At 45.3% G+C, this 138,956-nt stretch overlaps 5 protein-coding genes and 3 pseudogenes across 16 annotated transcripts; 4 read left to right on the forward strand and 4 right to left on the reverse strand.

Annotated features, from left to right (window-relative positions):
* The first annotated feature begins 26,946 nt into the window (after positions 1-26,946).
* LOC136550591 (mediator of RNA polymerase II transcription subunit 33A-like) lies at positions 26,947-36,762 on the forward strand. The gene is made up of 12 exons (XM_066542207.1): positions 26,947-27,324; positions 27,441-27,554; positions 28,196-28,549; positions 29,171-29,487; positions 29,644-29,735; positions 29,818-30,145; positions 30,494-30,701; positions 31,755-31,869; positions 32,352-32,525; positions 34,211-34,883; positions 34,957-35,163; positions 35,297-36,762. The coding sequence occupies exons 1-12, from the start codon at positions 27,086-27,088 to the stop codon at positions 36,385-36,387; spliced, it is 3,912 nt and encodes a 1,303-aa protein (XP_066398304.1). The 5' UTR covers positions 26,947-27,085; the 3' UTR covers positions 36,388-36,762.
* A 6,908-nt stretch (positions 36,763-43,670) lies between these two features.
* On the forward strand, positions 43,671-58,085 carry LOC136550595 (uncharacterized). The gene is made up of 20 exons (XM_066542210.1): positions 43,671-43,804; positions 43,933-44,045; positions 44,871-44,946; positions 45,045-45,187; positions 46,227-46,313; positions 46,654-46,737; positions 51,911-52,118; positions 52,527-52,612; positions 53,587-53,818; positions 53,925-54,045; positions 54,197-54,333; positions 54,817-54,925; positions 55,730-55,772; positions 55,916-56,090; positions 56,188-56,258; positions 56,374-56,467; positions 56,593-56,829; positions 56,904-57,110; positions 57,293-57,631; positions 57,832-58,085. The coding sequence occupies exons 1-20, from the start codon at positions 43,787-43,789 to the stop codon at positions 57,955-57,957; spliced, it is 2,706 nt and encodes a 901-aa protein (XP_066398307.1). The 5' UTR covers positions 43,671-43,786; the 3' UTR covers positions 57,958-58,085.
* LOC136550596 (cysteine-rich receptor-like protein kinase 37) lies at positions 47,693-86,800 on the reverse strand. 10 transcript variants are annotated; one of them, XR_010782351.1, is made up of 7 exons: positions 86,512-86,775; positions 85,216-85,480; positions 84,848-85,112; positions 84,483-84,720; positions 84,231-84,381; positions 77,666-77,815; positions 77,229-77,565 (listed from the first exon to the last, which is right to left on the reverse strand). XR_010782351.1 is itself a non-coding variant. In XM_066542220.1 (6 exons), exons 2-6 carry the CDS (start codon positions 85,372-85,374, stop codon positions 47,708-47,710), a joined length of 837 nt encoding a protein of 278 aa, XP_066398317.1. In that variant the 5' UTR covers positions 85,375-85,480; positions 86,512-86,775; the 3' UTR covers positions 47,693-47,707. The 10 variants fall into 10 exon arrangements, 9 of the variants coding, with proteins under 9 accessions (XP_066398317.1, XP_066398309.1, XP_066398315.1 ...); XM_066542220.1 differs by lacking the exons at positions 77,229-77,565; positions 77,666-77,815 and adding an exon at positions 47,693-47,731; XM_066542212.1 differs by lacking the exons at positions 77,229-77,565; positions 77,666-77,815 and adding an exon at positions 79,312-80,408 and having other exon boundaries at positions 86,686-86,800.
* On the forward strand, positions 58,835-64,002 carry LOC136550592 (probable galacturonosyltransferase 7; annotated as a pseudogene).
* Positions 64,143-67,722, forward strand: LOC136550593 (protein PYRICULARIA ORYZAE RESISTANCE 21-like). 2 transcript variants are annotated; one of them, XM_066542209.1, is made up of 6 exons: positions 64,143-65,240; positions 65,368-65,563; positions 65,934-66,173; positions 66,297-66,425; positions 66,553-66,634; positions 66,766-67,722. In XM_066542209.1, the coding sequence occupies exons 4-6, from the start codon at positions 66,414-66,416 to the stop codon at positions 67,461-67,463; spliced, it is 792 nt and encodes a 263-aa protein (XP_066398306.1). In that variant the 5' UTR covers positions 64,143-65,240; positions 65,368-65,563; positions 65,934-66,173; positions 66,297-66,413; the 3' UTR covers positions 67,464-67,722. The 2 variants fall into 2 exon arrangements, with proteins under 2 accessions (XP_066398306.1, XP_066398305.1); XM_066542208.1 differs by having other exon boundaries at positions 65,934-66,425.
* On the reverse strand, positions 70,123-71,013 carry LOC136550670 (zinc finger CCCH domain-containing protein 22-like; annotated as a pseudogene).
* An 11,956-nt stretch (positions 86,801-98,756) lies between the features above and the next one.
* On the reverse strand, positions 98,757-102,798 carry LOC136550597 (zinc finger CCCH domain-containing protein 53-like). Of its 2 annotated transcripts, XR_010782352.1 has the most exons (10): positions 101,646-102,798; positions 101,374-101,559; positions 101,094-101,279; positions 100,886-100,965; positions 100,577-100,807; positions 100,344-100,461; positions 99,939-100,184; positions 99,752-99,838; positions 99,545-99,617; positions 98,757-99,196 (listed from the first exon to the last, which is right to left on the reverse strand). XR_010782352.1 is itself a non-coding variant. In XM_066542221.1 (9 exons), exons 1-8 carry the CDS (start codon positions 102,677-102,679, stop codon positions 99,799-99,801), a joined length of 2,121 nt encoding a protein of 706 aa, XP_066398318.1. In that variant the 5' UTR covers positions 102,680-102,798; the 3' UTR covers positions 98,757-99,617; positions 99,752-99,798. The 2 variants fall into 2 exon arrangements, 1 of the variants encoding a protein (XP_066398318.1); XM_066542221.1 differs by having other exon boundaries at positions 98,757-99,617.
* A 6,185-nt stretch (positions 102,799-108,983) lies between these two features.
* On the reverse strand, positions 108,984-110,356 carry LOC136552934 (BTB/POZ domain-containing protein At5g66560-like; annotated as a pseudogene).
* Between the last annotated feature and the right edge of the window lie 28,600 nt (positions 110,357-138,956).

Below are 138,956 nucleotides of genomic sequence, written 5' to 3' on the forward strand. Positions count from 1 at the left end.
TGTTGTGTGCACCCACTATCAAGCACCCAACACCTTCCTCTGGCTTTATAATTCACCTACAAAAGAAGATCAATTCTTTTTAGGTACCCAAACTTGCTTGGGTCCTTGTAGGTTAGTCACCAAGGTCTTTGGTACCCAAATGGCCTTCTTCTTTGGGCCTATAATTGGTGTACCAATAAACTTAGCATTCACTCCATTGGTACCCTTATAAAGCATGTAACAAGAATCAAATTTGATTGAGGATACATTAGGTAGCTTGTTCTTGTTAGTCTTGCAATTTTGCTCTATATGCCCAACTTGCTTGCATCTATTGCAAAACCGACCATTGCCCTTCACAAAGCTAGCTTTGGGAGTGACAAAGGCCGCCTTGCCTTTCTTGGGGGTATAGCCTAATCCCTCTTTGTTGAGAGAAAACCTTTGGCTACCCAGGCACTTTAGCAAGCGGGCATCTCCACCATAGGCATTGCCTAAGGCATGAGTGAGCTCATTCACCTCCTTCTTGAGGGTTTTATTTTCCACCATTAGTGATGTATCATTCATAGGTGGAGTGCTAATGGTTTTGCTACAAGAAGTGTTAGTAGGAGCAACAAAAATAGATTCATCAATAAGATCATATGTTAGTCCCACATCACATGATATGATCACTTGCTCCTTCTTGGCTTCCTCTACTTTGACTTGCATAATGAGAGAGGAGTGAGTCTTTTCAAGCTTAGAGTGAGCTTTGCCAAGCTTCTCATGGGCTTCCATTACCCTCTCATGAGTGGCATTGAGCTCATCAAGGGATTGCTCAAGAAATTTGACTTTCTTATTTAATTCCTTTCACTCCTTTCTCTTCATCTCAAAGCAAGTATGCACTTGCTCACACATATCCATGAGCTCCTCCTTGGAGTACTCCTCATCATCAGCATCACTCCTACAAGCATCACTTTCACATTCATCATCATCACTCACATCATATTTTACCTTGGTAGGTTTTGCCATGAGGCACGTTGATGGAGTGTCGAAGATAGAGGGCTTGTTGTTGATGGCGATGCTTGCTAGTGCTCTCTTGATAGATTTCTTGTCATCATCACTAGAGCTATCACTATCCGAAGAGCCATCACTATCCTATGTGACCACATAGCCTCCACCCTTCTTCTTCTTTTGGAAGGTCATTCTCTTCTCCTTCTTCTCCTTCTTTTCTTTCTTATCCTCCTTGTGCTTCTTCTTCTCATCCTCATCATTATCACTATTGTATGGACAATTTGCTACTACATGATCGGGGCTTTTGCAATTATAGCATCTTCTCACATACTCTTTCTTCTTGGTGTGATCTCTTCTCTTTCTTACACCATAGCCCTTCTTCTTCATGAATTTTTCCATCTTGCGCACAAAGAGAGCCATAGCTTCATCATCAATATCACTAAGATCATCATCATCACTTGATTCTTTCTTGGACTTGCCCTTGTTCTTTGATGATGATGAGCTAGCCTTGAATGCTATGCTTTTCTTCTTCTTGTCTTCTTCTTCCTTCTTGTCATCCTTGTCATCCCCCTCCCTTTTCACACGGTATGTCTCTTGTATCATGACATCACCTAGTACTTGGTTAGGGGTAATATCCTTCAATCCTCCTCTTATGATGAGCAATCTCAACATCTCAAATCTTGGAGGTAAGCACATCAAGAATCAATGGGAGACATCATCATCCTTGATCTTTTCTCCCAAGGCCTTCAAGTCATTGACAATTACTTGTAGCCGATAGAACATCTCTGGAATGCTCTCATCATCCTTCATCTTGAAACTTGTCAACTTGTCATTGAGGATATACAACTTGGCACTCTTCACCGCCGGTGTGCCCTCATATGTTTCCTCCAATCTCTTCCACACCTTATTTGCTCTTTCACAATCCTTGATTTGCTCAAACACCTTGGAATCAATGGCATTGTATATGGTGTTGAGAGCCATTATATTGCATTGCTTGTTGATCTTATCTTGGTTGGTTGGATCATTGGGATCAATGATAGCATAGTCATTCTCGGTCACTTCCCATACTTGATCATTGATTGAACCAAGATACATCCTCATCTTTCTCTTCCAATAATCATAGCATGTGCCATCAAAGAATGGTGGTTTGCCCCCCACGTGGTTGAACACAACTTGAGCCATAATTTGACACCGAGGTTGTTAAGCCTTCAATCAAACGGTGACCACGGCTCTAATACCACTTGAAAGGTCCTAATATGGCTAGAGGGGGGGTGAATAGCCTATTTAAAAATCTACAAATCAACTAGAGCAATTTGATTAGTATGACAAATAGCGTAATACAAACTTGCTCTAGCTCTACAAGGGTTGCAAGCCACCTATCCAATAATTCTAGTTGCAATGATTACTAAGGCACTCAAACTTGCTATGTAACTACTCACTAAGAGCTCAACTAGATGAATGTAAAAGATAAAGCAAGCTCTCAATTCTAAATACACTAAAGAGCTTTGTTGATGCAAAAGTGATCTGCAAACACAAAGGGCTAATACCCGAATCGATATCCAAAGCGTGCCAGTCGATTTGACCTGCTAATCGACAAGGATGAAGAAACGAACACTTTGGTCCTGACAACAGCGATACGCCCGGAAGTCACGGCCAAGAGGTGCTCACGCGGAACTCGAGAATCGCCGAAGATCGCACTGAAGCGATGCAGCTCGCCGAATCAATGAGAACTCGTAAAAAGAAAAATATGCAAATTGATGAAGTCGCCGAAAAGTAGATGTAAATAGGAGTAAAAGTTGGTTTTGATATTGATTGATGTTATCTATTACATTGCCCTTTACTCCATATTTATACCCTGATCTAAAGAGACACAACCAAACACAACTAGGACACCAATCCCGTATCTAAGGAAACACGTGACTCTTACACGAATCATAACCTAACAAATACAGAAAAGGAAACCAACTCCTATCTATTTCCCTGTCCGCCTTAATTACGATGGAAATCTCACTGTCCTCCTTCCCATCGGCATACTCCCTATTTCATCGGCAGCAGGCTTCAAGTCTTCCTTCATCGGCATACTCCCTGCTTCATCGGCAGTAGTCTTCAAGTCTTCCTTCATCGGCATACTCCCTGCTTCATCGGCAGTAGTCTTCAAGTCTTCCTTCATCAGCATACTCCCTGTTTCATCGGCAGTAGTCTTTAAGTCTTCCTTCATCGGCATCGACAACAACTCCTCCAACCTCATCGGCAGCGCCCGAGTCCAAATCAACCTTTCCATCAATCATCACCAACTATCGGCAACCATTTTTACAAACTGGCTTTCATTGACTATCAAAGTATTCAATAACTTTCCCCTTGCCGATTGGTCCACTCCGATTATTTTGACATGTGCAAAAAACGGTGTCAACACATGCCCCCCAATTTCGGAGTATAAAACCATTAATGCTCCGAAATTTACTCCAGATAACGCTTGCCTTTGCCCAATTACCGTAACTCATTCTCCAAGCCAAAACTTGATTTGTTATCAAATCCAATCAAATCTAATCTTGATCCACGCACCTCAGTAAATATCGCACAATCGCCAACCACTCTTGCCTTGATTGAGATACCAAAATAATAACCCATCGGCAAGATCCTAACATGATAATGCTGCCATTTTAAGAATTAAAATATCATGTATCAATATCCCTTCCAAGTCATGATTGCTTGTTATTAACTCATCTGTACAATCCCCTGATTATCGCGCGAATAGTTACCATATCCCCCTGCACCGCCTTGACCTATATGCGCGCGTCGTAGAGATAAGTCCAAAATACCCTTATCCTGGCCGGCTTATAAATAGATTTCTCCAGAACCCTCATTTTCTATCTTCAGCCTCCAATCCTTGGCATTCTCTCTCTCCGGCGGCGACTCCGACGAACAACCGCGCGACCTCAACCAACCAGAACCCTTCTCCGGCGCTAACTTCAAGTCCCCGGCTCGTATCTCCACCTTCCTCAAGACAATGGCCATCAACTTCGACGTCCCCGCGGTTCGCTCCACTTCCATTACCTTTTACTTTGATCTTTTTGCAAATTTATTCAGTTGGTGATTTTTCTTTTCTTCTGTCTTCTGGATTCCATAACCTTAGGAACTGCGCAACAAATTAGTTATCCCAACCGATCAGCCACACGTCCAATGCCTTGGACCAATGGGCAACCCAGATCCAACCGATCTGATCAACGCAGAGGTTAACAGAATCCCCTTTAGAGCCCAAAATTTCTCTCTGAACTTGTGGAAAGACACATTCCGATCTTGGCCCAAAACCACCAAAGGGTGGAAAGATTGGTATTTGAGGGTCAATAGATCGATGCAAGTATACTGGGCAGAGCGAAAGTTAGACCAATGTATCAGGCTCTCTATTGCCGATATGCAGAAAAATGAATCAATGATAATTGCAGCTGCTTATTTCTGGTCAGATACGACCAATACTTTTATGTTTGGACATGGCCCAGCTACCCCTACCCTTGCCGATGTCCACATGCTTACTGGCTTGGACATCTCAACTGCCGATGAAGGCTCCATTTATGGTAGAAAGCCTGAATATAGAGTGAATACCCGTAACATCGGCGGTTGGACAGGATATATTCAAGAATACCAGAAAACCGGGACACCTAGCCAGAGGGAACATGCCACATTCCTGAATATGTGGTTAGAAAAATTTATCTTCTGTGGTCGATCAGTAGGACCAACCAACGCCTTCCTCCCTGCAGCTGAACTTCTGGCTAATGGCGTAAGGTTTCCTCTTGGCCGATACCTTCTGAGCTCTACTTATCATCTTCTTCACCAAGTGTCTCAGAAACTCCTGCTTGGCGAACCCATCGGCAACCTGGGAGGCCCGTGGTGGTTCATCAACATGTGGCTGAATGCCCATATGCACAAACGTTTGCAATGGGACTTTTTCGCTCAACAATTCCCACGAGAAATTGCTGAAGATTATGTGCTCGGGGATGATGAATCGGCAACACGCTCACCCCTCAATTTTGGTGAAGCCATAATTGTCCTTCCTGGAACAGAAGCCAACGAAGACCAAATCGGCAGATTCTTTCAAAGCTTCTATAATGGCCTTTCTCGTGATCATAGGGCCTGGGTGCCTTACATCGACAAAGAAAACAGATTCCCCCTTCTTTTCAACTTTGCCGATGACACTCTGAATCAAGATAATGAGCTCATGATGGCTATCATCACTCCCAGGGCAATTCCAGTAAACACATTCGGCAGCGGGAAAAACACCAACATTATATATGAATTTTACAACCCATCGGCAGTATCCCGCCAATTGGCTTTTGGGCAACTGCCAATCAAACTCTGCTTTGCCGATGTGATCAAACCCAGGGAAACAATCACCTGCGGAACAGACTGGAACAAGGTAGTACAACTTTCTCCTGATGCCGATACCACAGATGTTGATATATCCACCTGGACACCAATATCTTTCATCACCGAGTCATACAAGCAATGGTGGCGAGAGTGGAAAGAGCAACTGTTCGCGACTTCTGCTCACACATATCGGCACATGATCGATTCTGAATATGCCATCCCTGACGACGCGGTAAGTTTCCTTGAACTCCCTTCTGCTTTTCTTTTCATTTATTAGTAACTGATTCCCTTGTAACAGGTTAACAACCCAGCACCATCGGTGAGCAAAAGTGGGAAACCCTTCAACCTCCGGCCTATTTCCCCAACATCGCCGATCGGCTACAACGCTCCCACCTTAGCCGCTTTGACCCACCAGAAGATTCGTACTAAGACCATCACTTCTAAGTCCAAATTGGCTACATCCAGGGCTACCCCATCGGCCGCTGCTACAACCTTGGTCAAAGCCTTTAAGGTAACAACCTTGTTTATTTTATTTTATTTTCACTTATGCCGATCACAAACTACATTAACCTTAATCATTAGGGGGTAAGAGCTGCTACGGGATCGTCATCGGCAATTCCGCCGATATTAAGCACCACTCCTTCAGAGGTAGCTTCTTGACTTTACATTTTATCTGTTAAATATCATATCTCACACTTGTTTTGCAGCAACAACTGGGCACATCGGCAAACGTACCAGATGCCCAAGCTTCACAACCAACAAGTGTTGATGCCCCCCAGCCAATCATTGCCGATGTCCAAGCAAAGCGCAAAGCTTCAACAGATACTGAAGCACAGCCAAAACGACAAAGGTCTATGCCGATCCCTGCATCTGCCCCAATGTCATCGGTCATCATACCTCAAGAGCCCACCACCGATGAAGTCACAGAAGATATCCCATCGGCAAGCTCAGCCGATCCACACGACATACTCCAGGTTGCTTCCTCCAGTCAAGCACAGGAAATTGCCTTGAAACAGGTAGACCGATCAACCTATCTGATTTTACAATACTCATACTTACCCCTGATTGATTTCCTTGTCTTTCTCTCAGGAACAAGATTCCCCGAACAGCCTGTTTTCCTTTGCTATTGACATTTCTGACGACGATGGAGAGGAAACAAGTTCTTCCCTTGCACTGGGAACAATATCGGCAGAGACTAAATCTAAGTTGGAAACCCTCCTGAATTTGCTACAGCAAGGTACCGCCCAACTGGTAGATGATTCGGACCCCGCAAAGGCAATTTTCAAAACAATTCGCGGCCAGGTCCCTGCCGATGTTGAAGAAATACTCTTCCCAGCAGCTCACTTAGAAAGTCGTCAACTGCAATATCAACGGGCTGCTCAGCGCATTGCCGATAGAGCAGCTCAAGCTCAACTTAAAGAGGAGATGCTACAACTGAAACAAATCGCTGATGAGAAGCACAAGGGCATCGTCAACTTGCAGACTTCGGGTGCTGCACTTAAGCAGAAAATCTCGGATCTATCGGCAAGGAAGGCAGCTCTATTGGCCGAATTGAAAGAAATCGATGCAGCCTTAACTCATGCTCAACAAGAAGAAAGCCAGCTACCCAATGCCGTCAAAGCCCTTCAGCAAGAAAGAGATATCCAAGCTCGCAAAGCTTTAGCCATGAAGAAGAAACTCAAGCCTGTGGAAGGTGCTGCCGATGATGATATCAAAGAAATGGAAGAAGCTGACCAGATTCGCCTGCGTGCGATATTAGCTATCCAATCCTTGCTGAACGTGTAATCTTATTTATTGTATCGGCACTTTATGAGACATTGATACCCTTGCATAATTCTAGCCGATAGTACTGTTATCGGCACTTATACTTTTATGCATCTGTCCATATACTAGGGTAATATTTCTTTAAATATTTTCCATTTAACGCTCTGGGAAACACAACCCCTTCGAGGGTTTCTAAAATATAGGCATTACCAGGAATAGACTGATTTATCCGATATGGACCTTCCCAATTAGGAGACCACTTTCCAAACTTTGAACTTTTAGTCCCAATCGGTAAAACCAATTTCCAGACCAGATCTCCATCGGCAAACTCTTTTACTTTCACCTTCTTGTCATACCATCTAGCTACTCTTTTCTTATTTTCTTCAATACTAACTAAAGCCCTTAACCGATGACCTGCCACATCTTCCAACTCATCTTTCATAAGAGTATTATACTCATCGGCTGTCAGCTGATTTTGAGAACGTATTCGTCTAGAGCCAACCTTAATTTCCCAAGGCAACACTGCATCGTGTCCATATACTAACTGATAAGGCGTTACTTTGGTTGCACCATGGCATGACATCCGATATGACCACAAGGCTTCATTTAATACTGTATGCCACCTCCTAGGATTTTCTTCAATTTTGCGCTTAATAAGTTTGATGATCCCTTTGTTAGAAGCCTCAGCTTGACCATTAGCTTGAGCATAATATGGAGAAGAATTTAAAATTTTAATTCCCATACCTACAGCAAACTCATCAAATTCTCCCGATGTAAACATAGTACCCTGATCGGTAGTGATAGTCTGAGGAATACCAAATCGGTAAACAATATGCTCTTTCACAAAATCAATCATATTGACCGATGTAACCTTTTTTAGAGGAATTGCCTCAACCCACTTTGTGAAATAATCGGTAGCAACCAGAATAAATTTATGTCCTTTACTCGATGGCGGATAAATCTGACCAATGAGATCAATAGCCCATCCCCGGAACGGCCATGGTTTGATTATAGGATTCATAGCCGATGCAGGCGCTCTTTGAATATTACCAAACTTTTGACACCCCTGGCATCCCTTAAAATATTTAAAACAATCTTCAAGAATAGTCGGCCAATAGTACCCATTCCTTCTGATCATCCATTTCATCTTGAAAGCCGATTGATGTGCCCCACATACTCCTTCATGAATTTCACCCATCAAGCTTTTCGATTCATCATTGCTAACACATCTGAGTAAAACTCCATCTATAGTTCGATAATATAATTCATCATCGAGGAGCACATATTTGGTAGCTTGGAACCTTATACGTCTCTTAACCTTTCTACCTGGATCCTTTAAATAATTGACAATCTCTTTCCTCCAGTCATCGGTATCAACCGCCGATGTTAGCACTTCCTGAATGGTCTGATACCCTGAAGCATGCTGAGCTAGTCGATTAGCTTCCTCATTATGCAATCGAGAGATATGCTCAAGACGAAAATCTCTAAATCCTTTCAATAATTGCAAACACCTTTCATAATACGAAATCAAGGCCTCACTTCGGCATTCATAAGTTCCAGCCAATTGATTTATAACTAGCATAGAGTCACCAAAAATTTCAACAACATCGGCATGTATCTCCTTCAGCAATTCTAACCCCTTTATCAAGGCTTGGTATTCAGCTTGATTATTTGTCGCTGTAGCAACAATCGGCAATGAAAACTCATACTTCTTTCCTTGAGGTGAAATTAACACAATGCCGATACCTGCCCCTTCACCACATGTGGACCCATCGAAGAAAAGTGTCCAGGGAGCAATCCCCAGAGAATCCACCGTGTTACAATGCTGAGTGACGAAATCAGCCATCACTTGCCCTTTAACTGCCTTAGCTGATTTGTAGCGTAGTTCAAATTCTGATAATGCTAAAATCCACTTGCCGATTCTACCACTTAATATCGGCATCGACAGCATATACTTGACCACATCGTCTTTGCATATGACCGTACATTCGGCAGATAACAAATAATGCCTTAATTTAATACAAGAAAAGTATAAGCACAGACACAATTTCTCGATAGCCGAATACCTCGTCTCAGTATCCACTAATCTTCTGCTCAAATAATAAATAACACGTTCTTTCCCTTCAAATTCTTGAATAAGAGCTGAACCGATAACTGCATCATCAGCTGACAAATATAACCTAAAAGGCTTCCCATGTTGAGGTGGAACTAGCACTGGAGGATTTGATAAATATTTCTTAATTTCATCAAGGGCTAATTGCTGTTCAACTCCCCATACAAATTCCTGATCAGCTTTCAATCTAAGTAGTGGGCTGAACGCCTTGATCTTACCCGACAGATTAGATATGAATCTTCTAATGAAATTAATCTTACCGACCAAAGATTGTAATTCAGTCTTATTGGCAGGAGCAATTACCTTGTTAATTGCATCAATAGACTTCCTACTGATTTCAATGCCCCGCTGATGCACCATAAAACCCAAGAATTGTCCTGCCGATACACCGAATGCACATTTATTAGGATTCATCTTCAATCCATGCTTCCTTGTGCACTCCAATATCTTTCGCAGATCGGCTAAATGTGCTGTGATATCTCCAGACTTAATTACTACATCATCAATGTAGATCTCCACTAATGTGCCGATGTACTCATGAAAAATAAAGTTCATAGCCCGTTGATAAGTAGCACCGGCATTTTTCAAACCAAACGTCATGACTATCCACTCGAACAACCCCACATGTCCTGGACATCTAAAAGCAGTCTTGGGAATATCTTCCTCAGCCATGAATATTTGATTGTAACCTGCATTACCATCTATGAAGCTGATAATTTGATGTCCAGCCGCAGCATCAATCAACAAATCAGCAATCGGCATTGGATAGCCATCCATCGGTGTGGCTTTGTTGAGATTCCTGAAATCAATACAAACACGAAGTTTTCCATTTTTCTTATAAACAGGAACCACATTAGAGATCCACTCTGCGTATCGACATTGCCGAATAAACTTTGCTTCAATTAATTTAGTTATTTCGGCCTTAATGTCAGGAAGTACATTAGGGTTGCATCGGCGCGCTGGCTGCTGATGTGGCCGAAATCCAGATTTGATAGGTAACCGATGTTCAACTATCGATCGGTCTAACCCGGGCATCTCAGTATAATCCCAAGCAAAACAATCTTTATATTCTTTTAACAAATCTGTTATTCGCTGCTTACACTTAGAATCTAACTTAGCACTAATAAAAGTAGGCCTCGACCTATCACCATCACCGATATCTACTTCTACTAAATCATCTGCCGATGTGAACCCTTGACCTAATTTTCCATCATCGGCAAACCTATCCATTAAAACTCCTCTTCAGAACCGACTGCTTGGATCGGTGGAATTTCATAATCAGCAACTCTAAGGAACTCTTTTTCCCAAGCTTCTCCTGATATGCATTTAGTTCGCTCATAAGTATCTGATTCTGCCGATGCGATGATATAAGAAGAATCACCAGGGACGACTTCAATCTTATCCCCAATCCATTGTACGAGGCATTGATGCATTGTAGAAGGAACACAACAATTAGCATGAATCCAATCCCTCCCTAGAAGCAGATTATATGCACCCTTGCCGTTGATAACAAAGAACGTCGTTGGCAAGGTTTTGCTGCCGATGGTCAATTCAACGCATACTGCCCCTTTAGCCGGTGACACATTGCCTTCAAAATCTTTCAACATCATATCGGTTTTGGTCAAGTCTTGCTCTCCCTTACCAAGTTTCCGATACATCACGTAAGGCATAATATTAATCGCAGCCCCTCCATCAATAAGTACCTTAGACACAGGCTGCCCATCAACTCTGCCCTTCACAAATAAAGCCTTAAGATGCTGTCTCTCATCATCGGTAGGTTTCTCAAAAACAGCCATCATTGGATCTAGCGTTAGCTGAGCTACTTGATCAGAGAAAACAACTTCTTCCTCATTATTAGATAGTGCCAGAAACTCCATCGGCAACATGAATACCATATTAACATCTGCCGATGGACCCTTATTTTTGTGTTTTACCTGCCACTGCTGATGACCAGGCCTTTCATTGGAGGAATTTTCCTCCTGGTATAAATCCTCCTGACGCTCACGTTGCATCCTCCTCCTCTGCGTCTTTGTCAGACCCTCTGGGCACCATCGAGGAAACTTGGTTTTCCAAACCGGCTGATAACAAGTCCTAGTTAGTTCTACGCGACGTATATTAGGGTCCCTGTAGAATATCTCCTCATCGGGAACTCTTGCGTTTGCCATCTCCTCAAGCTCCTCTTGATTTCTTGGAAAATATCCAGCGCGTTTACCAAGCCTCTCATGTACACTAAGTCTGCCCCCCAGCCGATCATGCACTGATGCCCTGCCTCTGATCGGCTCGTTGATAGACAATCCCTGATTACCACGTTGAAACCTCCTTTCTGAACGATTGACTCCGTAATAACCATTACACTCAGGGCAATTTTCAACAGTTGGCAATTTAATACCTTCTTCCCAGCAATGGATGAAGAACGGACATCTCCAATGATCTTTATGTCGATTCCACTCTTCCTGACGTCTCATTTCTTGCTGTTGCCGATATCGGTCATTACGTTGACGCCAACCCTCCTGCTGCCTTCGATGAGTAATCACAATGCCAGGTCGAGGAGGTTTTTTGGAACTACTGCTTTCCCCTAGCAAACCCTTACTCTTTGCATCATCGGTAGTTATCCGATGTTGGGGGTCTACTGACGCGTTTTTCTCAGCAGCCTCTGATGTCAATACCTTGGTCTTTCCTTTGGCATCCAACATATTTGCTGGAAAAGGGTGTTGATCAATTTTCATCGGCTTCTGGGTCTTGGAAGTACCAAACTTAATTCTCCCAGATTCAATAGCCGACTGTAACTGTTGCCTGAATACCTTGCACTCATTTGTACTGTGTGAAGTTGCATTGTGCCACTTGCAGTACAAAATCTTCTTCAACTCTTCTGCCGATGGGATCACGTGATTAGGTGACAGCTTAATTTGGCCCTCTTGAAGCAGAAGATCAAATATTTTATCGGCCTTGGTGATATCAAAGGTAAACTTTTCTGGCTCTTTTTGACCAAAGGGACATGATATCGGCTTTTTATTCTTAACCCACTCAGCTAAGCCGATAACTGGTTCTTCATCAGAGTCAGAATCTCCTACATCTTCAACAAATGATACCTTTTTACTCTAGTTCTTTTTAGGTTCAAAAACCCTAGTATCTTGATCAGAAATCCTTTGCACAAGATGACTGAGGCTTTCAAATTCCTGAGAAGCATATCTGTCCTTAAGATGTGGCAATAACCCCTGGAAAGCCAAATCGGCAAGCTGCCGATCATCCAGCACCAGGCTGTAGCACTTATTTTTTACATCTCGTAGCCTTTGTACAAAGCTCTCTACCGATTCATCATTACGCTGTCTCAATTTTACTAAATCGGTAAGCTTCTTTTCATGGATTCCAGCAAAGAAATACTTGTGGAATTGTTTTTCTAGATCAACCCAAGTAATAATAGAATTTGGTGGCAATGAAATGAACCATGTAAATGCTGATCCAGACAAAGATGATGAAAATAATCGAACTCTTAATTCATCTCTGTTAGCTGCCTCTCCACATTGAATAATGAAGCGATTGACATGTTCCATTGTCGATGTATCATCTTGCCCAGAGAATTTAGTGAAATCCGGTACCTTGTACCGATTTGGGAGAGGAATTAAATCGTATGCAGGAGGGTATGGGGTCCGATAAGAATAAGTATTGACCTTGGGCTTTATCCCAAACTGATCCTTCATAATCTCTGCTATCTTATCGGCCCAAAAAGCATCAGCCTCCTGCTGACGAACTGGTTGAATTTCTACAGGAGGTGCCTGCTGACATCCTTCCACATATCTTTGTGGCCCACGATCTCCAGCAATCGGCATATTTGCCGCTACTTGTGGTCCATTAACCTGTTGGAAAGGATTCATCGGCTGGGCTGCCGATGCTTGATTCTGGAAACCAGCTTGCATATGACCTTGTTGAATCCCTGCAACCTGCTGATTTCGCTGAACTGTATGTTGAACAGGTAACTGTCCTGACCAATCATTATTAGAACTCATCGGCACAAAACTTACCGATGGCTGGTAATTTGCTGATATTGTTGGATAATTATAACTGGTCTGAGGCATGAACTGAACCCCAGTTTGACTCATAGCAGGGGCTTTCTGCTGCATCGGCAGTACGCTCGCCGATGGACTTGAATTGAATGTTTGAATCATAGGCATCTGGAAACCTCCTGGAGTTGGTTGTACAGAAGTAGTTGCGGCATATTGAGGCACTTGAGCCATCGGCGAAACGGCCGATGATATAGGCGCTCTTGCTGTTGCATCAAATACTTGAGGTAATCTAGGATTGAAAGCAGATGACTCTGGAGGCATGCCATATCCCCACCAATTAGTAGGAATCTGGTTATTCTGAGACACAGGACCTGACATAGCTGATGCCGATAGATCTGTATTAAGTTGAACTCGCCCTCCTGGTAACACCTGATCTGATTGTATCGGTGTAGATTGTATATTAGGTGAACTTGCCAATACTGGAGGGGAAGTAACTTCTGTACCCACAACGGCCGAAGGAGCCGATGGAGTTTTGACAGATGCCGGCTCTGGTTGATGATAGGCAGGCCCAACGTAATGTGGTGCCGCTTGTCCTTCTTTGAGAGTTCGAACCACAGCATTATGAACAGTATTGGACAGCACATTGGAATGATTAATCAAAGCATGATTTACTGCAGAATTAACCATCTCTTGAAGTTTACCAGGATTGGAGTCAAAGGTAACCTGCCGAGGCAACGGCAAATCTTGCTTCTGGATGACTTGTCCACTCTTGTTCAAGCTAAACGATCTCAGACAAAGCTGCTTGTATTCTTCTACAGCCTTTTCCATAGCCTGCCTCTGTTCTTCCTTGAGATCTTCTTCTGATACTGCGATAATGTTCCCTGGATCGATCTCGGAGTTGAACATATTGGTTGAAGTGTCCCACCGGGCGTGCCAAAAGATGTGTTGATGCAAAAGTGATCTGCAAACACAAAGGGCTAATACCCGAATCGATATCCAAAGCGTGCCAGTCGATTTGACCTGCTAATCGACAAGGATGAAGAAACGAACACTTTGGTCCTGACAACAGCGATACGCCCGGAAGTCACGGCCAAGAGGTGCTCACGCGGAACTCGAGAATCGCCGAAGATCGCACTGAAGCGATGCAGCTCGCCGAATCAATGAGAACTCGTAAAAAGAAAAATATGCAAATTGACGAAGTCGCCGAAAAGTAGATGTAAATAGGAGTAAAAGTTGGTTTTGATATTGATTGATGTTATCTATTACATTGCCCTTTACTCCATATTTATACCCTGATCTAAAGAGACACAACCAAACACAACTAGGACACCAATCCCGTATCTAAGGAAACACGTGACTCTTACACGAATCATAACCTAACAAATACAGAAAAGGAAACCAACTCCTATCTATTTCCCTGTCCGCCTTAATTACGATGGAAATCTCACTGTCCTCCTTCCCATCGGCATACTCCCTATTTCATCGGCAGCAGGCTTCAAGTCTTCCTTCATCGGCATACTCCCTGCTTCATCGGCAGTAGTCTTCAAGTCTTCCTTCATCGGCATACTCCCTGCTTCATCGGCAGTAGTCTTCAAGTCTTCCTTCATCAGCATACTCCCTGTTTCATCGGCAGTAGTCTTTAAGTCTTCCTTCATCGGCATCGACAACAACTCCTCCAACCTCATCGGCAGCGCCCGAGTCCAAATCAACCTTTCCATCAATCATCACCAACTATCGGCAACTATTTTTACAAACTGGCTTTCATTGACTATCAAAGTATTCAATAACTTTCCCCTTGCCGATTGGTCCACTCCGATTATTTTGACATGTGCAAAAAACGGTGTCAACAAGCTTGTATCAACTAGTTTTCAAGAATGTAAATAGGTGAGTAGGGTGATTATACCGCCGTGTAGGGGATAAACCAATCACAAGATGAATATATAGCCAATCACCGGGAGAATGCCAAAGACATGAGACAATCAATTTTCTCCCGAGGTTCACGTGCTTGTCAACATGCTACGTCCCCGTTGTATCGACCAACACTTGGTGGTTCAGTGGCTAAGAGGTGTTTCAGAAACCTCGTCCACACGATAGGACACCGCAAGAACTAACCCACAAGTGAGGTAACTCAATGACACGAGCAATTTACTAGAGTTATCTTTCGGTGCTCCGCTGGGGAAGGTACAACTCCCCTCACAATCACCGAAGGCGGCCACGAACAATCACCAACTCGTGCCGATCCTCCACCGCTGCACCGAGCCGTCTAGGTGGTGGCAACCACCAAGAGTAACAAGCGAAATCCACAGCACAACACGAATACCAAGTGCCTCTAGATGCAATCACTCAAGCAATGCACTTGGATTCTCTCTCAATCTCACAATGATGATGGATCAATGATGGAGATGAGTGGAAGGGCTTTGGCTAAGCTCACAAGGTTGCTATGTCAATGATAATGTGCAAGAGTTAGAGCTTTAGCCAGTCATGGGGCTTAAATAGAAGCTCATATGGAATAGAGCCGTTATACTCCTTCACTAGGCAAAACGCGCTCTGACCGGACGCTCCGGTCATACTGACCAGACCCTAGCCCTCAGCGTCCGGTCGCCCGATGGACGCCACGCGTCACTTGCTTCAAACGCTGTTCGTCAGATTTCAATGGCTATGAAGCTGACCGGATGCTCCGACAAAATTGACCGGACGCGAAAGCCCCGGCATCCGGTCATTTCCAATAAGCTCCCCGAGGCGTATTTCTTCGACCGGACGTGTCCGGTCCACCTTGACCGAACATAGCCCAGCGTCCGGTGGTATACCCTAGCTACTGTACCGCCAGGTCAGCATGACCGGACGCAGGCAGTTAGCGTCCGGTGCATTCAGATCCAGCGTCCGGTCACTTGATCGACGCTGGCATCTCCTCTGTCTTCTTCACCCTTGCTCAAATGTGCTAACTACCAAGTGTATCACCTTGTGCATATGTGTTAGCATATTTTCACAAATGTTTTCAAGGGTGTTAGCACTCTACTAGATCCTAAATGCATATGCAATGAATTAGAGCATCTAGTGGCACTTTGATAACCGCATTTCAATATGAGTTTCACTCCTCTTAATAGTATGGCTATCTATCTTAAATATGACCACACTCACTAAGTGTCTTGATCACTAAAACAAAATGGCTCCTACATTTTATACCTTTGCCTTGAGCCTTTTGTTTTTCTCTTTCTTTTTTTCCAAGTTTGAGTATTTGATCATCACCATGCCATCACCATTGTCATGATCTTCGTCTTTGCTTCATCACTTGGAGTAGTGCTACCTATCTCATAATTACTTTGATAAACTAGGTTAGCACTTAGGGTTTTATCAATTAACCAAAACTAAACTAGAGCTTTCAGCCGTGTTTAGGTTTTTCATCGGCTTTCCTCCAATAAAATGCGAGGATGTGAGGACTTTGGGCCTAATTTTTCTATTAAACCAAGTGATGAATATCAACAACTCCCTGCCCTTTCCTAAGAGCTTAATGAGCTTATTATTCGAAAGAGAACACATCTGAGTCAAAAAAACGCTCTAACCCGAGTGTCTAGACGTCGGACGCTACGCCCACTCTCTGTGCCACCTGCCCTATGTGCACATCACCACCCGTGCCACCCCCAGCCGTCCCTCTATGCGTCGCCGCCTAGCTCCATGTTTCTGATGAGCTCACCAGTGATCCCCGCGCGCCACCCACCCGCCCTCTACGCACCACCGCCTTGTTGAAAGTGCATCTAGCCCTTTAGTGAGTTTTGGATGATTGAATGACAACGTGATTAAAGGTCTAACCCGTTTGCTAAGTGTGGACAGGTAATAGGTTATCTCACATTTACTTAATGAAAGCCAAAATGATGTATTATTGGAAACAATCTAGTTCAAACACAAGACAACAATGCAAATGTAATTCATGCAAGGCTTATTCATTGTGGGATTTCGATGAGTCATATGAAAGCAAGCACGGTGAATAATAATTAATGAGACATGAGGGATTGCATATGGATTGGTCTCACCTTTTAAAGCTTGCTAAGTGAAAGACATGTATACAAATGAGTTTAATGAATGATTCGACACCAAGTGTGACTAGATGGCTTGAGATGGTGAAGATAGCAAGGAAAGGCTTCGAGGTACTAAGCAAGGGTGAAGGGCAAGCGATGGCTTGATGACTGAGTAACCTAGCTAAGGTGAAGAAGGAAGTACTTGCATTTAGTTAAGGCACCGATCAAACCATATTGGTCATATTGAAGTGGAGGATCAAATCCTAGATGACTTTATAAAGGGATGACTTGATAACTTTGAAGCTAACTCACATTTATTGAATGGAATCAAGTCAAAATGCTCAAGATGGCTATGCTTAAGGAGAAAATCAAGATCGACATGATTGACACCCTCACTTGATGATCATTGAAGTATATGGCACTTTGGTTCAAGGGAAATCAACTCAGGCACTTCAAATTCCATTTTTATTTGATCTTGAGTTTATAGGTATGCCGTACTATTAAGAGAGATGCATCATGTTGATAGATATTTATTCATAAGTGCTCAAGCCAACTCATGTGAGATTCGAGTGAAAAAGAGTGCCTAGAGCTAACTTGACCTAGCTAGGCTGAAGATACCGGATGTGTCCGGTATTGGGTTAGCCACAGCAACCTCTCTACGCTCTGGAGTTTTGTTCATCGGGAGTTTCGACAAATGTCGAGAGTTTCGGGGGTCAGGAGTTCCAACAATCATCACGAGTTCTGATGCCTCACTTGCGCCACTGACTCAGTGACTATTGGCATTGTGCAGGCAATACCAGACCGGTATTGATACCGAATGTGTCCGGTATTCCCAACAATCACTATAGCGGCTAGTTTTTCAAAGGGGCTATAAATACCCCTTAGCCTCCACCTTTGGAGGCTACTGATTCTGCTGACTCTCTCATACGTTTTTGAGCCTTGAGAACACTCTCCAACCCTCTCTTAGTGAGTGATTGATTCAATCTTGCAAAATCCATCTTGTGGGTTAAGAGAGATTCAAATTTGAGAGCAAGCCACCCTTGAGCACTAGTGCATATTATCGATCTCATGATTTGCATTTGTTACTCTTGGACTCTTCGGTCCTAGACGGCTAGACGCCGCCAGAGAGCACCAGAGAGATTGTGGTGTGCCTTGGAAAGTTTGTAACGGTTCAATTCCACCGCCGCAAGGGGAGGAATCAAGCTAGTGGAAGGAGGAAAAGGAGTTGGAAAAGACTCTAGCTAGAGTGGCCTTCATGGTCCTCTAGAGCTGACCTTCGCTGGGTCACTCGTAGCCTCCTCAACGGAGAGTAGGTCTCGATAGAAGCTGAACTTCGGTAAAACATATCGCGTGTCTTGATCTCTCTCTCTTTACATTTGTCATTCGTGATCTTGTGTGTTGCTTGAGCTTGTATACAGGTTACCTAAAGGTATTAGCAACTAAGTAAAAAGAAGAGATCGAAAGGGAAGAAGAGGGGAGCTGACTTGCACAGCCCATGTATACTAGACACATGCGGTATTGATACCGGACAAATCTGGTATTTTCTACCTGTGCTGAAACTATTCATTCTCTGTTCTAACTCTATGGTTGCAGGGTTGTATCTCGTATACATATTCAATATTCTTTGTTTACCCTGTTGGCTTACTCGTGAGGGGTTTATTTCTCTGATTAGGAGTTTCCAAGTGTTTGGAAACTCCAACTCTAATCGTTTTCGTATTTTGAAGGGTTAAATTTTAGAAACACCTATTCACCCCCCCCTCTAGGTGGCATCCTTGGTACTTTCAATTGATATCAGAGCAAGGACTCACTAAAAGCTTCACCATCGTGAGAAAAAGGATGTCGACGCCTAACGAGCTAGAGTCGGTGCTTCTTCAAAATGATGGTTCAAACTTTCTACCTTAGTCAATTCATGTACTCAATGCTTTTAGGGCTATTAGTCCTCTTGTTGAGCATATTGTGGATGCAAGCATACCTCTTCCAGTAGTTGATTGGAGCAACTATAAAAATATTCCAAAAGAGGAAGATATATGCGTACAATTCAATGTTCAAGCAATTAATGTCATGTTGAGTATATTGAGTGCAAAGGTTCTAGATGAGGCTATTTTCAATGGACAACCACCTCCGGAGAGTGCTCATCTCATTTGGACTAGACTTGTTGAGTTATATAGAAAATCCAAATGCGATGATGCATATGAGCTCAAATCAATGGAAAACATTTCCATTAAATCTTCATGCAGTGAAGAAGCCTCAAGGAACCAGCAAAGCATCGAGTCAAAGCAAGATGTGCAAGACATAGATGTAGTGCTGCCTAGCTGCACATACCGGACGTGTCCAGTATCACTATCGGACGTGTCCGGTATCACTATCGGACGTGTCCGGTATTGGTGAAGCAGTAAGACAGCAAGTTGGTGTCTGCGATAATGATCAAGCTCGATGGCAGCCAAGTGATGAGTCAACCTTAGTATCTAATGAAACTCATCACTTGTGTCTCATGGCCAAGAAAAGCAAGAAGAAGAGTAACAAGAAAGATCAAGAAAAGGAGAAAGCACAAGTGGATGATCAAGATAAGAGTGATATTGAAGTTGAAGACAACTACAACCTTGATCATCTCAACCGTAAAGATAAGTTCATCATCATGAAGATAGTTGAAAAGAATGATGAGTTTGAAGAAGAGAATGAGAAGCAAGAGCAATCACTTCAAAAGCAAGAATTATTTCTTATCTCCAGGATGGAAAAACTAAAGGCTCTAAGTGAAAGGTATGAAAAATTATCAATTGAGCATGCTTTAGTTACTAACTCCTCTTCTAGTATGTCACAACTAGAAAAGGGAAACATTGAGCTCAAAGCAAGATTAGATGAACTGTCAAGCAAATACAATGTTCTACAAGCCAATCATGTTCATCTCAAGTGCTCACATGAAAAGTTAGTGGAATCACATTTCATGCTTGAGGTAGCTCATGAGGTTGTGATCACATCAGTAAAATCATCTCAACCTCTCACTCACACACTCACTTGTACACCATCTCAATTAAATATTTCGTATACTAATGAGTGCTTCTCAAACAAGCCAATCTTTGATTGAGCAAAATCTCTTAGAAAATAACGAGTTCAAGGAAGAAGTAGAAAGGCTAAGAAAGGATGTGATTCGGTTGAAGGGTAAAGAGGAAGCAAAACCTTCTCAAGATAACCATGAAAATATGGTAAAGAAGCTTGAGAAGGGTTCAAACCTTGCTCCCTCCAAAACCCAACAAAAGAATCACAACTCAAGCAATGACAAAGCAACCAAGAGCAAGAAGCATGTAAAAAGATTGTGTTATGGTTGTGGATTGTATGGACATGAGTGGGCTATATGTCCACACAAGAGTTGGGCCAACAAGGTTGAAGTTGCTGAACAAAAGGCTTTTATAAAGGTGGCCAAGCAAGTGAAGAGTGATGAGCCAAGTGCTTGTCTCATTTGTAAGAAGTTGGGCCATCCTACCAAGCATTGTCCCTTGTACAAAGAGGCAAGAAAAAAGGCTCAAGTTACAACAAGGAGATGCTATGGATGCAGTGAGACAGGGCGCACGATTGATAGATGTCCCAACAAGCAAAACAAGCATAAAGCAAATCAAGGTCGTATATGCTATTCTTGTAGAAGAAAAGGGCATCTAAGCTATGATTGCCCAAATGGTAACACTCTTAAGCTGAATACATTTGGTTATGATAATATGCTTAGGAGAACCACAAATGGAGTTAGCACTAGCAAGGTGATGTGTTCACCACAAACTAGTACTAAGGCCATTTGGGTGCCTAAGCACTTGTTGACTAACTCAAAAGGACCCAACAGGAGTTGGGGTACCAAAGTGTGCTTAGGATATCGATGTAGGTACTTGGTGGTGAGATGAAAGCTTCGGGGTGGTTGAGCAATCAAATTGAAAATATTCACTCAATCTATCAACCAATGCTTATCATAATCTCTTATATGGTCGACCCAAAGATTAATAATCGATCATATTCTCTACTTCATACTCACCATTGGTAACTAGTACCTAAACCCTATAGGATAGCCACTTTAAGTCTAATTTTTTCAATAGCTCACAAATAGCCACATTTTTGAAATATTGAAAGTGGTTAATTAGATTCAAATTTATCTTTTGTTGTTTGCCATATGGTGCTTTTAATGACTCTCTAGCAGAGCAATTCACTTGTTGAGATGCAGGCATATAAGCGTTTTATTTGGATGTTTTAAAAGTAGATCTCGGGAAAGCACATGTTGCTGCTGCTAGTGTGTGGTCGTGGGTCACTGCGCGCGCCTGATGTTGCTACTGCGTGCATGCAGGCACGTGAAACAGATCGGGCTCGAGTGGTCCTGTGCATGCATTGGCCTGCGCGTGGCCTCTAGAGCGGGATGGGTGCAGGGCGAGGGAGCTATGTACGTTAGGCGCGGGCGAGGGAGCACCGTCCGTCACTGACGTCTCCAATTAGACGATCGGGCGCAAGGAAGTCTGCATTTGAATAAACACAAAGAGATCTATCCAAGCAAGGAACAAATGGCTAGGCCTAGTGCCCGAAAGTTTTTGGCATAGAACGTGTTACTCCTACAACTTTTCTTTGGAAAAAAAGCATTGTGGAGGAAGAAGCCTGGTGCGTGTTGGTGTAGCCACAGGATTTGCCCTGATCGGATATGATTGCTATGATGTTATTTGGGCCTTCTAGGTTTTTTAGAGAGAGGAGGACCTTCTGCTTTTATGGACCAAAGTTGTTTAGGAACTTCAATCAATTGTGCTACCTTTTTGTTAGGTACTCTCTAGTGGCGAGCTGGTATTGGCCATGGGCCAACATGGACATCCCATGGAGGGCCCAAGGCGGCAATAGGCAAACAATACAAAGGAAGGAAGGTAGCAAATGGGGAAGGCATCGAATGAATTATCAGAAGAGTCTTCTCCTACCTCTGTTCCTCGTCTCCCTCCTCTAGCCTCTCTCTCTAGGTCTAGAGCTCTATCTCCCTTGCCTAGTTCAATTTCTTCTTTCTCCACCTAGATTGCTCTGCTAAGCTCAAGACCTCTCTTCTCCTAAGATCGTGTAATCTGATTGTATCCTAATAAGTTGTTTTGTGATCTATTCGAGAAGGGCGTGCTAACAAATTGGAACTTAGAGCAAAAATCATGTTGTCCACAAAATCCACCACCACCACGCCATGGGTCCTCTCGACTACCGGTTGCTCCTGGCTAAGATTCAAGCAATTCGTAAGGAGTTGGAGTCTCAGTTTGTCAAGCTCCGATAGTCCTTCATCGATCCAGCTTCCACTGCCATCACTACCACATCGTCATCGCTGTCAGTTTAGCTACCCACCCCGTACCATGATGACTTCATCGCCTCTGACTAGATCCGCATCGAGAATGGCTTCACCTCCACCGACCCCCACACGTCGCTCGACGCCAGCCAGAAGCTCATCCAGTGTGGCCCCGTCGACATCGAGGACATTCCCACCTCTGATGCCTCTACAGCCTTCTCCACCTGCTCCTCCACCTCGGCCATGCTGGCGCCCGTGCCTCCCTCTGCGTCCGCGATGACCATGAAGCGTGCGAGGGTCTTGATCTCGTAGGTTCCCGTGGGGGCTGCGGGTGGTGCGTAGAGACGAAGGCAGTGAGTGCTCCTCTGCACCAACTTTGGCTGCGTCGACCATGACTTACTCCTCTGCCACTCTGACTGCGGCGTGCCCACACGTTTGCCTTGGCTGCGCCAACTGCGGCGTGCTCCTCCACGCCCACTTTAGCTGCATCGACTACGGCGTGTCCCTCCGCTTCTTCGACCGGGGCATACCCTTCAGCATCCACCTCAGCTCTGCCGATCGTGGCATGCTCCTCCATGCCCACTTCGGCTGTGAAGACCACGGTGTGCTCCTCTGCACCTACCTTGGCCTTGTCCACCTCAGCTTCATCGATCGTGGCATGCTCGCCCGCGCCTACCTTGGCTTTTCACGGACCACGGCGTGTCACTCCTTGTTTGCCTCGACTTTGCTTGAGGCTGTCTACGCCGTCTCATTCGGCTGCTACCCCAATGACCCTCGCCTTCACCGTGCCCTATGCGCCAGCAGTGGCCATCGATGCCACTGACACCACCGGTTGCAACTCCATGACCAACTCGCCTCTGTCGCTGCCCCAAGCCCTTCGACAAGCACCAACAACATGGAGCTCACCCTCAGTGCCACTGGTAGAGCTACAACTCCATCAGACTTCTCAATCGCAGCCAGGTCCCTCAATTGTGACGCATCCACCAATCGCTCAACAAAATGTCTGGGAGGTGCTGTCGATGCTATGGCACTTGCTGCGGTGTCTGCTGCCCAGGTCGACCTTGACTCGCTCATCTCCACCTCCCAAATGACAGCACTATGGTTGCTGGGTGCATGCCTCAATGGCCTTCGCGCGCTGTCCGATGGGCTGGAGAACCTCGGCGACATGGAGACACTGAATGTGTGCAAGAACTTCTAGTACCTACAAAAGCTACCCTACTACATCAGCCTCCTCATCTCGCTCCAGAAGCTAGGCGTCAGCTACAACTCCATTGTTGCGCTCCCGGACTCCATGGACTACCTCACCAAGCTACAGCAGCTCCTCCTCATGGGCAACGGGCTCAACGACACCAACCCCGCGTAGCTTGCCGTGCTCTACGACATCAAGGCGCTCAACCTCTTCGATGAGCTGCCTCCAACCTGACCCTCAAGGTGTTCGACACTTGGTGGCAACTATTTCGAGTGTGCCCCTGAGCAGGTGCAGTTCGTGCACGAGTGCGTCGCCGACACTAGATGTGCACGAGCTCGATCTAGATGTGCTCGTCTCCATCGACACTGCCGCACATATGGAGCACTATGCCCTCAATCTCCATGGTTACACTACGCCCACACGATCGTGTCCATGTTCACGCACCCCAAGCTACCGACCAGCACGTCCATGACACTTATCGCTTGCAACGTCACCGAGGCGTCTACCACAGCAGCTTCAACGATAGCAAAGGTTGTAGTCACCACCAGCGCCCAATCCATCTCCATCGTCAACACCAGCTACGTCGACCATGCCATGGCCACGTTCTAGCCTTCTGTGGTGGTGCTCCATGCTCGCGCTGCTGGCCGAGGCGCTACGCTGTCCGCGTGGGTTGCAACAATAGCTCTTACAAGCACGTCTTTGTCTATTCCAACAAGTGCTCACAAGTTGTTCAGCGGACCGCTCAACAGGTATATCACCATGCTTTTCCCTACTCTTTTGTTGGATGTTCTGTTGTTGGATTGCACTGCCACTATGCGTGGGGAACATCAAAGATCTCAGAAGATGGCTGAATCGAGTACAGTGATGTTGTGTCCACCTCTGATTCATCAACATGGCATATTCACTTATGGTTTGGGAAATGATATGAAACTGAGGTCACCTTTGCTTCCACCTCGATCATTTTCTCTGCAGTTTGAGATCCAGAGTACTGGAGTTCAACTCAGACCAACCCCTTGGCTACCTTTTTATAGTTATGCAACTCTAGTGCAATGGATAAAATCTCTGGTTGCAGCTGATGACATACTGCCAAAGCCTCCTTGGGTGTCATTTGCTATAGGCACCTTGTTCACAGTTGGTTACAACTGCAGTAACCTATGTGATTCATTACAGTATGCATGGCAACTACTACTTGATGGGGGAATATATACCAAAGTTGCTGATGTTGGTGCTGATCTAGTTGGAAAAGTCGAAAGGAATATCCCTGAAGATGATCTGAGAAAACCAGCTATCATTGCAGACAATGTTGGTGACAATGTTGGAGATATTGCCGAAATGGGGTATGGTGCTATCGTGGCTGCTCTGGGAATGCTCAGTACTATCGCTACTGTCAGTGACAATGCTGGAGGAATTGCTGAAATGGCTGGCATGAACCACAAAATTTGTGGGAGAACTGATGCTCTTGATGCTACTGGAAACACTCCTGCTACCATTGGGAAGGGTTTTGCAATTGGTTCAGCAGTCTTGGTGTCTCTTGCCCTCTTTGGTGCTTTTTGTCAACCGTGGTGCGATCTTGACTGTTGATGTCCTGACACCTAAAGTTTTCATTGGACTGATTGTTGGTGCCATGCTTCCATACTAGTTCTCAGTGATGACAATGAAGAGTGTTGGCAGTGCAGCACTCAAGATGGTTGTGGAAGTTTACAGACAGTTGAACACTATACCTGGGCTCATGGAAGGTACTACCAAACCTGACTATGCGACGTGTGTCAAGGTCTCTACTGATGCACCTGTCAAGGAGATGATTCCCCTTGGTGGCCATGACTAGATTGGTTTCTCTGCATTGGCTTGAGGGCAAGCCAAAATTAAAGGAGGAGGGGATGTTAGGTACTCTCTAGTGGCGAGCTGGTATTGGCCATGGGCCAACACGAATAGCCCATGGAGGGCCCAAGGCGGCAATAGGTAAACAATACAAAGGAAGGAAGGAAGGCAGCAGATAGGGAAGGCATCGGATGAATTGTCAGAAGAGTCTTATCCTACCTCTGTTCCTCGTCTCCCTCCTCTGGCCTCTCTCTCTAGGTCTAGACTCTAGAGCTCTATCTCCCTTGCCTAGTTCAATTTCTCCTTTCTCCACCTAGATTGCTCTGCTAAGCTCGAGACCTCCCTTTCCCTGAGATCGTGTAATCTGATTGTATTATAATCAAGTTGTTCTGTGATCTATTCGAGAAGGGTGTGCTAACACTTTTGTATGGAGCCATGGGCCGTTGGGCCAAGCAACCAGTACATCATCTATACAATTTAGTACAATTTAACGCAGAAGATTTGATCATGATTTTTTTTAATAAAAAAACGACATAATGAAAGTTTTCAGAAGAGAACATATATTTTTCTGCGAGGAATCAGAACATCACCGTTTCTCTTCCTCCTCCGACTCCATGCTAATAAAGTAATAAGTCAACGCTCCACTAATCGTCTTCTGCTCTAAGCGGGCATGGCGTGAAGACGTGGTCTACAACGTGGACAGCCGCCCGCGTACGTCATCTGCGACGTCTGCCACAGGTAAAGTTACGTGGCAATCGCCCCGTCCAAGGACGGTCCCGTCCCGATCCCACGCGCCAAATGGACTGCGTGTTGCGTGCTCAACAGCCTCAACTGCTCATGCACGAAACACGATACATGAACGAGAACGACGACTATGGCTAACTTCAAATAATCCCATAGCTCCCGCCACGTACACTCGGTCGTGACATCACATGCCTTGCCGACCGCAGCGTGATGGGTTTCGCTTTCATCTTGATCAGTTTAATTTAACTTTAACCCTGAGACGTTTCTAGTGCAGAGTTGCAAGCCAAAGAAACTAGTTAACCAGTGAACCAATCAACCAACGACCGGTTTACCCGCCGGTTGAAAAAAGAAGCCCAACACTGCAATAACGGCGACGCATTTGGATGCGTCACGTTTCCCGAAGATGTGCGGGTGCAAAGCTCAACTACTACTGGCTAGGAGTGTATTCCTAGGACTAGGAGCGAGTCCATCGAATCATTGCGGAGAGTTCAGGGTCATCCGACGCTTGTCCTTGATGCCGGCCCCACCTATCAGTGAGCGCTGCGCGTTAGCAGCAAAGTCAATTGATCTCCCACGATCGCGACCGAAGGCGATCGGCGAGGATCCAACGGCCCAGATGTCTCCCGCACTGTACCCTCCGCCTCTCAGCTCCCTCCCCTTTTCACACGAACCCAGTGTCCGTCGCATCGCAGTCCAGAGAGGGGGAGACCGGAACAGAGAGAGAAGAAAAAAAAATTCGAGCCGCCCGCACGCAAAATCCAAACCCAAACCCTCGGCGAGGACGCCACCGTGGCGACGGCGGCGGCGGCGGCGGGGCTGGTCCCCGCGGACCTGGAGCGGCGGGTGATGGCGGCGGTGAAGGCGTCGGAGGCGCGCGGGGACCCGCCGCTGCTGCGGGCGGTGGAGCTGTCCCGCGTCATCGCCGGGGAGGGCGCGGGGCCCCTCCCCAGCGCCGACCTGGCCGGGATCCTCGTCTCCAACCTCTGCTTCGCGCACAACTCGCCCTCGCTCTGGAAGCTCCTGGGCCAGGCCGTGGCCTCCCGCCTCCTCTGCCCGCTCCATGTCCTCGCGCTCCTCACCCCTAGGTGCGCCCGCCCTCCGGGGCCCCCTCGCGTGCTGGAATCGGTGCCCGTTTGTGTGCTCTTCGGTCACGTCTCTGTGGGGTGTGAGTAACTGATCTAGCGGTGGTTTTGTCACATAGGGTGCTGCCGCAGCGGCGAGCGCAGCCTGAGGCGTATCGGCTCTACCTGGAGCTCCTCAAGTGTCACGTCACGTCGTCGTTGCTGTCTATGGAGGCTGGGCCTAATCGTGACAAGTAAGACCTCATCAACTAGGAAATGTGCTACCACTAGGTGTGATTTAGTCATAGCATCTGGTGTCTTGTGTCAGTATTTTTCTACTGTTTAGATATAATCCCTCATGTATTGCGTGCAACATTCTATAGATTTTGTGCCACATATCAAAGGTAGAAGCGTTCCTGGCAAGCTGGATGTTTGAAACTTGAATTGCACCACTCAGTGCTAACATTCCATACACAGTATATCTAGTTTTCTTTCAGATTTTCCTGTTATGCTCTCAATTCGATTGATATGCATCTAAAACTTTGAACAGGAGTGTACAATTAAATTACAATACATAGCCTTATGACTTATGAGGTCAAGCTACATGTTTAAGATTGGGGTTCAATGGTGATGCTCTATGTTAACACTTTTTTTATTCTTGTTTTATACTTATGCCAAGATTTATGCTCATCTGTGGATACCTAATACATTCTGTAATGTCATGATATGGGTTTCCCCCCTCATGAACTTTTTTGCTGCCTTTTTTTTCCTCTTCAAGTTTTCTGATTTCATCTTTTCAGTATACTCAGAATCTATTATTCACCGTTAAACTGTGGTACACTATAGTACTATACACTACTGGAAGTTGCTCATAGGTAACTATTGTACTTCCCAGGATAGGGAAGTCCATTGCTGAAGCTTTGCAACTATCAAAGGTTTATGGATTTTCTGGAACGGAGTTTGGACATGTTGTCATTATGTTTGTGTTGGCTGTTGTCAATAAACTGATTGATAGCATACTCGAGGATTGTGGCTTTCCATCTGCGATGGCAGAGGGGCAAGAGAGTGTATATGCCACTGATGGGCCACAACCTATGGACTTAGATGTTAAAAGGGGATCTACTGAGAACCAAAATGAGCATCGCGAACAGTTACGCCGGAAGAACACTCTCATGGCTTTGGACGTGTTGCATATGATGGCTGCTGATAGAAAGATTCAATCATTTCTGCGCTTGATATTCCTGAACATGTATGTTTTCTCATACCCTTTCTCACGAGATCGTCTATGTATTACCCTTTGGATAGGTTTAACTTCGACTGGTTGCAACTAAGGGTGAAATTAGTTACAGAACGTTAGCCCAGCATTTCACATGCAACAAGATACAAGGTGTTTTAAGTGTGCCCACCCTATTAATATGTTGACCATGAAGATGTTATATCCATGATTTAAGTATTTCCCTTCTTGTCATGCACTCAAGCAATGCACTTCGGAAACATGTTAGGTACCATATATGAAAAAATATTCTTTACAGCTTTTCTGCAGTACATATAGGGATAGTAATAGGCTTAAGCAGTAAGTTTATGTAGTAATATATTGTTCAAAGGAGAGATAGATTTCTAGAACTTTTTCCCCCAATATATATATATATATATATATATTCGATTTCCAAACAGTTACTTGAATAGCAATCAACTTCTCTGGTAGCTGTCAATAATATAGTAGTAGGTTTCGTTACCTAAACCTTCCATCCTTATTGCCATGACCTTGCACAAAAACTTTCAAAACGTACATCCCTACTCGTTTTGTATTTTTTCTGTTGCTAATAATCAGCATTACAATTGTGCTAACGAGGATTTTTTTCTAGGTTAGGCCTGAAAAGTTCAGTTCTCTACGCCAGAGGTTGAGTTCTATTGAAGCACACAAGGTGTCCTTGGAGACTCTACTGCCTTCTGGACACAAAATTAATGACTTGTTAATAAATATCTGGAGAGTTTGCAAAACAGACTATCAACCAAATAACAAACGCATTCTGGGTGTTCTTGGTAATATGGGATCCGGTGGCTCCCTTCTGGGCCAACTTACTGGAGCTGGGAGGCCCGCCTGCTGGATAATATTTGACATATATGTGGAAAATGCAATTGATGGGAGGCATCTAAGTCTTATATCAGCTATCGGGATTATAAAAGGTACTCCCTGACTCTCATTTTAGATGACTATAAGGCAAGTTTACATGTCGGTCCAACTATGTAGACGAAAATGATCTGCGTGTTTGCAATCAAATTATTCAGTTCTTGCAAGAGTGACTTGATGTTGTTACGAAATATTGTGTTCCTTTTATTCAGAAATGACCAAGACAATGCAAGTGCTTAATGAAGCAAGCTGGCAGGAAACATTTAAAGCTCTTTGGATTTCCGCCCTTCGTCTTGTACAACGGGTAAATAGACCTTTCCATGATAATTATGAATTGTAGTATTTACATCCATGTGGCTTTCTCACTTGCAAAGTGTTATAACTAGGCTAGAGAACCTCTTGAAGGACCGATTCCTCATCTAGATGCAAGGCTGTGCATGTTGTTATCTCTTATACCATTAGCAGTTGCCGAGATTCTTCAAGAAGAAAGTGATATGCTTGGAGCTGAAGGAAACAAAATTCTTCCACAAAGACAAGGGCTTATATCGTCTCTCCAGGATCTGATCCAGTATTCAGGACTTCTTGTCCCACCTTCATCAGTGGTGAATGCAGCTAATGCTGCAGCCTCAAAAGCGGCAATATTTAAGGCCAACTATAAGACTGGGGTTGGCAACTCTAGCTTGATGGACCAGACTGACTCTTCCATGAAAGCTGGTACTTGTACTCTTCATATCCTACCAATTAGTTAATACTTATCACATTAGAAAGAAAGCAGAGGCTATGCTGGGTGAGACACACATAAGTCCTTGGTTTTATCATTTCTAATTCCCTCTTGAGGGGGTGTGAAGTTTCACTATCTGTTTCTTGCTGAAGGCATTCCATGGGCCTCCGCTAGTTGAGTCCCCATGATAACCAATCTTTGTTATCATATCGCTTGTTAGCTATGCTCGGAACATTTTTATGTCCTTATCGCTTAAGTATTCTGTTGCTCATAATAAATGCATTTTTAACCCTTCATCATTCTATCCTTTTTTCTTACTTTTACTTGACCATTTTTTTCAGCTGGGAACATGCTCCATCTTATTATCGAAGCCTGTATCTCGAGAAAGTTGATTGATGCATCTGCTTACTTATGGCCTGGTTATGTTGTACCATCTGGGACTTTAAAAGATACAGCCTTGCCCCAAGAATCCCCCTGGTTAAACTTTATGAAAGGGTCTCGACTTTCAGGACCCCTTATTGATGCTCTGGTCGCAACTCCTGCTTCAAGGTGTGTAAATTGGTGTATAAATTCTAATGGCCAATCATGACTGGTTTGCTCTTAAGACTTCTTTTCAGCTAATAATTTACTACTTTAGTGTGCTATATTACATCATTTGCTCTCGTGCAGAATTTTGAAATGAGAGCAAAATAGAAGCATCCATATAGCGTGCGATCTAAATTAGGCTCCTGGGACTACTAGCTACCCTGGTTCTTTATATTTTAAGTCAACTCTGCTTGATGTCTTGTTCCTTTGTTTGTACCTTTTTTTCCTTTTGCTCTCCACTGCTAGAAGTAGAGATGACTTTCCACTCCTGGGACTCCACTCATCCACAGAATCAATCTGTCTCCATCTCCACTCCCGTGCATGCTTGCCAGGTGCCCTGGCCCCTACTGGCAGCACAGCACCCGTGCATGTTGTCCTCAATGCCTAGCAGCTGCAGATGCCAGAGTGGAGATGGAGATAGTGGAACTGTGGATGAATGCAACCGGATTGCTGGTATGGGCTACAGAAAGTGGTGCCACCGGCCACCACGGCTGCGGTAGTCCTTGCAGCTGTGGCCAGGCGATGGAGGTGGAGTGACTGGCTGTGGGACGCAGAGTGGAATGGATTGGATAAGGCTGCCTGGTTAGGGTTACAGATTTTATATGTGTTTCTCCAGCTGCTGTGTTGGGCCAGCCGGGCCTCTAAGCAATTTGCGCATATGAACAGCACTGGACCTAGCTACTCGAGGCCCCGTGGGGAATCGAGGACGAGGGACAGTGGATCATCTCTGCCCCCGTTAGACCCGAGGGGGATCAATTTTCCTCCATTTGGTTCCCGTGGGGCAACATTTGCAACCACACCCGTCCTCTTATAAGGGAATTGCCCGCGGGGAATCGAGGATCGAGTCCCCATTGTCATCTCTAGCTAACACCACCATGTTCCTGCCTTGTTTTGAAATCTGTTTGTTTCTTCAGACTTCAGTGTTTCGGAGTTGGACAAATTATACATTTTTTTTTGTTCTCTACTGCTACCATCATGATTATCCTGCGCTGATGTGTAATCTGTTTGTTTCTTCAGTGTTGCGGAATTGGACAAATTATACAGTATAGCAACAAATGGTTCAGAAGAAGAAAAAACAGCTGCTGCAAAGATTCTTTGTGGCGCATCACTTGTTCGTGGCTGGAATATTCAGGTACCTTGATTTACTGTTGTACACCTTACTGTGTGAAGACTGAAGACATTCCATATTGTCAACATATAGCTGACTGGATTTTTTTGATTCTTCTGTAACAAAGTTCATTATTTTTTAGGTGAATCCATTTGACAATGTGGGGTTGTGCATTTGATTTCCTTTTTCATACTCACAAAAAGGGCACTTCCACTATTTATTTACTTCATAATGTTTTTTAATGGAACTTAGGGAAATTCAAATCTTAAACTATTAGCATAGCTGAAAGTTCACTATCGTTTGTTAGTCAAATGCATGTGAGAATAGTCCCAAAAATCATCAGTAATGTAGGGACGTAGGGCATTGACATGTTGTCATATACCAACATTTTGGGGACACAGCTAGTTACCTAAAAACTGTAGAAAATCTTACAGACACACTTGCTACAATGTTGTATGCCTTTTTTTTATAACATTTATGGCTATATGCTCATGCACATGTGTCAGGAACATGTGGTCGGTATGGTGGTCAAGCTATTATCAGCTTCTTTACCCTCAGATTCCTCAACTTCAACTCCTGGGAGCATGAGCCACTACCTTGCTCATATGTCTGCGTTAAATGAAATCTTACTCGGTGTGTCTTATGGTGACGCCATCCACATTCTTTCGTTGTATGGAATGGTAATGATAATTGCAATATAACTTGGTTATGCTATTTATTTGTCAATCTGTTATTGGAATATTAAACTAGGTGAATGCTTTTGCATATTTCTATTCAGAACAGATCCTCACTACTAGATGTGTGCTTTGCTTTGTCCCTCAAAAACGTTTCTTATTTGTTTCATTGACATCAAGGAGAAAAGTTTCATCACATCGTTAGAGACTTAGAATGTCAATAGATCAGTGTTTCTTTACCATAGTTATTAAGGCGTCGCCTAGGCGACGACTTGGTGTCCAGGCGATTTTTGAAGCTGGGCGTCGGGCTCGCCACGACCGAAGGTCGTATGTCGTCGCCTTGCGTCGGAAGGCGTCGCCTAAGCGAGATTGGGCGTCTGCCTGGACGCCGCACGAGAGCAGATGCGCGCGCGCGCGGGCGGGAAACGGAGAGCTGATGCGCGCGCGGGAGGGAAACAAGCGCGAGAGAGTTGCGCGCGAGGGGAAACAAGCGCGGGAGAGTGCGCGCGAAGCGGCGAATATCCTTCTGCGCGGGGGAAAAGGAAAGAGGCCTCGCAATCTTGGAGTCCCCGCCGTCGAGAGGGAAAGGAGGAGAGAGGGAAAGAGAAGAGGGTGGAGGTCCACCTGGAATCCGGCGGCGGCGGCGGCGTCTACCTCCTCCATCCCGTCGCGTGCCCTGCTCGCTTCCGGTCGCAGCTTCCGCTGCATCCGCGACTTCTGCTACATCCATGACGGCGCCGCGTCCCTGACTTCCGCCTCATTCGTGACCCCTTCTCTGCTCTGGACTTCTCCACAGCCTCCTGCGCGTAGGTACGTTTCCCCCCTAGTCCCCTGCTTCCTCTGCTTCCTCCCCTGCTTCCTTTGCTCTGCTTCCTGTGCTCGTGCTGGATTGTTAAGACCTGGATAGATGCGCTCCTTCCTGTGCTAGATTGCTATTCGGTTGACTGCTTGGCTCTTCTCTGCTCTGCAGCCAACTATTAAGGTAGGATTTGCTTCTAAATTCTAACTATTAAGGTATAGTTAGCTTCTAAATTCTAGTCGCAATATATATATTAAGATGTTTGTATGGCGTCGCCTCGCCTCGCGCCTTAAGCGCCTAGGCGTCTGGAAGGGGGTGGCTCGTCGCGCCTCGCCTTACCGCCTTAAGAACTATGTTCTTTACAATTGTTCTCCACATGCAATTTTGTGTTTCCCAGTGTGCCGTGTTCTTTTTCAGTTTGGCTTTTAGCGCCCTGTTCGCTTGGCTTATAAGCCGTACTTTTTCAGCCAACGAACAGTATTTTTCTCTCACAACAAATCAGCCAACAGTACTTTCAGTCATGGCTTAAGGCATGTTGTTCCCTGTACAAGTACAACAACAGTTTAAAGGACCTGTACTATAGTTTTGCAACCCCTTGTTAACTTGTCATATTTACTAGTAGAAGTTGGAACTGTATCTGACTGTAACAACTTTCACTTGCTTCACTAACATTCGATGACTGCCCTAACCTCATTGACCAATAAGTGCAGTATGCAATTCTTTGTGCTTTGGACCATTTATTTAGGTATCCTGCAAGTAGTAGTTGTGTTATGTGTGTTCTAATATTACTATGTCACAAATGTAAAACATTTTATTAATTGGGCACAGAATTATTTAACATGGCTGCACTGATTGCTGTTCCTGAATTTAAGAAAATCTTTATGTGATACAGGTTCCAGATGTTGCTGTGGCTTTAATGCCACTATGTGAGGCTTTTGGGTCAATAGCACCGCCACCTAATCACAAGTCTACCATTCTTGATGAAACATCTGTTTATTCGGTCTTCTCTTGTGCATTTCTTTGCCTTCTTCGCTTGTGGAAGTTTTATAGACCTCCTCAAGAGTATTGTCTTGCTGGTCGTGGAGGCTCAGTAAAGCTGGAACTGACTCTGGACTATCTGTTGTTGATGCGCAATAATCGCATTGAGTTCTCAAATTCATCTGCCCCTAATAGGGATTCTTACAACAATATGGGCTCAGTCAATGAGGTTCCTGCTCAGCCGATTTATATTGATTCTTTCCCCAAGCTAAGGGCTTGGTATTTCCAGAATCAAGCTTGCATCGCCTCTACACTTTCTGGTTTTTGCAACAAAAACCCTGTCCATCAAGTCGCGAACAAAATTTTGAATGTGATTTGCCGAAAAATGAATAAAAGTGGGGTATCTAGTAATCTTTCATCCATTTCTAGTAGTGGTGTCAGTGGTTCCTCTGTAAGTGCATCGGATGATTCTTGCCAAAGGCCTGCTGTTCCTGCTTGGGAATTTTTAGAAGCTGTTCCTTTTGTTCTTGAAGCTGTTCTGACAGCATGTGCTCATGGGCGGCTTTCCAGCCGAGACTTGACTACAAGTGAGTTGATTCCCCATATTGTATGTTGGTAGCTCTCAGCATCATTTTATTTGCTAATGTTACCGTACTGCAGGCTTAAGGGATCTCGTGGACTTTTTGCCTGCTTCTCTTGCTGCAATTGTAAGCTACTTCTCAGCAGAAATTACACGAGGAATCTGGAAACCTGTTCCAATGAATGGAATTGAATGGCCTAGTCCCGGTGCTTCTCTTCATTCCATTGAAGCTGAAGTAAAGGAAATTCTTGCATCTGCTGGTGTTCAGATTAACAGCTGCTATCCGCGTATGTTCTGCATTCTGTTCTTGCACATCAACTTAGTTACCTTAGTCACATTTATTGTCAGGCTTCGCCATCGATATGCCAAATACCTTTATTCCACTTATGTTGTCATATAAAGCATATTATATTCTTTCAGGTGGTGTGCCGCCAATGCTTCCTTTACCTATGGCTGCACTTGTCAGCTTGACGATTACATTTAAGCTAGATAGGAGTTTGGAGTACATTCAAGGGGTCATTGGACAGGCACTAGAGAACTGTGCAGGGGGGAGTTCCTGGCCAAGCATGCCCATTATTGGGGCATTGTGGACACAGAAAGTGCGAAGATGGCATGACTTCATCATCCTCTCTTGTATGCTTTCTCCATTTGGCAGAGACAAAGATGCAGTTGCGCAGCTCATCCAAAGTTGCTTCTTGTCCTTTCTGCAGTCTTCACCCAGTGGTTCTGACATAATTGCAAACCGTGGAGTTGGGGCTTTACTAGGGGACTCGATCACGAATCAAGGTCTTAGGCTCCCAATGGCACCTGGTTTCATCTACTTGAGAACATGTCGAACTTTCCATGACACTTTCTTCATTAGTGAAGTGATCCTCAAGCAAGTTATTGAGTGGGCTCACAAACTTGCAAATGGATGGTCTTTCAATGGGCCTCCGCAGTTGAAATCAGGCCGGACACCACTATCTTGTGCAGCATCCATGGCGCATCAGGTCGCGTTGCTTGGTGGAGGTCTCCTGTGCATAGCAGGTGGACCACTTGTGGTCCAGGTGTTGTATGAGGAAACACTGCCAACACTGCTGCTATCAGCCAGAGAACAGAGTTTGAAAGAACCTGGGCCAGTTTCTAGCACACTCCAAGGTTATGCCATGGCCAACATGCTCTTCTACAGTGGTAGCCTGCTTTGGGGAGCGGATAGGACTGATCCTGTCATGAAATTGTCTTTCCTCTGGAGGCGGCCACGGGTGGTGAGAAACCACATGGATTTCATAGCTGGTGTATTGGACGGACACATTCTTCTGGGCTGTGACCCGGGTACCTGGAAAGCGTATGTGTCGCAATTTATGTTCCTGGTGGTGAAGTTTGTTCCATCATGGTTGCGGGACATAAAGCTGGAGACGCTAAAGAAGATAGCAGCTGGACTTAGGAGTTGGCATGAAAATGACCTTGCTCTCTCTCTTCTTGAGCGAGGAGGACCACAAGCAATCTCGGTTGTAGTCGAGACCTTGCTGTGATCCCCTGCCATTTGGACATTTTGCCCCCACCTGACAGAGCAGCCGCTGTTGGAGTTTTGAGGGTTTGAGGTGTGATTTGAGGTCTAGCTGAAGTAATCAGGATAACTCTTAAAGAATTCCACTTGAGCTATGAGGATAACTGAAGTTTTATCATGTATGGTGAACCCATCGGGGGTTTTGTGAATTCAATACTGAAGAACATGCGACCTACTAGTAGGAGTGTATTAACTTCAGCCCTAACATGTAATATATGGAAAGTTCATTAACTTATTGTACTAAACTTTCTGTATTTTAATTTCTGTCCTCTCAACTCTCGGAAGTCTTCTACATTATTGCCCGTCGTGAAGTTGTTGCAATGCATCGAAAATTTCTCAATTTTTTTGTCCGACCGCACTTTACTCTCCTTGGTTTGGATCTCACTCTTATTATTGGCCACACATTTTCAATCCAAATCTCTAATATGAAACAATGTTTTCAATCCAAAGCCACCACATTTTTAATTAAACATGAGACCAAGTTTTGAACAATGTCTGTCTAGCCATGGTATGTGGTTTAATTCAAAGATATATTGGAACAGATGATGCGATGGTTGCATAAATCTCCAAGCCATATTTTTTTCTAAATGACCGTGCAAACTGTACATTTTAATAACACCTACAGTCTAAAAGATGACCATAAACTGTACGTTTTAATAACACACCTGCAATCTATGGAAGTTGACGAGGTGCTGGTCCTAGCTCCTTTCCTTCAAGTTTCAGTAATCGATTTTTATCTTTCATCATCAATATTGATAAAAAAAATTATATAAAACTTTTCCCATGACGCGAGTCGTGAGTCCTAAACTTCATTTTACTTAATTAAAGCAATGAAATTACAAAGTAGTTTTAGTGCAACCGTCAATCTGAAAGGCGGCCACAAACCAACACACATAAACGCCATCTTAAAGGAAATAACTACCATGTCATCGCTTCAAACCAAGGCCATATAAATTCCTACCAAGGCCACTGACACAGCGCACATGCTGCAAACACTGAAGAAAGTAAGCCCAACAACTAAGCTCGATCCAATCACATGGGTTTGCCATTTGGTGGCGAAAGTGTAGTCTTCAGAATTTCCACCCCATGCTCCTCCTGGAGGATGAACTGGCTTTTGTAGATTGTAGCCATGAGCAATATATAAGAGAGAATGGAGCAAATAATACAACTATTTATGTAGGAGATTAAATCCTTTTTTCCATCAAATCTAACGGCGTTGCTTGCTCTTCGTCGAGCTTGTCAAACTGCTGCGAGCCCCACAACATTGCAAAGTATTTTTTGACATATTGGATAAAATACTACAGTTATTAAGAAATATTATGACTTGTAGGCCCGAGAACTCGGAATGGTCATTTTAACGTAGGCCTAATACTACCTAAAATAGTGGTTTTGCAAAGTACTTTTAGAATATTAGATCAATGCTATAGCTTTGCAAAATACTTTGGTTTTGAAAAGTTGCTGGATGTTTAGATACAAACAATCCCATACTCTCTAAAACCATGGTTTTGTAAAAAACTTACTCTTTTTGGAGTTTTATAAACTCTACTCACATTTTTTTTTCTAAATCATGATTTTATATGTTAAACCATATTTTCTTGATACCACGGTTTATATTACATCATCCAAACGGGCCCTAAGGGCATCTAGTCAGTTCACATTGTTAAAGGATTCTCACATGTACTATTTTGTGCTACACTACACATGTATTTGTGATAAGAGCTGATTCAAAAAAATATGTTGAAATGTTTTTTCTTCCCTCGTAAATGGTAGATATGTCTATATGAGTACTTATGAGTTTTACATGCCAAAAAGATGCAAATATATGTTGTTTGTTTGTATTACAATACAAAGTTGCAAACAATTTTTAACATAGTTAAAATTCACTCACAAAAACTAAAATATATCAAAACAACTAACATACAACATCCCAAGGTTATAAATTGCCATTCCCACCGAGACCACTAATTCCTAGAGTTAAAATAGAGCTACATATCAAACAGGTGCACATACTCCACAATGGAAGACCAACTCTAAAAAATACAACTTTGGTTGAGCGGAACTAAAAAAAATATAGAAAAAATAGAGCAGGTTGCGGTTCCAAAGGTACCATAGAGAGCCACAAAGGAGGGGTTTGGATTTGAAAAAAGTTTCAGAAGATATATCTAAAGTAGATGGTGATTGATAGAGCAATTCTTGTTCGTAAGTTACAATGTGAGTATTGCACCGAACATAAAAGTTTGTGACGGGTAGTAAAAGAATAGTCTCTGACTATCATTAAATAAAGGGTAGAGCAATTCCTTTTTCTAGAGATTCTAGAGAAAGTGAGACACAGTGAAGCGAAAGAGTTTTCTTTGTATAAGAATTAGGTCTATATCATATCTAAATAAAAGGGAAATAAAAAAGAAGGGAAGTGGGGGGTACATTGGATGAGTCCTTAAGGAAGACATATCACAAAAGAAACAAAGGCTAAAGTAAGCGCTCCTTGCTTTTGGTTTGAGCGAAACAGATTCTAGATGCTGTCGCAGTAAAGAATCGTAAACAAGGGCATTCTAGTGCGTTGTAGATTCTTATCCAAGACTTGTATCATTTGATGATGTCATGTGAATCGCTAGAAACATGTGAAGTGTATGGCTAACTGAAAGTGCATCTAGCCCTTTAGTGAGTTTTGGATGGTTGAATGACAACGTGATTAAAGATCTAACCCATTTGCTAAGTGTGGATAGGTAATAGGTTATCTCACAGGTACTTAATGAAAGTCAAAATGATGTGTTGTTGTATACAACAATGCAAATAGAATTCATGCAAAGGCTTATTTATTGTGGAATTTCCATATTCTATGTGAAAGCAAGCTCGTAAGAATTAATTAATGAGACATGAGGGATTGCATATGGAATGGTCTCATATTTGAAGCTTGCTAAATTGAAATAAAAAAAGATAACAATACAAATGAATGGTTGATTCAACACAAGATGTGACTTGATGGCTTGAGATGGTGAAGATAGCAAGGAAAGGCTTCGAGGTACTAAGCAAAGGTGAAGGGCAAGCGACGGCTTGGCGGCCGAAGAACCTAGCTAGGGTAAAGAAGGGAGTACTTGCATTTAGTTGAGGTACTAATCAAGCTACATAGTCATGTTGATGTGGAGGATCAAATCTATGTTGGACAAAGTGTTTGAAGTGACTTGATGCATTTGGAGTTATTCATATTTGATGAATATAATCAAGTCATGTGCTCAAGATGGCTATGCTCAAGTGACAAGATCAATATCAACATGTTGGCACCCTTACTTGATGAAGATTGAAAGAGACGGCATTAATTCAAAAGAGGTCAACTCAAGCGGTATAAATTCGTTTTTCCTTTAATCTTGAGTTTAATATGTATGCCGTACTATTAAGAGGGATGCATCATGTTGATAGATAATATTTCATAAGTGCTCAAGCCACCCCATGTGAGTTTTGAGTATTTGAGAGACAAAAGAGCTAACTGATTTCTTGCTGATCTGGCAATACCGGATGTGTCTAGTATTCATATCAGACGTGTCCGGTATTTGCCCAGCAATGGTAAAATTGTTGTTCTCGGGTTGGTTCGTCGGGAGTACCGACGGTCGAGAGTTTCGACGGTCGAGAGTTTCAGCAATGGTCGGGAGTTCCAACGTCTCACGCTTTAACTAACTTGGAGAGTTCACTGTGGTGGTCATACCGGACGTGTCTGGTATGGACAACTAGAGGCCAACAACTAGTTTTCAAATGCCTTGAGAGTCGGGAGTTCCGACGGTCGGGAGTTCCGGTATGAGTCGGGAGTTCCGACAACTCACAAACTTCAACTCAGTTACTTGCCAACTCTCCCAAATCCTCTCTTAGTGAGTGTGTGATCCAAATAGCAAAATCCATTTGTGGGTTAAGGGAGAATTTGAAAAAGAGAGCAAGCCACCACTTGAGCACTTGTGCATATTGTCTATTTCGTGATTCACATTTATTACTCTTAGACTCTTTGGTCCTAGACGGTTATGCGTCGCTGGAGAGCGCCCGGAGAGATTGTGGTGTGTCTTAGAAAATTTGTAACGGTCGATTCCGCCGCCTCGGAATCAACTAGTGGAAGGAGGAAAATGAGTTGGAAAAGACTCCGACTAGAGTGACCTTCGTGGTATCCTCTAGGGCTGACCTTCGCTGGGTCGCCCGCAGCCCCCTCAACGGAGAGTAGGACTCGAACGAGTCCGAACTTCGATAAAACAAATATCGTGTCTCAATTCGCATTTCATTCAATATTTGTGTTGCTCTTAATCTTGTGCAGGTTATCTGTGTATATTGTCATATCTAGTAGGTACCTGCAATTTGATTTGAAGTTAGAAATCGAAAGAAGCAAGTTTAGGGCCCTTCCACTAAAACTGTGTATACTGGACACGTCTGGTATAGCTATCGGACACGTCCAGTATTGATCATTGTGTCAGGCTGTTCTACAGAATACGTCCATACCGGACACAGTCCGGTATACCTACCGAACACGTCTGGTATTTTCCGCCTGTGCTGAATATATTCATTCTCTGTTCTAACTTTGTATTGCGGGGTTGTAACTTCTATATATATTCTTTATACCTTGTTTACTCTGTGGCTAACTTATGAGGGGTGGTACTACACTTAATTTGGAGTTTTCATTTTGGAAACTCTCTTTACTAATCGTTTCCGCATTTAAAGGTGTTAATTTTCAGAAACACCTATTCACCCCCCTCTAGACGACATCCTAGGTCCTTTCACTAACCTAGTAACGAAAGTTTCATAAGGGGACACGAGTAGGCTACCATGAGATAAGAGATCTTCTTTCTAAAGAGATTCGATTCGGAACTCTTATATCCAAGGTCAATATGGAAATTCCTTCAGAGGTTTTCTCTTACTTTGTCTGTTTCAACAAACAATTCGAAAAACATGAGGGTTGCGCTCGTTGCGAGACTTACCCCAACACCTTATGGCACGAGCGGATGACAACCATGCACCACCTGTGTCCACGTTCCCGAGGGCACCCCTCTCTTTCAAGAGGATTTGCGGCATGTCAAGCCCTAGTAAGGTTCTTCGCTTTGCATTGAATTAAACCATATGCTCCACCGCTTGTGCGGGCCCCGTCAATCCTATATCTATCTATATAAAGAGGCAATCATGTCAGGAAGCGGCTTTTTCTTTGGCCAAACATTATAGATGTCCATCGGGCCGGCCCTGCTCAGCCTGGCACGGGCCCATGCCAGGCACGACCCGCTGGGGGTCGGGTCAGTCAGGGCACATCATGCCTCCCGGGCCGTGCCAGAGAGGGCTTCGTGCCTAGCCATCGGCCCAGGCATGGCCCTATGGGTCGATTTTCGGAACTGGGCCCGCCCGATAAGCATGACAATCTTAGCAGGCTGGGCTAGCCCCTAGCCCGAGCAAGTGGCCGCATGGACAAGGCAGGGAGGAGCTAAGACAGAGATTGGGAAGCGAGGATGGGGCTACTACCACGGTCATAGTGCTGTGACGGAGTCAGAGACAGAGCCTCCGCGCGGCCACACATAGGCGCGACCTACACGTGCTCGCCGAGGCACAAGGGGAGCCACCGCCACGCTCTGCTCCCATGCGCTGTCGAAGCTTAGGCCTTGTGGTAGTCGGGTTTGGTGGAGGCGGAAGGCGCGGCACCCACCGGCGTCGAAACTAGTGGAGGCGGAGGTGGCGCGGTGCTTGCCCAAGCTTAGAGTGGGAAGCGGCTGGGGCTGCGAGTGGGGAGCGGGCGACGATCACGGCTCGCGACTTTGTGAGTGCGGCACGGGGAGGGAGGGGAGCCGGGCGTGAGAGAGTGCGGCGCAGGTGGGAAGGGATTGAAGTTAGGGTTAGGGGTTGAGGGCACAACACTGCTTTTACTAGGCCGCCACCATGCCTGCCTGTGATGGTCGGGCCGGGCCATGCCAGCTCACGGGCCTGAGCAGCAGCCCAGGCACGCCCTGCTCCCTCGGGCTAGGCCGGGCCGGACCCGCCGACCATCGGGGCGTGCCGTGTTTGGGCTGGACAAAAAATGCGGGCTTCATGCTGGGCCGCCGTGCCTCGCGCTATATGGACATTTATATCAAACGGTACTTCGAACTTGGAACGAGCATGAAGAAATTAACGAGACTTCTTTCTCTTTTGAGTTTTTCTGGCGGACCGGTCGCCCAAGATCTTTGGTCTTCCCCCAGAACCGATGAAAAAGTGGGTCGCTTTTTATGAACTTGCTCAGAATGATTCTTTTTATTACTGTTTCCTCGGCTCAATGGATAAGCTGACCCTTTCTTCCTATACATTACTAAGGAACAATAGTCTTCCTTTTATAGGTGAAATTTTACTGGATTTTAGTTTATACCCTTCCTGGATTATGTGAGACCAAAAACAAGAAATGATAAGAAAGTTCTATATGGATACAGAAATAGAAGAAAATTAGGATGACTGTGGATTAAATGGTTCCGAACCTGTGAATTTTTGTTGTTGTAATAACAAGAGATTTAGTTCAATACTTGTGAAACGTTTAATTATTCGAATGTATTAGCATATTTTTTTGATTAATTCGGTTAATTATCCTAACCAAGATCAATTGTTTGATCTCCGCAAATTTTTTTATTCTGAGTTTTATTCTTAGATTCTATCCGAAGGGTTTGGGATTGTTGTAGAAATCCCACTCTCGCTAGGGAAACTATCTTGTCCAGAAGAAAAAGAAATACCAAAGTTTCAAAAAAATACAATCTATTCATTCAATATTTCCCTTTTTAGAAGACAAAATTTTGCATTTACATTATCTATCACATATAGAAATACCCTATCCTATCCATTTAGAAATCCTGGTTCAACTCTTGAATACCAGATTCAAGATATATATATTTTTATTTGTTACACTATTTTTGTTATGTAAGGCCACTTAGCTCAGAGGTTAGAGCATCACATTTGTAATGTGAGGATCATCGCTTATTGATACGTTAAAAAAAAACTCCACTTAAATCGTCTGATTCCTCTTTATCGAAGAAGCATATGCTCAAAATAATCGAGCATGGGCTTTTCTGGTCAAAACTTATTTTGTCTTTATTATTTTATCATGAGTTATTTTCCGTTGGTGAGGGCCGAAATACTAACGGCCCACACGGCCCACTAGGTGCCACTAGCGGCGGGACTGCGGTCTGCGGGTGCGGGAGGAATGATTTGGCGGGAACATCGACAAAACGCCGCCGTTTCCCCTCCCCATTCCTTCCCCCCAAACGGCCAAACCCCACTTTCATCCCGACTCGGCGACTCCGTCTCCGCTCGCCCCCTCCTCTCGACGCGAGCAAAACCAATCCGCTACCGTCCACCCATTCCGGCGGAGCCCCCTGGCCCCTGCCAGAATCAGAATGGAGGCGGCGCTGAAGGCAAGCATCGCATTGCCCCAACTCCCCACCCCCAAACCCTAGGCGCCGTGGGGCCCCGACGCCGCGCGGCGCTAGAATCCTATCCCAACGGCGGCGGCGGTCTAATCCCGCACGTTCTGTATGTGCAGGGCTATTTTGGGTACTCAACGTTCCGGCCGTACCAGAGGGAGATCATACAGAAGGTCCTGGATGGGCGGGATTGCCTCGCCGTCATGGCCACCGGCAGCGGCAAGTCCATCTGGTAGAGTCGGTCTCCCTCGCTTGTTTTTTTTTTGGTGTTTTATTATGACGAAATGGCTGTGCGGCGCTTGTTTATTTATTTATTTTGGGTGGGGTGTTGTCGATGGTACAATCTAAGTTCCAATGCTGCATTTATTGGACGATGAGTTGTACCTCTGGCGCTTTCTGGATCTATTTTTTGTGGATGGTTGAGATATTGCTCGAGATTGATTGATTGATGGGTTTCAATGGTTTCGTAAATACATTTTGTTGGTAGAAATGTAGCCATTAAGCTATAATGGCCAGGTCGTTTTCATTGTAGTGTGCATATCTTAACATTTTCTGCCAGGAAATCATCAGGTCAGCTGGAGTTTAACTGCACCTAGGAAATCATGATTAGAGTGGATTGTGCAGAAACCGGCAAAATTATCTTCTCAAAAGGACCTGACCACATTTTTCTCTGTTTCATAATTGTTGTCATCTGCAAAACCTTTTAGAGCTGTTTTGTTTATCAATTTCTACAAAAATCTATTTGTTGACACTAGAGCTGTGGGTTTGCAGCAGGATTTCAAGCGAAATGCCTCCTATTTGCTAATTTGTTTTTTTTGTAAGTGTGTGTATATATTCTCCTTAAATTATTTGCTGATCTCTCACATTTCTTCAGAAAAAAGGAAATGCGTTTTGTCGAACTCATTTATATTAAGTAAATATTTTATAGTAGCCTCAACAGACCGTAGTTCTCTTTTGGTATATCCAGACAATAGGTAGGAACAAGACTGAAAGATTCTATTATTTCATTTTATATACAAAAATTGCTGTTCGATTATGGCAATTCCTCTTCTGGCAGCTATCAAATTCCCCCACTGGTTACAAAGAAGACAGCTGTTGTTGTAAGCCCTCTTCTGTCCCTGATGCAAGACCAGGTAGGGTTGAAATGTTCAATATATCCTTAGTGCTTTACTCACGTTTTTAAATTTCTTTTACCAAAATACTTGGTGAGGACTTCATTTCCTTAAAACAGGTTATGAGTTTAAAACAAAAAGGTGTGAAATCTGAGTACCTTGGCAGCACCCAAATGAATAGCTCCGTCAGCAATGAGGCGGAAAAGGGCGCGTTTGATGTGCTGTACATGACACCAGAGAAAGCCATTTCACTTCCTTCAAGGTGAAACGCTATAATATTTGGTATTACTTTAGATGTTATAAAAGCACATGGTGTGCTGGACATGTTCTTGTGACACCATAGTAGGCTGTTGCAAACTTGAATAGCTTGTCCTTCTGAGTATGCAGGATTAGTGGAAGAGGTTGTAGATACCTTGGTTAATAGTGAAGGCATATGTATATTGCTTCAAGTTATTGTGCGTGTCAACATTATTTTCATAGGTAACCGAGATGTAGCTATAAATAGAGTTGCAACGAGGACCCAACAGGATTTATTTCTAGGGAACTTGGAATCTTGGGCTGTTGAAATATCTGTCTCCCAAAGGAATGTGTGTATCCTTGATAAAATGCCTCCAATGAAATTGATTATAGGTAATGCTAGCGACAGATATGTGTTTGCTCAAGGAAAGGCTTCTTGGCTCACCTTCTGGTTTGTTGTTATGTGGGGACAGCTGTACTGTGATGCAGTGCAGCACGCTTGAACTGGCTCCAATATCCTCTCCAACTTCATCACGTTAGTTTAATATTTAGTTTAGAGATTGAGCTGGCTTGCACATTAATATTGAAGTTTGTTAGTATGTTTTGTTGGTCTAGGATTCTAGGAGATGGCTGTGTAATGCCACGCAATTAATTGAATAAAGGAAGCATGATTAAACTCCCCAAAACCCATCCATCCTGTGCGTTGTCTCTGGGCGACGTTGCTGTCATGGTTCCGCCCTTGTTGAAGCATATGGTCCTGCATCTGCGTCCATTCATCTTCCACCGCTACCACCCGTACCCTACAACCTTCAATCCTTTGATACGAGTTGCAATCCATCACACTTGGCTGCAATAAAACTTGAGAGTTCTGTCCTGGGTAGATCAATATTTATACAATAAAGCTGTGGCCTTATCAAATCTTATTATATGTTCGTCATGTAGATCTTGGCAATATGGATATATTTAGTAGGGCCCTCCCCTACTGTTCTTCTGAAAGAAACAAAACAAATAATACATGCAGTTTTTACTAGGTTGACTTACTTTTCTTTTCCATTTTTGTCCAGGTTTTGGAGTAACTTGCAGGCTGCTGGAATCTGCTTGTTAGCTGTCGATGAAGCTCATTGCATATCGGAATGGGGCCATGATTTCAGGTTGTTTTTTCTTTTGATTTGATAAATGGAACACTGAACACGTCTTGTAAAAGTACAGGGTACTTAGTCATTTGAGTTTCATAAACAATATATTTATGCTATTTGGAAAATCCTGTATTCACTTGTGGAACAGGTATTTGTGGTAGTTATATGTAACGGTGGGATGGATTGTGTGTTCTTATTTATCCAGATTTTGGGCTGATGCTATTGCACCTTTATGTGCATGCTTTTTCTATATTTTTCATCCCCCATCCTTTGATATTGAATTGATTGGAAGCGGAGAAAAATCGGCATTTCTCCCTCTTTTAACTTGATTTCCATAATTCAAACTCTCTTGCAGGATGGAGTACAAGCAGCTGCATTCATTGCGCGACCTTCTTGTGGGTGTTCCCTTTGTTGCTTTAACTGCCACTGCCACAAAAAGGTATGAATTTTACACTATCACTTTGTTTTGTTCCTTAAATGGACAGGGTGAGATAAATAGCTTTAGAGCATTCAAATCCCCTAAAGATAATAACAATGAGCATTAGATTATGCCCATAGTGGTTATTAGGTGTCTGACTGTAAACAGAAGGATTTTCCAAAATTTGGTGATGGATGTCCTGGCATGTAGCCTCCAAAACCAAAGAGGACATCGACCTATGCTTTAAGGTCTTCAACAACCTGACTTAGACCTTGTATCTATCCCCCAGGACATGTGTGCTGTGTGCTTTACTTTACTCTAGTGTGCCCTTTGGGGGTTTTTGTGCCGATGGCACTTTCTGTACATAAACTCTCTTTTTTTAATTGAGAGGCAGAGCTCTTGCTAGGTTCACTAAAAAAAAGCTGTATCCAGATATCATCAAAGAGATGACAAAATCATACTGTTGTATCCCTGGTGTCAAAGTAGCACATATAGTCTTTAAAAGCAGCTGAACCAGCCAGACAAACATACAAATATCGCAACTGTATATTGTGTAAATTGTCAGCGCGAGTGGGCTCTCTCTCGCTCTCTGGGGTGGTGGTTGTGGCAGAACCGCCCAATTTAACCTAATCCCGAGTGTACTTGTCAGCTATTTGACACTAAGTTCACAAGAGACCAAGTTAAACCTGGTAGTCTGTCGAGTACACTTCATGGGAGAACTCGAAAATCCATGTTTTCATCAGGATCATAAACAAGTGAATAAAGCTTACATCATTTATTAACCATTTCATACATCACAAGATTACGTAAAATCAGAGTTAAAACAAGTTTCATATATGCAACGGAAGAAGGGCCATTTTATACAAGAGCAGCGGAAGTAAATAGTTTTGAATAAAGCAGAAGTAGAATTATATGAGAGTAAAACTACTACGATCGCAGCGGAAGGATTTCCTCGCTGAGCCCACCAGGAGATATCCACACACAACAACGGTTAGCTCCAGTATCCACCTGTTACCTGCAACAGGGGGAATAAAACCCTGATTACACAATGTACTCCGCAAGACTTACCCGACTAGGTGGGAGTAGCCTCCCAACTCTCAAGGATATGCAGGGGGCTATTTGATAGCTGTTTGGTTGTTTTTGCAAAGAAGGATTACTAACAGTGCATCCTTATATTCAAAGTTTTAGCAATCACATCAAGTACATTCCTTAACCATTCTAGGTAAGCACCTGAACTACTTTCAAGCATGTGGTAAGCAATCAGAATATTTCTCATGATCCACAGTACCCTCATCATCACCTTCATGTTTCAGTTGTATTAACTACGATAGCAGTAGTGCGACAAGTGGTATCCACCCGAGGAGGGCGGCGATTGCAATCGATGTACATCTAGCTGGGCAATCCCAAACACATGCCTGTACTTCTCGAAGGAGCAAGTACAAGGCTACCTTTCCTCTCGTACGACCCAGGTCTGAAAGCGACCCGACCATCCGGGGAACCCACCCTATGAGGCCCGTCCCGCGAACCGGCGACGGGTTTCCCCCTCATAAGTTTTACCATGGACATCCCCTGCCTCCTAACAACTCCTCGAATGGTCAGTGTAACACTCCAATAAACTTTTTAGGGATCCTGAGTCGTAGGAAAGTACTTAGCTTCACGATCAACTGTAACTCAGGCCCCTGTTATGTGTACGCGGTCCTTAATCGACATAGACGGGAAACGTGCACCCAGAGCCGCGCCCTGTTGCACCTACCAACCATTCAGAAAATCCATTTTTCCTCTTCCTACCCGGTCTCCAATTATTGTCCATATCCAAAACCATGTGACAATAGTAATAGTATAACCATCACCTATTTCTCGTGAGTGACCGTCCATCACTCAACTTCTACCGTAAGCCCGATAGCATAGCATACTACACGATCCCTATCTTACTAGTAGGACTCATAGGATAGAATATTTATGCGGGTGGGTTTCAATCAACTCCTGTAACTTAATGCACGAACAACATAATAATAAGTGCTATAAAAATAGGGGTTATGCACCGGGGCTTGCCTGGGTAAACCATCATTATACTATGTTAGTCGGCTCCATCTTCGGGACGTGATCCAACCATCTCCATCTTCTGGACGTGGTCACATTACACCGGCTTCTGGTTCAACTCCATAGGCCATCAATTCATCCATCAACCACCAACGCACCTAAATGATATGCATAGATGCAAATGCATGCTTAAGTCAAACAAGTGTAACAAGACATTTACAAACAATACAAGACAAGCAACACGTCATCACGGTGAAGGGTAACTAAACGTTGGAGGTTCGACTCTCATCCTCTCCACAACGACTTACTTGCGAGTTACTATTATCACACAAGTGAGCAAAACAACTATTTGCATTTTAAAACATACAAGTGAAAGTTCATCATAACATGCCAAGCACACTTCTACTTACTAAACACACTTTGCCTATACATCATGTAAAACAAGTAGTATAGACAAACATATATTTTTTGAATGGGAAATACAGCAGGGGAAGCCCCCACTGTAGGAATATATTAAATAAAAACTGAAACCTGTACAAAAGATAGAGAAATAACAACAAACCAACCAGCCGGGGGGCTGAGGTAGCCACGGCGGGAAGGGAACCGCATGCCAAAAACTAGGGAGGCCTAAGAGAGGAGATGTAAACAGAGGAGAAAAGCTACACGTTTATCTTCTCTCATTCTAAAAGCCTGAAGTTTGGCCTCTTCACATAAGAGTTTTTTCCAAGAAGAGAAAGAAGGCCGGCCTCTATCGAATATGAAGTTGTTTCTCTGCTTCCAAATATGCTAGGCAGCAATGATGAAGGTCTCCATGAAGAAAGGATTTTGGTGCTGCTGTTTTGATTGTATCATCATTTGAAAGAATTCACTCTGAAGGTTCCATTGGATTCCCAAGTGCTGCCAACATTCCTGGCTGAAGGGGCAACTGAAAAATAGGTGGTGAGCAGTTTCCTCAACATTGTTGCTGCAGAGAACACAGTTGTAATTATTGCCCTCTAATTTGCTGTAGAGACAAACGTATATTAACCCTAATCTAAACACTTAACATATATAAAAGCTTTAATAATTATAACCAAGGAATAAAAAGGTGGCGCACCAAACATCTATTTTGGAGATGAAAATTTTATGGGAGACACATCTTAACTAAACAAAGCTACTGCATAAATTTCATAATTTCTGGATAAGCAGATTATTTACTAACAGTTAATTAAGATTTAATGGTGATAAAAGCATGTGACACATGATAAATCAATAACTCAGTAAATAAACATCCATTGGACATGAAATTTTTACTAGAGCACACACACATCCAGACTAGTTTACCATAAAAATTTCACTGCATTTGCACTAACCAAACATCCTCTATTAATTTACCAAGGAAAACATAGATCTGAAATTACAGCAATAATTTTATACTAAAACATGTGATTTTATATATCTAGTGCATAGATCTAGTCATGTGGAGTGTAACAAAACTGGTTTGGCATTTTTAGGATTTTTCTACAATTTACTATGAATTTTCAAAGTTTCAACTGATTTATACTAAAAAGAAAAAGGAAAACCATATAAGACAAACACTTTGTACTGAGGTCCCTGTAGTTTTATCAAACCAACCCGCAATACATTACACACTATGCAGCACTATTCATATAAGTCACGAGATTTACATTGGGAACCCTGGAAAAGCTTCTATTTATGCACGAGGTCCTTCTCTTCTTCTCCCTCGTCCTCACTGAGCAGAGGAGGGCCGCAGCAGGGCTGATTTCCGGCCATGGAGGGCTAGGCGGCAGCGATGGACCAGACGGAGGGGTGCGCGGGCCCCGCAGATTCCTGGGGCTGTCCACGGCCTCGCTGGAGGTGGCCTGAGGCGGTCCAGCCGCGGGGCGTGGCGGACGGCGAGGACCCAGGGAAGGAGCGTGGGAGGGGCGGCGCGGGCAGGGGAAGGCGGTAGCGGTGCTAGCTCTGCCGGGCGCAGCCGGTGGTGGCCCGACCATGCGTGCGGTGGGCGCGGCGGGCGACTGTACGGCGGCAGCGGCGCTACAACGGCTACGGCAAGGCGGCTCCAGGCCTTGGCGGTCTCAGCGAGTGTGTGCGAGGCAGAATAGGGGCCAGAGGTGGAGTTGGTGACGGTGGAACGCGGCGCAGCAGCTAGCAGGAGCTCTCGACCGGCCATGGCGACATTGCGCCGAGACACAGAGCAAGCGAGAGGGAGAGCAGAGCGAGGGAGGCAGAGGGAAGTGAGGCGCGCGAGGGGCTTGGCCTCCACTTGAGCGCGAGCGCAGGGCAGCGCGGCATGGGCGGGCGCAGAGACACAGCGCGACGAGGACGCCAGCCGCTGTGCGTGCACATGGCCAGAGCAGGGCATGGGCGACGGCAGTGGCCACGTGGCTCTCTTGGAAGCAACATGCAGCGCGTTTGGTCAAGCTACGGGCCCCACATCCTGTATAAAATATCTTCAACTCGAAGCAAACTCAAACTTTGCTTAAGGGACCACTGTCTTTAACGCAACAGATTAGGAGATAAACATGCTCAAACTTTGGTTTGTCAGGCTGATTCCAGAGACTTGGAAATTTTTCTAAGTTCTTCTGAAATTGAATTTGATTCAAACTTTGGAGCCTTAACTAATCTATCAAACATGCAAACTAAGCGCCAACAAGCACTCCACCACAAAGTTCATAACTTGTACTAAGTTTTTCACACGGACATATTTCAGAGTTTATTAATAAATTATTTTTTTATTCAGCCTTCAACAAGCTATCAAGCAATTAACACCAATTAGGGGTTTTGACATTTTTAAGCGTTTTCTCCATATTTTTCCAACATAAATCCTATGCAACTTTTGTTCGCAGACTCATTTAGAGATGTTTAAGTGCAAAAACAAAGTTGGTTGACATCACACGTGTTGACTATATTCACAAAGGTGATTTAACCAAACATGTATCGTATCATTTCATGCAAGAATTTATCACCAAGCATAGAAAACTTATTTATTAGGTTTTATTAAGCCTTAAACTATTGTTAAATAGGTACGTAACACCGGGGGTGTTACAGTGGTGGTGGTGGTGGTGTTTTTTTTGGGGTGGGGTGGGGAACTGGTTTTCAAAACTGGTTCAATGTTACACGCTCATCCTCTTCTTTCATAATAATTTTGCAGGGTACGCCAAGATATTTCTACTTCCTTGGTTCTACGCAGTCCTCATGTGGTGGTTGGCTCATTTGATCGTTCTAACCTTTTCTATGGTGTGAAAACATGCAACCGATCTATGTCCTTTATAAGTGAACTTGTGAAAAATGTTTCAAAGAAGAGTGCTGCGGGTGAGTCAACAATAATATATTGTACGACCATCCGGGACACAGAACAGGTTTGTGAACCATAGTTATATAATTTCAGACTTGCAATTGCTAATGCTTGAGAATGCAAACATCAGTTTTTTTTTCTGTGCTCCTTAAAAGTACCTGTGCATTTTTCAGATTATTATATAGATGCACATCAAATTCGTGCAATGTGAATTTGTTAATACTTGCTTTTGATTGTTTGAGTAACAAGCTCTTCCATTGTTTTTCTGGTCAATGGGACACTTTTAGATTCCATTCGGGTATGTTCACTGTCTAAAAAAATTGGAAGTGGGATTTTAGAAGTTTTGTCTGTGGGTTTCTGGAATAATCTGATGAATTTGGGCGTCCTTATTGACATTGTGTAACCTGCTTTTAATACATAATAGATTTCCACTGTTTCAACTTGTGTAGATAAAAAAAAATCTTTTCCCCAGGTTCATGAGGCTTTAGTTACTTCTGGAATCAGGGCTGGAATTTATCACGGTCAAATGGGCAGCAGAGCTAGAGAGGAATCCCATAGGTTTTTCATCTATTCACTGTCTGCTCTATTTTGGGTGTCTGTTCGTTATGTTGTTTTTCTTCTACATACATTTTCCTTGAGCAATGTAAATCCTTGACTATATTGTTTTGAGTTTTGTCCAATGCTCAAACGATATTCTGAACCATTTGTCAGTATCCTCTCTGAAAAATGATTTTGTTGAAACTATTTTTATTGACCTGTTACTGTTAGATATGCTTGACCATGTCATTATGAGAAATGGAATATCATGTGGTTTATAAGTACCATGATTTGGTTTAGTCTCAACATTCTCTATAAAATATTTACTAGATTGTCTTTGTTCTAAATTCACATTGATCATGCAATCAATTAATTAGAATTAGAAAAGTAAAACAACAACAACAACAACAACAACATAGCCTTTCAGTCCCAAGCAAGTTGGGGTAGGCTAGAGTTGAAACCCACCAAGATCCCCAAGTCACGGTTCAGGCACTTCAATAGCTGCTTTTAAAGTACTCCTATTCAAACATAGATCTCTAGGTATATCCCAAGCTTTCAAATCTCTTTTTATCTGCCTCCCCCCATGTCAATTTCGGTATTCCTCTACCTCTCCTCATATTATTAGCTTGGCCTAGGAATCGACAATGCACCGGTGCCTCTAGAGGTCTCCTTTGGACATGGCCAAACCACCTCAACCGATGTTGGACAAGCTTTTCTTCAATTGGTGCTACCTGTAGGCGATCACGTATATCATCGTTCCGAACTCGGTCCATTCTTGTGTGACCGCAAATCCATCGCAACATACGCATTTCTGCAACACTCAGTTGTTGAACATGTCGAATCTTTGTAGGCCAACAATTAGAAAAGTAAAACATTTAGACAAATACATAGGTCAAGGGGGATAAGAATGGTCAGTTGTTTGATTTATGCATTCAGTTTTGTACAAATTATGGTGGCAGATTTATGATTGATCATTGGTTATGTTGCTCCTGCAGATCCTTCATTAGGGATGAAGTTCTTGTGATGGTGGCAACTATAGCTTTTGGAATGGGTATTGATAAGCCTGATGTTAGATGTGTAATACACTATGGATGTCCAAAGAGCCTAGAGTCCTACTACCAGGAAAGTGGGCGTTGTGGAAGAGATGGACTGCCTTCAGTCTGCTGGCTATATTACCAAAGAAGTGATTTTACAAAAGCTGATTTCTATTGTTCTGAGGCAAAAAATGTAGGTCATTTTTTTGCATGCTGGATGTTTTCTCACTCCATCCATGCAGCCTAGTGCTTCTGCTGTGTGCCTACTTGTTTTCTTAATGTTTTATTTCATTAAACAGGGAACCCAGAGAAAAGCAATCATGGATTCCTTCATGGCAGCACAAAAATATTGCCTCCTTGCTACATGCCGTAGAAGGTTCTTATTGCAATATTTTGGTGAAGAATGCAACAGTGACTGTGGTATGTTCTTTTTATTTTATAACATTTATTTCTTGTCTATTCTTATCCTATAGCTTAATTTACTAGGTTATGCGGTATCATGCAACCTTACCTCGACTGCTGGAATTGTCTTGTAGTGACATTGATTAATGGCACATATCTTGATCTGCAGGCAATTGTGATAATTGCACAGCAGTGAAAAACGAGAGGGATTTGTCAAAAGAAGCCTTTCTGTTGCTGTCCTGCATCAAATCTTGTGGAGGACGCTGGGGCCTCAATTTACCTATTGATGTTCTTCGTGGATCACGAGTAAATCTTTATCCTTTTTGTTTCAGTTTTCTACAATGGTGACATACATTAGCTGCCTGTAGTTCATTTGATATCATGTATGTGTTGATAATTTTATCACTGGGAATGACCATATGTGACGGAATGCACTGTTACGTTACGTTTACTGAAGTCATGGCATACCGTAAGCTTTTGAAGTCTCCACGATATTTTTACTTTAGAAGATCAAAATGATTGAACCATAGTGACAGCTCACAAAGTTCCTGGGTTGACGGGGTCGAGGAACGGGGTATGCTACTTGCGAGAGGTTTTTACACTGTGGGGTCGAAAATGACCCCGCACACCTGGGTCGGTGTCAATGTTTCTGGGTGGAGGGTTGATGCCTTAGACCCCGTCTTATGTGACTATGGATTGAACAGTAATTTTTTCTCAGAATTTAGTCTTGGTTACTAAATTGCTTTTTCTGGGTAGATGGGAAATACCAAATATTTTTTCATTTTGTAGGCCAAGAAGATTGTTGACAACAATTATGATAAACTACAAATGCATGGACGTGGTAAAGATTATTCGTCAAACTGGTGGAAAGCACTTGGTGGTCTCCTTATAGCACACGGTACTAAATACTAATGTTGACCTCTCTATTTCATTCTACTATTCTTGTAAGTTGTGTGAAGCAACACATTTCTAAAATTGTTGATTCTGCCTGTGCACAGCCAATTCTGTTGCTGTCTTTTCCCTGACCAAAGAAGAAAGTATTACAAAAAGATTTGATTTTGTATGCAGGCAAATGGCATATTATGTATGCACTTTTTTTTTTCTTTTGCTGTAGAAGATATTCACAGCAGATATGGCCATAATAAATACACTGAATTATATTTTTAAGGCAATCCGTTCTCATGTACATTTTCACCTGTTGAGCGCAAACTTCGTTGATTATCGTTTTCAGGTCTTGAAACCTGTAAAGCTTAGAAAGTACACTCTGTTTTCAAGGCTAACATCGTTCGTTTTCATGGTTAACATCTTTCTACCAACCTAAACAGTAAGCACATTCATGAACATCACAGATACTGGCTTCACACCTTAAAGTTTGTTTGAATGTAAACCTGGTTTATTCTTCAAAATGAAATACTGTTACTTGATATATGCCAACTTCTCCGTAGTTACACTGGTTAGACCTTTGAAGTCCAGGGCTTTGATGAAACCCTTGTTACTAGTCTAGGTTTGAAGGCTGGCACAAACTTTCTTAAGAACAAAATCAGGGGAGCATCTCTCCTCCTTCTCGAGTTTTTTTGTTTATTTTTTACTTGATATGTGGCTACGCCAAGCTATCTGCATTAGGTTTTAGGACAATGAAATGCTTTTGCCATCCTTAAATTGTGCTATAATTTATTTATTTTCTTCTTTTATCTATGCACAGATTATTTGAAGGAGACTGTTCGTGATACATTTAGATTTGTCAGGTGCTGTGTTGCTGTTTCCTTATGGATTTTGTAGTCATTATATCTATTCCCTTTCTGCAGTCCTTTGCTAAGCTTAGTCTTGAAGTAAACTTTCCAGAAATGCTTAAGGACAACCACCCCTAACTCAGCGTCTATATATTCAGTGTCAGTCCAAAAGGGGTCAAGTTTCTCTCTACTGCTGATAAAATGGATGGAACACCACTGGTATTTCAGCTGACTGCAGAGATGATTGAACTAGAGGAGCATGGTAGTTCACATCATAAAGAAGGTGGTGGTTTAAATCCTGTACCAACATTAGAATCTGAAAAAATTTCTGAGGTAGGTTCATCAAAATACTATTTATTAATCCCCACGCAGTCACCCACCTGGGAATTTCAGTTTTTGTTCTTTTGTGCTTGATTTAAATTTCTTGCAGGATGAATCAAAACTCTATCAAATGCTCCTGAATGTTAGGATGAAGCTTGCTCAAGATATTGGCACTGCTCCGTGAGTAAAAATTTGAACTACCGTAACGAGTTTATGGATACAGGTTCTTTAGCTATTTTATGCTAGAATTTGGAAAAGTTAGTGAACTGAATTTCTTTAATCCCGCTTGTTACAGGTATGCTATATGTGGTGATCAGACGATAAGAAACTTTGCAAAGATGAGACCTTCTACTGGAGCTAGACTTGCTAATATCGATGGTGTCAACCAGGTATTACTTTGAAAAGGTTACTTAGCAAACTATCTTTTGTTAATCCGAGTAGTATGCATCTCTGCAGTTCATCCAATTTTAAAAAAGACAATATTCTGACCATTCTTTTGACCTTTTGTATGCAGCATTTTATCTCACGTTTCAGTAACATTTTCATCCAAAATATCGCGCAATTGTCGAAGGAGTTAAACCTCCCGTTGGATAATTCACCATTACCACTACCAACAACAAATCCAGCTGTAGAAAATATTGCTGGTATACCAAAACCTTTACAAAACAATCTTCCTGGGATCTTGGGTGATGCAAAGCTGACTGCTTGGGAATTGTGGCATAAGCAGGAGTACTCATTCCTGAAAATTGCTGTGAGTTACTACAGTTTTCGTTTTCCACTGACATGATACTCAAGTTCACAGATTGGTATGATTGTGTATTCTAGTATTTCCGCAGAGCAGTGCCAATAAAAGAGCAAACGGTTATTGCGTACATACTTGATGCTGCTCGAGAAGGATGTGAGATGGACTGGAGTAGGTTTTGCAGGGAGGTAGGGCTGACACCTGATATAGCCACCGCGATCCGTCTTGCAATCTCAAAGGTTGGATCACGTGAGAAGCTGAAGCCAATCAAAGAGGAGCTCCCAGAGAATGTAATTCTCCCTCAGCACATAATCATTCCATTTCTATTTGTGATTAAACATAGTATTAATATTGCTTCTGAAAAAAATAATAGCCACTCTCATCAGGCATTGGCGCACATTTTGTTGTATGTTCATCCAAAGCAGCATGAATATCTAATTTACTTGGGAAAAATGCTATATAACAATCACAGGTAACTTACGACATGATCAAGACATTCCTGACTATTGAGGGGTGTGGATTGTCAGAGCAAGTCTTTGGTAACGGTACTGCTGATGGGGTTCCTAGTAGAATAGCAGAGTCCCCAATATCTTCCTCCCATGCAAGTGAAGCTAGCAGAAATGATATGGGAGATGGTGTCCCAGTGGCAGAGGCCAGTGATGCAAACCCTTCAGCAAAGAGAGGCCAAACTGTTTCTGCTGAGGAGCCAGCAACAAAACTGCAAAGGATAGACGAGCATGGGGCAAAGTCAACTGGCACAGCGGCTGCCACTGAAGAATCTGTGCTAGCTCTGGTTGCGAGCTGCAATGGGGTAATGTACTAAAGCATTTTTTTCCCAAGCTTGATTGGAAATCCATGTGCGGGGATCCTCTGATGTTGAGTGACTTGGTCACAGATATGTGGACCCGTGAGCGTGGAGGCCAACATTTCAGTGATTCACTCTGACTTAAGCGTCAGGAACTGCATCCGAAATCCTCGTCATTCCTGTGCTGACGAGTGGCATTGTTTCAGGTATCACTGGAGGATGTTGCCAAGCACTTCAAGGGATCCAAGAGAGAATCGGTCTTGGCGATATTGGAGGGCCTTGAATCTCAATTCATAATTTACAAGAGAAACGGGAACTACATGATCCTGTGACAAACTGAGGGGTTGCTGCATCCTATTTCTAGCAGCTTGCCGGCCTAGTCTGGGAAGGGGACATGCCTCAGTTGTGTGTATATATATGTGCTGGTGGTGACTTTAGACTATGATAACAAAGTTGTTTCGGCTGGTGTGCATGTGCTCATTTTGGGGATTGGCCAGAACTAGGAGATGTACGAACGTGTGTTTGGTAGCACAATATCCCTTTGTCATCTGGTGTATGCGTATCTTGTCCATGGTTTATGTTTACTGATTCACTCCGCTCTTTTTCATTGGGTGCATGTGCTAATTCTGGGGACTGGCCTCCTTTTGGAACGAAGGATTGGTGGTGGATGTTATAGGATCCGACTCTTGCAATTTTCCGATGTGGCTATTTGGACTAAAGTATCAAAGACTTTAGAATCACACAGAATTACTATGAAATGGTGTAATTCATGAGAATTTCAGGGGAAATCTTGCACGAGGGTTGAGTTTCTTAGAAACTAAAATTTGTCTGAATCTTCCCCACAGGTTCTTTGTTTTTCCTGTATACATCCAAATGCTCTACGGAGAAAAACTTTGCGCATTCTAAATTACTGCAAATATCAGCCACTCGAACCATACATTTTCTCTGCTCTTATAGTTTACTGTATGAATTATGATTATATTTTACTGTATGAATTATGATTATTGCGATCCAGCGTTCCGAAGAGAGTCTAGTGAAATCACGAGATGCCTTGCAAGTGGCAAACAGAAGAAACCATAGCATGTTCATGCCCTTGGAAAGCAGGTGAACCCTTTGTCTCAAAAACAATTCGTGCCTCACGTGCCCGATGGGTCAGTGCTCCAGTGCTTTTGACGTACTCGGCGCGACCGCACCGCACGAGGTTGAGCCAGGCACCCTTCCTGAAGCCAGACCAGACACCCACTGGCAACTGGCTGGCTCACTTCACTCGGCGGCCGCGCCGGCACCGCACCCAACCGCAGTGCGCCGCCGCGATCAGAGCAAAGCAAACCCCAGGCCCCCAACCCGCCCGCCCGCCCGCAACTGCCTCGAACGCGGCAACGGCAAGCGCCCTCCCTCCCGTAGTCACCGCCGCAGTGAGTGAGATGATCAGCGGAGGGGCCGCGGCCGCCGGGAACCCGAGGAGGAGGAGGACGCGATGAAGGCGCAGCCGCTGCTACCGGCGGCGCTCAAGAGGCGGAGGGGCCCGCGCGTGGCGGTGCTGGCGCTCGTCCTCTGCTCCCTGCTCGTGCCCTTGGCCTTCCTCTTCGACCGCGCCCCTTCCGGTAGGTACCCTACCCTATCCTCCCTCGCTCGCTCGCTTCCTCGCAATGCGCATTGGGTTGGGAGCGCGGGGGCCGCCGCGCTCGGATCACCTCCTCTCCGCCGGTGGATCTGGCGGTCCAGCTCCCCCCAGTGGTTGGTCGCCCGCCCGGTTACCGCGCGGCCGTGTTGATTAACCTCCGCCTTTCGCCTTTTCGGGATTGTTTTCGGTTTGGCGTACTTTACGATGGGTGTGCGCGATGCAGGGTACGTGACGACGGAGGAGCGGCGCCGACAGGTACCCTGCTGGCCTGCTGTTTCAAACCCTCTCTTTGGCCCGTAGTCGTTGTTGATGCTGATTGATTTGGACGTCACCATGTGCGAGCGGAGACGACGGCTCACTGATTTCCGCTATTTTTTTTTTGACCCCCGTGTTTTCTTCACCGCGTTGGATTCAGGAGGTCGTTCTGCCTAAGTTCGATCACGAGGAGAAGAGGCGTCCTACTGGCGCTGACAGAGAGCGACAGGTCTGTTGGCTGTTACTCTGATTGGAAGCGATTGTTTTCTTTGTGATTTTTGTTTTGTTTTGTTTTGTTTGGAATGGAGGGACTTTATTGCGGGGCACCGAAATGATGACTATTAGTTATCACCTGTTTAAGACCGATCACGATGTTTGAAACTTTACTAACGCCTACATGTTCTGCAATTAGAGGCAATGCTTTGTGGTTGGTTCCTCACCTGTTAGTGCTGTAGGGACAATTTATTTTCCACATGTTACAAAAGGTTCATTCACTGTTCTTTCTGCATCAAGTACAAGTGAATATATCGCTCAAATTTGCTTAAGATGTGTGAAGGATGCTTCTGCAGTCCGTGACAGTTGCATCTCTCAGGATGCGCCGGAGGGGAAGATCCCTAGAAGTAGTTCAGGAGTCATTCATCAACAAACACCGGAGAAGAACATCTCCAAAAGCAGTACAGGAGTCATTCATCACCAAACACCGGAGAAGAACATCTCCAAAGGTATGTCATAGCAGTTTCAAGGCCCAAAGTGCAAATGCCCTTGCTGCTAATGCTAGAACAGTGTTCAGGGTGTGTAAATTTTAAGCTACGCCAAGGTCATTGGGGTTGTACGACACCTCAATTGTACCACAGTGAAAATTATATGTGGACATCATTTCAGCTAGGGATGAAAATGACCAGAAAGGTCGGTAACGGTGTTTCCTATACGAAAACTATTCCCGGTCAGTCGGAAACTCACCGTATTTAAAATTTCACTATTTAGTGGTGACATCAATACGGTGCTGATTGCTGAAAGAAATTAGAAGTCAAAAGTTCATTGAAACTAGAAACCAAAAGTTTAAATACGGCAATGGTTGGAAACTTTCAAAAACGATTCACTTTTGCGGGAAACGATTCCTGGTAAACGGAACATTTTATTTCCCCTTTCATCCCTAATTTTGGCCTTGTGATAGATTTTTTTCCTGATGTTCATGGCTCTTCAATCTTTCACCTGTTGATGTTAAATTAAATTTCAGCTGTCAAGTTAGTTTTTTCATTTCCCTCCTCTTGGTTCCCTCTCTTTTCCAAGATTTACTTTAGAACCTACCATCAATTATTTTTACCCAACTATCAGCTCGAGTCCAGACAGACAAGCCATCTGGCTTATGTTGACTATCATAAAGTTGTCTTTATCACTAATGGTACTTGGTCAAAGCTATTTAGTGGTAGTTGGTCCTTATCATTTTTTTTGTGGGCATCTTTTTTCATGTCTGATGCTGTAGTTATTTTGCTTTTCCTTACATCTGACTCAATAATTGCTAACATACGCAGTTCTTCCAGCACCAAAAGTTGAACCATCAGAGGATGTGACGAATTCAACTAAAGTCCCAAGAGTATGGATCTTTATCTTTAGCTTTCAAAGTTGTACTTTGTTGTTTCAGAATTGCTACTTCATGTCATTTCACAATTTCTTATTTTAAGACATCTTTCGTTGGGGTTGTGTTGTAAGGGTCCGCTCTCTTTCTCTCCCTCTCTCCCTCTCCCTCTCTCCCTCTCTCCCTCCTCTCTCCCCTCTCTCTCTCTCTCTCTCATAAAGATGCACAGCTCTCCTACATGTTTGAGAAAAAAAGACACCTTTCATTACCAAACTTTTCATGTAACACAAAAGAAATACACAAAATGGGCATATATCAATTATGTTCAGCTCAAACACCTAAGATCATAGGTTACATGATGCAACATTTTGAATAATTTCCCATCATCATAACTAATCCAATAATGTAAAAGTTAAGCTTGTGTAATGACAATCTTGAGTAGAATATAGTGCATCCCTGTACATTTTTCTTCAAAGCATAATCTTGAGTTTTCTATCATTGTTCCCTCTAGTTTCTCCTGATCTTCTGCATCAGCCTGAGTTGTGCTGATGTTCGCCAAAACACAACCTATCCTTTCAGGATACTAGCAAAGAAGGTGAAAAAGCTGATGAAGTGGAAAAGGCTAAATCTTGTCAACTTGAATTTGGGAGTTATTGTCTCTGGTCCATTGAGCACAAAGAAATAATGAAAGATCATACAGTGAAAAGGCTAAAAGATCAACTCTTCATAGCACGCTCATACTATCCAAGCATTGCAAAACTTCAAGGACAGGAAGCTCTGACTCAGGAAATGAAGCAAAACATACAAGACCATGAGAGGATTCTTAGTGTATCAACAGTTGATGCTGATCTACCATCCTTGTAAGAATAAATTTTTTACTTCTTAAGATCATAGTTCCATGTGATGATTAGTCTTAAAGCTGATTGTGTGATGACTATGTTACTAAGAACAAATTTTATTACATTGAATTTGGGTGTCCTATAAGTTAAGATGATCTATTTTTTTTCTGAATGCCCCTTAGGGAATATAATTATTTATGCCTTAAAGAGACAAGGAGATTTAATTCAATCTAGGGACGTTATTTCCAATCATCAGTAGGGCTTAGTACTTAGATAATTTGAATGACAAGTTGTTTTGTGATTTCAGTATCAACAGAAGGATGAAGCAGATGGAGCAAACAATAGTGAGAGCCAAATCTTGCACAGTAGATTGTAAGAATGTTGACAGGAAGCTTCGCCAGATACTTGATATGACTGAGGATGAAGCTCATTTTCATATGAAACAGAGTGCATTCCTCTACAATCTCGGTGCCCAGACATTGCCGAAAAGTCATCATTGCCTTTCTATGAGGTTGACACTAGAATATTTCAAATCATCTTCATTGGATTCTGATGATTCTCCTGGCAAGTTCAGTAGTCCAGAATACAGGCACTATGTTATACTATCTAGGAACGTTCTTGCGGCTTCTGTAGTGATCAACTCATCTGTGAGCAGTTGTAAGGTATTTGGCTGATATTTACAATGTTAATCCATACACTATCTTCTGAGCTGGGCATCCCTTACTGGTCTTTTTGCAGGAGCCAGGCCACCATGCTTTTCATATCCTAACTGATGCTCAGAACTTCTATGCCATGAAACACTGGTTTGCCAGGAATTCATATAAAAATGCAGCTATCCAATGTCATAAACTACGAGGCCGTTATTTTGGAGAGACTTCCAAAGTACACTATCCGGCAACTGTATTTGCCAGAGGAGTTCCGTGTTCTCATTAGGAGCATTGAAGCAGCCTACTGAGAACACAAGAATGAAGTATCTGTCACTGTTCAGCCACTCACATTTTGTTATTCCAGAAATATTCAAGTATCTAAACAAGGTGGTTGTGTTGGATGACGATGTAGTTGTTCAACGTGATCTGTCTTTCTTGTGGAATCTTGATATGGGAGACAAGGTAAATGGCGCTGTCGAATTTTGTGGTCTGAAACTGGGTGAAATGAAAAATGTCTTGGGTAAAACAGCATATGATCCCAAGTCATGTGCATGGATGTCGGGGGTGAATTTGATTAATTTGGATAAATGGAGGGAGCATAATGTCACAGAGAACTATCTGTTGCTCATGAAAAAGGTTAGTACTGTTCCAGGCCAGTAAATTCATGCTATAGAATGTTATAAAAAGGGGATGCTTGCATTAGGTGGTACGGGCTTTCTATTTTTGCATGTTTACAGGCTTGAAAGAAATTTTCACAGTGCAACCAAATAGTTTGCTTTCTTTCATTTTTCGTTGAATTTTCTCCAATAGAACTTTGAAAGCAATGGTATCTTTTAGTGTATTTCAGATGTTTCTTCATATTGTTAGCTGGTTATTTATCTCATTATTCTTGTTTTGTTACAGTTCAAAGTCAAGGATGAGCTGTCCCTGCGAGCAGCAGCATTTCCTCTAAGCTTGCTATCCTTCCAACATCTAATATATCCTCTAGATGAAAAATTGACCCTGGCTGGACTTGGATATGATTATGGAATTGATGAAGAGGTTGCGCGGAGATCTGCATCATTGCACTACAATGGCAACATGAAACCTTGGCTTGAATTAGGTATACCGGACTACAAGAAGTACTGGAAGAGGTTTCTTGTCCGAGGAGATCGATTTATGGACGAGTGCAACGTAAATCCGTGATGCGGTTGGACCCGAAATCAGAACAGTTGCGTAAATCTGTGACGCAGTTGGACCTGAAATCAGAACAATTGGAATAGATGGCTACATCAGCTAGCCTTACTGAAGTCAAATTGTGGAAGAGAACGAATTCTAGTGGTGGAGCCAGGATTTTTTTTGAGTTGGATATTCCCAACATGGAAGTAGTAAATACAAAAGTATATACGGTGGTATAAATTTGAGTAAATGCTGGAGACTATGTGATCCATCGACCACCCTCTAGTGCAGCTCGCTCTTTTTCTAACAAATATTTCAAGTAAGTCGGCTTAATCTTACAAAATCTTCATGACATGACAAATCTACATGCCACAAAACAAGATAACAATGTCAATTGCGCTATAAAATTTGGATTTGGGATATAGAGAAGTGAATGATTGCAAAACATGCCCTTGTACCCTGCTAGTCCGTCTAGCTCCACAAACCCTAACATATATTAAGATCTAACTTACTAAGTACACCAATAGACTGGCTATAGGTAATATGACACTAGCAATATACTCATTCCGTCTCCAAATAGTTGACACTTTAGCTATGAATCTGGACAAATTATTAGCTGAAGTGTTAACTAGTTTAGGACAAAGAGAGTAGTCAACAAGCAAGATAAATTATTAGCCATGCTCTATATATATCTGATACGGTAGAACATGATCGAGATGTGTGATGCCACCAGAAAAGACAGATGGAGGAGATGAGCTAATACTACTTGCGCTGATTAATTACTAGTACTAGCACTTTCTTAGACGCCACACAACGGCCGCCCGATGCTTGATGGCTGTTTGTTAATTTTGGAAGCGATTACGACGGACGAGGTGGTGCAGTGCAGGCTGAAGAGACATATGGGCATTGTGCACTCTTCCTGGAATGGACTGCTGGAGGGCGTCAATGTCGCCTTATATTATGATGCCCTGGTAAACTACTGGTGGTAATCTAGGGTGGCTTATGCGATTATTCATGTCTTGTCATCTTGTGATGCCCTACTCATCCTTAATAATGAAGTAACATGCCGCGAATTGAAAATAAGGGCCATGTGCTAGCTCATCAGTGCAGCCTGAATACTGGTGCTCCATTCTTCCTGAATTACCGTGTCCATTCTCTAGAGATGATTATTGTGGACCAGGAGTAGTACTATACTATTTCAATCATGATATATGATACTTATTAGTCACCTAGCTTTAGCTTGGATTCTGAACACTTTGCAATATAATTTTGCTCTGAAATTCTTAGCTACAGTCATCGCGCACCCTGTAATAATTCAGCAGTAAGCAGCCGGTTTAGCTAGCTATCATGCATTCATGCATGCTTACCCAACATGGATGCATGCATGGTATCGTGGTGGTTGGCGCCATGACTTGGAGCTGAGGCTGATCGAGCTGATCCATCAACACGCCTAATAACCAAACGATCGTTGACAGATTGTACATCAGCACGTACGAGTTTGCCATCTTCTCGGCAGGTACGTATTTATATGCATGATTAAGGATTTAAGGTATTAAACCCGATGATCATTTCGACATGAGGTCGGCTGATCGACAGATTATATATAAATTACTGTCTCGTGCTGACATATAATGCATGCGCAGGCCGGTATATCAAGGAAATCGAGCATACATCGTCCAAGAGTTCGTGGCGTGTCTGCAAAAGAATATCCTCCGGTGAAATGACCATAGATTAACGTACGTGTCCATACAGCAGCCGGCTCTGCTCTGCTGACTGCTGTGGAACTGTTTTGGAGTAGTCTCCCCCGGCCCCTCCCCCCAGATAATAATGGTTTTGGAGGTAGAGTAACACTGCTAATTTGTATCTACATCACATGCAAAATTATAAAGTACATTATATACTTTCTAAATTACACACTTCTACCACTGTTAAAAATAAGTAAGCACGTAATGGTTTGTGCCACCATATACGCATGTATACAAATTGTAATAATATTTATTTTAATAGTTTATCAAGACTGAAAAATATCTCCTTAACAAATCACGTACCAATGGCATTAAAAATTCACTTTAAGTTATTTCTTGTCAATAAAGTTTTTGTATAAGTGGTTACTTTAAATAAGTTTGTACCTTCTAACTGAAACATTATGCATAATAAGATTCTGACTCGTCCATGGGCATTGATTGATGGACTAGTATATACTGTATAGAGAAAGAACTGCGAAGGAGAAATTTGGGTCAATAACTTGGGTGTCGAGGTGCAAAGCTGCGCACTTTCAGTAGTTAATCAGTTTCGGTGGCTTCAGCATTCAGCAGCAGCTTCGGAACCAACTGCCACGTTTTGGGGACTATACTAGTACTACGTACTGGCGCGTACTCCTGGTGTCACTGGACAGTCGATATGCTCTGGACTTCGAAGACTCTTTGCTCTCATCATGGAGCATCACAAGGTGGCTGTTAGGAACCCCCCATCATTTCAAAATAATAAGAGATTAGGTTCTGGAAGCTCTCCAATGTGCGTAGAGATTCCTCCTTACCAACCAGTCGATTAACATTTTGTTCTCTCATGGAAGATTGCTGAGTAGTAAGATTGAGACGCCGCCTGCCTATATATTTCTTTCTTTCGTTTCCTGCGTCTCTGCAGACGAGTTGAATCAGTGTGTGCGGTGTGCCTGCAGCTCCAGCGCACCATGACAACCAAGGTTAGTTGTGCCTTACCAATTACCATGTCAACGCAGATTGATTTTTAAATATAACACAATTTGCCTACGCAATGTGTATAGCTTTTAATTTCTGAAACTTTTTGGTTTCGCCTTTGATTACTACTAGGATTCTACCTTGATCCTTCAAGTGGACCTCCAGTGCGAGAAATGTTACAAGAAGATTCAGAAAGTTCTCTGCAAACTTCAGTGTATGAAATCCTGTGGTGTAAATCCATCAAGTCGAATTTCATTTTATTTCAGGCGTGGCTTCATTAGTTTGGTTCTTTTTTTTTCCTCTTTGGATTTGGATTGGACTTTGCATGCATGGAACATCTTTCAGCCAAGGAGAACATCAAGAAGATTGACTACGAGAACACCAAGAACAAGGTCACCGTCGTCGGTGCTTTCGACCCCAAGAAGCTGTCCAAGATACTGAGATGCAAGGCCTGCGACGTCATCAAGGACATCACCATCGTCAAACCTCCAGAAGAGAAGAAGACAGAGGAGAAGAAACCGGAGGACAAGAAGCCGGAAGAGAAGAAGAAAACGGAAGAGAAGAAGAAGCCTGCCGAGGAGAAGAAACCCACAGAAGAGAAGAACAAGGGTAAGGAGAAGGCGAAGCCTGCCGTGGCGCCGCCGTCGACGACGGCGAACCTGCAGTTCACGAACATCTGTGGCATCTGCTACCCGTGGCCGTGCAACGACCCGGCGCACTGGGGCGGCTTCCACCACCCGCATCAACTGCCTCAGTGGCCGCCGTGCGGAGGGATGGCTCCGGCACCGGTCCACAACCATCCGCAATCGCCCTGCGGCGGTGGCCCTCAGAAATGGGCGCAGTGCGGCGGCCCTCCGTTCTGCGGAGGGTGCGCCTGGTGCCACGGCGGCGGCGGCGGCATGAACTGCTGGGCGCCGCCTCAGCCGCAGCCGATGTGCTGCCCCGGGCCGTCGCTGTGCAGAGGGTGCAACGGGTGCAAGATCGTGCGTGAGACCAAGTTCAGCTACGAAGAGTACCCTTCCAGTGCATGTGCCATCATGTGATCTTACTCTAGCTTGTTGTGCTGTTCATCTTACACAAATTAGCTCTTTGAATTTTGGTCAAAAAGTAGCTGTGTAGTTGTCCCAAAGAAATATTTTTCCTGCAACGAAAAAGTTCCTTTTTTGTTGTGGCAATTTGAGTTCTTTTTTAATTTCCATCCATAGTCAGCCTTCAGTGCAAAAGGATATGTTTATGTCCAATCGTCCATGAACAATATATGTATTTTGTTCACCGAGAATATATGAAATATTAGCCAGTTATATTCCCTCCGTTCTAAGATGATTTATAAGTTATTCAACTTATGTTGATAGAGAAAATATAGGTAAAGTCTGCAATAATGCTAATGCGGTCTATACTCGAGGCGTTGGCCAGTGGCACGGTGAACTACATGGCCAAGGACACAAGGTTCGCCTGGCCAGGTCGCATAGTCGACGAGGCCGACGAGGAGGATTCAATTGCTTGGGCCAAGGGAACCTCCGTGGACATGGCAATAATCCTAGCCATGCTACGGGAGCCACCTTTTCAGAATTTCCTACTTGAGACTGAGATGAATACGGGAGGGTACCGTTTCCGGATATTGATGTCCCCAAACACTGTCTATGCTGGAACTGGAAGGATGACAGAACTTGTCTAAAGCTAGAGTCAGATGATCCCATGCTTTGCCGAATGTAGTTGCACTTGGCAAAAAAGGCTTTGCACTCGATAAAATCTTTGCCGAGTGCTGCACTCGGCAAAGAGCTGTCGGCATATCCCTTCACGGCAAAGGCTTCTTTGCCGAGTGTTTTTTATTGGACACTCGGCAAAGCCTTTGCCGAGTGCCAGAAAAGCACTAGGCAAAGATTTACACTCAGCAAAATAAAAATACGAAAAAACCCTAAAAATAATAGTAATTTTTTTTCAGGGAGGCCACCACCAGCTAGCGCCTGCCCGTCTTCATCGAAGTCGGTGCATTTTTTGCGCTAAATTTGTGGCTAACGCAGCCGGCGGGATTCGAACTCACGACCTCTCCCTCATGTGTCTACTGCTCTACCACTGCACTATACTGTCACTTGTGTCTAGATTCCGTTATCTATCCTCGTATATTATACTAAATCGAGAGTAAATTGCTTGTTTGAGGCCCTAAACGAATTCAAATCAAAAAGTGGTCAACTATAAAGTTTCATAACTTTTCGAGATCTATAATTTTCATTTAGGAAGTTTTTCCATCCGAGGTCGTTTGAAAAATTCAAATTTTAAATTTGAGAGATTCAAACGTAGTTTTGCATGATAAGATGATTTCAAATCAAAAAGTTGTCAACTATATAGTTTCATAAATTTTGGAGATCTACAATTTTCATTTAGGAAGTTTTTCCATCCAAGATCTTTTGAAAAATTCAAATTTTAAAATTTTAAAATTCAAACGTTGTTTTTGCATGACAAGATGATTTCAAATCAAAATGTTGCCAACTACAAAATTTCATAACTTCTCAAGATCTACAAAGTTTATTTTGGTCATTTGTTCATCCGACATAGTGGTAGTAACATTGTTCACAAATCTTATATATCTTTCTTCTACTTTCATGAAACTAATATGAGAGATATGAGAGATGTAGATTTTATGAACAACTTTATTGTCGCTTTGTCAAATGAAGAAATGACCAAAATAAACTTTGTAGATCTTGAGAAGTTATACAATTTTGTAGTTGAAAAGTTTTTCATTTGAATTCATTTAGGACCTCAAAAATTGCTTTGAAAAACTGATTTGTCGAGGGCAAAAAAATAATGTAACACGGCAAAATGCCTCTTTGCCGAGTGCCAAAACAAAGGCACTCGGCAAAATACATATTTGCCGAGTGCTAGAAAAAAGGCACTCGGCAAAGACGCATTTTGCCGTGTGCCGAAAAATAGCACTCAGGCAAAATACATATTTGCCGAGTGCCAGAAAAAAGGACACTCGACAAAGACGTATTTTGCCGTGTGCCGAAAAATAGCACTCGACAAAATACATATTTGTTGAGTGTTTTTTTTTTTGCCGAGTGTATTTTATTTGGCACTCGGTAAAGACCGTCTTTACCGAGTGGCCGATAAAATACACTCGGCAAAGCCTCCTACGCTCGGCAAAGTACCGGTTTTCGGTGTCCCGAGCTGTGGTACACCCGCGCCAAGTCTTGAGGTCGCTCAACTCGTCTAACGTCTGCTTCATCATGGATTGGAATCCCTCAAACTGCTTCATCAGATCTTCCAACGTCGCTGCCATCTGCTTCTCGAACTTGGTGGGTTTCTTTGCAGGCGCCAGCACCCACACGACGGAGCGAAAAAAATTTCTGGTGCCCTCGGAACGAAGCTCTAGATATATACCAAATGTGACGAACATGGATAGCTGGAGGGAATAAGAACAGGCGGAAAGGGGGAATTCAGCTAGCAAGTTTATTCTCGTTTTCACATAAGCCACACAGAGGTTCATTGCATCGGCTTGTTATATATATGCCGCCTCCGCTCATCAATGGGCAGAGCCCCTACGCCTAACAGGCCAAGCCACGCAACGTTTCCCCATTTGAACCGTCATCAACCTCCCGCCGGCGGCCGCTTCAGTCACTTGGAGCAGGTGCTTTCCTGATATGCTGCTTCCTGCAGAGTAGCAGCAGAGCTATCGGTCATGACATGATGTCGTAGAGCGAAAGCCTAGAGGCGGCTGTATGTAGTTGCCAGAAGGGGGAGCACAAGCAAGGCAAAATGGAAGGTCGCGGCATGCCTGTACTTGTCGGGGACCTTGCCCTTCTCCTTGTAGGGCTTGACGAGCACGCGCGCGTCGCAGATGAAGTGCGGGTTGCCCTAGGCCAGGATTAGCTTCACCGTCTCTGGGTACACGAAGGTGACGAACCCGAACATGCGCTTCTGCTGGTACGGGATGCGCACGTCGTGGGCGGGGCCGTAGATGCTGCAGTGGATCGCCGGAGCTGGTCAGAGACCACGCATGGTTCGGTAGTGGAACACAGGAACGGTTAGTTACCTGAAGTAGTTGGAGACGTCCTCCTCGCGGAAGGTGCTGTCCGCCGGGAAGGTGAGGTAAATCTGGCGCGACCCCGGGCCGGAGCCGGGCGCCGGGAGCAGGCCCGAGGTCCTTGCTCGCCTCGGCCATGACGGTGTGGAGCAGCGCCTCGGGGCCGAAGGCGAGGCGTATCATCTCCTTCTCGCCATGGTCCTGGATGAGGAGGAAGCCCATGGTCTTGGCGGCGTGGTCCGGGTCCAGTGCCTGGATCCGCGAGAACACCACCTTGGTGGCCTCGTAGGCGTCGCCAGGCCCAGCGCCGGGGCTCCGGCACTCGCTGGTGAAGTGGTGAACAGGGGCAGCTGGTGGTGGCCGTCGTCGTTGAGGAACGCGAGCTACTCCTGCAGCTGGAGCTCATCGAGGAGCGGGTCCCCTGCGGCAAAGAAGGGCGACGGCGGGGCGTTCCCGCCGGCGGCCGGGCTCATGAGGTCCTCCCCGACTGCGGCGTTGGTTGCCGCCTCCTCCGCCGCGCCATTGCTGGCGACGCTATTGCTCTCGGAGAACACAGGCAGCAGCTCGTCCATTAGCGAACCCCCAATAGTAGTTTCTTCTCTTTCGAACGGCCTCATCTTTGCTTCAGATCGATGTACCTGTTGAGCTATGATCCAAATTCAAGTTTGGGCCGAAGCAAAGCAGCCCATTAGCGTTAAGAGGAACTACACCATCTATTAGTTCCGTATTGCTAATAGACGAGGGTGTGGGGTTTTTTCTCCCTATATATACGGACCACCTCCCTCATAGGCATTATAGACTTGTATACGGGAAGGCCCCTAGGTTAGGGTATCCCCAAGTTGTAAATCTCCGGCGTTTGTAACCTCACCCGATATAGTGAAGATTTGCTGGCTGGTGCCCGTGGTTTTTCCCTTCCACCTTGGGAGGGTTTTCCACGTTAAAATCTCGTGTCCCCTGTGTTTGATCTACTGTTCTTCGTCGTTTATATTGCCTATAGTTTATAACAAGTGGTACCAGAGCTTGGTTTGACCTTAGGGTTTCGCGATGGCATCGATGAAGTTTGATCTACCGCTGCTGGATTACAAGACGAGATTTGCACTGTGGCAAGTCAAGATGCGGGCGATTCTGGCACAATCTTCGGATCTTGATGAGGCGCTGGACTGGTTTCGGAGGAAAAGGGCAGAAGTCATGGACCGCTGAAGAGAAGCGGAAGGATCGTAAGGCTCTGTCTCTGATTCAACTTCATCTACATAATGATATTTTGCAAGAAGTGCTGCAGGAGAAAACTGCCGCAGAACTTTGGCTCAAGCTGGAATCGATCTGTATGTCCAAGGATCTAACCAGTAAGATGCACGTGAAGATGAAGTTGTTCACGCACAAGCTGCAAGAAGGTGGTTCGGTGATGAACCACTTATCGATCTTTAAGGAGATCGTTGCCGACCTAGTGTCGATGGAGGTAAAATATGATGATGAAGATTTAGCTCTTCTACTGTTATGCTCACTGCCTACTTCAGTTTGCAAATTTTCGAGATACCATACTATTAAGCCGTGATGAACTAACTCTTGCGGAAGTATATGAGGCCCTCCAGACGAGGGAGAAGATGAAAGGTATGGTTCAGTCTGATGTGTCGTCCTCCAAGGGCGAAGTGTTGCAGGTTAGAGGCAGGCCCGAGCAGAAAACCTACAACAACAACAATAATCGAGACAAGAGCAAGAATGGTAAAGGCCGTTCGAAGTCCAGAGGCAGGGATAAGTTCTGCAGGTATTGTAAGAAAGATACTCATGTCATTGAGGATTGTTGGAAGCTGCAGAATAAGGAGAAAAGAAACGGTACGTATAAACCGAAAAATAAATCCGATGGTGATGGTAAGGCCTCTGTTGTCTCCGCTGTTGATAATTCTGATTCAGGAGATGTTCTGGTTGTTTTTGCTGGTTGTGTTGCTGGTCGTGATGAATGGATACTTGATTCTGCATGCTCGTTTCATATATGCTCTAACAGAGATTGGTTCAGTTCTTACGAGTCTGTGCAGAGTGGAGATGTTGTGCGTATGGGAGATAACAACCCCCGTGAGATTGTGGGCATTGGCTCCGTTCAGATCAAGATGCATGATGGCATGATACGCACACTGAAAGATGTGAGACACATACCAGGGATGGCCAGAAATCTCATCTCCCTCAGCACACTTGATGCCGAGGGGTACAGACACTCCGGTTCAGGTGGAGTGTGTAAGGTATCAAAAGGCTCTCTCATTTATATGATAGGTGATATGAACTCTGCAAAGTTATATGTTCTTAGAGGAAGTACTTTACATGGTTCCGTCACTGCTGCTGCTGTTTCTAATGATGAACCAAGTAAAACTAATCTCTGGCATATGCGTCTTGGGCATATGAGTGAACTTGGTATGGCAGAATTGATCAAGAGAGACCTGCTTGGATGGCTGCACTATGGGTAAGATGAAGTTCTGTGAGCACTGTGTTTTTGGATAAGCACAAGAGGGTAAAATTCAATGCATCTGTTCATACCACCAAAGGTACACTTGATTATGTACATGCTGATTTGTGGGGGCCGTCTCGTAAGCCCTCTTATGGTGGTGCTCGTTACATGCTTACCATTATTGATGATTACTCTAGAAAAGTGTAGGCCTTATTTTCTAAAAAGTAAAGATGATACTTTTGCTGCTTTTAAAGAGTGAAAAGTTATGATAGAAAGACAAACTAAAAAGAAGGTAAAATTGCTTCGTACTGACAATGGTGGTGAATTCTGTTCGGATGCTTTTAATGATTACTGCAGGGAAGAAGGCATTGTTAGGCACCACACCATTCCGTACACTCCTCAGCAGAATGGTGTGGCTGAGCGCATGAACCGAACGATCATCTCGAGGGCTCGTTGCATGTTATCCAATGCTCATATGAACAGGCGTTTTTGGGCTGAGGCTGCTAACACTGCCTGTTACTTGATCAATCGGTCACCTTCTATCCCACTTAATAAGAAAACTCCCATTGAGGTATGGTCTAGTATGCCTGCTGATTATTCACAGTTGAGAGTTTTCGGTTGCACTGCTTATGCTCATGTTGATAATGAAAAGCTAGAACCTAGAGCCATTAAGTGTCTGTTTCTTGGTTATGGTTCTGGAGTTAAAGGATATAAGTTATGGAATCCTGAAACTAAAAAGACTTTCATAAGCAGAAGCGTTGTTTTCAATGAATCTGTTATGTTTAATGACAGCTTGTCCATAGATGTTTCACCAGTTGGTTCTGATGAGGAGCAGGAACATGTTAGCGTGTAGGTGGAGCACGTAGATGATCAGGAAACTGAAATTGTTGATAACAATGTTATGATATTGCTCAGCACTCACCTCCTATTTTGCAGCCTTAAAATCAGTCTATTGCACATTGCAGAACAAAGAGGAGTTGTGGACCTCGTCCACGTTTAATTGAGGAATGTGATATTGTTCATTATGCCTTTAGTTATGCTGAATAGGTTGAGAACATTCATGAGCCGGCTACGTACACTGAAGCTGTTGTTTCTGGTGACCGCGAGAAGTGAATTTCCGCTATGCAAGAAGAGATGCAGTCACTTGAGAAAAATAGCACATGGGATGTTGTGCGCTTGCCTAAACATAAGAAGGTCGTTCGTTGCAAATGGATCTTCAAGAGAAAGGAAGGTTTGTCTCCTAGTGAGCCTCCAAGATTTGAGGCAAGGTTAGTAGCAAAAGGTTTCAGTCAGATTTCTGGTGTTGATTATAATGATGTATTCTCTCCAGTTGTAAAGCATAGTTCAATTCGTACATTTTTCGGTATTGTTGCTATGCAAGATCTTGAGCTTGAGCAGTTAGATGTAAAGACTGCGTTTCTTCATGAAGAGCTAGAGGAGGAGATATACATGGACCAACCAGAAGGGTTCATAGTACCTAGGTAAGGAGGATCATGTTTGCAAATTAAAGAGGTCCTTATATGGTTTAAAACAGTCTCCTCGTCAATGGTATAAAAGGTTTGATTCTTTTATGATGTCACATGGTTTTAAGAGGTCTGAATTTGATAGCTGTGTGTACATTCAATTTGTTGAGGGATCACCTATATACTTGCTGTTATATGTTGATGATATGTTAATTGCTGCCAAGAGCAAGAAAGAAATCACTACGTTGAAGAAACTGTTGAGTAGTGAGTTTGAGATGAAGGATCTTGGTGCTGCTAAGAAGATTCTAGGTATGGAAATTACAAGAGACAGAAATTCTGGTTTGTTATTTCTTAGTCAGCAAAGTTACATTAAGAAAGTTCTTCATCGTTTCAACATGCATGATGCAAAGTCTGTTAGGTACTTCTATTGCTCCTCATTTCAAATTATCAGCTTTACAATGTGCTAGTACGGATGAGGATTTTGAGTACATGTCAAGAGTTTCATATTCTAGTGCTGTTGGTTCTTTGATGTATGCCATAGTTTGCTCTCGTCCTGATTTATCATATGCTATGAGTTTGGTTAGTAGATACATGGCTAATCCTGGTAAAGAACATTGGAAGGCTGTTCAGTGGATTTTCAGGTACCTTCGTGGTACAATAAATGCATGTTTGAAGTTTGGCAGGACTGATAAGGGACTCACTGGCTACGTGGATTCAGATTTTGCTGCTGATTTGGATAAGAGGAGATCTCTCACAGGTTATGTGTTCACTATTGGTGGTTGTGCTGTGAGTTGAAGGGCAACATTACAGCCCGTTGTTGCCCTGTCTACCACTGAAGCAGAATACATGGCTATTGCTGAAGCATGTAAAGAATCAGTTTGGTTGAAAGGTTTGTTTACTGAGATTTGTGGAGATGATTCTTGCATTAATTTATTTTGTGACAGTCAAAGTGCTATATGTCTCACTAAAGATCAGATGTTCCATGAGAGAACGAAGCACATTGATGTCAAATACCATTATGTTCGCGATGTGGTCGCGCAAGGTAAGCTGAAGGTATGCAAGATAAGCACACATGATAATCCTGCTGATATATTGACAAAGCCAGTTTCTGTTGCTAAGTTTGAGCTTTGCTCAAGCTTAGTTGGTATAACTGTTTAGTCCAAGAGGCTATTTGGCACCGGAAGTATTTCTTTATTGTTTCAGGGTGAAGGTTCGTTTTATGCTACAAGAAGGAATTTGTCTCAAGGTGGAGTTTGTTGAGCTATAATCCAAATTCAAGTTTGGGCCGAAGCAAAGCAGCCTATTAGCGTTAAGAGGAACTACACCATCTATTAGTTCCGTATTGCTAATAGGCGAGGGTGTGGGGTTTTTTCTCCCTATATATACGGACCACCTCCCTCATAGGCATTATAGACTTGTATACGGGAAGGCCCCTAGGTTAGGGTATCCCTAAGTTGTAAATCTCCGACGTTTGTAACCTCACCCGATATAGTGAAGATTTGCTGGTTGGTGCTCGTGGTTTTTCCCTTCCACCTTGGGAGGGTTTTCCACGTTAAAATCTCGTGTCTCCTGTGTTTGATCTACTATTCTTCGTCGTTTATATTGCCTATCGTTTATAACAGTACCTAAGTAAGTTTAAGTTGAAATTACAAATTAGAACTACCAAGCCTTCTAGTACTAGACCGAAGACTAAACTCATCCTTCAAATCTCATATGAAAATTCACCTTTGTATTTAAACAAGTGAAAACCAAGGGACTTGACGATGACTATTGTATATATTTTATATTAAAATTACGGTTTTAGCTTATTGTAATTTCAGCAAGTATAATGTGTAATTTTTAGATTCGAGAATAAAACTCCGTCGCCAGAAATCTCGACTCATTGGCCCCGTTCGCTGGTCTGAAACTTGGCTGAAAACCACTGTTTCTGCTGGTTTGTTGTGAGAGAAAAATACTGTTCGACGGGATAGATGAACCGTGTCGCGTGAGGGAACCAGCCGGCCGGCTGGTCTCCTCCGAACCAGCGAACGCTCCCATTAATTTCTGGATGCGTGCTCGCCGTTGGTTTCGAGAATAAAACCACGTTCATGTTCATGTTACGCATGTCCAGGCTACGAATTCTCATTTATATCTGTATCTATATCTAATAATAAATAGATAAAATTTTAGCTTATTTTTTTGGCTTATTCAATTTTTCGGTCCGTCTCTCTCTAACTACAGAATAATAGAAAGTTTCTCTCATCCGGACTTATATATATAATAACTCGTGCTCATAGAAATTAGAATAGCTCTGGTCTAGCGTGATACGAAACCCGATTTCAAAACATATTAGGTCGTGTATGTGACTCGGACTCATAAGCCATGCTCACATGGGTCGCCTACTCTTTTTCAATCCCATCCTAGTCCAAATAGAACTTCTGCTTTCATGACTTCAAAAAGACGAACAAAAGATATCAATCTAACTAGACTCGTACACATGAGTTAATGAACAACACGAGTTCAAGTAAAAGATAAAAAAAGGACAAGGAAAGTAGGAATCATCACAACACCAAATTGAATAAAAAAGAATCCCTAATCAGATAAAAAAGATGGCTAAGATTTTCTGCCAATAAGTAAATGCCCATGTGTTATAACCGGAACACATAATGCCACGATAACATAAGTATAAACGTGTGTTATACTGTTATCTAAACTAGATACCGCAATCATAATGTTCCAATCAATATTATATAAGTTTTCATGAAAGATAGATAGTTAAAATATAACTCTAAATTTGAATGCAAAACTAAAACATCAACTTCAATTATCGCATCACTTCATGCCTACGATACGCGAAAGATAAGCTTGCACTTTTTAAGGAATCAAGTGCTACGGAAAGATAATCATAACAAGTTTGTGTTTCATAATACATGTTTTAAAATCTATTCTACAGTTAAGAATCTAATCTCTCAATAGTTCGACTAGGCCCCGTTCGCGTGCCCTTAAACCCGGCTTGATCCGCTTATTCTTTCATCCGGAACAGTGTTTTTCTCTCACAAATTCCTCCAGCATTCCTCCAAACCATCCAGATTCCTCCAGAATTCAGAGAAATGAACAGGCCCTAAGAGAACGTGCTTTGCACGAATACCAAGCTGCAGTTGGTCATCAATCAATGATGATCCAGAAGATTTTCTAGTCCAAGATGTGGCGTCTGACTTCTTGCAGCTGAAGCATGCAGATGACTGAAGCTGTAGTTAGAAGTATCATGCATATAAGTTGTTTGTTAATTTTTAAAGTTAAAGTACAATTTGATATTAAAAAAATATGTATCAACGTGTGACGCATTACCTCTTTTATGGAGTTAGAACCTCTTTATATACGATATTCTTTGTGAACATATCCTTTGTTGCTTTCTTCTTCCCCTTCTCTTTCCCCTTGTTCACGTCCTTCTCAGCAGCCGGCACAGCTAGGATCCTAATGTTCGATCTTGCCGTAGCTCTTAATAGCGCCACATATAATAATTCCTCGTCATTACTTGACCAAATAAGGCGACAATATATGAACACCAAAATTCGTTCGCTCGGTACACGAGGCTCACTGCCGATGTTTTTATCAGAGGTGCCAAATAAGTGTGTACGTTTATAACTTATGTATCCCGGCAAAACTATTGATGCTAGCTGGATGTGTTATGCTGTCATATCGCGATCCGTACCTAGCTAGACGCCCATGCTATTCCGCGACAGTTCTACTCATAATCCCACCTCAATTCTCTATCTCCAAAGGATTTACACAAAGAAGCCACGAGACACGTCTGAAGAATGCAATTTGGTGGCGAACCAACAAAATCAGCCCAAGGACCAACCAAATCCCCAACGGTTTCGCGATTCTCACCTCGGATAGATTCCCACAGCTCCGACCCCTCACGGCTATCCTCACCCTTCTACAGATCTGCAAGAACAAGACCAGAGGAAAGACCCCATCACCAAACCGATCGGAAAATCGCAACCAAACAACCACATCCAAACCCTCCAAACCACAAAAAATACTCATGATTTGCTCGGCTTCTACCTAGTCCGCTTCAATCCAATCCCCGCAAATCCATGGGGAGGAGGCGGAAGAGGAGATGGGGATGAGTCGGAAGAGGAGACGGGGAGAGAAAACCTGGACACTATTATGGCCGGTGATGAAGATCCCGCTGGAGGCTTTTACGGCGGGCGTAGTAACCTTCGCGCCGTGCTCGCCGATGGCACGAACGCAACTGCGGGGAGGGTGCGGACTTGGCGATCAGATATGAAGATGTACACGTACGTGTGGCGTGGGCGCCTATATGGCTCACACAGCGCGCGGCGCAGCTCCTCCGCATACTCGGCGAACGGTTATCAGGTATTCAGGTGATCGATAACCAAGTATGCGGGAAGCCTGCTGCCTGCAGAGGTTGGATTACCAACTCGACCATCACGGCTTACTGACCGACTGCACATCCGCACGGGCTCGACGATGATGGCAATATGGAACGTAATGATCATTGCCGTCGCACGCATGCGGAGTCCCATCTCCCATCTGTCTGCATCATGCTCTAATAACTTGGTCAGTCACCTCAATGCATACAAGTGTACACTACAATAGAAGCTGATGTTGACAATTGGTAGTGTTCGGCTGGGAAAGAAGCCGACTTGTTCAGCTTCTTTTTTCAGCCGGAGCAGTGTTTTTCTCTCACAACATTCCAGCATGAATAGTGTTTTCCAGCATGAACAGTGAAAAATTTATCCCAGCAGAACACTGCCAATGATAACACAATCAGCACTTAAAAGTTTTAAACCAGATTCTAAGCCTGGAAGGACATGCTGGATTTTTTAAAATCCAAAGCAAAGGTTCGACTCCGTTTGCCAAAAAAAAGCAAACGTTCGACTGAGCGGGATTTTGCAGCATAGAGCAACAAGGTTGAGATTGAATATAGCTTCCATGATGTGAACCATTCTTTTGAAAGACCGTAAGTGAAAGTATACAGGAGTCTTAGATGATAAACAATCACAATCAAACTGGGCACATCATCTTTGCCTGAAGAGATTTTATATTAGCATTAAGACATGACCGCTTGGTATCCAACCATGGTTAGGAAGCTAACGAATGAACTGTCTGACACACCTATTAGCCAATAAAATTACAACGCCAAGCACTGTCTGTCCGTGTGTCCACTGCTCTGCTGCACTTCACTTCATAAAGGCTATAAAACATGACGGGAATTTTGTACAGGTCACCTCAAAAAGAATGATAGCTTCACTGCTACCTGCTTCAGCTGGAGGTCATCATGGTACTTCCTGCACAACAGGTTGCGCAGCCTGCCGCGGTCTACCTTCTCGAGCATCATTTTCACGCCGGCCATGTCCTTCTCTGATAGCTTCTTCAGGTACCCGATGGTGCCGTGGGTGTGGGAGATCACCAGCTTCCTGCTCCGCTTGCTCGCCGAAAGTGCCAGCAGGCAGGAGATGATGGCGTACTTCCTGGCTGTTTTCTTGGGGCCCGGTTTCAGCAGCTGCACGCCTGCACCAGGTTGGGCATGCTCTTCCCATCCTTCTTGATGTCTCTCGCATTCGGAGGTTACCTCATCAGGCTCGCCACCGCCAGCGTCACGCCGCCGCGACCAGGCCACTTCTCCATGGTGCTGGGAGGATCGATCCGCAGCTGACGGTGATGGAGGCACGGAGGTGGATGGGACAGGGCAACGACGGTCTCGGCCGCGGCGGGGTCGTGGGTGTGGGCCGCACCGGCGAGGGGTGGATGGGGATCCGGGTTACGGGCAATGAAGGTCTTGACTCTTGAACTCTGGATTGCAGGAGTGCGCGAGCCGTGATGGGGAGGCGTGCGCAGATCTGGGGCGGTCTTCCTTCTGTGCGCCCGCGGCATGGAATCATGTGAGCGAGGAGCGACGCCCTTCCTTCTGTGTGGCCACCGAGCGAGAAAGCGGACGCCCTTCCTCTGTGCGCCCTTCCTTTCCTTCCGTGGGCGCACGAGCGAGAGCCGAATAGGAAGGCTAAGCCGCGGGATGGCACCCGGATATGCATGGAGCGAACGGCTTTGGTGTCGCACCTACCTATGGACAGAATATTTATGAATGTTTTAATTGTATATAATATATATATAGAGAGAGATATACCTCTACTCACAGACCCATAAGTCAATAAAAATATAGAAATAACAAATAGGTACCAGGTGTAGATATGATTTTCACGAGAGATAACAGAGAGAATCTAAAGTGCCAATAGAGTCCTAGATGAACAGGAGCACCTGTTTCATTGGGCAAACGAGTACTTGTCCGGTTAGAAAAATTATAAAAAAAAGGTAATACATGTTCGTTTGGCGGTGGCTTGTCGTAAACGATCGTAAATTTTTAGTCTGAACAATATTTTTTTCTCACATAAATCAGCCAGCGGTACTTTTTCATGAACCAGTAACGATATGAACCAGCCAACCGAAAAGGCTCGAAGGTTGCCGTTCTGCTTCGAGAAGGCATGCACGCATGCAGCCATCGAGGAAAAAAATAGATGAGGCAGTATGTATACGTGCGGCCATGGGTACACGCTCCCGATTGATACCGCCATGGAGCGTCTTCAAATCCGACCCCGATTGCTCCCGGAGACACACGACGCTCATAGCTCGACCAGCTCGTAGCAATTTCCGAGACGAAGAGGACGACAAACACATGTCGTACATCCAGGGCTCAGATCTTAGTGAAGGAATTACACGCAAAGAACTTGCACACCCACGAACAATACGTACTTCTCGCTTACCCACGTCGCCGTGCATTAGCGAAAAGCAAGCTCGCTGGGTATAAAACGTGCCAGTGAACGCTACAGCTTCTTCCTGGGCCATCTCCGAGAGGATTTGAAGATACGGGACCAATCGATGGAGTTGAACCTAATGGACAGGTTCTTTTCAGGCGGCAACAAAGTGAACACGATGGAGATCAGCTTGGATGTGCACGATAACCCTTTATCGAGGGACGGACGATCCGCGCAAGTTTTCCATGGGGACGACGCACCTTGCACTGATGGCGCTTGCACCCGTCAGCTATATATTACAACCACAGTGGCTAGCTAAGCGGTGGCAACTAGATTGCTGCGAGCGAGCCGAGCTATGGGCATAGGTAATTGGTTATATATACATCATGCTAATCCAATCCACTTTCTAATTGATTTGAGATTGACCACCGTCCAACGAGTCATCCCAAGAGTTTCGATTGTGCACTACATAACGTGCCCTTCTAAAACACAAAGCCAATTGAACAATAATAAAGCATAGGTGGATTCCGTTGGAAAAATAAACAGGATTTACTGATTGGTCCACAGCGACTATAAATTTTATTGTTGTGCAAAATAATTAGAAATACAACAAACAACATTATCTAAAAAATAACGACAAAATAAATGAACTAGGCTAGATTATTGGCTCAAAGAGTTGTCATCTCCTTAAAATAGTGAAATTGATTGTCGTGGCATTTCTGCCATCACCAACACCCGTTGCAAGCACGAGCAATTTTGCTAGTTAATATAAGTAATTGGGATAATAGAGTTCTTACTCTTGTTCAGTAAGCAATTGTAATTTTGCCCCTACTTTTTTAACTTTGTGTTTTTACCCTTGTTATTTTAAACTGAATGGTCCGTTTGCCCCTACTTCTCACGTCCGTCATATTAATATAGATTAAACGAATTAAAAAATTCCAAATTTGAAAACAAGGGCTAAATGACTATAATGCCCCTTATCCATATCTCCTCATCCTAGACTGAAGCACGGGCGTCGTCTGTCTGCATCGAGCTTGGGTTGTTCGTGAGTGCGGGTTCCCGGCGGCGGCTGCAGAAGCACCGAAGGGGAGGCAGTGCCTCCAGAGCGCGGGCGCGGGAAGGGGCTGCCTCCTGGTTATGGGCACGGGGCCACGGCTCTAGGTGCGGGCACGACCTTCCTCCAGGCGCGGGGAGGGGCCGCGGCACCCGCCTGCCGGTCGGCCTGCGCGTGCTGGGCGGCGGCGGTGGCGCCCTGCCTCGGATCACCGGCGGCGTCCGCCTGCAGGTCCAGGCGTCCGCTAGCAGGTCCCGGCAGCTCTTGGCCGCGGGTCGTCTTCTACCTCTAGGCGCTCGGGTGTGTGGCTACAGGGGCACGCACGTAGAGGGGCCGCGGCTGGGCGGGCACTGCGGCCGTGCGAGCTCGCGGCGCGGCGAGTGCCGCTGGGCGGGCGTCGCGGCATGGCCGGCGGGCTTGAGGGAGAGGGAGGACCTCCTCGCCCAGATCCACGCCACCGGAGAAGGAGACAGAGGAGCTCCTCGGTCCCCGTGCCGTGCCGTCGCTGGAGGGAGGAGATAGGGGGCTCCCCGTGCCGCCACCGGATCCGACGTCCCCGCGCCGAGCTGCCACCGGATCCGTCGTCCATGCGCCGCACCATCGCCGGAGGGAGGAGAGAGGGGGCTCAATCCCCCGCACCGCCACTAGATCTGGCCGAGGGAGCGGAGGAGCGTCGCCGGATCTCGCCTCCCGCCGCATCACCCGCCTCGAGCCGCGAGGACGCGGCTACGGCCCTCACCACCGCGCCACCACGAGCTCCAGCCCCCGCGAGCTCCAGCCACTACGCCGCCGGGGGGAGGAACGCCGCTGGTAGGGGAGTGGTGAGGCGCCGCTGGGCTGGAGAGGGAGAGGGAGGGGTACGCCCCCTCCGGCTTCGACCTCGGCGTGAGCGGGTCACTGTACGCCGACCGGAGCCGGAGCCGGAGCCGCGGGTGCCGGATGAGGAGAAAATTGCAAATTTAGGACTCCAAACAACGTGCTTCGCAAATATAGGACTCCAAACATCGTCTTCGTAAAAATAACCCTCGAAACGTTGGCTTCTTGATTTCCATGACATTTGGTGTATTAAGACTCTTTTCTCATCGAAATACATGTATTTGTTCCTAAAGTGACCCTTTTACCGTTCTAGTCTATACGGCTCTCTCATTCCAGCCCCCGACCTGTGGGCAGATAGAGTTGCTCGACTCTTGCAACGGGATCCCCCTCCTGCTCTGCTGGGGTGCTCCACCACCTGTTGTCTGCAATCCTGTAACCAGCGAGTGGCTTGCTTGGCCCCAACCAAGCGAGGCCCCTGGGCAGTATGGTGCTCCAATGAGAGAGAACAAGTGGATCCGCTCTGCTGTGCTAGGCTTCGATCCCTCCTCGAATTTCCATGTTTTTCAGCTACTGGAGACAGAATTCGGCATAACTAATTATAAAGTTGAGGCAGTGGAGATTTACTCATCTAAAACTGGAAGATGGATTTTTAGTGAATGTGATTGGGGTGCGGATGAATGCCATCTCTTTGATGGCAGCATGACGTATTTAAATAGTGTCATACACTTCACTGTCCAAGGCGGTGCAATTGCTGCGGTGGACACCCAGGGAGAGGCATGGAGGGTCAACCGTGTGCGCCCGCAATTCAGTGAATGCTATGGCAATGGCTTCACTGGCCACTCTCGGGGGCGCTTGCTTTACATGTTTGATGACGACAAAGGGGATTTTTTGTCGGTCTATGTTCTTGAGGATAGAGGCAGCGAGGAGTGGACTTTCAAGCACAACATCAGCAAGGCTGATCTTTTTGGACCAAGAAAGTGGACCTGGGGGCCATACTACAAGGTAGTTGCATTTCATCCAGATGCTGAATTGATCTTCTTCTATGACTGGCAACGCAATAGACTGATCTCCTATGGAAATACACGTATTTAGATGAGAAAAGAGTCTTAATACACCAAATGTCATGGAAATTAAACGCAATAGACTTTTTTTTTAATTTATAGCTTTTGCTATGCATAGTAAAAACTTTGTATTTAGGAAATGTCTAGGGAGCACCGCAGAAGAAAGCAGCTCTGCCTTGAAAATTGAAATATAATTTCCTTACCATCTCAATAAATTTATCGGAAGATGTTCCAGACTCATCTAGGCAGTCCCTGTGTCCTGTCACTATCTCTATGATTATTACTCCCAAACTGAATATGTCCGACTTTGTTGAGATTAGACCTTTGTTTATGTATTCTGGGGACATGTAACCCCTGCATTTCAACATGAGTGTGTCAACATTGGAGCTTTGAGACAACTGTAAAGACAATTCGTTTTAGTTATCACCAAGAATAGCTATCAATTTGACACATACAATGTTCCATCGCGACTTATCGTGCAAGTCCAAGTTTTCTCCTCACTGAAGAGTCTTGATAAGCCAAAGTTTGCAATTTTTACCACCATATTGTTATCGAGCAATATGTTTGCAGGTTTCAGATCCATGTGAACAATACGGGCATTAAGTTGCCATTCCTTGTGGAGATAATGTAAACCGTAACAAATACCCTCAATTATTTTGTAGCGCGTGTCCCAACCAAGACCAGAAAATTCATCTGCATTTGCAAAGAAGCATTCTGAAAGTGCTGAAATGAAAAATGGGCATGCTCTAACTACATTATCTATAGTAGGAAATGAAAGAAGAACAAGATACGATACGCCTTTATTGAATTGTTATTATACCTGAAAGATACGCACGAAGGTTTCCTTTAGGCATGTACTCCAAGCAAAGCAACCTTTCTGACTTCTCAGCCCAGATGTATTTTCCGTTGTACTCTGTGTATGTTTTCTCATTTTCAAAACACCAGCCTACAAGTAGCACTACATTTGGGTGCTTAAGCCTCATAATAAGATGATTGGCTTCATTCCCAAAATGCCTACCCTTAACTCCTGGTATTGATGAGTAAAGTTTCTTCACAGCAATCGTTTCCCCATTTTGTAGCACTCCCTGTTTCAACTCTCTTATTAGTACATGCATGAGTTTGTGCGTAGTCTGGTGACATATATATCCCATATATGTTTCATTGTTTGGCAAGTTCGAAATATCTTACTTTATATACTGTGCCAAAGCCACCTTCACCAACAAGTCGCTCATCAGAGAAGTTGTTTGTGATGTTTCTCAAATACTTTAGTGGTAGATTGTGTGGTACTGAACATCCATCTTGTAACATGCTCTCCAGCTTATCATATCTACTAGACTTACCATTCATTTTCCTTCATGCAAAATCCTGATTCCAAAGTATCTTCACATGATAGCCAACATCTATTTGTCTTCCCCAGCATGCAGGGTACCTTCAGCAAGTCGGGTTGCTGTTTCTGTATCAAACATTTCACCAAACCAAGATAACTGTATGAAAGAAGTGTCAAGATAAGCGAACCAACCACAAAGACCAATTGTTAGGTTTGTTGCATTCACCCTGAGAAATAATTTTAAAAAAAGTATACAGGCACCGAATTGCAACTCTTCTACTAAGTCACCACCTTCTTTCGTATGTACAAGTGCCCCAGCATGAAACTGCCCAACTTCGCAACAGTACAGTACAGTGGAATAAGATCCAACTTGATTCTTCTTCAATATCTCCCAAAAAAAAATCAATCATCTAGCAATACTTAAGGGCAAAAGTGAGGTGCGCAGTACACTGCTATTGTTACTCGTCTTAGATACCTTACACTAAACTTTGGCGTGTATCTATATATGTTTTTCCCCACCAAATAATTTGGTACTTTGGTCCAGAAATCTAAGAAAGGTGCTGAAAGAAACTAACAACAACACAACTCTAGCTGAGCCAACTGATTTTTTTAGGTACCATTTAGTTCCACTTCATTTTGCAAAATTTTTCAAGATTCTCCGTCACATCGAATCTTTGGACGCATGCATGAAGCATTAAATATAAATAAAAAATAAAACTAATTACACAGTTTAGACGAAATTCACGAGACGGATCTTTTAAGCCTAATTAGACTATGATTGGAACTAATTGCCAAATAACAACGAAAATGCTACGATATCATTTCGTCAAAAATTTTGCAAACTAAACAGGGCCTTAGAGTACAAGCCAACCAGTTTTTTCGATCTGAACAGCGTACAGACTTCAGAGAATAGACAGACACAGACATGAAGTATTGGTTTAAGGTTCAAAATCATTTCTCAAGCAACATGCTAAAACACTCAGAAAGCATCAGGGTTTACAATATCGGCCCTTGCTGTAAACACAAAATCTCAGAAATATCGGATCAAATTCAAATCATACAAAAACTGGCATGATTTTACTACAAACTATCACTAGTTCATCTACATCACAATTGCATATAACAAGAAGCAAAATATATATCGCAAATTATAGCACCTGCTTGATATATGTGAGTGTAACCAGTATAAACATTCCCAAATAGCAGCCAGGATTGTGACCGTCCGCCACAGCTCACGGGGAAGAACCGAGGAAACAGAAAAGAAGAGAGATATATATCGCAAGTCACAGGAGCACGGGGGAAGATCGCAAATAATGGATCAGGGTGCTCACGTCGTGCGATCGTGGTCGTGGACAATCGTCGCGTTGTTTGAGCAGAGCGGAGGGAGAAGGAAGCTGAGAAGGGGGAAGGGAAAGTGGAGGGCGAAGGGTGGAGGAACCGTGTGAGCCTATAACGCGGTAATGTAAAGAACACGGCGAGCGTCGCACGAAAGTTGGGCGGTCGGCCAAAGCTCCACTAAAGCAGGCTTTAGGCTATCTCGGACGACCGACAAGACCTATTCCACGTTTAGTTTAGGTAGCGCTATAGTAAAAAATTCAATATCTATTTTTTAGTCTTCTTCGACAATAAGACTTAAAAGAAAACCCTTTCTGCAAATAGATCTTCAGGAGAGATGATACTTAGATTTTGGTTATACCTCTCCTGAAACCCAAAATGAGTCTTTTATATAGGTACTATGTTGGAGGCTATAAATATTATGTTGGAAACTCATTTTAAGTTTGGGTCTCCTAGTAGGTCTACTGTTGGAGATAGCCTTAGGGTTTAATAGAAATTTTAACGCGCTTTATGACACAATTAAGTTTATATTTACTCCTCCCATCTGCTTGCATGCCCGCATTTCACGCGGCCGCTCGGACCTTGTTGTGCCAACTCATGGCATGTATATATGGCCATGCAGCAAGAGCCCGTTGGCCCAGCCCAAGGCCTGTTTTTTTGTTCGGTCCGGCGGCTAGCGGGCCCGGGCTGGCATAGCCTGGAGGAGCAGGCTGTGCCTGGGCCTTACCCCAGGCACGTGGGCCAGCACGGCATGGCCCGCTCCTCAACCTGAGGCCTGCTAGCGGCCCGGCCTGCCCTCTCCCCGTGCCCCCGCATATATAAGCGAGGAGTGTCGGCTTGAGCTGCCCCCGCTCGTCCATTCGCCTCGCTCGCTCCGTAGTCCGCTCCCAACCCTAACCCTAATCTCCGCTCGCTCGTCGTGATGCGGCCGCTCCCTGCTCGTCCAGTCGCCACGCTCGCTCCACAGTCCACTCCGGCTCTCCCAACCCTAACCCTAATCCCCACTCGCTCGCCGCGACGGTGCGGCGCAATCTCTGCTCTCTCTCTCTCTCTCTCTCGCACGCATCCACGATCTGACGAATCTAAGCTCTCTCACGTGATCTTGTCCGTCGTCCCTGACTCCGGTGACCTCGATCCGCCTATCTGACCCTGTCTCCACTCTCCTCCCTTCTCCCTCTCTCCTCTCGACCTCTTGCTCTCGGTGAACTATGTGAGTTCGTGACCGTGTTCCCGTCCGTCCCTCCTCCGCCGTTCGCCGTCATTTCTAATAGGTGTCTCTCCTCTGGGTGGCCCTCGTCATCTCCAGCACCGGGCTCCGATTGCGCAGATAGTCCACGAACCCTAACCCTAACCCTAGATCTGGATCTCTATCTCTCTGACTCTATTTTTCTCCTCCGCGTAGGTCGGTTGTCGATGCCTCGTCCTCTTCCTGTGGCATAGACCAGGCACGGTGCCCGCGCGCACCATTGAGGAACGGTGCTAGAGATCAGCCCTCCGCAATCAAGGTTGCCATGGCGGATGACGATGATGTCGTCTATCCACTCACCGACAACGATGACCTGATCGCGGTAGGGATGGTCTGAAAGGTCCTTGTGTGGTTTTGGTAATTGAGTGATAATCTAGGTGGACTAATTGTGTTTATGTGAGATACACAGGTAATTAGTCCACAGGTACATGTGTGTGAGCAACATATGCCATGAAGGTGAAAATGGCTTGGAGATGTTGCAAAGCTCACATATGTGATGATGAAGGAGCTCATTGCACATGAGACATGACATTGAGTCATGTGATCAAGGTGGAGAAGATCAAGACAAGACTTAGCTTGATGGACCGGTTGCAAGCGTGAAGGGCACGTCGGAGGCTTTGGAGCGATGGACCACGTGGCAGTGAAGCTTGAGCAAGACTTGGCGTCGATGGACGAAGGCAACGGTGAAAAGCAAGTGAAGTCAAGATCTATGAACTAATATGACCACGTGATGATATGAAGTGGATCATATCATTGTTGATCATGTTGGTGCATGTGTTGCATCAACATTGGAGGAGATGGAATGGAATGCGCAAGGCAAAGGTATAACCTAGGGCATTTCATTTCACCGGTCATAGGTGTGTAGAGAAGTTGATGACCGGGTTTAGGATAGATGATCGTACTATTAAGAGGGGCAAATTTGTTTGTATATCGGTCATCTAGTGCCACTCGAGTGATCTAACATTGCATCATCGCTAGGATTGAGTGGCGTGGCAAGTTGAGTGACTAATCCTTTGGAAAATGATTGTAAAAATGCTAACACACATACACATGATGGTGTACACTTAGTGGTGTTGGCACATTTACAAAGGAGATGAAGTTGGAGTTGATGTGGATCAACTCGGCGATGGAATAGAGGTGAGAAGGGTTCGGAACTCCACCGGTGGAGTGTCCGTTCGTAGAGTGCGGACAGTCCGACGGTGCCACCAGCGTCCTGTTTCGAAAAGATAGGGTCTCACAGAGTGGACTGGACACTGGTCACGTAGTGACCGGATGCTGGGTTCCAGCGTCCGGTCAGTAGTGGCTATCAGCGAGCAGGCGTCGGTCATCGACTGGACGCTGGCGCTGGAAGTGATTGGACGCTGGCCGTATGCGTCCGATCAAGGTGACGTGTGATGACGCAGGTAGAGCAGAGAAGCTGGAAGTGACAGGACGCTGGTGCTGTGTCTGATCGTGACTGACCGGACGCATCCGGTCATGTCTGGTACCTTACTGGAAATGACCAGACGCTGGGGTTGCTGTGTCCGATCAGTTCAAGCTGCTGCGTCCGGTCGACAGATGACCGTTGAGATCGGGCGAACTGTGTTTGAAGAAGGGATCACGTGACGTGCATCGCACGACCGGATGCTGAGGTCTAGCGTCCAGTCGATCGGACCGGAGCGTCCGGTCGTCCCGACTTTTGCCTAGTGAAGGGGTAACGGCTCTATTTGTTCGTAGGGTTATAAATAGAAGCCATGGTCGGCCTTGGGCCAGAAGCTGAGCACACTAGAGCCTTGGTGGCTTGTGTAGTAGTGCTTGGGAGCCCTCCATCTTATATATACTTGATAGTGATCATTCGATTATGTGAGAGAGTGATTCTAATGCGATTGCATTGTGAGGTTACATCGAGTGGCACTAGGTGATCGAGTTGCAAGCCGGTGGTGCTTGTTACTCTTAGAGGTTGCCACCTCCTAAACGGCTTGGTGGTGGTCTCTGTTGAAGCCCGCAAGAAGCATGTGCGGTGCTCTAGAGAAGAGCTTTGTGAGGGGCATTGTGCTCGCCCCGCGGAAGCCACGAAGAGCAACTCTAGTTGAGCGTGTCATTGAGCTACCCTCACTTTCGGGGTAGGTTCTTGCGGTGCCCGATGTGTGGGCTTGGCGGGTGATGCCAATTAGCCGCCGAACCACCAAGTGAACGGTCGACACAACGGGGACGTAGCGTGTTGGCAAACACGTGAACCTCGGGAGAAAAATCACCGTGTCAACCTTATTCTTCCCGTTGGTTTGCATCCTCGTTACACAAGCTTGTAATTACTTTCATATACATTGTGCTTGTGTAGTTGCTCTTGTAACTAGTTAGCTTATGTAGCTTATTAGTTACCTTCTTGCTTGTGTAGCATAGAAGTAGCTCCCTTGCGTGGCTAATTAGGTTTGTGTAACATTGTTAGTCACTTTGCTTAGTTTGTGTAGCTAAGTATTTGTGCTCTCTAATTTGGCATTGGTTGTCTTGTTATTGAGCATTGCTAGTGAGCTTAGTTGGCTTTGTGCTTTTGCTTACTAGCATGTGTAGGAGCTCCCCTATTGCTTAAAGTACTAGTGGCATAGTTTGTGTGACCTTGCTCCTAGAATTGGTTAGGTGAGCTCTAGCTAGCCTGGCACCTTTGTTGCTTAATTAGTATCTTTGGAAGGTGCTAGAGAACATAGATAGAGGGGTGTAGTCTTGGCTAGACCGATAGTTCTAATTCCGCACTTGTTTCGGTTAGCCGACGTAATTAATTTTAGAAAAGGACTATTTACCCCCCTCTAGTCCGCCATCTTGACCTTACATGGTCCCCGAGGACGACAACGACATCCGTGACGACGCTACTGTGTTGTTGGGTATCGATGTCGGTTGCGGCTCTGCTCCGATCGATCTAGACGGTGGCGCCGGTGGTGGAGGGGCGGCATCGGCGTCGTCGACGACGGCGACAGGGACGCCGATCGACTCCAACAGCACAGATGATATCTCATCTCTTGGTAAGCGTAAATCTAGTGTCTAGGTTGATTTTGATGAGATCTATGAGACTATGGATGGTTCAAAGATTCGAACTGCTGCTATCTGTAAAATGTGTAAGAGTAAATTGTCTGCTAGATCTTCTGTTGGCACTGACCATTTGATTAGGCACAAGAAATCTTGTAGGAAAAAGGCTGATCACGCTGTTAGGGTTTAGTCTAGCGTTTTCTTTCAATCCTGATGAATCTGTGCATAACTAGGACTACAATCCTGTTGTTGCTCGATCTGAGTTATGCCTGTTAATTGCTAGGCTTGACCATCCATTAGGTATAGGTGAGACACAGGCCTAGGAGGATTATATTGTTCTTGCTCATAACCCTAGGTTTGCTAAGGTTTTTAGATAGACCACCACTAGAGATCTTGGTAAGCTGTTTACTGAACGCCGTGATATGCTTAAGAATTTTGTATTTCCTTCTTGTTAGGTTCATAAACTCAGGGTCCCTAATGAGCCCGCTTTCTAACAAAAGCTTGGCCCAGCAGACGGAATTACAAACGACGCGCAACTCCTAAGTCGGCCCAGATACCTAACGATAGGTTGGAAGAGCGGTCCAGTCTCTGACTGGAAGGCCTGGCCAAGGAGGGAACGACGCTCGCTTTCGACTCTGACCCGCTTTTCAGATCGGAAGGCCTAGCCAAGGAGGGGACGACGCTCGCTTCCGACTCCTACCCGCTTCTCCGACCAGAAATACACCGAACCTCTGCTTACGACTCTTCTCCGACCGGCACGGTCGGAGCCAACTGGGAACGACCGGCCGAGGACGCCCTCTCGGTGAGGACCCAAGAAATCAGACGGAGCAGATAAGGAAAGGCGCTCAAGTTAACCGCAATACTGAGGACCGTACCCTGTAGACTTGCAGGACGGTACTGTCAGGCCATGCTAGATGGGTACTTTGCAGCCTTCTAGACATGTTAGAACATAAACAGTGTTGTAGGCGTCGGCATTTGTCCTACAGTATCATAGGTGCTGACATTTGCCATACCAGAAGAACACGATGGAGCCTGCCACATGCATTTGGGCGTCAACAGTATTGTGGGCGCCGACAAACTATATTATACCTGACAGTGTGGGCAACAAGACTAGGGAACACTCTCTTTCTCTCTCTCTAAACTTGTAAGACCATCCCCTTCACCTATAAAAGGGGATGTGCTATCTCCCAACAAAGAATGATCATTCCGACCCTACTCTGCTAGCTTTAGACATTCTGAACACTCGAACAACTTCACGGCTCTAGAACTCTAAAGCTACACAAAGCACACGTTCCAATACTTAGCGTACGTAGGAGCTCCCATCACTCTTGGCCCTTCATTTCAGAGCCCGACCGAACCTCTAATACCCCCCATCTTATTCCCACTTATTTGTAACCCCACAACAAACTTTGAGCACCTGAGCTTAGGAATAAAATCACCGACCGACTTAAACTAGACGTAGGGCACGTTTCCTGAACCGGTATAAACCCCGTGTCATTGAGTGCTAGACCACATCCGATCACAACATACGGTAAAATGACAAATATTTATTTGTTGGTCACTTTTCACACCAATACTGTTGCTTTGACTTCAAACATTTGGTCTGGTAATGCTAAGGAGGACTATATTAGTGTTGTTGCTCACTATGTGAATGCTGATTGGGAGTTACAGAAAATGGTTATTGGTCTTAGGTTGATTGAGGTTAAATATTCTGATGAAAACATTGCTGAAAGAATTACTATTGTGGTTGAGGAGTATTGTCTGATTGACAAGATTTTCTCTATCACTCTAGACAATGTTTCTTCTAATGCTAAGGCTATGAACACTTTGACACCTCTATTTACTGGTTACTTGGGTCCTGATCCTTTGGATCCTAGTAACCGTAAGTACAGTCTTGTACATCAACGTTGTGCTTGTCATATCATTAATTTCATTGTAAAATCTGGATTAAAGAGGTTGAAACCTTACACGGAAGATTTTAGAACTGCAATTAACTTCTTAAATTTCTCTAATCAAAGAATTGCATTGTTTCGGGAGTACTGTAATGCTAAGGGTGTTAGACCTAAAAAGTTTGGCTTGGATATGGATGTTAGATGGAATTCTACTTACCTAATGCTTAAACACTTGCTTCTATACAAGAATGTCTTTTCTGTGTTCATTAATTCCCACTATGGTTCATAATTATTGACTACAAATCATTGGTATTTTGCTAAGAAGTTATTGGAGTTCCTGAAACTCTTCTGTGACTCCACTGTTGTTCTATCTGGTGTTTATTATCCTACATGTCCACTTCTTTTGCACCATATCCTAGAGATTGCTTCTCATTTGCATGCATGTGAAAAAGATCAAAATCTGATAGCTATTGTATATCCTATAAAGCTTAAATTTCTTAAATATTGACAGGACATACCTCTGTTATATTAATATGCATTCATTCTTGATCCTAGAGCTAAGATGAGAGGTTTCTTTAATGTGCTGCAATTAATTGGTGAATACACTGGTTCTGAGTACAGTTCATACTATGCTGATGTCAAAACTGAATTGTATAAACTGTTTAACAAATATGAGAGCAAGTTTGGTGCAGTTAGGTCTTAAAGGGTTGCACAAACATCACATCATACAGGTAAGAAAAAGCAGGCATGGGGAAGAATTTTTTACCATGGATCAGGTGTTATTGGTCCTTCTCCTCTCGCTGTCACTTCATCTTCATCTAATTCTGCTATTTGTAAGCTCTCAGCTTACTTAAACAGTGACAATGTCACTTCTTATGAGGATGATTTTGACCTACTTCTGTGGTGGCGTGACCACAAGCTAACATTTCCAATCCTGTCTATAATGACTAGAGATATCATATCAGTTCATGTATCTACTGTCTCTTCAGAGTCTTGTTTCAGTTTAACAGGTAGGATAATTGAGGAACGGCGGCGGCGCTTGTCACCAGAGACTGAGGAGATGCTATGACCACAAATAATGAAAACAACTACATAATGAAAAGTTCAATACTATGACACATTAAACAATATAATAATACTAGAAGTACGTGCCGACAAGCTAAATAACACAGTACATGATCTAAACATGCCCATACTTAAAGTGCATTACATGACAACACAATAAAAATCTAACAGTAGACAACATTGTTTATAAATAAACCATAGAACTACTAAGTAATAGAGGGTACTGAGTGCAACGAGGCCACTTTCTATTCCTCAGGGCATCAGGATTCTTCTCCATCGCTGCTTTCGCTCGGCGTGCACGCTCAAGCTTCTTCTTCCTCTCCTTCCTGTACGCAGCAACACGCCCCATTTCCTCCTCTTCCTTGTGCTCTTTTTTGCAGCCTCCTCTCCGCATCTCTTCTTCATCATCTCCTTGTTCTCTGCCTCCCACCGCAACAGTTCTGTATCCATTCATTGTCTTCAGGCTTGATCTCAGTGTCGATCAACTGCTCAAAATCATAGAGCGGTGGAGGGATCTGCAAAAAATACAATTGTTACAAAATAAAAAAATTATGCAAGATGTCATATGACATAAACATCAATTACTCACCATCTTGTTAATGCGGCGCTGATGAAGTGTAGGCTCAAACACAAAATTGGAACACATCCAATACCTCTGCCTATACGTGTCCTCTTCATCGGACTTGGCTACCTTGCAAGGATCGCCACAAAAGCACATGGGTACTGTAACACCACTAGAAAGAGCCAATGGGTCGAAGGCATTTTCGGTCATCCGACCATAACTACAATATAGCCATTTTCGTTCTAAGAACCGAAAGCAATTAACATTAAACCCTACACCTAGGGTTTTTCATTTGATCCACAACAATGAACCCATATCATATCAACGTGCGCTGAGGTTATCTTGGTTTGGTAGCTTTTCCACGCCTTGGCATCCTACGGTTGTATAATATAAATATTAAAATTGTATGAAACCCTAAGTAATGACGATTCTTAAGTTGAAAAATCCGACTAATATATGCCGAATCGATTTGAAAAAAAAACTAGAAGAGAGCGAGGATACCTTGCTCTCGAAGATAAACAAATCAAATCAAAGTTTTTAAGGTCCAATATGCCGATTCGTGAGGTAGGGCGAAGTGGGGAGAGAAAAAATCCGAGAGGGAGGAGAAAGAAGAGGAAGAAGGCTCGGGCAGGAAGGTTGGACGCCGGGTTAAAACACCACCTCGGCGCCATAGATCTTGGCGCCGTTCTCGGCGCCAATAACCATGGCGCCAAGCTCGGCGCCAAGGTGCCTGCTAAGTCACCGCCACGTCTGCGCCGAGCCCAAGACGTAGGCGCCAAAATCTATGGCGCCGAGACGTGTAAGCTTGGCGCCACCAACAATAGCGCCGAGCTAAAGGTCTAGATTTTAAAAGCATGCCTCCATAAACATATTTGTGAATTTTCTTAAAAATAAAAGGCTAAAAACAAAAAAAAAATCGGCCCGGCCGGCCGGCCTCCGCGACGATCCAGAAAACGATTCCCAACGCGCCATGAGCATGATCGGGCTGCATGCGCTGCCATTGCAAGCTGCATCCCTGCCGGGCCGGCCTCTCTCGTTAGCTAGGACGTCGCGGTGACGACGGATCCAGCACCACCGTACGTCCCCATCCGTACCTAGCTGTACGTACGTGACCAGTAACAGAAAGCGTCTCCATTCCCAGGCCGCCACTTCAATTCCCGCACTTATTGCGACCGTACCGATCCATCGAATACATCTTGTTGCAATCGGCCACGCATGGTGACCTCCGCCCGTTTTTTGTTCAGTACAGTAGTCAGTACGCAGAGCGATCGAACGAGTACGTGCACCTGAAAATCCCTACCACCATATATCCTCAGGGTCAGGGTCAGGGTCAGGGTCAGGGTCAGGTTGCCCAATGCATGGCCATCGACGCACACCAGCATGCACCGGCCGGCTGATGACATGCGATCGAGTACAACCATTCCATTTGCGTGCCGCGCGCCCGCGCTCTGACGGTGAAGCCGCTAGATGCTTGTATTGCTTGGGATCGACATGCTAGCTACGACGGTGTGCACTGCTCATGTACATGCGATCGATCCAGTGGTGGGGGTACGTACTACACATGCAACTGTGTCTATGTGTGTGTGTATGTATGTACAGCTGCATGCATGGTGTAGCTACACGACCCGCTCTCAGGGGCCGGGGACAAGGGCAGGATGAAAGGTTACGGCCTTTCACCACGCCTCGCCTGTCTGTCCTAACGTACGTACTGTACGTGTATGCCGCGCGCGGCGTCACCTTGCAAACGACAAACTAGCCATGCATGGTTCTACGGCCGTGCCCTGCATGTTTGCATGCTGCCCCGATCCAAAGGGGGAAAAAGTCGCAAAGCTAATAAAGTTTACGGCGGTTGTCGTTGCGTTGCGGCGCGCCAGAGGAGAGGAGTGAGTGCAGTTGCTACTGCTAGCAGTGGTCGCGGGCAGCGGGCTGGCCACTGCCCAAGGCCAGGCCGGACACGAGGTGCTCTGCTCTGTGGCCTGTGGCCTGTGGCCCTGTGTGGGCCGTGGCATTGGCAGGCACAGGCGAATAGGCGATGGTCCAGCCGGCCGGCGCGAGGCAAGAAGGCAGGCAGCGCCGTGGTCGGGTTGGATTCCAATGCCATCTCATCTCGTCTCATGTGCATGCATGCACGAGAACGCCGGCAGAGCGGGGCCGCACGGACACATGGGCGTGACTAGGCCGCTGCCACGCTGGGCCCCACCGCCATCCGTCTCGCTCGTGATCTGCATCTGATCTACCCCGTTGTTGTACTGGGAGTACAATGTTCAGTAACCACGCCGACGCCGGTGGTGATGGTGGACGTCTCAGCTCTCTGCTCTGCTCGACTGCTCCTCTACAAACGACGGAGTACCAGGGTCTCCATCCACTGGGCTGCTGCTGCTCGACTACCCCTATCTTTCCACGCTGATTCATGTCTATCTATGACCAGTACCATTGGCAAATGGCAAAGCAAAAGTTTTTCAAACATGTCCACAGCAGGTCCAGTGAACAAACTCTACTAGCTAGCTAGGGTAGGCACCGCTTGAAGGGCTAGTAAGCTAATAGGCCTGTGTTAATTATGCTGCAGCTTCTGCGGTTAGTAGCATTAATCCCGGAGTCCGGAGGATTGAGGAAAAAGGAAAGGAAAGCTGAAAGAACGAACGATCGCGCCATGCACTTTGTTGCGCGCCACCCGGCGTTAACAAACGCAAGGCGGCACAGCTGGAGCTGGAGCCGGGCGGCGACGCGAGATGCCGGTGCCGGTGCGCCCGCGGCCCGTCCTTCCGGTCTCTGCCTCCGCCTCCGTCGCCCGGCACACCGACAGCGCCGGAGACCGATCGGGCAGGCGAGCACGAGCAGAGCATCATACAGCCTGGTCGTTTGGCTGTGGCTTATCGTAAACGATCGTAAATTTTTAATCAAAACAATATTTTTCTCTCACACAAACCAGTCAACGGTATTTCTTCACGAACCAGCAACGATACGAACCAGCCAATCGAACAGGCTGATAGTGGACATGATCCGCTTTCCTGCCTGCCAGTACCAATTACTAGTTCCTTCACTAATCATCTCATCAGCAGGTGCTACTGCTACTTCAGCTAGTACAACTATTGGTTTATAACCCGCATGTGCTGATTTGTACGGCTAATTTATTGGGAGAGAAAAATATTGTACCATGGCTGATAAGCCGAGAGCAGCCGAACACGCCGGAAGTTTAGTAGATGTCAAATCGGGTATTTAATACTAATTAGAAAGGCTAAACATGAGCCTAATTAGCCTTAATAGATCCGACTCTTAAATTAGTCTCAATTTATGAAATTAGTTTTATAATTAGTCTATGTTTAATATTTTAAATTAGTGTTAAATATCTGATATGACAGGGACTAAATTTTAGTAAAAGGCTCCTCAGGAACTACCGGTCTTCATCCATCCAGCAAATAATTGTGTGGCGCGGTATATTCTCCTTTTTCCTCTTCAGAGCCTCACCGGCTAATTTCTAACATTACCCGTCGCATTCAGATCCCTAGCTTCCGATTTTGAGATGTCGACGTCGGCTCGGTGGATTGGTTTTGATTTTACATGTTCGTTTTATCGTAAATGATCATAAATTATTTACTGCTAGCTAATCTGATGTGAGAAAAAAATACTATTTCAACTTATAATCTACCACCAAGCCAACAGGGACCAGCGTGTTTTCTTCGTGTCCCCGAAAGCGTGTTCCCGAAAGCGTCGCCTTTCTACGACCCGCCCGCCCCGGGTTGGCATCTTTGGGTTCATGGGTCGCGTCCCCGAAAGCGTGTTCCCGACGTAAATGATCGTAAATTTTCAGTCAGGAATAATATTTTTTTTTACACCAAATCAGACAACAGTAAATAATCTACGATACGATACTGCCTCTGAACAGGCTGAGTCAGTTCTTCGTGTGCCACGTTCGTTTCTTCTTCTTCGTTTCTTCGTGCGCCACGTTTTTTTTCAACATGAAAACTCATAGTAGTACTATCAGCAGCTCTTCTTTTTTGTTAAAGCTCGTACTAGTAGAGCAAGTGTTTTACTGTAACCAGGTCTTATTACCAGAGTGAAATGAAATAGCTGAAGTGGTGAAGAAATAAAAAAAGCATGTTCGTTGGATCATATTCAACTTATAAGTCATAACTTACCAGCCAACGAATAGTATTTTTCTCTCATATCAAAATAGCAATACTTTCAGCCATAACTTATACTCAGAGGAAGAACTAAGGTAAGCCATGGCTTATACTCAGAGGAAGAACTGAGGTAAATGTAGGCACCCACCACACCACCAAATCATTCACCGCACAGAGGGCAAAATTATTTCCATATCTTTCACTTTCCTTTCTTTGTATTATATAATAACACTGTCCACTACAGTAGATCCATTCGACAAGCAAAAGTAAAATCAAAGAAAAAAAACGGTAAAATTAAAAAAAAAAAACATCTTTTTGTAGTGACCTGCATCTGCATCTGCTGAAGGACTGAAGAGTGGGGGGGACCGGACCGTCCCCCGGCCCCCCAGCCAACAACGCTGACACCTCTCCTCCCAATATTGACTACAGCTCGGTTCAGCGTCAGCAGGCTGTGGAGACAACACAGAGTGGTCCTCCTTCAATCACATCCCCCTACACTGGGACTGGGACTCGTTTGTTTCTTTACTAATCCTGTGAGATCTTTTTTACACACAGTGGACCAGCTGGTCTGGTCCTCCTCTCCAAGCCTGTCTGTCACGTCTGTTTTGGCTTTGCAATGGCTGTCTGCATTCAGCAAGCAGAGCAGTCCGGGGTTACATGTGGTAGAAGTATCTTCTTGTGGTTGCTAAGCATCACACCTAGTGCTATCAGAGTGTATATGAACTAGTGGCTGTTGTAGCAGTTGCATATCATGGACATGGAGCTAGCTAGGTAGTATTACATCAACGCTGGTGGGTGGTAATAGTAAGTACTAACGGTAGTAATTAGTGGTAAATGCATGTAATTTAATAGGAGAGGAAGCAGTAATCTGTTGCTGCGAGCTGCTTCTCAGCTTGGTGTGGATCTGCTCCTACTGAGGTTTGGTTTCATGAAAAGGAAAGAAAATAAAAAGAAAAAAGGAACTGAACTAACATTATGCTTCGACTTCTCCGTTCTTTTTTGTTTCCCTATATTCCACTATCTTCTTTCTTTGCTTCTAGTATTCCTGCAGGGATCGAAACCACGAAAGTAAGAACAGCATCATTCCACGTCTGAAAAGCATATCATTTTGGAAGCATGGTGCTCAGTGCTTGAGATCCATGCATGGCTTTCACAAAAGGAAGACGATGAAGTGCTTACTATGATTAGGCAGTAGTATCATACTCCCTCCCATTGAGGGCTTAACTTTACATCCCGATCGCGCCGGCGCCGTGATCGGAGGACAGCCTGCCAGCCAACGGATTGCATGATGCGTCTCAGTCTTTGAGCAAATCATGGCGCGCAGATAGAATAGAACCGCGCGATCTGCGGGTACGATGTTGTATACCTGGACATGGGGAAGAAGTAGGGCTTCGGCGAAGGTATGTCCAGCGCAGAGGGCCTGAGATGGCCAGTGAGGCCGCCACCATTGTTGATGCCAGCAAAGGAGGCGGCGGCATTACGGCCAGGCGAGGCAGCAGTTGCGGCGGCGATCTCCGAGTCGCTGGGCGCGAAAGGATCGCGCGAGAAGGCCGCGGCGGCGGACTTTTTGGTCGGCGACGCGAACGGGCTGTCCGGCAGGTTGTGCTCGGCACTGCAGAGGAGGAAAACAACGCAACGCGTTAAAAAAGAGTCACTTCCCACGGATCAGTTGGTGAAATGTTGCTACTCTGCGTTGCTGGATCAAAGCAAAATGTGATGGACGCGACAAATGATGGCGATAATGACTTGTTTAGCGCTAATTCCATTCCACCTTTGGTCACTGTCTGCGTTCGGGCTCGCATCGCCAGCAGATTCCGCCTCATCGCCTCCGTTGAACGCCCGCCTCTGAGGAAGAAGGAAGCCACCGCTGCCCTTGCCTTGCTCCCCTGCTGAAATCGAAATTAACCAGCACAGTTCAGAAATCCCGAATATCGCCAGCTATTCATCATCCCATCCGTGCACCCGAAAAGGTGAAATGGCGTCGCATTCTGTCGCTATCCCTACCGGAATCGGGCGGCGACTCGACGGTAGGAGACGCGACAGCTCGCGTGGGGCTGAAGGGCATGCCGATGGGGCTCGGCGACGAGCGCGGCTTCAGGTCCAGCAGCTGCAGGCCCATGAGGCGGCGGCTCTGGAGCTCCATGGCCTGCTGCAGCTCGGCTGCCTGCTGCTCCTCCAGCTTCCTCCTCAGCAGCATCTCGTTCGCGCTGTGCGAGTGCTGCAGCATCCTCGAACCTGACGGCAGCGAGCGAGCATCAGTACACACTCGGTCTGAGCACCGATCGTTTTGCAACGGATGCCGAAATGCCTTACCAAGCTGGTGCAGATCGAAGTGGTCTCTGGCGTCTAACCCGTTGGAGAAATCCACCCTCTCGCCTTGCAGCTGCTGCTTCCTGCAGAGTAGCAGCAGAGCGATCGGTCATGACATGATGTCGTAGAGCGAAAAGCCTAGAGGTGGCGGCTGTATGTAGTTGCCGGAAGGGGGAGCACAAGCAAGGCAAAATGGAAGGTCGCGGCATGCCTGTACTTGTCGGGGACCTTGCCCTTCTCCTTGTAGGGCTTGACGAGCACGCGCGCGTCGCAGATGAAGTGCGGGTTGCCCTTGGCCAGGATCAGCTTCACCGTCTCCGGGTACACGAAGGTGACGAACCCGAACATGCGCTTCTGCTGGTACGGGATACGCACGTCGTGGACGGGGCCGTAGATGCTGCAGTGGTTCGCCGGAGCCGGTCAGAAGAGACCGCGCATGGTTCCCGGGGGACCGGAGCAGCGTGCTGGGAATGGAACACAGGAACAGTTACCTGAAGTAGTTGGAGACGTCCTCCTCGCGGAAGGTGCTGTCCGCCGGGAAGGTGAGGTAAATCTGGCGCGAGCCCGGGTTCATCGTGCTCGCCAAGTCGGCGCGGTCCAGCCGCGGCCGCCCCATGAACTTGTGCGCGTCGTCGCCGCCCAGCATCAGCGCCGCGGCGGCCGCTGCAGCTGCCGCCCTGCAAGAACCGGGGAGATCGTGAGCACGACAGAGAGGGGAGTGTCTACTGTCTGAGAACTAGCTCCTCGAACATGCATGGCAGACCTCTGGTTCTCGTTCTGCTGCTGCTGCAAGAGCAAGCTGAGGCACTTGGTAGCCGCGGACGGGGAGCCAGGGAGCGAGCCGGTCGGCGAGTAAGGGAAGGCGGCAGCCGCGGCGGCGGCAAGGCGCTGGGACTTGGAGCGTAGCAGGATGTCCTGACACTGCTGCTCCAGGGTGGCAGTGTCCATCTTAGCGCCGGCAAGAGCGGTGGCGTCGTCGGAGAGGCCGCCGTGCACGAACCGGCAAGCGCTGCCGTTCTTGCAGTACCCGCGGGCGTAGAACAGGCAGGGCTTCCAGCCAAGGCCGTCGGCCCCGCCGAGGCAGAGCTCGCTGACCGACGAACTCCGGCGGTGCCCTGGGCCGCCACCGTTGGCCCAGCCGAGGCCGCCGTACGGGAAGAACCCGGCGGCGTCGCCAGCCCCGGGGCTCCGGCACTCACTGGCGGCGTCGAACAGGGGCAGCTGGTGGCCGCCGGCGGCGTCGTTGAGGAACGCGAGCTGCTCCTGCAGCTGGAGCTCGTCGAGGAGCGGTTCCCCGGCGGCAAAGAACGGCGACCGCGGCGCGTTCCCGCCGGCGGCCGGGTTCATGAGGTCGTCCCCAACGCCGCCGCCGGCGGCGGCCAAGGCCTCGTCCGCCGCCGCGCCATTGATGACGACGCTGTTGCTCCTGGAGAACACGGGCGGCGGCGCCCACGACGATGGCGACGACACCGAGAGCGGCGACGGCGCGGTGCCGGCGCCACCACCGCCGCAGCGGCCGGAGTTCTGGCGCGAGAGCAGGAACTGCGAGTGCGCGGCGGCGGAGGTGACGGAAGTGGGCGTCCCCGGGCCGGAGCCGGGTGCCGGGAGCAGGCCCAGGTCCTTGCGCGCCTTGGCCATGACGGTGTGGAGCAGCGCCTCGGGGCCAAAGGCGAGGCGTATCATCTCCTTCTCGCCGTGGTCCTGGATGAGCAGGAAGCCCATGATCTTGGCGGCGTGGTCCGGGTCCAGCGCCTGGATCCGCGAGAACACCACCTTGGTGGCCTCGTAGGCGTCCATGGATGGCCGGCTCAGGCAAACGAGCACCTCCAAAGAAGAGCTGCCTTTTCCTCTCCTCTGTCCTCGGCTCCTCGCAGGCAGCTGCTGTGTGTGCTGGTACAACCAGAAGAGTGAGGCATTGTTCAGTTGCAGGTGTAACTTTGAGGTGTCACGTCACGGTGTGACGCGTGTTCCGGATATTAATAAAAAATATAAATTATAGAAACATGAAGATGAATTTATTAAATCTAATTAATTTATTATTAATATATATGTTACTGTAATATTTTATTATCAAATTATGAATTAATTAAGTTTAAAGGATTTATTTCACAAAGTAACTGTAATTTATGTAATTAATTATTTATTTAGTCTATATTTATTACTCGGGTCGAACACATGATAGAAAATGATGTAAATTTTTGGAAGAAACTAAGGCCTTGTTTAGATCATCTTCAAATTTCAAGTTTTTTCACTCTCTCTCCATCACATCAATTTTTAGCCACTTGCATGGAGTATTAGATGTAGGTAAAAAAAAAACTAATTGCATAGTTTAGTTAGAAATCACGAGATGAATCTTTTGAGCCTAGTTGGTCCACGATTAGACAATATTTACCAAATAAAACGAAAGTGCTACTATTCATCGGGTTGAAAATATTTGCAATCTAAACGTGGCCTAAATAACGCCTGAGCAAGCTCTGCTCTGCTTCGCTCAAGCTCGAGGCAGCTAGCTAGCTTCACTTCACTGGAGTAGAGTAGCTCACTTGGTGCGGCGCCAGGCCACTGGGGCAGTGAGCGGCTGCTCCATTTCCCAGAGCCCGGAGGTCGCGGCGTCGGGCAAGCTACGCTACTCTAAAAAGAGCAAGTAGGGAGCGGAGCAGCTCTGCTGTCTCCGATGGTTATCATCAGCATGTTCACCTAGGTTTATACGATAGTATTTTTCTTTTACACTAAGGGTGTGTTTAGCTAGACTGATGAAAATTTTTGGGTGTCATATTGAATATTGAAGGTATCGAAAGGATGTTGGGAAAGGTTTTTAGATACTAATAAAAAAACAAATTACAGAACTCATCAGAAAACTGCGAGACGAATCTAATGATACTAATTAATCGGTCATTAGTACATGTGGGTTACCGTAGCGTTTAAGGCTTTTTATAAACTAATTAGGTTTAAAAGATTCGTCTTGTGATTTTACCGAGAACTCTGTGCAATTAGTTTTTTTTCGTCTACATTTAGTACTCTATGTATGTGTCAAACATGCTCTTTTACTGTAGAAGACAAAATTTTTTGAAAACTAAACAGGGCAGATCAAATCATAGAAAAAAATTTCTTTTGAGTTCTGTCGTTCGAAGAAAATAAAAATAGATACAAAACCTTTTATCTATCCAAACGTTAAATAATTATAGATGCGGACCTCGCGCTGCCAGCATCGCTATCTATCTATAAGCTCCCCTTACCTCACTGTGCGCTCAGCTCTGTTGCCTTGTGCTTTCTCGGGACGGGATGGAGGAGGGGCCGGGCCCCGGGGAGGGGACGAGGGACCCCGCGCGCGAATTCCGTTTCCCTCCGGGGTGGTTCCCCGAATCCGCCCAAACTCTGCCGGGTCTCGCTGTCGGAGCATTTCCGAGCGCATTTCGCTTTGTTTTCTCTTTGGTCGAGGCGGGTGAGGAGGGATGAGGAGGATGGCCGGAGCAGAGCAGCGGATAGATAGATCTAGATCTCCGTGGCCCCCAGCTTATAAAACTCGATCCACAGGCCTCTGTCACCCGGCTCGGACGGGTGACTTGCCCCCTGCCGGATGCCCTCCGTTCCTCATCGAATGGCTGATAGAAGAGCATCTTTTCCGCTTCTCAATTCACAGCCCAAGTGCGCTTTGTGGCCCAAATAAGACCCAGGTCAGGTTGGAATGCCCTCTGCGGCCGCCGGAAAAGCACGCAGGGATACGCCACTTCAATTGTGTAGAACTGACGTTTCTCAAAGAAAAAAAATATAGAATTGACTATTCATTCTTCTCTCTATTTTAACTGTTGCCGAGCTTTCTATATAGTCGACAGTCGATTTATGAGCATTTGTCTTATTTGCTACGTGGAGAAAGAAGAAATGATGAAAATCACGAATGAGCCTGTGATTATCACGTCGTGAAAATGCAAGAACGCAGATTTAATGACAATTGAAGATAACATGATGTATTTTGCATATTTTAATAGTTTCAGCCATACTAATAATATTTATATTGCTAATTTGTTTATTACTTCTTTATAGTCGCACTCCACCTCTGTTACGCTCTAGTTTTGCCACCGTTAAGATCTTCTTTAAGTTGCTATCATATGAAGGATATTTTATTTTTTTGGTAAATTCATCTAGCATATTTTTTCTAGGAATTACACGGTACAACGTAGATGTCCACAACACGTACGCAGACTTACCCCTATGAACACACGTACGCAAATCTTATCCTTATGAGCACATCCGAAGGACTGACCTGGCAGATCTCGAGATTCACGAAGTCACCCAGGCGCCTCGCTATCGACGGGGACGTCACCTACCATTGAAAGCATAGTGCCGTTGAATCCTGAAATAAATCTCGGAAAATACGAGCACCTGTTACAAGTCGAAGACTTGAACCCGGATGAGCAGATCCCACAAAAAAAAAACCTAACCAGCTGGTCTATGATCAGTTCACGGTCCATCTAGCACATGCTAACAGATGAATTTTGGTGACCAACCCCCCCCCCCCCCCCCCCCCCCCCCCCCCCCCCCCCCCCCCCCGCTTCTCCTTTCGCAGCAGTGTGTTTTGTGGTGGATCCATCATCGATAGCAGGTACCACCGCGATGACGGTTTACCAGCACATGATGATACATGCTAGTACCCGAAACCAACACTTATTACTCAACAGTGTTTCTGTGTTTAGAACCTGCAATACGTTTTCAACAGTTTGCTAACGGGTGTCATACACACACTCCGAGTCTTATATCCATCATTCTTACTAGGTGTTTAGATGGGAAATGTAAATGGAAATACAAACGTAACCAGAAAACGCCATAGTCAACGGAGCGTGTGATTCAATCCCACAAAAAAATGGGCGTAATGGGATTTTTATTAAACTTAATCAGATTACGTTAGAGAACATTGAATCAAACGCCATCTTATATCCATCAATCCATGCATAAGCATCGTATTCGGATGTACGTCGATATTAACGGAGGAGTCTATTTCACTGCAACCGAAGGATGCCGTGACTAAATTTAGAACACGTCGGATTTTAGTTTTTAGATAGAGTTTGGTTGTTCGTGCAACCAGGGGCGGAGGACCAACATGGCCCGGTATGGCTCATGCCATACCTTGTGTCTACCACATATATCTTCTGCTACTTGTTTTTCTTTTAATTTCTATTTTGCTACTTGTAGAAAAGGTCTCTAGATTATGAAACAAGACAACAGTAGGCCTAGTTAATAGTGCACACGACATAAAACGTCTCTCCATCGCCTCTAACTACTGCTATTGGCAGATGAAATCGTGGCATGCTTTCATCCGTCACACCTCAATTTTAATCTGTCCTCTGCCACTGCGTGCAACTTAATCTAACTTCCTAAAAACAAGCCTCTCTTATCATAGTCTAGGGTCACTTGGTTGGCATACTAAAGATTGTCAACATTTGCCACATCTCTTTTTTAATGAAACCATTTGCCACATCTATTGCTAAAAACAAAAGTATTCGGGCCATGAGTTTTGAATTGCCAAGTCTCAAATTATTGAGATTTACCCGTTCTTGCCACATGTACTCCCTACAGCATGTGCCAATTTTGTTGTTTGCCAAATTTGAATTTACCATTTGCCACATCTATTGCTATATATATTTCTCCCAGCAGTTAATATATACCTTTTGAATTTCTTGTTCCACATTCGGGTTGACGAACCATCAACCACAGGATTTGTGCCAGCGGTTAACATGGCCTTCGAATTTCTTGTTTCATATTCAAGCTGTTTGAAACATAAACCCATAGTGCTACATGCTTGAGCCGTTCACAAAATTGTGCCGAATTCGTGAGTTCGTGCGAAGTCCGAAATAAAAAACGATGACGTGAGAGAATCTAACACTCTGAATCCTTATCCATCATCAATCCATGCATAAGCATCGTACCAGGATGCACGCCGGTATTAACGGAGAAGTCTATTTCACGGCAACCTAAGGACGCCATAACTAAATTTAGAACACGTCGGTATTTCTGGTTAGAGTTTGGTTGTTCGTGCAACTTATTCTATCTAACTTGTTACACACAAGCCTCTTCTGTCATAGTCTACATTGCCAACATTTGCCCCATCTATTGCTAAAATTGACTAGGGCCATTAGTTTTGAATTGCCACGTCTCCAATTATCGAGAGTTCTCGCCACATCTATTTCCCGCACCATGTGCAATTTTGTTTTTAACCAAATTTGAATTTACTTTCCAATTATCTTGTTCCGTATTCAGGCCGACAAAACCATGCAACGCAAGATTTTTGCCAGCCGTTAACATAGCCTTCGAATTTCTCGATCGTTCCATAATTCAGGTTGTTTCAACAGAGGGCATGATTGGTTCATTCTAAAATTTACTAAGCCAAGGATTAGGCAAGCTATGATTTTGGCTAGTATTTGGTTGCCCACTAAAATTTGCTAACTTCTCACATTTGGTCTGCCAAATCTTTAGTAACTTTTTTTGCTCGCTCAATTTTTAGCTGTCAAATCTTTGGCGTGGCAGATTTTGGTCGCGAACCAAGCAGGTCCGGAAATCCGTAGTACTACACGCCTGAGCCGTTCACAAATTTGCGACGAATTCGTGAGCTCCGGCGAAGTCCGAAATCAAAACTCGACCAGCACACGCGGTTACTGTGTTTTTGTGTTGTGACGGTGGTGACGACCCGCGATCTCGGGTTGGTGACAGGGAAGGGACCCACGACCACGAGGACGCGGCGTTGCGCGCCCATACGGCCGCGACCTCTTGTGGCCCGGTTGGTTCCCCACGCTCCTGTGCTGCATCTCCTCCAGCAGCGCAGCAGACAGCAAGCAAGTAGTAGTAGAGTAGAGTTGCGCGCGCTTTTCGCGACGCGGGTTGGCATCAAGATCCGAATCCAATATGGCCGCGTTATCCTATCCAGACCCGTCGCCCAGACCACTGTTCCGCTTCACTCCACCCGATGTTACTCTGGACTGCATTTTTAAAACTACTGTCTACGCTTCGACCATTAGTGTTATTTATACTTTGGGAAAATTGGCTGGCGGACATTCACAGTGGTGGTCATTTGTTGACGGACATTCAAAGTGTAGCTGTATGTTAGAAGACACTCCGGTTTGTTGTAATTATGTCAGAGAACACCGTGGCTCGGTTTCAGCCGGTTGAGGAGAGAGAAATATTTGTTTTGGACATCTGGTGCCCCTAAGCCATACTTAGGTCCGCCCCAACCTGGTCTGGTTGGACCCAACAGAGGGGATGACGCCGTTGTACCCCAACGCCAGCATCCACGTGCAGAAGCACGGGCTCTGCTCCCACGCCACAGTGTTGCCGTAGCCGTCGCCGCCACCGTCTCTGGCCTCGTCCAGGAACCCCAGGAGCTCGACAACGCGCAGGTGGCCGCGGGCGCGCTCCACACCGTCGTGCACGCGGGTGACGAGCGCGGCGGCATTCCCGAGCTTCTCCAGCGCGGCCGGAGCGGGCCATGGTGGGTGCGGTTGGCGTCGGTGCCGAGCTCGTAGCCTGGGCAGCGTGTGTGACGGTGCAGTGCTGGGCGTGGGCGGACGGAGCACGAGCTGGGCGAATGGAGGTCACAGCCGGCATCGCGGCCTAGGCGGGCGGACGGAGGTCGTGGCCTGGGGCAAGCGAGGGTGGCCCTGCGGCCTCGCCAGAGCTGGCCATGGTGGACGCAGCCGTCTTCGTGGACGGCTAGCGGCCCCGTCAAGTTGCGCGGGCCTTGGCCCCGCAATCACGCCTGTGCTCGTGTGCGTGCGCGTGCTGCACGACGCAGCAAACGCCGGCCAAGCTATGCGCCATGGCTCGCGCAGCCTCTGCTCGTGGCCTGCCCGAGCTGGCGGCCCCGTGCGGCTCTGTGAACGCGACCGATGATGGCTTCCGGCCGTCGTGGCCTCGCGCCCATGGCCGGCAACAGCTTCCACGCAGGGACGGACAAGCGTGCAGGGATGCGCCCTTCCTTTCTCCCTCGCAAGAATAGCGTCGGGCGTCGTCATGCAGGCAATGGCGCATGACTGTACTACTAGCCATGGAGAAAGCCTCGATTTGAACCCAACGAACGTGAGGTCTGGTTAACCGGCTGGTCCAATAACGTTTGGGCTCATCCCATCCTGGACGCCCTGGACGCCACCACGTTCCGCGCGTGTGAGTCGCACACCTACGTATTGAACTTGCACCCGTGCCGCGCCCTCCACTCCCCCCGCCCGCAGGCGTTGCCTCGACCCCGTCCCTGTTGTCGTCGGCGCTGCGCATGCTGGAGCACTCGCGCTCCAGCTCCTGCACCCGGCTCGCCACACTGTCCATGTCTAGCCGCAGCACCCTGGCTCTCCTGCGCCAGCGGCCGTCGCCCCTTGCCACGCCGCCGCCTCGCTAGGGCCTGCCCGAGGAGCGCCAACCCCGGCGGAGGGCCGCGAGGAGCGTGCTCGTGATGGCACGCCGAAGCTGCAGCTGCTCGAAGAAGAGCACTTGCAGCACTTGCCCCACAGCGGGAGCCGCTCGTTTCTGCGCCGTGTGCCGTGCGCGCCTCCACCGTACCTTGAGGTAGATGTCGACGGCGTTGTAGACGCTATTGTCGTAGATACGGGCATGGTCGGGCACAAAAGCGTGAGCTCGCAGAACTTGGCGGGCTTCAGGTTGGCGTCGGACGCAACCTCTGTGAGGTAACTGTCCACTAGCTTGGCCACCTGCACCATGACCACGGCAGACGGCCGCGCCACCTCCGTGGCCACCGCTTCCTCCTCCTCGATCGCCGTCGAAGATGATGCCTCGCCTCTAGGCTCCTCCGCGAGGAAATACCTGATGATCCGCTGGACGCAGTCCACGTCGTAGAGCGTCTTCGCAGTGCCGGAGTAGTTCAATATGAGCACGTCCTCCAGCGTGGCCTGCTGCAGCTGCGCGGCGGCCTTTCGCTCCAGCTCCATGCGCGCCGCATCCGACGCGCGCAAGATTAGCGTCGTGCGCAGCAACGCAAACAGAAACTTGGCGGTGACCACGCGCCCCGAGCACTTGTGCGTGGGGAGGCTGGCTACCACCACCTCGAGGAGCTCCTTCTGCTCCACCTCCAAGGACACCGGTGCGGACGCGAGGCGCCGCCGCATGGACCTCGAAACCCCGGGATGGTGCCCCTGGCGTAGGACACCAGGCAGCTCTCCCTGGCCTCCGCCCTGACGTCGTCGCGTGCGGCCATGGCCGCCATCACCCGCTTGTACATGCGCAGGCCGAGCACGGTCGGGTCGTCGAACCAGGACCGCGGCGCGGCCGACGAGCGTGAGACGATGGCGTCCACGCAGCGGGACACAATGCCGAGGTCCTCGGCGAGCGGCAGCAGCTCCTCGCAGGACTTTAGCGCCTTGGTGGCGTCGCCGGGGTGCCGCACCACGGTCTGGTTCAGGTAGGCCTCTGCGCGCGCCGCGAGGTTGTCCTCGGCGTGCTCCTCCGTCATCTCCAGATACTCGGCCGCGCAACGAAGGGGTGCAACGTTCCAAGCGGTGAGGTCGACGCGGACGCCGTAGCAGAACGTGGTGGCGTCCAGGGCGTCCAGAGCGTCCAGATAGTGAGCTAATAACGTTTGGGTCGGTTATTAGCTGGTCCAACCAGACCCAAACGTGGCTCAAGGGCACCGGATGTCCAAACTAAAATTTTCTCTCTCCTCAACCGGTGGAAAACCGGCTCGCGGTGCCTTCTGGCATAATTACAACAAACCAGGGTGTGGTGTCCGCCAGTAAACGACCACCACTGTAGATGTCCGCCAGCCAATTTCCCCTTATAGTTTATACTAATTATTATTATTATTATTATTATTATTATTATTATTATTATTATTATTATTATTATTATTATTATTATTATTATTATTATTATTATTATTTGATTATTGAGTAGTACACTCTATCATAAATCTAACCGTATTACATGCTTTTGCATTTATCAATAAAATTCCGGTAGGGGTGAAAACCCCTCCTGTTCCCTAAAAGATATGTAAAATGTTAGGCAAAAAAAAAAGAAGAGTATTAAGTTTAAATTTATGTGCGCCTGGTAAACTGGGCACGGGGAATGTCTATGTAAAGATAGTATTGGAGTGTGTGTCACTTTATGTTAGATAATTTGGAGATATCTTTTATGCAGGCTACTTTAGGGAAACATATTGGATGCGATTTTGGGCATACTACAACGTGATGATGAAATAAAAAAGAGTCTTTCCGCTTAGCAAGCAGAAAAACTAAAGACCACTTCGTTGAAAGTGTTTGCTTCTAAGGCATTGAAATTAAATAATAGACTCTGTCATACATATTTTTTGTATTTTTTTTGTTTTCCTAACATATCTTCGGCAATGTCACTGGAACCATGTAATAATGTGAACGTTGTGTATGGAGACGTAGAAGCGCGAAGTCTATTATGTCTTTTTTTTAAGGTGTGTGCGGTAAGAGTGGCTGGTAATCGCGTCTTGCAGTGTTTTTCTTCTCCCCATGACCGTGATAATGGCGGACAGTACGGTCACTGGTAGTAGCAGTACAGCGCTGCTGACACCGGGATAGCGATGATTAGAGCAAGTATAATAAAAAGCTGTAAGCTGAAAAAATGTTGAGGTGGGAGAGAGAAAAGTAGAGGAGATAAGAGAGAGGAGAAGTGGGCTGTAAGCATACAGCCGGCTTAGACACAAGAACAAAAAAAAACTCTAAGAGAGATAAGTGGATCATATATTAACAGTGAAGAGCTAACTACTACAGCCAACAGTTGATTATATTAGGGCACCATCAATGAAAGCTAACACTCGTAGTGGTTCTAGTACAAACAAGGTAGTCCACATAGACTATAAAAATATTAAAATCACTATTCACATAATGCAAACTATCATTACTTATGGTTTCCGCAGAAACTTTTTGCTTTCATGATGTCTCACCTTTATTTTCTCTTCCTCTTCTTTTTTAGCATGGACCACATTCTCTCTCTTCAAGCATATGCAGTTTCTACATGTCACTATGACAAATATAGAGCGTTTATCTTTTTTATCCGATCCTACATGGCACTTAGGGCTACAAGTGAAAGCATAGTGTTGGGGAAGGCCTTATTAGACCCTGTTTGGATCCAAGAGGCTAAAGATTAGCCCTCCCCTTTTAGTCCTTGGGGATCTAAACAAGAGGGCTAAAAATAAAGGCTAATATTTATCCTTCGTTACCCCATTAGCCATTGCAAAGGTAGGTTAAAGGGGACTAAAAATGGTAACATATGACTTTACTCTGTTTATCTCTTTTATCTCTTTTACCTTTTATTTAGTCACATTTTAGACATGTATCAAACAACCCAATAGGCTACCCTACCAAAGACGGCTCTTAGGGCGTCCTCAATAGTACCCAAATGGCTACTATACAAGAATTCTATTAGCTTTCAAGAAGAGAGATCGAATAGCTAGAGACTTTTAAATAGTTAATTTAGCACGATCTTTCCTAAACAACTCTCTCCTAACTTATATAACTCTCCACTACAGTAGTGTCCTAATGAGAAAGAAAAGGAGGATAGGGAGCAGACAAAGGCTCCGGAACACATCAAATATCCGGTGTGTGCAAGGGAATTCGTGCCGTTCCGCGGCACTCTGCACAACGCACCTACCACCGTGCATGGACATGGAGTACTGGTAGGGTAGAGTAGAGTAGTGCCCATTTTGTCGTGTTCCGACGCTCGAGTGGAATCATCATTTGTTTTACGCTTTCACTGCTCCGTTTTCCTGGTTCCATGAAAAAGAAAAGAAGACGGGAACCATCGACGCTTTCGTTTTCTTTTGAGTACGAGTATAGGAGTGGTAATCACGAGTGGCTTATCTCAAAGAGAGGGATGGATCACGTTCACCCGAGACGAAAAGACGTATGAATAGGCCTGAGGCCGTGCTGGTTCACATCGCCCCGTGAGTCACAGTCATCACAATGCTTGCTCTGATCAGTTTAAGTTAGGCCGCTGCTCCCCAGCCAGAAAGGAACAGTTTGGCCGTTATTCTGAGCTTTGCGTGCTTCAACAAAGACTCCGGAAATGCAAAAGCACGGCGGGTGGGATGCAGTGCAGCTGCTGCGGACTGCGGTCGATGGCTGGCGCCTGGCCGAGGCGTGGTCATCAGACTTGAGACATCGCCCACCCGGCGGCCAGCGCCCAGCGCCCCCCAGGAGGCAGAGGAAAGGAAACAAACAAGTCACACGTCGCGCCTGCGCTGATCAACCTCGACTCGATCGCGCGGTCTCCCTCGCGCGTCTCACGGTCCCTTTCGCAGTTTCGCTCGCGGCCCAGCCACACAACGGAACAAGACAAGACAAGACAAAACAAATACTCGCAAAGTCGCAATCCCATCATGTATCATGCAGCGCACCTGCACCTGCACCTGCACCTGCACACACGCCCGAATAAACAAACAACAGCTGAGAGCTGAGCTGACGACCCGGGATAATTTCGACATCACTTTCCCCCCACGGGGCCTATAGCTTTTGACATGGGAGTTCCTATATCTCAGACTAATCAGCTGGGAGTTCCTATATCTCAGACTGTTAAAAAGGATAATAAACAAACAACAGCTGAGAGCTGAGCTGACGACCCGGGATAATTTCGACATCACTTTCCCCCCACGGGGCCTATAGCTTTTGACATGGGAGTTCCTATATCTCAGACTAATCAGCTGGGAGTTCCTATCTTCTACAGTTAAAAAGGATAACCCACGAGAGATGATTTATATTTTATTCCCTATCATCACACAATGATGAAATTACCTATCGCTTGAACAACGACAATAAAAATTGGACATCTGAAACATAAATGAAGTGTCTTGTTATTATTGGATCATATCATAAGGATTTCGACGTGAAATATGCAGTTGGATTGGGCATTCGTCATTCCCTATCGCTTGAACATCTGAAACAAGCGAACAGGGTATGCTCTTTTTTTTTTTTTTTTTTTTGCCTCGTGGATTTTAATTGGATTTCACTATGCGGACTTGGATCCTCGTCGGATACCACGTCTGTTGAGGTCAGCCACAGCGTTGCTGCTGCAAATTTCGTTTGGTGGTGATTGAACAATACCTATAGGAGGGGTGCTGATAGTACTAGTATATAGCCTTTGGTGTCCTCAAATTGAATTTCAGTTGAATACTAGTACTCCGTATGTCTTGGTGGGTTTAATCCAAATCGATTACCACGTGCCGACTGCATGCGTGCGTAACAATCCCGAAGCAGCACGCAGCATGCCTGCATCCGCATAGCATAGGGTTGAGTACCTACCTGAGTTGCCGAGTTGGACCGACACGTGGGCACATCGGATGCCCTGCCCCTGCCCCTGCCCGTCCGTGGCAACGCCGGTTCAGTGGCTTTTGGGCAAAGCGGGGGACGGGGTGCCTGAGCAACAGACCGCTGTGCCTTTTGGTAGTCCGCAGTAGCACAGCAACAGGCAACGGCACACGCACGCGGGCAGCCGGGCTCGGGCAGGCAGAGCAAAGGGCCAAAGGGCCAAAGGGGAGCAGAGGAGCTTTTGGCTCGCCTTTCGCTGCGTCGTCCGCTCTCTTTTTACCGCCTTTTGCGCACGGCGGCACGGGGTCCATCATCCATCGTGCCTCTCTCCCTCCGGGCGACCGAGAACCAGCTGCGCTGCGAGACGAGAGGGAAGAAGCGGGAGACCGACTGTTTGGATTTCCTCCAGCTTGAACACCGACTGGCAGCGGCTCTCTAGCAGACGGGGGGGGGGGGGGGGGGGGGGGGGGGGGGGCTAATTTTTTACAATCGGACCTTTTTTTTGGAAGAAAAATTACGTTGGGTCCCTGGTAGATTTAAATTCATCTTAGGACCCTAAGAGTCGGTGCCCTGACTCATAGCACCGAGGTAACACGTCTCGGCGCCACTGATCTCAGGGTATCCTAGATGACGTTCACGTGTCCGGTACCTCGGCGTCAGAATACATAGCGCCGAGCTCGACGCCACAGATCTTGGCGCTGAGCTCGGCACCACAGAACTTGGCGTCGACCTCGGCGCCATGTATTCTAGCACCGAGCATGGATTCAAAACCCGCAGCGAAGTTTCCCTTGCCGACGCTACTCTCATTTCTTCCTCTCCCTAACCCACTCAATCTCTTGAATCGACGAATTTGACCTTGGATACTTGGATTTGATCCGTACACCTTCGCGAGTAAGATATCCTCTCTCTCCTTATCAAATTTTACGCATTGATTTGGTATATATTACGTCTATTTTGCAACCCTAGATACGTTATTACCTAATGTTTGAAGTGATTTTTTTTATTTTTTGTATTATGTAATGGTAGGATGCCAAGGCGTGGTAAAGCTAGTAAGCCAAGGTAATCTCTTATCATCGTGTTATATTATGTTTTCATTTATGTGCAACAAATAGAAAAACCCTAGGTTTAGGGTTTAATGTTCATTGCATTTGGTTCTTAGAACAAATTTGGTTCAATTGTAGTAATGGCCGGATGATCGGAAATGCCTTCGACCCGTTGCCTCTGCCATTAATGGATAACACTGGACGACAGTGCCTGAAGGCCTCGACGCACTGGGGAAAGCACCAGAATGCACGAAAGAATATCTGCCTCCCGTCCTTCCATTCATTCAGCTTCGGGATATACACGTAATGCATGCCTAGATTTGCTGCTTTCATTGCATTGAACATTGCAGGCAACTGCTTGTACCCCTCCTCACAGTCCCCATATATCATCTTCTAAGCCCATTGCTTTGCCCTCCATGCTTTCCCATATTTTATGTCATACTTAAATATCTCCTTAGTCATCTCCATAATTGTCTTGACCTTTAAGTTGGGCTGACCCCTCAAAGTTGTGTATAACTTTCTGGCAATGAGGTTAGAGGTCAACTGTTTATGCTTCTATTTTAGATCTGTCTGGACATAAGTGTGTGGACCTACAATTTTGGTGATCTTGAATTTTCCTGTGGCCTTCTGTTTGCGAGCACAGATCCTCCAATTGCAATCTGCCATCTCGCACACCATCATGTAACGGCGCTCCACATAGGAGTGCCTCACCTTGAATGATCTCTTACGCCTCACAGAATATTCCTGTAGCCAACTTCTTAAGGTGGGCAAGTCCTTGAAGACCGTGCCCTTCTGAATTTCCATGCTGTCATCGGCCCCTCTGGCGACAACCCATGAGGGGGTGAATGAACATTAGGGGATGAATACCCATGAGGGGTGGGATCATTGGACAACTTCTGCACAACCAAATCCAAATATTAAAACTTATTCTTCATGACAGTTTTGACATATTTGTCCCATTGAGCCTCTGATGTAATTAGGACCAACCGCCTCAAAATTGTCCCTGGCCTGCCATGGTGAAGTACCCCCTCAACTAAGATGGCATCTTCATTTGAATTGCATTTAAGCTCATCACGAGCCCTACCAAACAACTCACAAAACAATGGCCGATCATCGAATATCACTGGCACCCTTTGCATTCCAACAAAACTGACATTACCAAACTCATCTTCCTCCACACTTTCTCCATGATACAAGGTGATTACGTTGTCCATCTAGTTGGTATGCACATCAACCAAGTTATTACGGGTATATTATTATAAGATAACTAACCATAATATCTAACTACATTTGCTAACTAAATTACCTAACTATCTACCTAAACAAATAAGTATCTAACTGCCTAACTATCTCTCTAACAATATAAGAGATTTGGTAACTACACTTACTAACTAGCTAACTAAATTAATAAGTAACTAACTCCCTAATTATGTCTATAACAATCTAATCTAACTAAATAAGCTAACTAAATAAGCTACATACATATATTCATAAGTATATAATATAACTAAATAAATAAGCATCTAACTTTCTACCTATGTAATTAAATTTGCTAAATATTCTAAAAAAATTACTAACTAAATTATCTAAAGTAGATTAACTAATTTAACTTAACTAAAAAAATTACCTCGGATGGGCAGGGGGCGTAGGGGCCTGGAGGGGCAGGGGGCGTAGGGCCCGGAGGCCAGCCGGCCGGCGGGAGCTCCGGCGAGCGGTGGCAGGCCGCCCTCACTGCCAGACAGCGAGGAGGTGGAGGGAAGGGGCGACGAGGGCAGCCGGCAATCGCACGGCGACGGGGGCGCGGCGGTGGCCTGCTGCGGTGGAGCGGGCGACACCTCAAATGGGGTGGACGGCGGGCGGTTGCCGGGGCGCCGCCAAACTCGGCCGACGGGGAGAAGCAGGGGCCACCCGACATTTTGAGAATAGGAACTTGAAAGCATACCTCGGGGACGTGGTCGTTGGTCGCCATTACCGCCGAGACAGATGTGAATCTGAGGAAGATCGCTTGAATAAGAGCTTGACGGGGCAGAAGATTTGCTAGGGTTGAAGCTTTGACGATGGCGGCGTCGGCTGTTGAGATTTGCTCGAGAAAGAAGGGGAAAGCAAATAGGCCGAGTGAGTCGGAAAAGATACTTTTGGGACATTATATAAGACTTGACCCGGGAAGTCAAGAGTCACGCGTATATCTCAGAGCAAAACGGTTGCGGCGTGGTAAACAGATAAATAGGAATTTTGGAATAAAATCACTTTTATCCTAAAATTGGGGGGCATGTGTTTACACCAAAATTTAGAGAGAAAAACGTGGGAACTCGAAGCTTCCAAAATTGTGTTGATCAAGGACTCGGTTGCATAAAGATTGATATCAGCTGATTCAGAGGAAACACTGGAATATAATATGGATGAGACGAACCATTCAATCATTGCATAGTACATAACTGGAAACAAGAATGTCTGACTCCGAAATAATTAGCAAATATTTAAAAAAATGTATAGTACATTTTTATCAATGATTTTTATCAACATCATATTCATTATGTCAATCTACAAAAAAAAAATAGATATTCATAGTATTTAACCAAAGCAGATCCAAAAAATAATTGTTGTTTAATTTTCTAGACTCCACAGCGATCATTTGTTCACACATAAATAGATCTGAATATAAAATGCCTAATACATACAACGATATTGAAAAAGGCTCAACTACAAGTCAGTCGTACACCACACGAGCACGCCTGATTGGTGCTTGTCCGGATGACTCGAGGCGGAGCGGAGGGAGGACCTAGAGAACCTACAGGACGGAGAGGAGGATGGAGAGCCACCTGGAGATGTGGTTCAGGGGCTTGCAGACCAAGAACTCCTGCAAGGAGGCTCCGTCGCTGGCACTGCTTCTGCCGCGTCGTCAAGAACCCTAAGCGACGCTTCTGCTTCACCGCCGACATCGAGAAGCGTGGCGAGATGGAGGCCACCAAGTACGCACCACGTGCGTCCTCCGCTGCTACCGCTTAGTTCTACCAGGATCCACAGCAAGGCAAGCCGTGGGATTTGGACCTGGGCGAGGAGCAATGGGGATGGTGTTGCAGCAGGGACACGGGGTGCGGTGACAGGGAGCGACGGCCCTGCGTGATTCGAGCGGGATCCTGGGAGGAGATAGAGTGTGATTGGAGGAGATGGGTTGCAGGAGCGGGTCTCACGGACGAATCGCGGGGGAGCAACGGGATGGCGGTTTCCTTTTCTGGGCTAGCTATCGCACGGGGGAAGCGAGGTGAAAACAGGCGGGGATCGCTAGGGGCGGACCGACGAGGTGAGAGGACGATTGTCGCGCGAAAGAATTTTTTCGCACAGGCGGCAGGTAGGTGAGGTGAAGCTTTTGTCACTCCAAAACAAAGAGGCAGACCCAAAACAAATGTCGCACTAAAAAGTGTTCACGCTTTATTTTTTTTAAGTTGTAGGAGACGTAACCCGACTTGACGATTGATCAGGTCGCTCACACTTGATTTCATTTGGCATGAACACCGCTGTTTATGCGTCCAGCACCTGCAAGCAATTTGAATAGAAAACTAAAAAACCCGTGGCCAAAATCCCAAACAACTCATTTCGAGTAATAGTACAGTACGTATAGGATACAGCGGACTGGGGAATTGCGGCGATAGAGGGAGGATTGCAGCACGTGGAGCCCACCACAGGATAGCAGGACGGCCACGCCTGATCGCTGGGCTGGGGCTGGGGCTGGCTGGCCAGCCCCCTTACATGGCTACTGTTCATACGAATCAGTCAGCAATACTTCTCTCTCATATAAATGAACCAATAACAATACAATCTAGCCAACCGAATATGCCGGCGACGCCGCAGGCGGACGCTGGAGGAAGAGGAATGGAGTCGGCTTCATGAAGACAGCAGTCGGAATCGGAAAGGTACCTAACCTGCTGGTTTCAGATTCAGAAGGTCACATGCAGAGCGGAGGCAGAAGCCTACCGTGCCCTCGCCTACCGTGCGGACACCGGACACGACCGTATATTTATGCGCTGCTGCCGCTGCCGCTGTGCCGGTAGTAGCCTCTGGTCCAGCTCCAGCCCGCCGAGCCAAGGAGCTAGGGCGCAAGACTGTAAATGTCCTGTTCACTTACTGATAAGTCATGACTGAAAGTACGATTAACTGATTTGTTGTGAGAAAAAAAATATTATTCGTTGGTTGAAAAAGTACGGCTTATCACCACCGCTCAGACCCGGGTCGTACGGTACCAGTTGGTTGATGCCTTGATCCATCCAACCCCAACCACACGGAGTACAGTACGTACTGCTCGTCGACTCCATCATCCATTGGCTCCATTATATTTCCACTGCGGCTAACAATAGCGCCCTGCTTCTGCTTGGATCCGGCCGACGATCGACATGGCACGTGTGAGACGGTTGCGCGATTTATAATTATAATGCCTGCCTGGTCCTGGGCCTATAGCTGCCCGGTGTGGCGGTGCCGGTGCCGGTGGGTAAAAGAGCAAGAGCGTGCAGGGCGGAGAGCGTGGCGTGGTAGCAATAGATGGGATAGGACCGGTGGTGTCCAGTGGTGCAGTGTTTACAAGGAGGAGGGGACAAACATTCGATCGGAGACGGTGGCCTCGGCGCTGCCAAATGGCAACTAGATTTGACAAATCAACGGCGGTCTTACGTTACCGGCGATTCAGGAGTATCTCGCCGTTTGAGATCGCGTGCGGGAAGTCCAGTCGTTGTTCGACAATGATGATCGCCTGGTTTGGACATGAACCATAGACGGGTCATACTCCTCGCGCTCGGCCTACAAGACGCTACACTCGCCTCGGCACCCCATCCCAGGCCCGCATCTGGGCAACCTGGACACTCCTAAGAGTGAAGCTGTTTCTCTGGCTCGCAATTCGACGCCGCCACTGGACAGAGGACCGGAGGCTACGACACGGGCTGGACACCCCGGACAGCTGCTTCTTGTGCGACCAGGGGCCGGAGACGATCGACGACATGATCGCATCGTGCTCATTCTCCAGACAAGTACGGTGGAACGTCCGATCCGCGCTCGGTGCCGACGCTCGTAGATCGGGGGAGTCTACATCCTAACCTGGTGGAGATCATGGAGGCAGCGTTGGACAGGAGATAAACGTAAGGGTGCTGACTCCCTCTTCGCGCTCGTGGCTTGGGAGATATGGAAGCGCCTCAGCAACTGTAATGCAGCTCCTAGCCATGATCCGACGCTTCGCGAACCTGTGGATCGACGCAGGAGCGTGGCACCTAGGTTGCCTAGTGCGTGAGTAGTAGCTTAAGAGCTGTACGCTAAGGAGGAACGGTTGCATTATAACACATCATGTCCTCCCTAGTGCGCCGGGCATGCGGCGTGTCGTCGTAACGTTCAAACTTTCTTAGTCTCAATACAAAGATGCATAAACCTTTTGTGTATTCGAGAAAAGAGAAAAGTATAGAGATGGTTCTTCTTGTCTCCCTACACAAATGCGAGAGACAGGGACCAAATGATATATGCATGAACCCAAAAGATTAGTTCAAACAAATCATTCGGTACATGCAGATACTCCCGGATATATGAGCAAATATATAATATATAGTAGTTCGCTAGATCAGCAGTCTCGATCGGCGGCTTATTCCTTTGTGTTTATGTTGGGACCTACGGAGCGAGAGGGAGACGCATCGCATGGAGTCCGCTGTTTCGGCCGGCTGCCATTGGTCGACAGCGACGGCGTACTCTCCTCCCTGTCTGTAGTACGTGCGTCGTCTGGTCGGTTCTGATGATTCTTCTGGATTCAGGAACACACAATAACTGTTGCCCTGCCCTGTGAATTATAATCCAAGCTTGTCTGCGATCCGATCCAATCCAATCGGCCTCCTAATCGCTCGCGTCATTTAATTAAGTTAATGGGTTCATTACATGCAGCTAATTAAACAGGTGACTCCTGGATTAAGCTATGGCCGGGTGTATGTTGAGCAACAGACAAGAACAAGCTGCGTACTAGTAGTGGCGACAGAGAGTAGGGAACGGGGGATGGATGCATGGCATGGGGCGCCACGACGACCTCACGCCTACTACTCCTGCTCCGTGTCGTCGCTTTCCCAAACGGATGGCGACGTACCACGTACTAACTGATACTCCTACTTAGTAGTATATAGAGTACAATACACAGTTACGAGTTTAGTGACCGGAAGGATCCAATTCTTAGTTACTAACTTACTACTATACTACCGTACTGCTATCCTGTACGAGTGATGACGTACTAAGGATGTCTGTGGATCGATTAAAACATAAGATTATGCCGAGAACCGAACTGGGTTCGGTTGGCTAGCTGAGCCAGGTGCGCTCGCTGCCGGCGTGGGTTCGAATCCTAGATTTGACTTACGTCTTTCACCGGAATTTATTCCTAAACAATTCTACAGCCTCTATCGCGTGGAACTACAAAGGGATTGCGACGCGTCCGTCGCCTACGGAGTCGTGGATGGTTCCGGTGATCTTAGTTGTAGATCTGATTGTGTACGCGTGGTGTGTGGTGTGTGTGGGTGTGTGTTCGTACATGAACAGATTCTACAGCTGTACCCAGAGTAGAGGCTCAAAAAAAAACATAAGATTATGCCCTGTTTGTTTCTCTTATAATCCGTCTTTTTCGACTTGATTTTTTAGCCGGAACAATATTTTTCTCTCACAAAAAATCAGCCGAAACAGTATTTCGGCTCGTTTTTTCAGCGAAGCGAACGGGGCCTATATATCACGGGATGGATGATCGGTAATTTGGAATCACAGATACAGTACCGTTAGAACCTACTCTTTCCCGTCCAAATTATAAGATGTTTTTTTTAGCTTTTCTACTAGATATATTGCTATCGTTATGTCTCGAGAGAAAGTGCATGTATCCGGATCGAGCATTAACTTTAGCCTTGCCATCACCTGTACTGGTGGCGTCGTGGCCTTTGATGTGGACTATGACGAAGGCATGAGTTACATGGCGAGTTGACTACAGTATGCGATTTGAGACGTGGAGAGAATTAGGAGAGAACATGGACAATTGGAGATGGAGTTACAAGAAAGAGAGGGAGCATTTAAAAGAAGCCATAGAGACCAACATGTGGGATGGTTGAAGCTCATTTGGACCTAGAGGACACAATATAACAAGTTTGTCGGTGTTTTCGGATCACCGACGAGTAAATTTGTATTTGCGCATCTGGCTCGGATGGTGTGCTCGAAGGACACAAGGGTTTATACTGGTTTGAGCGGAACGTCCCTACGTCCAGTTCGTTGCTACTCGTGTTATTGGCACTTGGTTTGCAGTAGGGGTTACAAACATGAGAGGGAAATGATCCCAAGTCTCTAGTGGAAGGAGTGAACGGGTGCTGAGAGCTCGATTGCCGCTCAGCCGTGTGCTCGTGTCGTGCTCTTGTGTTTTGCCGCCTCCGGTAGGGGCGCCCTGCTTTCCCTTTTATAGGCGAATAAAAAGCGCGGGTTACAGAGGAGGAAAAGTAGAAGAACGAGAGAACGAAGAAGGCTTCTAGGGTCGTCGGGTCCTTATCCTTCATGTGGGTCCCGCTGACCATGTAGATGTCAACAGGGACGGCTCTATGTCACGGCCCTGTTCGTCACTAGCGCCATGCGCTGACGTCATCTGCCGGTCATGCGTTCCACTTTGTCCCGGCGGACATCGTGGTGAACTGACGCGCTTGTCACGTCCGTACGAGGATTAGGCAGAACAACACCGGCACGTTCGATACTGTTCTTGATGTGAATCCCCTGGTATGGCCCGTTATGGCCACGGGTTACATCGAGGCGTGCCAGCCTCTTCCCTAACGTCAGAGTTTTGATCCAGGCCCATACGCTTGGACCTGGAGTGGTTGGCGACGGTATGGGTCCCCGTCGGACGAGACGGAAACCGCGTCCTCGAGGTCGGACGAGATGGAGCCCGCAACCTTGGGTGAGACGGAGTCGCGTCCTCGAGGTCGGGCGAGACGGAAACCGTGTCCTTGGGGTCAGATGAGATGGAACCCGCGTCCTTGGGGTCGGGTGAGACAGAAGCCGCGTCCTTGGGTTGGGCGAGACGGAGCCCGCACCTAAGGGGTCGGGCGAGACGGAGCCCACACCCAAGGGGTTGGGCGAGACGGAACTCGCGTCTCTGGGGTCGGGCTAGACGGAGCCCGTGACCTTGAGGTCGGGCAAGACGGAGCCCACTGCCTTGAGGTCGGGCGGGACGGAGCCCGCGGCGACCTTTTAATATGTCTCGAGCCATCCGTGGGAGTCAGCGTGGGCGCTAACTTCCTTGCTTTGGGTATCCCTAATATCGATACCTGACAAAGTTGAAGGACCTAAAAGTAAAAGTTAATAGGGTGACACTCCAAGATAAGCGCATCTCCAAGAATTCCTTAAATCCCAACATAATCCTTGGCTTTTAGCAAGATGAGAAAAACCCCCTCTCCAACATCTCATAATCCATCCTCCTAATATTTTAGAACTTGAGAAAAGTCACCATGTTCCACGTAAAGTTATGCGCTTTTGAGTCACGTGTATCTTCTCTCTCCCATGCATGTTTATCGGCCAATCTAAAGGTGAAAGGGCGTGGAAAGAATAAATAGTAGGAAATGGTTCCTGATGCAAATATACAAGAGAGAAAGAATATATAAAAGGGGTTATGATAATTTAAAAATAGTACATGATTTCTGATGTAAAATTGTCTTCTATATTTTAGGAATGGATTATTAGAAACTCTGGGAGATGGCCTTCTTTATTCCTTACAATACTTTTTTAAGAGTTGTAAAACTTTATGCTTTTAGGAAGAAAGTGTTGGGTACTCTTGGAGATGCTCCACATATCCGAAGAATAGATTTTGAGAGTTGGAGAAGCTGAATGACACTATGAGATAAGTTTAAGAACCGCGGATGTATTTTACTCTTCACATATACAATACAAGATTCATTAAATATTTACGAACAAAAATGTCAATTTAGAATGTTGTTTCGGTTGGTAGACATATGTCATTTTCTATGCTTTCAAATCTCAGGAGTCATTACAAAGTTGCACAACTTGCACGCATGCATGCAACGGCCGGAGGGTACTGCACACATGGACTCGCCGCATGTAAACTTGGCGCCATATGTACGTGTAGAGCTGGGACTTGACCGTGCCATTTGAGGGCGGCCAGCACGACACGACACGAAATATTTTAGGCCGTGCCGACATGACACGAACATAAGGGTTGTGTCGTGCTCAGAATCTCAGCACGGCGGGCTAAATGGCCCGGCCCGCATTTTGGGTCGTGTTTGGACCGGCACGGCCCAAAAATGGCACGTACACACATCTACAACTTTACAGTGTAATTTTCTAGCATTTGTTACACTATATCTCATATAATTCTTGGATAGATTATGAAAATTATTAAAACTTTCTTGAGAATAGTACACACAAGATATATATATTTTTATATCCAAGGACGGACCTACAGGGTATGCAGGGTGGGCCACCGCATACCCTGGGGTCCGTCAGTCATAGAGATGGGTAGAAATTTTTAATGTAAAAAAATTGCATAAGAAATTTTTTTGTTTAACAAATTGTATAAGAATTTTTTTTTGCTGCGCATACCCAGAGGTAAAAACCTAGGTCCGTCACTGTTTATATCACGAATGAAAAAAGAAAACTATTAGAAATATTTTGAGGACCGTAGGCGGCACGACTCGAAGGCGTGCTGGCGTGCCACGGGCGTGCTTTGGCCGAAGAAAACATTTGTGGTGCCGTATCGGCACGGCCCGACATACCTCACGTGCCTAGTAGGCATGACCAAGACGACACGAAGCACGAGAGGTGCCGGAGGGACCGGCACGGCACGGCCCAAGTCCCACCTCTATGTACGTGCGTGATAGTCCGTGTGGAATTGTGGATTACCACGACGTACTGGCGGCCGGTCCACCCTTCATGCACAAACACGATAATGTACATGCAATGCACAGACAAAGGAAGCCTCCCTCCCTGCAGTCCTGCACTGCACTCTGGTACGTGCACGCCCGCAGCCAATGCAAGTAGTCAACTCGATGTGTTGAGTGTCTGTTCACAAGTCACAAGCTGCATATGCATGCATGCATACGGAGTACAAGAATTGTACTACGTGTACATGGCAATTAGCATGGAAACAATAAATTAAAAGCATGGCCACAATTAATGTGCCATGTCCGTAGATAAGGCGTGTGGTCGTTGCACGCTGCTGAAGGTATAATAAAGTTCAAATTTGGAAATAGATGCATATCTTATTTATATTAGAGAGTCATTCTTTGCTTTCTTTAAATCGTCATGATACAATATATAGCCTCTTACGACAAGATTATTTTCAGCGTGTTGTGTCTTTTTTTTAGACGAAAGAAGAAATATATTAGATAATAGCTGAGTACATAAACATATTACAAGCACTGTGGATTACACTACATATATCCAAAAACTGATTTTTATCTAAATTGTACCCACGCCGTGAATAACTCCAAATATCAAAACCAATGTGTCGTGTCACTGCTTTTAACGTTCTTACGAGAACTACAATAAGATTATTTTCAGTGTGTAGTCCTATTATGGTGTTGTTTCTTATTAGGAACCTCTAAACCATTAATTATTGTATATACTAGAGGTTCTTTCTATGACAATGAACTTGAAAATACGTCTCCAACAGTATGAACCGACACTAGCTCTAAGTTTATAAATATGGAGAGACTGCAGTTAATAGTTGTGAGATAGTAATGCATCGTGAAATGTGCGAAACTATCTCTTGAGTCCATGCTATCTTGCTTTTAACACTATTTAATTTAATGATTAAAAAAATGATTCAGCTGACTCTAACCTAGATCATTGAAGACGCCCTATGGATTATGCATGGTTTTCTAACACTGGATATTGTGTCCAAGTGGCATCTCCAAAATAATACAATTTTTATCTTTTTCTTCATTAATTACAAATTCCCCATTAGCGAAAAATATTACGTGAGTGTATTATTACTCACTGGGACTAACATAATAACTAATAACCACATGATGATGCAACCTGCCTGTAGAAATAATCAATCGTTCATGCTTTTCGTTGACGGAATTCTAACATTCTTGTCGGCGTATTAATGGCCTAATAATGTGCATTATCCAAGTGTCAGTAGCAGTGACCCCTAGTGTCGCTAATTATTGCTGCTGACAGTACGACGGAGGCGGTGGCTATGCTGTTCTTTAGGATAGGCTAGGATTTTGGAACTGGTTATCTCTGTGGTTTATGATTGTACCCTCGAAGTGGATTGTTTTATCTTTGGCTACAATTTTTTTTAGTAAACAGGGACTGATGCTTTTTTTTTCAAATTAAAGAGGCTGAACCCTCAAAGAGAGAGAGAGAGAGAGAGAGAGAGAGAGAGGCTGAAGCCAGAACTCCATCCATAACCTTAAGTACATGTCTCGACAGCCATTAGCCATGCAACCTCGCTCTAGTTTAATGATGGATTAAATAGAAGTACAAGCTCACGCTAGCTAGCCCCACAAGGAACAGAAAGACCTACTACTACCTTTGCAAGTTACTACCACAAGCATTGCTGTGCCCTGATTCTGATGGCCTCACAAACAAACAGAAGACTTTCCCCCCAACAAACATCTTGTCAGTTTTACTGTATTTATCAGCATTTAAGAGACGAAACAGGATCTAAACTATTTTAAGGACGACCGACCCTGGCCGTGATAAAGCTAGTCCTCACACTGTGTGTTGTCGGGCCGTGAAATGCGCGCATCACCTAGGCCTGGTTTAGATTGTAAGTTTTTTCATTTTCTTCGTCACATTAAATCTTTGATATATGCATAAAGTATTAATATAGATAAAAAAATAACTAATTACACAGTTTAATTGTAAATTACGATACGAATCTTTTGAGCCTAGTTAGGTCATGATTAGACAATAATTATCAAATACAAACGAAAATACTACGGTGCTCAATACTGATTCCTGACCCCATCTAAACAAGGCTCTATGCTATGACACGACGAGCGTGTGGCCGCAGCAACAGGCCAACAACAGCCGTACGTTTCGGTCTGACCAGACTGATCTGGTGCTATACTATACACGGCAGGCCTGACAGCGTACATGTACTTTATGTACTAGTTCAGTGTATCTCAGTGTACACACCCACACGTACACGTAGGAAACTCGCTCAGAGTCTCGGTGCTTTAGTTTCCTCGTTTCAGAAAAGATTGAAAAAAACACTTTTTTAAGGGAGTAAAGCAATTCAAGTTTAACTAATCTATACTGTAATTCCCTGCATTAAAAATCTGTACTATAATAGAAAATAAATTTTACCTAAAGACTTAGAGAGAATTCCTTGAATGCCATCAAAACTTATACCAATTCCTTCATTGCCATCCATTTCTAATTTTTGATCCTCTAATTGCCATTTCAGTCATATGAATATCTATTCTTCCCTTCATTGCCATCCAGTCACAATATTTGTTCCCTTCATTGCCATTGTGTGTACAATCAAAGCTTCAAATGCCAATTTTGCCCCTGCTTGCCTTCATGAAGACTTACGAATTTATATAATATTTGCATACACACGCCATTTTTTGTGGCTAAATCTCTATAACCATTTCATAAAACAACATACAAATATACTACATTTACATCACGAGCCTTTCGTCACTGTATGAGAGAAAAAAAAGGAACGAAGAGCAAACGCAAACTGGCTGCGCGAGCGGTGCTCGGGGCTTTCTTAGATAGCAGCGTTCTTGCCGGCGGCGAGTGGCGCGCGGCGCTTGCGGCAAGGGCGGCTTTGAGCGCGACAACAATGAGGTCGGCAACAACAGCGTTAGTGTTGAACAGCGAGCGCGGCAGCCGCGGGGGCGACGCGAACTGCGGTGTTTGATGTATTTTTTGTCAATTCAAAATCCTCCGTATGCACGCATATGCTTGTATTTGTGTGTGCAGTGTACGTGCTATAATTGTTCATGTACATGCATAGAAAGAAGCTAGCAACAATGATATGGGCTTGTACGTTGCCTGTTCCATGCATGCACGTAAGTGTGTTCATGACATGATGCATGCAGTGGCGGATGCACGATGCAGGATAAGGGGGCTAAAACAAAAGAGATGTTGATTTGCATAAAGATTTAATGGTGAAATCAAGTTTTTCCTACAGTGATTAGGCTTGAAATCAAAAAATTAGGGGGCCCTCCAGCCCCCCTGTGGATCCGCCGCTGGATGCATGCAAATAGAGGAAACTAACAGGGGCAGCCATATACGTGCACCTCGATACGTTACGACCTGAACCGGCAGCCAATGAGAAGAGCACGGGTGCAGACGTGCGGCATGACAGGGAGAAGAAAGCAGGGGTATAATCGTCCTTTTGCATTACTATTTGAGCTATCAGAGCAAAATGGCAAATAAGGAATCTAGAAATAAGAATCAATGGCAATGAACCTATTTTCTGATGGCAACGAAGGAATCGTTATAGTTTTTAATGGTAATGAAGGAATAATCTCAAAGACTTACTTACCCACACTATATTAGGACTCTAATACATAATAAGTACTCAGCATCACTAAACTGAAATATAATTTTTCATAATAAGGAGATTTAAATATAAAAATATTTATTAGTTAAACTCGGAAGTGAGGTACGTACGTACTCATAGATCCGAGATGGCTGCAGGCTAGTCTACCTGGCAAACTTTCGGGTACACGCCTGGCGATTGATGGAATCAGGTTTGTGGAGTTTGTCGGAGGCAGTATGTTAGTACAAGTGACAATATAGACTGTGACTTGTGAGACAACGTCACGGTCAGGACTGCTGGACTGCTGCGCTGGAACAGGCCACAAAATGGGGTAGTGCTACGCCCACTAGGCAGAGTTACGCAAAACGTAGTACTCCCTCCGTCATTTTTTTTTCTGTGCAATTCTTGGTTTCCAAGGAGTCAAATAATTTAAACTTTGACTAAAATTACATTCATAATACAAAATAAGTACCATTGGATTAGTTATAGAATATATTTTATAATAAACTTATTTGAAGACATAAACGTTAATACTATTTACTAAAACTTAGTCAAACTTGAATTAGTTTGAACGGCACAGATTCCATAATTGCATTTTTTAATGAAGGGAATAGTATACTTCTTCAGTCCAAAAATAAATATATTTTTAAAAGATTTTCAGAGAAGTTTCATGTTACTTAAAAATTATATATCTACTTCTATCAAAAACTATTTCAACATATAATGGTTGAACTTTGGAAGCAGAGAAAGTAAAAAGGACGTACGGCAATTAGATGGATTATGCCTACAACTTAAAGTATAATTATTTTGGAACAAATTTCAAATGCTAGAAGTGACTATAATTAGATGGATCATCATACCTACAACTAGTAGGTACTCCCTTCTCAAAATAAATAGCTACAACTAGAGGTGGCTCTAATCAGATGGATCCACCTAGTTGCAGTAGGTTTCTCTTAATTTCTCAACTTCCAAAATGTAAATATTATATGCTGAAATAGCTTATGACATAGATAAATATGCAGAATTACTTCACATCAATCGCCTGTTGTGCTGCTTAGCCGTCAGGCGACGTGCCCGCGCCTGCACCCCATGCTCGACACATGCCCGCGCCCTCTCTCTCATCTCCGGTAACCTCCTCCCCGGCAGCCTCGCCCGTGCCCGATGGCCGCCCCCACCCTATTCTTTCCCAACTCCGGCTGGCTTAGAAGGGGCTGGCCGAGGGAGGCAGGCGAGGCAGGCGGTGGAGGCGGCTGGGCAGGTCGGGACGGGGGAGCTCCATGGCCGGAGCTCACCGTCACCGTGGAAGGAGGGGGAGGGGCAGAAGGTGGCCGTCGCGGGCGTGCTAGGGTCGCGCCGCGGTAGGGAGGTGGGCATCGACAAGGGCGAGGAACATGCCAGTGTGGACCCATGGCGAGAGGAAGAAGATGAACAGTGCATCGCTGGGGGAAGAAGAAAAGGTATGTGCCATTGGATGGGCATGGGACGACTGTCGACGTCGCTTGATGGATAACCACCCCGTCAGGCACCTGATGTGGAGATAGACCCACTACTTTCAAGTTACATTGATCTCCTTAAAAATTCTAGAAATGTGTTTATTGTAAAGGGAGCCTAGCTTTCAAATTCGACATACAGCTTATTGTTGGTGAACACGTTAGCTACCACTCAAAAATAACGTCCTTAGAGCACCTCCAAGAGTTTACAAAACCTACCATCAATCTTGATTTTTTGGGGGCAAGATTGAAAAAACACGTTATCCAACAACTCCTCGTCTCAACTCCCAATCTTTTCACGCGGAGATATTCATGCGCATATCAATCGACTAATCTAGAGGTGGAAGGACATGAGGAAGAATAAGGATAGGGTTCCCAATGCAAATTTCAAGAGAGAAAGAAAATATAAATGTGGTTGGGATGATTTGAAAACAGTCCAAGATTCATGATGCAAAATTTTCGATTATCTACTAGGAGCAGAGATTTAAGAAACGATTGGATGAACCCAATAAATCGCTCCCAACTTTTCTTTAGCTATTTAGATAACGCATTGGGTTACTAATTGTTTAATTGAACTATTGGAGATGCTTTTACATGCCATAATAAACATAGAAAAATGAAGGCAGATAGGAGTATTCCCTCCGTCCCAAAATTATGGTTGTTCTAGCATTGGGCACGAAGACCAATGCAGAAGCAAAAGTACTAGAATATCCCTATAATCTCTCTCGTGCTCTCGTCCCCGGTGAGGTCCAGATCGAGCTCATCCTTGTGCCTGACCGAAGTCGTCGCTCAGCCTGTAGCTACTCTGTGAGCCTAGGTTCGAGGAGCCCAAAACCACCCAGGCCACGCAGTGACCATCACCTCTACCGCCGTCGTTGTCGTCGTAGCACCAGAGCCTGCTGCCTCCCAAAGATCTGTCTGTCCCCGTCGCGTGCGTGTAGCAGCAGGTGTTCAACGGCCTCGGACAGGGCTCCAGCAGCATGAGCAGCCTGGCCAGTGGGCGCCATCGCCACGCCTTGCGGTTTACCGAAGAAAAGAGGAGGGAAGATGGTGGCAGCGACGCTTGCTTGAGGTCACGGCGCTATGGATCTTGAGCTGGGCGTCGACCTCAGCTACATGTGGATCTAGGCCGGACAGTGGATGGGGAAGAAGGGAGGGGGCGGTGCCTGCTAGGATGCGTAGCTCGACGTCAGGACACTCGACCTTTGCTCTAGATTGGCCGCCTGAGGGACAACCACTTGCTCCGGTCCACACCGATGATGGCCCGCTCCACCTCGATGATGGCGGAAGAGAAAAGGGTGGGGCGCCTCCGATGTGAGAAGAGGACGATAGGTGCAGCGGCGCTGGTGGGAGTATGGGATCATGGCTTCACATGAGAAGCTTTAGGCCTGCATCCCTCTTTAGGCTGGTCCATGCATCCCTCTTTAGGTGGGTCCCATGGTCTAAAATAACCTTCTTTGTGGGACAATTTTTAAATGCCAAAATGACCTTCTTTTAGGGACATAGGTGATAGACTTGATAGGATCACTAGCCATAGATCTAGCATGTAGAACTAACATTTGAATGAAGTAGTAAACCCTAGAACGCGGTCTAGTGCAAGAAACAGAGAGAGGGAGAGAGATGAGAGGTGGCAAACCATCGTTCGCCTTCGTAGAAGATGAGCTGGCCATCGTTGATGCGAGGTGGAGGTGCGGTGGTGACATGATAAAGTCCCGACGGTGACGCGGTGGAGGCGCAGTCGTAGGGCGGCGGTGCTTCCCATCGCTGGCAGTGCCCCCTCTCTAGATCGGCTTAGGGTTTGTAGGTGGGGTGTCTGGCGACTCAGGGGAGCCTCGTGCCTTATGCCCTGGCCCCCACCTCCCTTTTTATGGCATTGTGTGATGGGGGGCCACCAACCATAGTTAGGGTTGGGCGCCCCCGGTCAGGGCGTAGATCAAGGCCCAATTGGCCGTTCGGCCAACTGGTGGGATCAATCTAACATTCTCCCCCTTGATCTCACCTTACGACTTAAACTTAACTTACTTACTCTATCTTATTCCTATTCCATCATAGATCAGTGCATAGAGCATGCCTCATCATCATGGTTAGTTGCCGTTAGATTAAATAGCTACAATGCATCTCTCTATTTTAAAACAGATTCTCAACTAGGCCCTTATTGTCCAAGAATTATAGACTTTTCTTTAAACCCATGCCGGCTAAGTGTTCTCTAAACATGCTGGGTGGTAAGCCTTTTATAAGCGGATCCACGAGTATCTTTTCGGTTCTTATATGCTCAAGACTAATTATATAATCCGGACTTTATCTTTCACAACATAATACTTTATGTCAATGTGTTTGGCAGCACCACTTAACTTATTATTGTAAGCATAACATACTGCTAGATTATTATCATAGTATAACTTGAGTGTCTTATGTATGTCATCTACCACTTTCAACCCGGGCATGAATTTCTTCAGCCAATTCACCTACCCTATGGCCTCATAAGATGCTACAAACTCGACATACATTGTGGACGATGTATCGATGATTTGCTTTGAGCTTTTCCACGATATAGCTCCTCCTGCGAGAGTGAATATGTATCCTGATGTGGACTTTCTGCCATCTCCCGCATAATCAGAATCTATATACCCCTCTATGTGTGGTGCAGGGAATCAGATCTTCTGTACGTTAGCATGTGACCCTTTGTACCTTGTAGGTAACGCAAAACTTTCTTTACTAATTTCTAGTATTCTATTCCTAGATTACTCTGATATCTGCCAAGTAACTCAGTAACAAATTCTAAGTCAGAGTGAGTACACACTTGAGCATACTGTCAACTTCCGGTAGCTGAACTATATGAAACCGCTTTCATTTGATCGATCTCATATTGGCTCCTAGGACATTGAAATTCTCCATATCTATCGCCCTTGACTGTGGGAGCAGGTGAAGACTTACAATTTTGCATACTGTATTTCTTTAGAACTTTTTCTAAGTATGCCTTTTATGGTAATCCTAAAACCCTAGTTTCTCTATCTCGGTGAATCTCTATTCCTAGGACGAACGAAGCTTCACTAAGATCCTTCATATCAAACTTCGAGGACAAGAACTTCTTTGTTTCTAGTAGTAGATTAACATCACTACTAGCGAGCAAGATGTCATCCACATATAAGACTAGGAAAATGTATTTCCCATTCTTGAACTTTGCATAAATGCAATTGTCCTCTATATTTTCTTGAAACCCAAACTTTCTTATTGTACTATCAAATTTCAAATACCACTGTCTTGAAACCTGTTTTAATCCGTAAATGGATTTCTTTAGGCGGCATCTCATATGTTCTTTTCCTTCCATAATAAAACCTTTCGGTTGTGCCATGTAAACATTTGCCTCTAGATCTCCATTTAGGAACGCCGTCATTACATCCATCTGATATAATTCTAAATCATAATGTGCTACAAGCGCCATTATGATTCTAAAAGAATCCTTACATGATACTAGAGAAAATGTCTCATTATAATCTATACCTTCTCTTTGCGTGAAGCCTTTCGCCACACATCACGCTTTGAATCTTTCTATATTCTCTTTGGAGTCATGTTTGGTTTTATAGACCCATTTACAACCTATTGTCTTGGCTTCTTTAGGAATTGTTTCTAAGTCCCAAACACCATTAGTTTTTATTGATTTCATTTCATCTTCCATGGCTTTAAGCCACTTTGATGATTGAGCACTTCTCATGGCTTATTCAAATGAGGTGGGATCACCCTCCATTTAAAATTCCTCACATTCATAAACTTCGTAGTCTTCAGGAATGGCTGATCTCCTAACTCTTTGAGACCTTCTAGGGGCCTCGTTAGATGATGCTTGTTCTATATGAGGCTGTTGTTGCTCCTCCTCATGTGTGACAATGGGTTCTATGGGATCCTAAACGATAGGTTCCTCATGTTCATTCATTGTTGCCATAGGAGAGCTAACAACAGGTGTTGTTACTATAGTGTCTTGCACTGTTCGTACAACAACAACATGTAGCGTGAAGAATGGTTCATAAACCATTGGAGTGGGCACGTATACCTACTTCTCTTTAAAATTAATTTCTCGTGCTACCATGCCCCCCTTATCATATCATCCTCCAAAAACACAACATGTTTTATTTCTACAAACTTCATTTGTCTGTTAGGACAATAGAAACAATAACCTTTTGACTTTTTTGGATAGCCAATGAAATGGCAACTGACTATCTTGGAGTCTAGCTTCCCTATGTTTGGGTTAAAGACTTTAGCCTCAGCTGGGCAACCCCACACCACATAAATAGTTAAGTAAGGGTTCCTTTCCTATCCATAACTCATACGGTGTTTTGGGCACCGACTTGCTTGGCACTTGATTAAGAATATGAATAGTGGTTTTTAACGCCTCTATCCATAAACTTATCGGTAGGGTAGAGTAACTTATCATGCTTCTCACCATATCCATTAAGGTACGGTTGCGTATTTTAGCTACTCCATTCCACTGAGGCTCGCCCAGTGTAGAATACTAGACAACTATGCTATTTTCCTATAAGAACCTTAAAAAAGGTCCAAGAACTTGGTCATATGGGGTGTGTCGACCATAGTACTCTCCCCCATGGTGAGATCTTACTACCTTAATCTTTAAGTTATACTGATTTTCTACTTCAGCCTTAAATATCTTAAATTTATCCAACGCTTTTGATCTTTCCTTAATTGGATAAATATAGCCAAAACGAGAATAATCATTTATGAATGTTATAAATGAATCATAACCATCTATACTTTTCATAGGAAAAGGACCACAGATGTCTATGTGAACTATTTCTAAAATTCCTGCACTTCGTTTGGCATCTTTCTTTATTTTTTTAACATACTTTCCTTTTATGCAATCAATGCATTGCTCTAAATCTGAAAATTCTAAAGGCGGAAGAATTGATTTCTTAATCAATCACTCTATTCTCCCCCTCGAAATATGGCCTAAACGATAGTGCCATAATTTCAAAGATACATCATGCACTCTCTTCTGGTTATTTATTGTATTCATAGACGAGGAAGCATTCTCATTCTCAGTGCTCACAACGTTCACATTCTCAAAAGTGATAACAAATAAAACTTGTCTTGTCGGAAGACAAGACCAACACACTTATTATTAATCACAATCCAATATTTGCCATTACCAAAATGGCAATCATATCCATCATCATCTAATCTTGAAACACTTATCAAGTTTCTACACAAAGAGGGTACATAAAGAATATCTGAAAGCTAAAGTCTAAAACCATTATCTAATTCTAGAGAGAGATCTCCAATGGCTTCAACTTCAGCTTCAACTCCATTTGCAACTTTAATTTTTCTTTCTCCTCTTTGCAGGGTCCTCCTCATATGGAATCCCTGTAATAATTTGCAACATGAACAGTTGTACCTGAATCAATCCACTAAGTAGATTTTGTATAACTTAAATACAAGGACTCATCTATGAATGTAATATGGTCCTCACCTCTCTTTAGAAGGCTCTTTAGGAAGTCTGGACAATCCCTCTGGTAATGTCCATGCTTCTTGCACTATTTGCACTGATCTTTTTCAACTTGAGCATTATTGTTCTTCTGATGGTGCTCAGTCTGAGGGGCTTTCCCTTGAGGTTTGGTATTCTTATTGAAGTTCTTCTTGTTGTTGTCCTTCACAAGGTTAAAAGAGTCACCCTGTGAGCTTTTCAGCCTATCCTCTTCTTGAACACACATTACAATGAGCTTCTCTATATCCCATTTATCGAGGTGCATGTGTAGTTCACAACAAAAGTTTTATATTCTTTGGACAAGGAAGCAAAAACCAAATGAATAAGGAACTCATCCTTGAGTCCTAAATCTATAACATCTCTGGTGCTACGAGCTTACTTAGCACCTAGGTTAATGCCTAGGAGAAATTAGCAAAAACATGTTTTTGGGTTTAAAAGTTTAAAGCATGTGGAATTATAAATGAATCTGGTGTGACTTGATTTTGTGAAATAAAACAAACAAATAAGTGTCGCTAGTCAACTTGCCTCGGTGCTTAACAACTTTTAAATAATCTTGTGGACAAAAGTTGTTTAGGGCTTGTTTTGGAAAAGTATGAAGAAAGCGCTTTTAAAAATGTCTGATAGCGAATAAATAGCGAATGGCTTGTTTATTTGATTGAGCATGAAAAATATTTTTTTTATAAATAGAAATTTGTTGAAAGTAAAAATTGCTAAATACTAAAACCTTAGAGCTTTAGTTATGCTTGTAAATGCATAGAGTTGTGTTAGAAAATAAATTTTGGAAGTTAGAATAATATATAATATAAACAGGAAAATCATATCATCGGCAATATATGAACAACGTGCATATGTTGGTATGCTTGTTCGAGTGTCAATGTGGATGTTTGTTAGTTTTAAAAATAAAAACGAAAGTGCCGCTGGCCACTCATATCGCCTACCTCGCCGGTTTTCACGGGCGTGCGTTATTGAGTTAGGACTGAGCCTGCTGGCCTCGTCACATACTGCTCCTCTCTCCCCCCTCGTCTGCTCTGCTTAGTGTCATTGCTATCTTGCCACACTGTCGTCCTGGCCGCCTGAATACGGTGGTGCGTCCCCCCTACCTCTTAATCAATCAATCATCCGATTTATTATAGCGTCACGCCGCGTTGTTGGGTCCTGTTGCCGTGTATGTGGGCTTGCTAGACAACACCTACCGGGGCCATGCCACTGTTGCCTTCACTCACCTCACACTGCCCTTCCACTCCCCTCACCCTCTCTCTGCTTGCCTCGCACCGAAACCGCCTGGCTGCCTGGCCAGCGCTGGACCATGGTAGTCACCGCCGTCGTCGGTTCCCCCCCCCCTCGCGTGAGTGCGCTGAGTCCACACGGTCTCACGCTGGACTTGTGGCTCCACTGCATGGCCCCGTCTTCCTTCGCCTACCGTTCATGCATCGCGAGCATGCTTAGGCCCGTGTTGCCGTTGCCCCTTCCACCTCCGTTGCCCGCTGCCCCGCAGCACATACCAAGGCTGTGCTCGACCGTTTGCCCGAGCCACCGTGTCCCCATGAACCTATCCTTCCACATCGCCCCGTGCTGCCGACACCTGACGCGCCTGCTCTAGGTCTACTCACTGAGCCGGTCTATGCCTTGCCACTAACCCAGTCCTCGTCGACCCCCCCTCCGACCCAAAGTCGGCACCTTGAACTTTGACCTCGCTCTACGCCGCTGACCAGTGGCGTCTCAGCGGCAGCACCATGACCACGCTCCATCTCTCACCATGGCCTTCTCACCCGCATGCTGCCCCGGGAATGCCATCGTGCCAAGCCACGACCCACATGATGCCGCCACCACCGAGCGCATAGCCTGCACTTCGGCGGTCGTCACCGACGAGCGTAGCCACGACACCTCCTCACACACACTCTGACTGCGTCGAGCCTCGTTGCCAATGTTGTCGGATCGTCCCCGCCATGGTGCTCTGCTTTTGAGGAGGGGGAGAAGGGTGAGAATTAGAATAGGAGCTTTTTAGGGTTCTCAATATAATTCTGTGACTCACATAAATAGTGTTCATGTCCTGCGGGTGGATTAAGTAAAAGTATAGGGCCTCGGCACAAATTGGTGTCGCCGCCGCTGGGTTTCCCACCATGGGCTGGCCTGTTGGGCCGCTCGCCCTGCACCTCCACGGTCGTGGCCTGCTCGGCACCCTGCCTAGGCCAGCCTTGTGCTCGCCTGTGCCTGGGCCGCCGACTGTTCCGCCTAGGCCGCTTGCAGGGCGAGTAAGCAAAATCAATATAAATTGTGTAGTTGTTCAAAAATTATGAAAACCAATTTTGTTAGGCTCCTAAAATTTTGATTTATCTATTAGCGTATTTGGTTCATCTAGTTTTGAAATGTTTTCCAGGTTGCTCTAATTATTTTAAAATGTTTAATTTTATTAAAATGTGAACTTGTAGGAATTCCTGTGATAAATCAGTGATAGTGTTGACTCTAAAAATTTTATAGTAAATTACTAATATTATTAGCTGCTCACTGTAATTTTTGTAGCTCCAGAATAATTAGTTTGCTAGATAGATAATGCTGTCCTTGTTCGAATAAAGATTAAATCGATAGAACGGAATAACGAAACAACTTGGGTTTGTATGGCTAAAACACTTGTTGGAAAATGACACCTTTTTTGACGATGTTGGTACATAGCCATTAGCGCTAGCTTGTTAGTTCGTAGTATACTCTGTTTTAAGAGTTGTTGTTGTCTGGTTAATTAATTGTTGTATCATCTTTGCATCGCATTGCATACCATAATAGGAACGATGATCGATCGTGGAATCATCTGGAGTATCAAAAAAGTTGGTGCCAGGGATCAGGGCATAAAGATGGAATACTAACTTTTGATTATATTTTACCCTAGCAAGCCTCAGTGTATACCCCTACTTTTCTGTACTTTAAATTATACTTATGCATTAAGTTTTAAGGAGTTGAATGAAACCCACTTGCATATATATATATATATATATTATATATATATATATCCTATGAGTCTTACTAGTATGATAGGACCGTGTAGATTGCTATGCTACAAGACTCCGGTAGAAGTCGAGTGATTGCCTATCACTCGCGAGAGATAGGAAATATATTACTGTATTATTATCACTTGAAATATATAAATGGTGAAAGGAAAAATGGAGACCAAGCAGGGATATGGTTTGGGTATTGATGGGTGTAAGAGGTTGTGTCCTATGGCTAACGGGGCATAGCTTAGTTACACTGTTTTCCCTATCTGTGTCGGTTAAGGACCGGCCGTTGTATTAGACTCTAGGCAAGTC

Source organism: Miscanthus floridulus, chromosome 4 (assembly GCF_019320115.1).
Source record: "Miscanthus floridulus cultivar M001 chromosome 4, ASM1932011v1, whole genome shotgun sequence".
Classification (NCBI taxonomy): Eukaryota; Viridiplantae; Streptophyta; class Magnoliopsida; order Poales; family Poaceae; genus Miscanthus; species Miscanthus floridulus.

Bases quoted from the DNA above. Each gene is read 5' to 3' on its own strand.
- LOC136550593 (XM_066542208.1), top strand. The intron at 66,635-66,765 runs GTATGAAATCCT...AACATCTTTCAG, and splicing joins AGTTCTCTGCAAACTTCAGT to CCAAGGAGAACATCAAGAAG.
- LOC136550596 (XM_066542212.1), bottom strand. From the start codon at position 85,374: ATGAATGGTAAGTCTAGTAGATATGATAAGCTGGAGAGCATGTTACAA. The intron at 85,113-85,215 runs GTAAGATATTTC...GAGTTGAAACAG, and splicing joins GCTTTGGCACAGTATATAAA to GGAGTGCTACAAAATGGGGA. The intron at 84,382-84,482 runs GTATGTGTCAAA...GTTGAAATGCAG, and splicing joins ATAAGTCGCGATGGAACATT to GGGTTACATGTCCCCAGAAT.
- LOC136550595 (XM_066542210.1), top strand. The intron at 44,046-44,870 runs GTAGAGTCGGTC...CTCTTCTGGCAG, and splicing joins GGCAGCGGCAAGTCCATCTG to CTATCAAATTCCCCCACTGG. The intron at 54,926-55,729 runs GTACTAAATACT...ATCTATGCACAG, and splicing joins TGGTCTCCTTATAGCACACG to ATTATTTGAAGGAGACTGTT.
- LOC136550597 (XM_066542221.1), bottom strand. From the start codon at position 102,679: ATGGACGCCTACGAGGCCACCAAGGTGGTGTTCTCGCGGATCCAGGCG. The intron at 100,808-100,885 runs GTAAGGCATTTC...CGCTGCCGTCAG, and splicing joins CTTCGATCTGCACCAGCTTG to GTTCGAGGATGCTGCAGCAC. The intron at 100,185-100,343 runs GTGGAATGGAAT...CCTCCTCTGCAG, and splicing joins AACGCAGACAGTGACCAAAG to TGCCGAGCACAACCTGCCGG.
- LOC136550591 (XM_066542207.1), top strand. From the start codon at position 27,086: ATGGCGGCGGTGAAGGCGTCGGAGGCGCGCGGGGACCCGCCGCTGCTG. The intron at 32,526-34,210 runs GTAATGATAATT...TATGTGATACAG, and splicing joins TTCTTTCGTTGTATGGAATG to GTTCCAGATGTTGCTGTGGC. The intron at 34,884-34,956 runs GTGAGTTGATTC...ACCGTACTGCAG, and splicing joins CAGCCGAGACTTGACTACAA to GCTTAAGGGATCTCGTGGAC.